The 144,179-nt window shown below is 36.2% G+C and overlaps 2 protein-coding genes across 2 annotated transcripts; one reads left to right on the forward strand and one right to left on the reverse strand.

Annotated features, from left to right (window-relative positions):
• Window positions 1-4,776: 4,776 nt before the first annotated feature.
• On the reverse strand, window positions 4,777-5,680 carry KLLN (killin, p53 regulated DNA replication inhibitor). The gene is given in 6 exon segments (XM_054572403.1): window positions 4,777-5,079; window positions 5,081-5,223; window positions 5,226-5,381; window positions 5,384-5,420; window positions 5,423-5,445; window positions 5,587-5,680. Coding segments are annotated over 6 exon segments (756 nt in total).
• A 692-nt stretch (window positions 5,681-6,372) lies between these two features.
• On the forward strand, window positions 6,373-92,749 carry PTEN (phosphatase and tensin homolog). The gene is made up of 10 exons (XM_054572404.1): window positions 6,373-6,568; window positions 6,787-7,572; window positions 30,910-30,994; window positions 59,354-59,398; window positions 66,043-66,086; window positions 67,891-68,129; window positions 77,770-77,911; window positions 82,734-82,897; window positions 86,083-86,307; window positions 89,273-92,749. Exons 1-10 carry the CDS (start codon window positions 6,373-6,375, stop codon window positions 89,456-89,458), a joined length of 2,112 nt encoding a protein of 703 aa, XP_054428379.1. The 3' UTR covers window positions 89,459-92,749.
• The last annotated feature ends 51,430 nt before the right edge of the window (window positions 92,750-144,179 follow it).

Here is a 144,179-nt window from a genome sequence, read left to right on the forward strand (position 1 = left end):
AAAGTAAGAAATGGCCTCAGGGGCCTGCTTGTAAAATGTGACCTCAATGTAAAAATCTAATCAGAATTCTATGTTAAGACCTCTAAAAAAGGTGAGGTATTACCTTATAGATCCTCTTATCTAGATCAAAGAGCTTCTAGGAATCTTCAGGGTCCAACAGGGCTCAAAGTACAGAGGTTTGTTTTTGAAAGAATTAAAGATATTGCTTTGGTGGGCAAGGAGTGAATTTCAATAAGAGTCATAGAAAACCCATACAATTTTAAAAGAATTGTATTGATAAGACTACCACCAGCTTGGACTAAAGAAGGAGATAGTTCAAATTGGAAAAATAAAAGCCTCTGGACCCCCAAAGTTCTATGGGCAGGAAGGAACCAGAGGGAGCTATTCAACTGTAAATGGCAGGTAGTTTCTTACAGAAAACAAAGATTAATTCAGAGATGGTAGCTTGGACCTCAGAGCAGGAACCAAGGACCCTGGATTAGGGAACTACTCTGGGGGAGAAGAAGCAGGCTCTATTGGAGAACTAGACCCTCAGAGTCAGGATGACAGTGTTGGGCTGGCTTTCAGAACACTACAGACTAGTAACTGCTATGTGCCTTCCATTCCCACCCACCTCCCCCTCCCCCCACCGCCCCTTTTGAACAGGAGTGTCTATTGCAGGGATTCTATCTCTGTATGTTGTCTATGCAACTTGCATTTTTAGTCCACAGGTCTCCAGATGAAGAGGAGCAGGATCTAAAATGCCTCAACCACATTTGGGCCTGCTCTAAATTATTAGATCCTAGACCTTAGAGCCAATGCTATACAGAATGATCATTTTGGGGGAGGAAGCAAGTGTATTTTGCATGTCTTTGTGTGGGTGTGTACATGTGAGTTTTTGTGGCCAGAAGGTGGATCATGATAGAGTATTTCTAAATAAGACTGCTACTAATTCCTCCCATCACAGCCACTCCTTCCATTAAGAAATAGTTTCTTTCCTCTACCCTTGGATATGTCTGGCCTTGTGACTTGCTTTGGCCAAAAGAATACAATGAAAGTGATGTTCTGGGACTTCTAAACTCCGGCTTCAAGAGACATTGTAGTTTCCGTTTTTTCCCTTCTTGGGATCCAGTTATTGTGCAAAGAAGCTTGGGCTGGACCTGAAAACGATGATTACAGGCAGAGAGGGAAGGCCCCAGTGATTTCACCTCCTCAAACTGAGGTGCTAGACATGTGGGTGAAGCCGTCTGGGACAGTCCAGCCTCAGCCAAACTCACAGCTGAATGCAACCTCATGTCTGACCCCAGCTGACATCCTGGAGAAGGAGAACTGTCCAACTGTGCCCTTCCCCAATTCAGAACTGTGAAAAAATTAATTATTTTTTTTAAGCCACCAAGTTTGTTATATAGCAATAAATAATTGAAATAGTTATCAAACTTCAGGGTATTTTCTATTGCTTTAACTTTCCTCCAAGGACACTAAATATCATAAAAGCTGGACCCTTTATACCACATCATTGCTTGGTTTACAGAGTTTAGCACAGTACTGGCACATAATAGACATCCAAATATTTGTTGGTGGAACCATTAAATGAATGAATGAAGACCACAGACCATCAAGAAGACAGACAAAAAAAAGATACTTTAAATTGAGTTTACCCCATGCATTTTCTCTTTCAAAAAGGTATCCTTTGTCAGAGCACATGCCTGGGTTGCAGGCCAGGTCTGTATAAGGGGCGCATGAGAGGCAACCACACATTGATGTTTCTCTCCCTCTCTCCCATCCCGTCTGTCTAAAAATAAAAGAATAAAATCTAAAAAAAAAAAAAAATAATAAAGCAACTTAGTTTAAAAAAAAAGAAGGTATTCTTTGTTGTCAGAAAAAGTGATGTCTCAGAAGCCAGCATGATATTCTGAAGGAAAGGATTTACAGGAGTGAGGCAAGGGTCAACCTTAACTTCTCAATGTGCCCCTGATACCTAGACAAATGAGGGCTACTCTGTAAGGTGGCTGGTAAATGCCCCAATAACTGCTGGTATATAAAAGTTATTATATTTTTATATTATTGGAAGAGCTAAAAAGCAGAATGTGTGTTCCACAGGGCTAGAGTTAGAATTAATATTGAGGGGACCAAAGTAGAATATCCAATAGCCAGTGTTAGACTGGAGGCTAAAATAGTCAAAGTTGTCTCGCCATGTTAAATCTTTTCTTTTCTATCACTCTCTAGTCCAAGTCACAATTTCTGAATGCCAGTTGGATACAGTGAATGCCTGGTCTGCTCTGTGGTTCTCCCAGGAGTATCCAACCCAATCTTTATTTCTCAGAGTGATAATTTCATACAGCATCCTTCTCTACTGAGATGTAAAAGAAAACATAAGGACCATCTGAAATAGCTCCAGGAGAGATTTAGGACATGAAGAGTTCAGAGACAATCATGGAAACTTGTCTTTTAGGACATAGTTAGTTGTATAATCCATAGCAGAACTTTCTGCTGGAAAGCCTTGGGCAAAATATATTTAAAAGAACAGCAATATTTGTAATTAAGATAAATGAAATAAGGGAAAAGCCTATGAATCATTGGAATAATGGGGAAGTTCAGATTCAAACCTGTAACTATTATATTTTTCTATTCAGCATTATCTTGAAAACAGTGGTTAAATAATAAAAATAGCAAAGATTGCTTAAAAATTAAAGCCATTGATTTACATCTCTATTTGAAAGGTCAGTGTGTGAGAGATGAGAAAGGCACCATAGTGTGCAGTGTTCAACAAAAGACTGTAGGTTCGTAGCAGGACCGACAAAGATCATACTAACTATTTATATCATCCACATCAAATTGCTGGTCATTTCATTTACCAAAAGATACTTTCTCTGTATAGTCTTTGAGTGTACTAACAATACGGTTTTGGAATTAGTTGTTAGAAACTATAATTAAAGCTTGTTTGCCATGTTCACCAATTATTCTATATAGTCCCCCTGAAGATTTATATAATTCTCCCTTTGTTACAAGCTTCTGTTTTGCCCTAGGGTGTTCTGAATCCTGACAGGTAATGAACTGAAGTGTGTGGAAACTGTGTGTGAAGTGTGTGAAAGTGTGTGTTATAATATATAACATAATATATTATGTTATCTGTACGGCCAAGAAAATATTTGCCAATCAATTTTAAAAATTATTTTAAAAAACCTTTTATACATTAATAGGGTCAGCTCTTTAGAGGTTTCAGCTCTAGCACCTGGGTAAGGAGATTTCTTAGGCAGGAGAGAAAAGTGAAGAAAAACATTGAAAAAGGATACATCAGTATTTCCTTCAGGAATCTGCTTAACAATGGGAAGAGGAGGAGGTTTTTATTCAGCAACTTTTAATAACCACCTGATACTGCTGTCAGAATGGCCAAATATCTGCCTAGATTGGTGATCTTTTCCTTCATCACTAGAGAAAAGTACAGGGACCTGATGTTTGGAGTAGCAGCAAAACTACTTCCCATTTCCTCCCTTTAGCTGATAGGAGTGCTTGTGGGCTGGACTCACATTCCCACACTTTAGTGTTGGTGATGCGTACTCTCTGTTCCACAATAACTCTGTGTCACAGGAATTGAAAAGAATCCTCTCTCCTCATGTCTAACTCCAGCAGCGCAGATATGAACAAACACATGTTCTTCCCAGTAGTGGATTTTAGAACTTCTCAGATGCTTTAAGAGTAGTTCTCACATAGGGCAGCCTTCAGAGACTCTGGGGACAAGCTCAGCAACCTGAGAAACAAACATGGGACATTTTACCCTTCCCCAATCTACTTCTCCTCTTTTAACTTCATCTTCACCTTGCCTTGCCCCCGTCAAGCAGTAGCTGATACTCAACTGTGTATAGCTGTCCTTACCATGCAATCTAGTGGAATAACGAGAAATCAGCGACTCCTTGTCCTTTGTTATTTGTAGAATAAAGAAATCTCTAGCTCCTACTATGCAGTGTGGACAGGATTTACATCTTTGGAAACCAAAGTAGGAGCAGGTTTTTCTCCTAGCTCTTTTCAGGTTGCTCTTCATTGCCTTTTCCACTTATGGCCCGTCTGCCCCAACCTGACCAGGACCATGCACAAAATCAGCTTCTAGTAAATACCAACACTGAAGTTTCAGCAGGATGCTAACTCTTGCAGACCTATCTTAAAAGGGTTTTGAATATAAATACAAGATTTGTGGAGCATAAGAGATCACTAAAAACACTTTAAGTATCCCTGGTTTAATTAGTAGTCTTGGAGTTAGGTAATGGCTTGTGGCTTCTAAGCTAGGTCTCTTAGGGTTTCTGGTCTTCAGGGGCTGCCTACAATTATGATGTGCTCATATACGATTTTCTTTTTTCATATACTAAATAAATCTTTAGACTTTCCTAGGCAACTACTCCCAATTACTGTATTACTCACGCAAATTGATCTCTATTCTTTCAGTGCCTAAACCGACCCAGTGCCTCTCAGCCTAGGTCTCAACACAGATTCCTTCTGGATTCCAAACGCCTCCTTTAGTCTTACTTCCAAGAGAAAAGAAATTCCTAGATTGGTGTTGACTGATGCCTATTTTCTCCAAGCAGAAGGTGGACAACTCGCTTTGTAGCTGATCAATATCCGGGTAAATGTGCTCCAGTTCTCAGCATTTCTGAACCAGCTCCCTCACAGGGATGGGTCAACTAATGGGGCTGCAAGCCGACTTGACAGGTTTGTTCTGGGCTGACGGCCATTGATTAGGTTCTCCGACCAGGTAAGTCACTTGGCCGAGTTTACAGTAGGTGGGGCGCGCTCATCTGCTCAGGGTTAGTGACTGGAAGTTTGTTGCAACATCGGTGTATTCAAGCAGCGGGCTGCGGCAAGAGATACCTTCTTGCCCCGCGAGCACAGCACCAGAAAGTTTTGCCCTAAGGGGAAGGACACTAGCGAGGGAGACGCAGACCTCCATGGCACAGTCCTTTCTTCTGTGGTAGGGGAATACGCAGTGTTAGATGATCCAGAGCTAGGCGTCTCAGGTCTCGGCCATTTGTGTGAGTAGCAGGTAAAGGGTGGGACCAGCTTGGGAACTCTCGTTCCTAGGTCTACGAGAAGCAGCGGCGGCAGCCAACGGTGCGGGAAGGCTCGGGCACGTGCTTGGATGTGGGTGTTTGTGTAACCAGCTCCCCAGGCGTCAGCCCGGACAGCGTCCTGGTGGATGGCTCTTGAGCGCTAGTTTTTCCGCCGTGAACTGAGAGGCTCTGGGGTCTCGCTGCTGCACAAGGCTGGCGAACCCCTGGTAAAGGAAGCGAACTACTCGCCTCTCCAGCTATCATTGGCGAGTGGGAATTTGGAAAGTTCCCCAACTAGGAACACACGTGATCTCCTCCTGAAAGTAGTTCCGACTGTGGCCCGTGTATCCCTCCACCTCCTTTAAACCCTCCAAGGTCTCTTCGGCCCCGCCCTCTTGAAGGGGTTGCAGCTTCCTACGGTCGCGTACTTCTCATTCGAGACCAGCAGCACTGGCCTTCAGCGTGCATGTCTGTGCTAGGGGAGCGCGGGACCTGGCCCGAGGGCAATCCACCCATCCGTGTTTTCTCAGCGGCCCAAAAGGGGCGGGGCGACATAGCTTCTGAGTACCGAGCTTGAGTTCGACGCGGTGAACCGAACCAGTTCCCCAAAGCGGGGAAACGCTCGGTCCTCTAAGGGGCAATGCAGAGGCTGTGGGTTGCATCCACCCAGGGGGTCCAATTTCAGTCTACTTAAAGACAGTTATCCTTTGGGTCCTAGAAATTCAGGGACGCTGTTCTCACACTCGGCGTGCTCGACTTTCATTTTTAGGGCAAAAGGACCGAGTTGCCAGGGAAGCGGGAGGTGGGGCGGTGAAAGGGGGCCGGATGAAGTGATACATACTGGAGACACAATGGGGGGGGCGTTCTTTGTGCTGAGACTGACACCTTGAGGACACGGCGGTGGGGGTGGGGAGGAAGGTGGAATTTCGTGGCAAAGGCTGCTACAGTCAAATCTCTGCGAACGACTGTGATCCGACAACGGTGTGTAAGAATGGGGCTGCAGGCCATGCCAGGGAAACTTAGGAGCCGTGCAGGGGACAGGGTGTCCTCGCCGCAGGGACTGTCCCTGCATTTCCCTTTACACTGACCAGCGTAGTCATCAGGTCCTTTGCACCTGTGAACAGGTAACGTCAGACCCGCGTCAGTGACACCACTCAACGCACCCGCCTCAGCTTTCACCATTAGCACCCCGCAACAGCCCACCCTGCATCCAGCTGCGTTTCTGGGCACTGGCCGAGGCTTAGCTCGTCCACCCCGCCCTGTGCTGCTGCAGAAACAGCCGCGGCAAGTGCAGCTAGCTACTGGCCGGCGCCTCTGAACATGCCCGAGCGAGTCCCGGGCAGCCGCGCTGGGCATGCTCGGTGGCGCTGGCAGTTTGGCGCTCGGCGTTCGCACCCGCAGCTACCGCTCCTGCCCCTCCTACCACCCCTGCCCTACCCTGTCCTTCCCTCCCCCAGCGCGCTCCCGTACGCCTCCCGCCCTTCCTCGGACTCCCGAGGCGCTCGGGTTCCCCGCGCGGCGGCCGAGGGGGGCGGGACGCCCGGCGGACGGTGATGTGGCGGAACTCTTTGTGCACTGCGGAAGGATACACGTTCGGACGGTGGGACGCGGCTGCGCTGCGGCTGCGCTTAGTTCTCTCATCTCGGAAGCTGCAGCCATGATGGAAGTTTGAGAGTTGAGCCGCTGTGAGGCGAGGCCGGGCTCAGGCGAGGGAGATGAGAGACGGCGGCGGCCGCGGCCCAGAGCCCCTCTCAGCGCCTGTGAGCAGCCGCGGGGGCAGAGCCCTCGGGGAGCCGGCCGGCCAGCGGCGGCGGCGGCAGCGGCGGCGTTCCTCGCCTCCTCTTGGTATTTTCTAACCGTGCAGCAGCAGCCTCGTCCTCAGCTTCTGAAAGGGAAGGTGGAAGCCTTGGGCTCGGGCGGGAGCCGGCTGAGGCGCGGCGGCGGCACCTCCCGCTCCTGGAGCGGGGGGGAGAAGCGGCAGCAGCCGCAGCGGCTACAGCTCCGAGGAGGGGGTCGGAGTCGCCTGTCACCATTTCCAGGGCTGGGAACGCCGGAGAGTTGGTCTCTCCCCTTCTACTGCCTCCAACACGGCGGCGGCGGCGGCGGCGGCGGCACTTCCAGGGACCCGGGCCGGTTTTAAACCTCCCCTCCGCCGCCGCCGCACCCCCTCTGGCCCGGGCTCCGGAGGCCGCCGGAGGAGGCAGTCGTTCCGAGGATTATTCGTCTTCTGCCCACTCCGCTGCCGCCGCTGCCAGGCCTCTGGTTGCTGAAGAGAAGCAGGCCCAGCCTTTGCAACCATCCAGCAGCCGCCGCAGCAGCCATTACCCGGCTGCGGTCCAGAGCCCAGCGGCAGCAGAGCGGGGGGCATCAGCGACCGCCAAGTCCAAAGCCATTTCCATCCTGCAGAAGAAGCCCCGCCACCAGCAGCTTCTGCCATCTCTCTCCTCCTTTTTCTTCAGCCACAGGCTCCCAGACATGACAGCCATCATCAAAGAGATCGTTAGCAGAAACAAAAGGAGATACCAAGAGGATGGATTCGACTTAGACTTGACCTGTATCCATTTCTGCGGCTGCTCTTCTTTGCCTTTCTGTCACTCTCTCTTAGAACGTGGGAGTACACGGATGCGAAATATTTCCGTAGTTTGGGTGACTATAATATTTAACCCTGGTCATATTTCTAGATTATATTGTGTGTGTGTCTCTTGAATTCATTCAACCTAGGGTGTGTTCGGCTAGACGGAACTCTTGGCCTGGTTGCAAGTGTCAAGGCACCGATTGGTTTCTTAATCTGTCTATGTGGTCTTTTCCCAAAGGCTATTGTCCGTTAATACGGAATACAGTACGTTATTAGGGGTTAGTGATCTTGGTAATCCGATCTAGTAAATGAACAGAAAAGTAGACGCTTTGAGGTTGAGCATATTTTGATTAAATCTTGGCTTTAGGCCCTAGATCAAGGGTATAGATCAGATTAAAATGAAAATTTTAATGCAGGTACGCATATTGCATCAGAAATCTTGCAGTGATTGTTCTTAGTTTCCTGGGTTGCATTGATAGATTCTTTTAAAATGTGAATTGTGAGCTGATTTGCATAATTTTAGAAGCAGAATCATTTTTAGCATACATGGTGCTTATTTGAGGGCAGAAGTAAAGTTGGTATATTTAAATTAAGGTAATTACAACTTTGACTTGCATTTGGAAGTTTTGTCGTTTGAGATCAATAGTCCCATACTATACCTCATAAGGCACTCTTAATAGATCTTTGTTAAATTTGCCTTTTTCTCTCCTGATGGGGTGATGTAGGATAGGGCATGAAATTTGCAGTTCCAGTGGCATTTTATATTCAGTGCTCTTGTTACACCTAATAGAATGGAGATAGAGTGGTTTTTGATCCTAGATAATAATGTTGTGTCGGTTCAAGGGATTGTGTGTAACAAATGGTGATTGCAAAGATTAAATTTAAGTTCTCACTTGAAATTTAAGTATTGTGATGCCAGAATCGCTACTCAACCTTACTTAGGTTTCAGGCCCTCTGACACCTTTAGGCATCCCTTAAATTTACTCTGACTCGTGTAGCATGTCAAGTATAATTGACCAGCTAGTAGCCAGAAGTGCTGGTGAGAGTGGATCACTCCAGCTTCAGATGGTAGGTATGTTAGCTTTTTCATACGGTGTTAAATTTACTGAGTCAGCGTGTTGAATAAGACAAGCCCAGAAAATTTTAACGGTGCATAGTTTGGGTTGTCTAAAAGTTAGAGGCCTTTGTACTTCAAAAGATAATGGTTATCAAAAGGCATTAATCTTTACAGTTTCAGATATAAGAAACTGGTTTTGATCAAGGATGGGAATAGAGTCCCTCCTTTTGCAGAATGGAAAAGTATCACAGGAATTGAGAGTTACTGGTAGGTCAGTGTCTAAAGCATGAAAAACAATTAAATTATTAGTCTGTGACTGAAGTAGTCTGTTAAGGCCAAAAATTTTGTGGTGTGAAATGTAGCAGTGGACAATATTTAGTTAAAATTATGTAACTGCATAACTATTAACAGTATTCTCAGTAAAAATTATTTTAGCAAATATCAGTAAACGTTTTGCTTAAAGATAGAGTGACACTAATGTATATATGTCCTGATAAATATTGTGGGGAATTTTTTTTTTGTTTTTATTTTTTCAAATATTTATCTTTTTAAGAAAACATTTTATGTCTGAAGAGGTTCCATTCCTTTGGATATGTAGCTTCACATAAATGTGCACAGCTTTTATGCCCAAGTTTCATTTTGAAATGGGAAAAGTTCTCAAAGAAATAGTTTTACAACAACATAATGTTAACAGTTTTCTAAGTTAAAAATAGTATTGAAGGAAAAAATGGAAATTCTGGAGATTGCATTAATTGAAAAATTTCACTAAGGCTGAACTTGACCCATTTGCCTAGGAGACAATTAATTATGGAGAAACACTTCTGATTTGTAACATTTCCAAAGTAGTGCACTGTTGACAGTTGTCTAGATATATAAAAACAAATTAAATGTTTATTTAACTATTTTTAAAAAGCCCCCATTCAAAAATAAATTTTAGAATGCAGTTTGGTACACAGATTACTTTTAGAAATCAGAGTTCATTTATGCTATTTTTATTTTACTCATAGATTTAAAATTATCAAGGTTATAAAACTAAAATTATTATATCAGTTGCTTATATATGAGAAATGAGGTGGGTGGCCATTTCTTTTTTCATTTCACAGTGTGTGTGCCTCTTTACATGTGATGTTTATGTGACTTAAAACTTTCTCTAAAACTGTTTTCAGTTACGGTATGCATAGAAAGGAGAATCAAATATTGCATCAAATGACTAATAACACTTAATTTCTAGAGTTGTGGTTTTATTGAGCCAAATGTTGATGTGAAAAAAAATTAGGAAAAAGTCAGTGAAGGGCTTACTTTTTTAAGATAGTTACACTTCCAATAATTTTGATAAACCAAAGCACACTGATTTGCTTGGTTTCACTTTAGTGTTTTGTTAGTGTTACGTGTTTATTGTAGGGGGGAAATTAAAGTGGCCATTGAAGACTTTTCTCTGGCAGGTTGTATGATCTTTTTCAACAGCTAGCCTGTCGAAAGTTAAATTCTTTTATGAAAGTAGTGATTGGAATATTTTATATGATAAAGATTAATAATGAGGTGATTTCTTAAAGGAAGATTGAGGACCATAGTTCAGTGTAAAAGATTTTTGGAAAATTGAATTATTCTAAAAATAATTTGTTGGTAGGGTTTTATTCTCAATGTTAATAAGGAATGTAGTGCTGAGCGTCAGTCTGTAAAATATTTAGTGTCTTTAGATTTCATGGAAACTTCAGGCTTCTGTTGTATTTTTATTGTTTGATAAGTTTGTGTCTTTTCAAATATTAGCCTTCACAGGGATTATTTTTAAATTGTAGAGAATACAGTGACTATTGAAATTAGCGGTATTATCTCTTAAGATTAGTAATTACTGAAATGACCATATTGTGAGGGTTCTTTTTTTTTTTTAAGAGTCTATTCATGGTTTTAATTTTACACTGTTAGGTATCTGCTAAGTTCTGTTTCTTTTCTGAAACAATGTAACTGGGCCACCTCATTGCTATAAGATAATTTACAAACTTCATTTTCATAAAGCTTATTCAAGAATAAAGCACATTTGAGTGGAGAGTACAGGTTTTATGACTCAATATAAGGAAAAACAAATTTTATTGCTGTCCATTGTAAATGTTTGCACAGTAGTACAGTCATCAGTGCAGATTTACATTGCATATAACTTACTAAATGTTAAATGAATAAATATCATAAAACATGGTGAGATATAACCACCTTAATTTTAAATTTAGTTTTAGATAGTAGGAAAAGATGCATTTTTGTGTATTTTTTAGAATTTTATTTCAACAACTTCAGAATGGTAGCTCACGATATTTTACTTTTTGTGTGGAACAGTTTATTTGCTTTTTCCTAATAACCACACACAGTATACAAACCTCTTAATGCTACAAAATTTCTTACTTGAAAGTGATGTCTTCAATTCTTATTTTCAAGAGTTCTTGTTTAGAGATTTGGTTTATTTGCTATTTGTTCACTTGGTGATAGCTTAATACTTTTTAATAATTTTTTAAGGCATGTAAGTAATCACTTCTGTGACTTTTGATGGAGGAGTATTTATGGGAAAATCACAGTTTTAGCATTAATTGACACTCAGTAAACATTCTACTTTAAAATTTTCACCTCAGCCTTTTTAGTAAGACAAAAGTGTAAGAAATGGTTTTATATTAATGTACCAGTAAGAAAAAGTATAGGAAGTGTGTTTGTATTTATATTGTATGTGAAATCAGAGTGTGTAAAGAAAGTCAGAAGTGCGCATGCATATAACAGTTTTTGACTTACTTGAAATGTTAGGCCACGGCAGTACTGTACTACATACAAGGATTTGTCTTCCATAATACATGTTATTTAGTATAAAAAGTTTATTTAGTATCAGATTTTTACCTGTAGAGACCATTAGTTCTGAGTTTTTATCCTCAGAGAGAGAGAGAGATAAACTTGATTTTAAGTATTGTCTGTATTGAGGAATTCTTCTGTGGCCTGAATTCATTAAGAAAAGGTATTAGGATTTGTTCTAAGGATAGTGATTTAAGGCATTTGTGTCAACACATGAGACGGGCCAGTAATGGTTTCAGTAATTACTTATTCAGTTCTATTTTACAGTTACTTTCTATCTGGTAGCTTTGAAATGAGTTCAGTTGCTATCAGAGATATCAATGATGTTAAGGTTAGACTGAATAACCTTACTTTGGTAAGGATTTATTGAGCAAACTGATACCCTCATTCTTTTATATGGGCCATATGCTGTCACATGCATTCTTTGCTAGGGGGTCAAAAGTGTTTTGGTTTGTGAATAATGAGTCTCTTTGGAAGTATTGAATATATGCACTTACTAGTGTAAAATACTTTCATTTGTCAGGAAAGGTGAAATTAGTGTATTGGATTAGACTGTTCACCTGTCCCCTAATTTTTCCATTTTTTTTCATTGGTTACAGATACTAGCAATTTGGTTCTTTTAATATAAGTTGCACTGGAATAGAAAAAGGCTTTTGGAAAATATTAATGTAGGAAGAATAAACATAAGTTGGGGTGAATTAATTTTGGATGGAAAGTTTTAATTTAGTTCAAGTATGGTTAAGGCAGATACTCTTTCTTTTCAATAGTTGGCATTTAAGAGATGGGTAGATACCTTCAGATTATTAGTTATATACTTAGTGGTGGGGTGAGAATATTGACAGATGGATACTGTGACTTGAACCTGTCAGCAAAAGAATATTCTTAACCTCTGCCTAGTGGGGAAAAGACAACTGTATACACAGAATGTTCACAAAGTTAGTTTCACTGTCCATAAGTATGAACAGAGAATCTTTATGGACAGTGAATCTTGTAAGTGTGTGAATGATCTGTGTATAAAGGTAAAATGAATATAGTTAGCAAACTACCATAATATTTCTTAAAAATGAACTTTTCTCTTTAGAGATTATCTTAGTGGATGGTTTAGAATTTTCAAACTAGGTTAAATCTATTTTAAATTTCATTAAAATATTGAGTATTATTGTTATTTATACAATGTGTGTACATTGTTTTAGACTTTAGGGTGGTGGTGTATACTCTGGAGCCAGCCTGCCTTGTGTTGGTATGAATTCTGGCTCTGCCCCTTAGTAACTGGATGACTTTGAGTAGGTTCCTTAACCCTCTTAATCTGTTGTATCTGTAAAATGGGGATAATGGTAGCTACCCACATAAAGTTTTTCTTGAAGAATAAGTGAGATAGTACAAGCAATTCATTTAGCATAGTACCTGACACATGGTAAATACCTAAATGGTAGCTGTTTCTCTTAAAAATCATAATTTCAGATTACCCATGTATGAGAAGTTATTTGTATTTTCATTTATGCAAGGAGCAGTGAATATGACTGAATTTCCTCAGTTTTGGACATGTTAGAATGTTTATTGGTTTAAGCCCTGATTATTTTTTAAAATATGGGGTATTCCTTTAGGAGCTCTGAGTATGTGTGCATGTAGCATGTCTGTGATTTTGTTGTTTCATCACAAATGGAAGTAAAGCTCTGCTTACTCATATTATTGACCAAACAAGTTAATTATGTTAATCAAAAAGTATTTGCTTTAAAATATGAAGGTAAGATAAAAACTTCCTATTATTATGGCATACGAAAGAAGTTTTAGGATAAAAACTTGTTACATTAAATTTTCTTTAGCGTTAAAGATAGGTCAATTTATATATGCTATTTTTATATATGGAGAGTAATCTCTGCCTCAAATGAAAGAAAAGTTTTTATGATACAAGAGTTATTACAAACTTTATCAAAAAAGGTATATTTCTTAGCATTTTCTGTATATGTGTGTGTGTGTGTGTGTGTGTGTGTGTGCGCGCGCGCGCGCATGAAGTTTTTGGGTGAATTCATGCAACTCTGAAGTCACATTTTTTACAATACAATTTACACTTAATTTGTCAGTGCATTAATATAATATAGGATTTAAATTTAGTGTTAAATCATTCTATTATTGTGTCCCATTTTCACATTTATTCAAGATTCTCAGTATAATTTTAGGCCCTAGAAATGGGAAGAAAGAGCTAAAGGATTTTTTCTTCATTTATTTTTATCAGGTGTGACAAAGTATGGAATAAGCTTGAGACCTGCCTAGTAAAGATCATTATGTGTGCATAGAGAGCTTTTCTTTTCCTTCCCTTTTTCCTATTCTGGTCTCCCAGTGTACCCTGAATATGAAGCACTTGATTTCCATGTTTTTTTGCTTGCTTTTTTAGCATTGTAGAATGGTTTTCTGTTTAATTGTATCTGATTATGTGACTTTTAAAAAGGGGTTTTATTTATTTATTTTCAGAGAGCAGGGAATGGAGGGAGAAAGAGAGGGAGAGAAACATCGATGAGGAAGAAACATCAATCTGTTGTCTCTCACTTGCCCCCATCTGGGGACCTGTCCCTGCAACCCAGGCATGTGCCCTGACCGGGAATCAAATGGGCGACCTTTTGATGTGCAGGCTGGCGCTCAGTCTGAGCCACCCCAGCCAGGGCTGATTATGTGATTTTAAACATATTTTCTGTGTTGTAAAAAGTGGCTGTATTTTGGTCCAGGGAGGTATAGGTTGTAGAATCAAATTGTGCATTTTGACATCTGGGAAAATGGAGTTGTCTAAAACGTTTCACTCTCTGTGTCTGTCTCTAATGCTACATGGATCTATGGTTTGTTTTATATCACTACCCAAAACTTAGTTGATTTACTATTATTGAAGCCCTTGAGAATAGTTTTGAATTTTATTTTCTTTGATTTTTGTAGATTTTCAGGCAAAAATAAAGAAGGTTCTCTTATTTTCTTATTTTTTATATGTTTAATATTTCTGATCTTTTAAAGAATATTATTTGAATGAGGTAATCTTCAAATCAGATATATTCTTAAAGTTATTTATAAATATAGCATACAAGTTCAAAGTTGCAAACCACTGCTTAAAAATTAAGTAGTTTTTTTCATTTTAAATTCTTCTGCTCTCATAAATACGTGGAACCCTTCTTTTAGAGTATCCTAGTTATGAAATAATTGGCGATTTTGGAGATTAAATAAGTAGAATTGAAACCTTTTTTTCTACTTTTAAAATGAAATTTGGGGGATGTTACTAAGGGTAGTTGTTAGGTATTTTTAAAATGTGCATTTATGAATTACATTACTCTGAGTCTTTCAGAAACAGAATGGAATGTAGGGCTTTTATTTTGTTATTTTATTTTACTTGTTCGTAATGTGAAAACAGTGCTTTGTCAGACTTATTTGAGCCATGTTGTGAAATTTGTTTAATATTTTTATTTATTTATGAATCATGAAAAAATGAGGACTTGAGTCAGAAGGATCTTTTCTTTTTAGTTAATGTAATAGAATTAGCAAGTATGTATCCTGGCAGATATATATATATATATATATATATATATATATATATATATTATTAACAAAGCCTTTATTAGTGATTAGATTATTTGATTGTCTGGAAAAAAAGAGGGAAGCTAAGACATAAGGTCACTTCCATATGTTGGTGGTTATAAATAACGTGGCAACGAACATAGGAGTGCCTCTGTTCTTTTGAGTTAGTGTTTTGGACAAAAAGCTATGGAGCATTTACACAATAGAATATTACTCAGCCGTAACAAAGAAGAAAATTTTACCCTTTGCGACAGTGTAGATGGACCTGGAGAACATTATCCTAAATAAGTGAAATAAGCTAGTCAGAAAAAGACAAATACCGTATGATTTCACTCATGTGGAATCTAATGAATAAACTGAATTAACAAGCAAAATAGAGACAGACTCATGGATAGAGACCAGGATGACATTTAAGGGGTAGGGTAGGGGTTGGAGGGATTGAGCAAAAAGGACGAAAACTCATGGACATGGACAACAGTGTGGCGATTGCTGGTGGGGGGGACAGGGATAAGGGGACTAAATGGTAATGGGAAAATATACAATAAAAAATTTAAGAAGATGAAAAAAACCACATAGGGCCAGCATTACTTTCTTCTGTAGTGTAGGGATCATAGCTCCAGTAGAATCAGTAATTTCTTAAAAGCTGGTAGATAGATTGAGTCCAAAGAAGGATGCAGGGTTTTGGGGCATCTGGTGCAGTACTTTTCCGATTCTGTTATATCAGTGATTTTCAGACTTTAGGGTTATCAGAATAACCTGGAGGGCTTGTTAAACCATAAATACTTGCACCACCTCCAGAGTTTGTGATTCATTAGGTCCGGGTTGGGATCTAAGAATTTGTTTCTAACAAGTTCCTAAGTGATGCTGATGCTGGTGGTCTGGGGATCATTGTGAACTACTTCCATGATCTCCCATCAAGCAAATCCTTACATTGTGTTATCTCCTATAGGTTAGTAGCATTTACACAAACATTCTCTCATTAAATCTCTAAACCTCAAATAGTTCAGCATGGCAAATACCCTGATTTTGTAGACGAGGCAATGAGCTCAAAAAAGGCACTATAGTATGTAATGGAAGAAGAGATTTGGGAATCAGCTGCACCTAAAATCTAGTTTAAATCCTTTTAGCCACTTCATCAGTTGTGTAATAAAAAAGTAATAACTAAGTCTTACTGAACTCTAGTTCCCACATCTCTAATGTGGTAGTAAAAATCCTTAGCATGTGGGGTAGGTTATTAGGTTTGTTAGAAGTGTAATTTAGATGTTTTCAGAATATTGCTTGCAAGCTAGGGGTGATCCTTCCCACCTTGTCTGGGCATTTGGCAATGTCCAGATATTAATGGTGGTCACAGCTGAGGGGGTCCGGTTGGCAGGGTTGCAGTTAGCGTCCAGTGAGTAGAGGGCAAGGATGTTGCCTCAACATCTTACAGTGCACAAGGCAGCCCCTTCCACAACAAAGAATTACCTGGCCTCAAATTGCCAGTACTGCTGTGGTTGAGAAACTCTGGTTTAGAGGTATAAAATGTCTGGTCTGTAATAAGCAAAATATTGGATAAAATTCAGTACCTTTGCCTTGGGTTGTGGTCTTTAAGGTCAAATTGCTAATGGTTTTCTGACTGCTGCTAGGCCAGTAATTTTTATAAGAACTTTATCCAGAAAAGAGATCCCTGCTACTAAGAAAGGTTTATCTGAAGAAGTCTCTTAGGCTGATTGCGAGATTGTCGCTTTCAAATTGTTACAAAAGGCTGAAGGTGTTTTCAGTAAATGTGTAAGTGTAATGCACTGCATGAGGGTTTTACATAGAATTCTAAAAGGATGGCTATGCTTTATTTAGAAAAAAAATTAAGTTTTTTTTCTATTGCTAGTAATTTTTAGAGTAATCTTTAGTTTATGTAGTTGTTGAGAGATATTTTGCTCCCAGTATACTTGTTTTTTGTTGTTTTTTAATACATTCCTTAATCTTAAACTTTTTTTATTCTAAAGGTGCTTTTGTTATAGTCAGATATGGTGAAGTTAAATGCACCTGATGCAAAATGGCAAATTTCAACAAGTTATAAAAACTTCTCAAACCTTTCCAGGTAAAGAAAATAAGATAGGCTCTAAGGCTTTCTGATACATGTATTATGTTCTTTTCTAGACCCTAAGTTGTTATGTCAGCTTGTTGAATTAAAGCAGTTTAGCTAAATTAAAACCTTGCATTAATGTGAAGTTTTTGGAAAAGTTTGGGACAGGGTCTTAGATTAGTTCAGATATGAGAAAATGCCAAGGGAGTAGCTTAGTGGATTTGGAATTTTTTTGTTTTGTTTTGTTTTGTTTTGTTTTTAGGGTAGACAAACATAATTATGAAAGTGTTCTAGGAATAGATTGTTTCCTATGATTTTTTTTCTGTTTGATTTTACAATTTACTTTGCCTGTAACTTTGCATAAGCAGAGTAAAATGTCAAGACATTTAAAAATTCTTATGAAATTCAAGTTTTGAAATTGTTATGGTTCTTTTTGAAATTAAAAGAGATTCAGAGATACTGATAAATATTTTTTAGTTTTTCATTTCTGTGATACTTAATTGTATATTGCATTGTGTGTTCACCATTCAAAGTCTTATCATCTTCCCTGATCATATATTTGACCCCCTTTACCACCCTCTCCACCCCCCTTCCCTGTGGCAAGCCACCATAGTGTTGTCTGTCTGTGAATTTCAGTTTTATATCCCATATACGAGTGAAATCATATGGTTCTCAGCTTTTTCTGCTTGACTGATTTCTCTTATTAGCATAATAATCTCAAGGTCCACCCATGTTGTCATAAATGGCAGTATTCCATCTGTTCTTATGGCTGAGTAGTATTCCATTGTACATATGTACCACATCTTTAATATTTTAAATATTAAAAATTTTAAAAATATAAATATTTTAAAACCAGGACTGCTAATCATAGAACTTTCCAAAGTGTTAAGAAAAACACATAGAACCCTGACTGGTGTGGCTCAGTTGGTTAGGCCTCATCCTGCAAAGGGAAGGGTTGCCACTTCTGTCTCCATCAGGGCACGTGCCTAAGTTGTAGGTTGGGCCCCTGATCACGGTGCACAGGAGAAGAAGCCTACTGATGTTTCTCCCTTTCTCCCTCCCTTCCCCTCTCTTTAAAAATAAATAAATAAAAATCTTTAAAAATGTCTAGTATAAATGAAAAACTAAGGAAATACCCACCCCCCCCCGGCATTTATTGCTAAAATTTAATTGAATAAAGCTTATGGTGTTTATTTTAGGACATGAATAAAAAACTCCATTTGCTTACTATACTAAACATTTCTTTTATAAAAATGTGATTAATTAAAAAGAATTTAAAAAATTTACTTATTTTACTTCTCTGAAACTTCATGTTTCCATGTTAGCTACTTCTTTTGTTCATAGGCATCTAATTTAAAATGTAATTTTTCATAGTGAACTTAAAGGGGTGTATGTATGTGAACAATTTCCAAAGCACCTCATAAGTGCCTAAAGTAATGATTTTTAAATATTGAAGTCATCAAAAATGTTTATTTCTCTGTAGTTACACATTAAACTTGTATCCAGTATTTGGCATGTACATGTATTATTTTTTTTTACTATTCTCTGATTTTTCTTTAGAGTGGATTTAAGATGGCCTAAATATAGGAAAGGTTTTCATGATTTTGATTCACAGAATCATAATCTGTTACACAAAAAGTAGCTGAAGCATTTGAGTCTTGAAGCTTTCTTATTATAGGGAAGCTATTGCATCGTAAGCATATTTTATTTAAGTAAGATGAAATAAAATTTACCTAAACACTTTTGATCTGTCAGATTTCTTTGACCTGTTGTAGAAATACTATGTTGAAATTAAAATAGGTATAGAAGTAATTTGGGTAATCTGTCACATCATTTTATACTAAAGTAGTTATAATCCTATTGCTTTCCTGTCTTTAAAGAGAAAGGCTATGGCTTGTCATGATGTTACTGTTCCCTGAGGCATATTTAGAGTGATATAATTTAATTTGCATAGTTGCCTCAGTAATTAGTAATTCTAGTTGATGAAAGTTTACTGTATATTTTTGTGATCGATATTTTTGTGATCAAAAATTGCATGTTTATGTTGAATACTATTTCTAAGTGTCAGATATGAAAAGGCAATAATTTTAACCATTTAGTTGAATGGCAATTCTCAATGAATTCATTTATTCATGTAATTAGAATAAAAAATAGGAAGAAAAATTCTTTTTTGAACAAAATTACTTGTTAGAGTAATATTTTTTCAAATGAGGAAAAGTTTCAATTAATAAGGAAATTTTGATCTAGGCGTGGTATATACCTTCTTGTGTGCTAATGAAAACATCCTAAAGGCAAAAATATTTTGTGAGTATATGCATGTATATTTTTGAACTCTGGAGAAGCAATCTAACATCTGAGCAGTTTTCATAGATTAGTTGTAGAAAATCTATATGAAAGGAATAATTTAGTACACTGAAAGTGTACAATTTTGAATTTCTAGGTTTTGATCTAAGATGATCAAGATTGTACATAATACTGTAAAATAGCTAAGGTGCTAGTTATTAAGACTATTTTGGATTCTTTTTATACTGAAAAGGTCACACAGATTGTGACAGTCGTGTAGTGTCCAAGGACTAAGGCTTGCCATCTGTTACTTAAATATAGGAAAAAGTTAAGAAAATTTAGTGATATAATTGGTTTTGACACTTTTGTTTTGGGAATTATCTATTACGACTTTTAAACACTAATGTTAACATTTTAAGCTTTTACAAAAATGAAACAATGGTTATGCTGTTATTCATATTTTTCTAAAATATTGTACAAAGATACTGGTTGAGAACGAATGAACATGTAAGAAAAGTCTGGCTTTTATTCATTTACTTTTATAGGATTGTTTGGATATTTAAGTAGAAACACCATGTTTTAACTTGATATTAAGTTACGCAAGATTTGGATAGATTTAAACTTTAACTTAACTGTTGATATTTTTAGGAATTCATCATTATAAAACTTAATCAGGCAACTGACTTAAGAATTCCTTAAAGATTTGCTTTAAATATTTTTCAGGTTCTTTCTCCTTACAGCTCAGTTCTTGTCTTTATGCTAGCAAATTAGTTTCCCCATTTAAAATTTTGCTGTTGCATTTCGAGCCACTACAAAAGTTGTTTCTTGCCAAGTTGCATGAAATCTTTAAAATTGCATATTGGATTTAATAGGATCTGGTTAATTTTAATCTACTTTGTTGTGTTTATTATGTTAACATTGTTTATTGAGAAGTTCATTTTCATGCCAAAAGCTTCATATAATGAGATATAATATTTCAGTTTAGATATTATTTTGAATTTATGGTCTCAAATGCAACTTTCTGTCTTGGGCCTCTTTTTTTGTATAAGAAACATCTTGCCAATTTCAAATTAATGTCTGATGAAAGTGGATCATTTTACTAACACCTGTTTATAGAATTTACTCGGGCCTGAATTGTAGGCTGTGAAAAGAATGATACCTTTTTGTACAGACAGATAATATGTATCTTTTAAATGAAGTGAGGCACACATGTAGCTGAGATTTTTATCCAAATATTAAAAATTTAAAGTTTTTTTTTTTTTTTTTTTTTACTTAATAGTATTTAATGGGTGTGGTGGTAAACAGCTACTTTTCCTTGTTTTCATTTACATCCTTCCCATCTACCTATTGGTATTTTTATCTTTCTGTGTGTTAAATTTTGTTTTTTAAGTTTTTTTAGCAGTTGAGAAAGTTAACTCCTAAATTATTTTTTCTTTTACATTTCAGCTTAATTATTTTCCAAGATTTTTAGCATGTTCTTTGAATATGAAGATTTCACCACTAACCATGATTAGTAATTGTGTTATTTTCCCCAGTTGCAATAATTGGATTCATACTAAAATAGTATCTCTTCAGAAACAAGCATTTATAGGTTGACTAAAATTAAGAGTGTTATCTGTTCAAACCAGGCAGTGAAGACTTACTCTCATATCTGTTAGTATATTTTTAAATTTCATATTATTAAATTTTAAAATAGGAACTTTAAGTAGTATTTTCATATGTGATTTTAAATACATATTTTTAAAGATTTTATTTATTGGTTTAGAGAGAGTGGAAGGGAGGGGGAGAGGGAGAGAAACATTGATTGGTTGCCTCTCACGTGCCCCCAGCCAGGAACCTGGCCTGTAACTCCTGCGTGTTTGGGAATTGTTTGGGAATTGAACCCGTCACCTTTGGAGGGATGACGCCCAACCCACTGAGCCACAACAGTTAGGGCTAATTTCAGATATTTTGGTAAACCACTTATTCAAGTGATTATAAAGTTAATACAATGATTACAACAGCTTTAGTGTGAATATGAATCATATTTTGCAATATTTGAACACGTGAATTACAAAATCAGTAATTTGATTTTTACAGTATAGTAATGAATGCCATTATGTGTGCATCCATATTTTAAAATCCACATGTATTTCTAGTTCATATTGTTCTTACCCAGATTAAAATACTGTATGCATTTAGGCAAAAGTATTTTTGCCAAGTTGGGGGGCGGGGGGGAAAGCAAGTCCTTTCCAAATAATTTCCTGGCTTGAGATACAGAATAGAGAGACTTGATTTCATTTTATTAAAGCCAAATATTAAAGGAAGCACACATATTTGGAGTATCTCTTTTTAAAAATGGTTCAAAATCACAGGGCTTTCTTTGAAACATAAATTTGATTGTTAGAATTCAATTAAAAATTTTTGGCAGTTTTGGCTTTCTAAAGAAAACCAATGTTCCAGAGACATATTTATATTGGAGCCTTGTTTTCTTAGTACCTTGTTTGTGTAGTAGTTTTTGAATATTAGGAAATTAGTTTTTGGTTGCATCTAAAAGATCAGTACAGTTGGAAATCTTGGGATTTTTTTTCCACAATGCAGTTTGCTAATATGGAGTGAATTTGTCATTAAATATTAGTAGGCCTTTGTTCTCAAATTACTGACATATCCCTTAGCATCTTCTGTACCTTAACCTGTTTGAATAGCTTTTTTCTGTAAAAGGTAATGCTTTTGCATTTTGCATGACTACAGATTAGCTAAAACCTAGTGTTTTAGGTAGTCACTTGTGGTAAAATAAAACATAAGAGCATGGCTTTCATAATAGAACGATATTACAGAAGTAAATCTAATATTAAATATAAAGATTAGAGGATGAAGATATCTTATGTACTTTATAGTAATGCTGGATCAATGTTGTAATTTTAATTTTTATAATTCATATACTTTATTCTGATTTTGCTGTAGAAAATTAGATTTAGCTTGGTTCAAGTATATAATGTTGCAAAGTATGTCTAATGAATGTTGTTGAACTGATAATCTTTTTGGAAGTTATTATGTAAGTTATAGCCATATTTTTGATTTGTTATTGGTAGTCATTTTTAGATGTTTTTTAGTGTGAGCAAAACGGTAGAGGGATGTGTGTGTATTTTAACAGCAGCATAGTTCTGAAACAGGAAATCAGTCTTATCGTATCCATCCAGAGACCTAGGAAGAAGGTGATTGTTTGGTATACTCGTTAAAACCAGTTAGTTGGGCAACCTACATTTTTAGAAGTTCTCAGATGTAGGCTTGAAGAATTATAGATATACTCTTATTATTTCAGAATGAACAACTACTCTCAGGAAAAATTAATTAACTTAGTTGAGGCAACTAATAGTGCCTCAGGTAATACACTAAAAAATTGTACCCTTTTCACTGGATATTATCATTCCCTGCTGTTAGTGTATGTATATACGCATAACTACACTTGTAATCAGTGTTTTCCTACTGTGTGTGAGCTCTTTTTTCACAAATTTTCTTCTGTCAATGGGCACTTGTCATTTTTAAAGCCATGGGTAATACTTCATCAGGCTAATTACCATGCTTACTTAGGGCACTGTGTTAGGATTCTTTTCATTTTTTGTTTTATAAACAGTGCTACTGTAAATATCTTTGTATAGTTTACTGCTTTTCATTGTTGGTTTAGAGTGTAGTATTAGAGTGAGATTGCTGGAATCAAAGGTACAACATTTTTATAGATCTTTGTTAGAGATTGTAGGTTTCTTGCCAAATGAACCAATTTATAGTATTGCTAAGAAGAATTACTAGAAATTCTTGATGTTACTTTTGATAAATGTGATGTTTTCATTTAGAAAGTGAGACACAAACTTCTGTTTCAAAGCAAAAACATGTTAACATTTTAGTCAAGATGGGTTGGTATATAAAAATGTGAAAGTTGAGAGGTTCAAATTGTTTGGAGAAGTAGACGACTTGAGTAGAGTTCATAAATTATTTGACAGAAAGTCTTCCTTTCTGGTTTAACACTGCCAGCAAATAATAAAAAGTGTTAAAAAGAAACTAAAATGTATGCTAAAGTGAATATATTGGAATTCATTTATAATTTGTTTATATAAACACTGTATTGAGCTGCCTTGTAATGAGACATTTAAAATAACAGGACATTTCTAACTCATGCAACCTCACGTAATAACCCCTTATTTACAATTAGAGAGCCCTTTCAGTTTTATAGATTTAAAGCTATTTCCGGTTATCTCATCTGATCCCTAAACAGCCAGTGAAGAAGTTACAGCAAGTGTTACTATCATTTTACATAAAAACAAAACAAAAATACTTGAGGCCCAGAGATATTGAATTACTTAACCTGAAGTCACAAGTTTTAAGTTACAAAGCTGAGAATGAAATTCTAGTTTTCTGTTTTTTAAAAAGTAATTTAAAAAATTCAAAAAAATTTATTGATTTGGGACAGAGGAGGTGGTGGGGGGTGTGGGGAGAGAAACATGTATTCTCTTGTTCCACTTATGTGTTTGCATTCATTGGTTACTTGTACGTGCCCTGACTAGGGGTGGAACCCGCAACCTTGGTGTAGGGGATGACACTTTAACCAACTAAGCTTCCCGGCCAGGGCTCTAGTCTTCTATGTTAATAACAATATGCATTAAGTGCTTAGAATAGGGCCTGACACCTAGTAAATATTTAAGTATTCCTGTGTCCTGTGTTGTATCTGGCTATTCCTTCTTAAAATTCCCATTTTTGGGAGCATTCTTCCTCTTAACATATTTGTAGTACAAGCTTTCAATTTAGAAAATAAGATTTTAGGCTGCATTAATTTGGTAGGTATAGGAATGATTATATGCCCTATATATCAGGACAAATTGTTCTTAAAAAATGAACAATTAGCACTTTATCAACTGGAAAATTAAAGGAACTCCTTATTTCTGCTTTTCTCCCAATATGAATCTTCAAGTTAGAAATCAGTTTCAAACATTTAGCATACTTAATATGGAAAAATAAAATCTAGTAAGAAGTAAAATCATTCATTAAGTGAGAAAGTTGTACATGTCCATGAGAGGACTTTAAAACAATTTAAAGCATAGTATTTAAAGCATAATTTGATTAGAAGGAATAATATGGATGTAACTAACATACTTGGAATGTATTTGTTTAATATAAACTTACTGAAATTTTTTGAGAGAAACGTAAACCTGATGCAGCATATGAATCAGTGACTTAATTTCATTTCCTTTCACCTGGCTGTAAGTATCTGTTGGTTGAAAGCACTGATAGAAAGCAGGGAAAAAGCTCCAGAAACTCCTGGAAAATGAAATGAAATGGTGAAGTGTTGATATTTGCTAACTTGCTTCATTACTGTTTTCTGTTAGTACGCTGCCTCTATTTCTTCACTCTTGCTGCTGGTTTAGTTCAGTGTTCCTCTTGTGAACCAGGAAACTTCAGATTTGCTCTCGATGCTTTTTGATCACTGCCTCTCTAAATCTGTTTTTATCACTTTCTATTTGGTCAGTCATGTTCCATGTATGTTATAACTTTATGTTATTACTGTACCTTTCAGTTAACCAGAAGTTTAGAAGTAGCTTGCTATGCGATCTATGGAAAGAATTTTCCTTAAAATAATTATTGCAGGGAAAAAAGTTACTTGTATACTAGCATGGATTTTAGTTTATAACTTGTTTAGGAATAGGATACCCATATACAGAGTACAGAAAAGGAACTTAACTGCTTTCAGTAATCATACTTAAAAAAGATTCAATCTACATATCAGGAACACATTTGTATAAAATAAGGTTAGGGAGCTATTTTTGGTGGTTATCCTCTATTTAAAAATTCTAGTTAAATTTATAGTATAAATCTCTTTAATTTAGGCTCAAATAACATTTTGAGATAAGGTAAGGTCATCAGATACCAACTTGGGTTGTTTTCTAAAAGATGTTAATTAGATTTAACTGGGAACATATTTTTAGTGCTTTATGATTGGAACAGCCGATAAAAATGAATTTAGCTCATATGGTAGCCATGTTTTGTTTTTGTTTTTAAAGATTTTATTTTTAGCGAGTAGAGAAGAGAGGGATATAAACACTGATGTGAGAGAGAAATTGATCGGTAACCTCTGGTAGGCGCCCTGACCAGGGACTGAACCCACAACCCAGGCATGTGCCCTGAGCAGGAATCGAATGGACGACCTTTTGTTTTGCTGGACGATGCCCAACCAAGCCATACCAGTCAGGGTACCGCGTTATTTTTTAATCAGCCAGTTATTTCTTAGAATAGTGAATATAAGTATAGAATTTAATTACCATTTATTAATTTCTTTTGGAGGGACAGTGTTCTGGGATGTGAGAAGGGATTTTGTAGCATTTGAGTCCGGATTGTCCAAATGATACATAATGATCAAAATTCATCAACTAATCACTTAAGATCTGTTTTACTGTGTATAAATTATACTTCAATTAAAACAAAACACATTGAACATTGAACTTAAGCAAGATAGATACCATGTATGCATTTCTTTCAACTCTATGTATAGTAGTCACTGATAAGGGGAAAGGCAGCTTTTCCTTCCCCCTTTTGGAGTAATATTTTATATATGTTCTTAGGTTAAATACTTAAAAGGCAAATTAATATAGTAATGATTTCAAAGAATTAAAGTTTCTGTTAGGATTTGATGCTCTGTAGGAAGATGAGGTTATTTAATAAGTCATTGTCTTTGGAAAAAAGCCAAATACTTATGGTGGACTCTTATGGTGTAGGGCTGTGTCATTTGTTCAATTGAGAGAGAACTATCACTATGTTCTAGGCATTGTTTATATATTAACTTGTTAAATACTTATTACAACCCTATGTGATAGATGCTTTTATTAGCCACATTTTACATAGGAAACTGAGGCAAAGAAAGGGTGAGTAACTTGGCAAGGTTAAACAGTAAGTGAAGGTGGGGTTCAGGTTCAGGCAGCTTGGCTCCGGAGCATATGTTCTTTTTTAATTTTTAATCCTCCCCTTCAGAGAGAGAGGAAAGGGAGGGCAGGTGGAGACAGAAGCATTGATGTGAGAGAGAAACACTGATCAGTTGCCTCTGGTTTGCACGCCAATGGGGGATGGAACCTGCATCCTAGGTATGTACCCTGACTGAGAATCGAACCCGCCACCTTTTGGTGCATGGAATGGTGCTCCAACCAAGCTACCTGGCCAGGGCTGGAGCATATGTTGTTAACCATGGTGCCACATGGCCTGCAAGTAGACATTCAGCTTCCTTCGGTGACCTAGATTGCATAATTATGCCTAGTTACGTACAAGTCATTAGGCAAAAATTTCATATTAAACATTCTACTTACTCCGAAGTATATTTAGTAAGTTCAGGTTAAGGCTGCTCTGTATCAGAAATCGTATGTGTGTGTGTGTGTGTGTGTTTTCTCTAAGTCTTACTTGGTTTAAAATAATGAATGGGAAAGCAAAAACAGTTACATTAGAGATTTTGTTTATTAGTATAATACTTAGTGTAAGAAATATTTGCCTCAGAATTCAGCACTCATTAGTTGCTGACATCAGTTTTGGAAATGCCAGTAGGTTTTTTAAAGATTTTAAGTTTTGACATTTGATAACTAAATCACTTTCATTTGGACCTGCTTTCCTAAAAATTTTACATTTTCATTAATGGCTTGGAAATATTAAAAAAACAATCTTGGGAGGCAGCGTGGTCTAAAAAGTTTGGGCTTTGGATTATATACATAATGGGCTTCAGTCATAACTTATTACTTACTGGTTTTGGGGCCTTGGGCAGATTACCCAGTCTTTTTGACCCTCAATTTTGTCATCTATGAAATGGTAGTATTACTTTGTAGGATTGTTAGAATAAAATGAGCATATATTTGCCATACTCTCTGGCACATTCTCTTTGTAATGCATGTTGGATGCCAAAGTCTTGGGTAAAATCTTTATTAATAAAGAAGGTGAGAATCTGAGGAAAATGAAACTTTAAGACTGAATTCCTAGATTCTATCTAAAGGAAAGAATTCATAGTTGCTCTGCAAGAGATTGCAGGGCAATGGATTATTTCTCTGCAAGAAATTCCCATATTGACTTTGGCCTTTGACTCCTTATTTGCCTGATTAAATTGAACTCCATATGGCACCCTTAAAACTAGACCTAATAATTCTGCCCGTCCTACTCATCTTCTGCCAGTCCTGCTGCCTTCTCCATAAAGCTTGAGTGTGAGCTGCACTAGACTGCTTGTTTTTTTTTTTCTGAAAATTTTATGTATTTCTATATCTGCTCTATGCTCTGCTTGGAATGTTGTAATTGGTTCTTGTCTACTGATATCTACTGATGTCTGCCTTCTTAAGGATTATCTAACATGTTACCTACTTTGTGAAGCTTTTCTCTGCCCCTACAGAATTAATTCCTCTTTCTCTAGCTCTTAAAAGTCTTGATAATGTACACAATAGGGCCTTTGGCGCAGTTGTAGGTCTGTGTGTCTGTCTTCCCTGATAGAAAAGTAACTCTTCCAGTGCAGTAGTCTTTACTTAGCCTTAAATTCTCAGTGCCCCTTCCACAGAATGTTCCATGTATTTGAGTGGTTAAGTGAATGAAGAAGGCCAATTGAGTTACTTTAATGAGTACTTAACATTCTCATTTATGTACAATCATAAGCAAATAGTTTTCTTAATTAAGTTAACCAAATTTTTTGCAAACCTATATACTTTCTTAGTATTCATAATTCAGCAATAGATTGGTGTTTAGTCCTGGTTAAAGTTACTTCATTTAAAGGGGTTTTATACAATAATTCTACACTTTTCCATAGAGCTAAAATCTTACTAGCATTCTCTTTGAAATTAATGGTTATGTTAGGTAAGTATGTTAGTGGTAATAGTTATTATTTAATAAAAAATAGTTCTCTTGCATTGTTCAGGAAAACTTGGATGATTTGAATTGATATTTTTCACTAAAACATATTTATAATTTTTTAGATTGGAATTCCAGATTGGTGGTAGCTGCCACTGCTTTAGGTTCCTTACTGCTGCCTCATTTTCCCCTGACTATTGATATTACATTTTCTTATGCTTGTGCTCCACAAGACAGAGTTAAAAAGTAAAGATTATTAATTTTTGGGAATTGTATTGCTTTAGGCTTGATTTAAGCCTCACTTACCCCCGCTCCCCTTAATCCTTACCCAAGGATATGTTCACTGATTTTAGAGAGAGGGGAAAAGAGGGTGAGGAGAAAGAAAGGAAAGAGAGAGAGAGAGGGAGAGAGGGAGAAAGAGAGAGAGAAAGGAAGGAAAGAAAGAAGGAAAAGAAGGAAAGAAAAAGAAAGAAAAGAAAGAAAACATAGAAGCATTGATGTGACAGAGTGGTAGTGACTGGTTGCCTCCTGTATACACCCTGATGGGGGATTGAACCCTCAACCTGGGTATGTGTCCTGATCTGGGATTGAACTTGGAACACTCCAACCGACTGAGCCACCCAGCCAGGGCTCTTCTGCTTTTTTCTCCCTCATAAATGGACATAATACTCTAAAACATGTCAATAATTGACCCAAGAGCTACTTTTTTAGGTGGGTCTACTTTCTTGTAGGTGATAGCTGATATTTGTGATGTTAGCTAATAATAGATAATAGCTAATATTTGTGATGTTAAAAATGATCATCTTACTAGTTTTCTTTTGGAATCTTTAGGGTAGAAGAACCCTTTGAGATTTGGGTGAATTTATGTATCTTGAAGTGAGAAAAATTGTTCCTGGCACATAGTAAATGCTATTTATGTTTTGGATGCTATTATAATAATTTTGGGGGGGGTACAAATTCAGCATTTTAAAAAACAACATACAGAGCTGATTCTGAGTCATGCAGGACAGGACGCTATTTTCTCATGATACTAGGTAAATAGTCTTGGAAATAATTATAAAACAAACATAGTTTTAAAAATCGGTTACTGAAACAGTGCAGGTGCGTTGTGCCCAAAACAGAAAATATAAAACAAGCCAAAATGAGAAAAAAAAATATTCCCACCATCTAGAGATTATTACTTTTAGTACCTTAGTTTGTAATCTTTTTATGACTATTTGGAGATAGATATATATATATATATATTTTTTTTTCTTTTACCAGAATGGTATCACACTGTACATTCTCTTTTGCAGCCTTTTTTATTTATTAGTGTCTACTTACCTGTTTCAGTAAATTTTCATCTTACTCAATACTTAGATCATACTATAATTTATGTTGTTGGCTGGTTTGTCGAAAATAGTATCCAAAACAGCATTGTACCTGTGAACTTGGCTATTAGACTCTTTAAGTCTTTTTTAGATATATGTGTGAATATTTCTTTTATCCAAAATAAAATGTTATTTTTAAATAAACTTATTTCTTTTATCCAAAAGGTAGCATGATGTATACACTATTGTGCATGTCTTTTTTCCTTAAAATATGCTGTAAATCTGTCCAATCAGAACATAGTAATCTTATGAATAGAACATAGATTATAGAACAACCCTGTCTTAAATTTTCAAAATAAAAACTTTCAGTAATTTGATAATTATTTTTGGATTGAAAATAATAGTGAAATCAGCTCAATAATGTGAATACAGCAGGAAGTGAAGAAAAAAAGATCTAGGAAAGGGAACTAGATTTAGTGAATTTTGAGTTGTATTTTGGAAAATGAATGTGTCCAGAAGTAGGTGGATGGAGAAGTTTAGAGGTTATCTTGACTTGTCTGAAAGATTCCAGACAGAAAATCCTGAGATTAGAGAGGATTGTTGGAGCTCAGGAAGAAATGAGAGCTGGTATGATGGACATAATGCATAGAAATGTAGACTGTTGGTCGCTTTATAGTTAGTTTGATATAAGTGTGGAAGATTGTTTTTATGCTAACAAAGGAGTAGAATGGGTATGCTAAGTATTGATTACCTCGATAGGAAATGGGAATAAGTTTCTACCCTAGTTCAGTGTTATTAAGTCATAAATACCAAGGGTGAGTAGAGATTTTAATGGTTGTTTCAGTGTAGTAATCATGTGGAATAGGAAATTGAAGTATAAGTGTCTTGTTCAAATTATACAACTGGTTAGAGGCATAGCCAGCTCTTAAATCTGATGTCTTAATTTTTAATAGATCTACTTTTCTCAATCCTGTAGTGCTTTATATAATCAGGAAAATTAGAAGTTGTAAAGTTTTTTGTTTTAATTTGATTTTTGGATTTTGTTCTAAGATGCTTAATATTTGAGATTTATAAAGTCTGAGGTTTTCCTTTTTCATAGATACATAAATACTGTAAATATGGAAGTCATCTTTTACATTAGGTACATTTTTAATGTGCTTAGTAGAGGGATTTGAAAATTATTTTGCCAAGTAATCATTTTGAAGATTTTTAAAAAAGAATTAATGTATTTCCCTGTATTTCCTAATTATACATGATGGTTTATAAATAAATTTGACAACTGTTATTAGATAGCTATAGTGGGGAAAGCTTTTTTAAAATAATCAGTTAATGTTTTAAAATATGTACATGTAGTTTGCATTGTTGCATATTTCAGATATTTTCTTAACTTAAGTACTCAGATATTTATCCAAACATTATTGCTATGGGGTTTCCAGCAGAAAGACTTGAAGGTGTATACAGGAACAATATTGATGATGTAGTAAGGTAAGAACTCTTAATTTTCTCTTTTGAATATTGATATGTTAATGCTGTGTTTTCACTAAGAAAAGATTTCTAAACCACTGAAAAGATGTACTTTGTCATGTAAACCTGATTTTTGTTATGTTGGTGCTGTACAACCACTTTTTTTATTTTTGCTTATTGTACCTAATGGGCCTCAATAAGATACAACTTATTTGATAAGAATGAACTTTTTACATAATTAGGTATATGTGAAATGCTTTCATGGACTCTGTGCCCCTCAGTAGGTTAACACCTGGATTTTGCTACACTGTGATTTTTATATTTTATTTATTGTTTTTTATTTCACAATTGAGGATTTATTGAATAGAATCCTTGGGTGCATTTATTCACTTAAATCTTATCCTAAGATATAGATAACTTATACTATGTATGTTTACATAGAGAAGTCTAGAATGGATCATAAGTGTACCAAGCACCTAAGAAAGTATTTGGTACAAGGATCTAGAAAGAAATTGCTGGGCATACTGGAGCCTAATTTTGTGCAGTTTTTAATTTTACATAATTTTCTTAGTGTAATTATCATTCAATTCAGAACAAGGCCCACTGAAAAGGCTCATTTGAATAATTTTAATGTATTTATGGCCTAACAGTACATAATATATTTTATGAGAAGGAATTTGTGTCTGCTGTGTAAATAGTCTTACATACTTTCTCATTTCAGAGCAAAAATATATATGCATGATTAAATTAACTGAAAAATATCATTAGGATCTTTAATGGCTTTTAAAATTTAAAATTTTGGATTATTGTTCCTTGAAGACTTTCAGTTTAAATATTTGGTGGTTATGAGAATTAAATGTCATAATGAGTGGTAGAGCGCTTTTAAAGCATTATGCAATGTAGAATTCTTTTTATAATAGTTATCTAACTATATAAACTTTCATATACCCTTATATGAGCTAGCCATAAGTTGTTAATTTTTAGAAATTTGCTTTGAACCAAAATATATTTACATTTTTGCAGCACTTAACTGTGACCAGTTGGATTTTTGTAGCATTCATGTTATATTCAGAATTAAATTTCAGTTTCTACAAAAACTACAAAAGAACCCAAAACTACTTCTGTGTGGTTTCTGTTATAATTATAGATAGTACACACGAGGCTGTCAGAAGTACTATTTTAGAAATTGAAAGCAGGGAAATGAGTTTGCCCTTGACATACGCAGGACACAGTGGAAGAAGGCTAAACATTAAAGATCCATGGGAGTAAAGGTTTGATATGGTTTAGTCAGTGATAATATCAACAGAAAATGCAATAGGTGATAGAAAAGAGAATGAGCGAAGTTATCTTTGAATGGAAAGATGAAGAATCTGGGAAATGAGGAGCACAGTCACCAGACATTTATTCTTCTCTGTGGCACAGGAGTGTTTATCAGGCCCTTTGTGGCCTAGATGATCTCCTTCACATTATTATAATTCTGTATTTAACCGTACTGATTTAACTAAGTCAGATTAGTACTCATACTGAGATAGGGAAAGGTAAGTTTTGTAATCACAGTGAGGATATTTATTTGGTAAATTAATCTGGTGTATTTGTTTTTTCATTGTTCTCTTCTGAATATGAATTAATCTCTTCTGACTGTGAGTTCACCACTGAAGCTGAATGATCATCTTTTAGGTTACTGATGAAGTCCAGTTTTTGGAGCTATTACATTTGATTATCAGACCTTAAAATTGTAATAATTTCACCAAGAAAATACTATGCTGGGAAGTATTTTTATCTGTCGTCTCCTGACTTCATAACCACTGCTTTTATGCTTCTGAATTGATTCATACATTTAGTTTTTAATCAGTAACCAAAGTTGAAGTTTAGTCTCTCTGCTTTAATGTATCTAGTTTATTTTATCTAGCTTTTAAGTTTTCCAAATCTGTTATTCCTAAAAAAGTTCTATGTGTATGGTTTGTTATGTAGCCAATGGTTACTTTAGCTGACTGATCTTGTCACCTTATAGTAATGGTAATAGCATATAAAAATGAATTATGAATATAATAGCTTTGCTTGTTTTTGTTTTGTCTTTTTTTTTTTTTAATTTGGGGGATAAATGGTCAGTAAGGCTTTGTTTGCCTCAGGTGCCTACCCTACTCCCCCACTTTTTTTTTTTTTTTTTTTTTTTTTAAGAGGAAGACTGAATAGAGACTGGGAGAGAAGACATAGTTTTTCTTGTGAGCTAAAATGAAAATAAATAATTCCGAAGTAATTTGTCTGATTAGTTCACACTATATTGGAGACAGTAGTTATAATCATTAGTGGTTTCTTTTTGTTCCAAAGATGATAACATCTTAGTAAAAAATGTATTTATTTTCTTATTACCTTTTCTGTTAAACTATTTTCATTTGGATTGTCCTTTACCCTCTGCGTTGGGATGTCTAAAGAATATTATCTTTTTTTCCAAAATCCATATTTTTCCTATTATTTCCCCCAAACGGGAAGTATTATTCAGAGTTCAGACTTTGTTGTTGTTGTAATCAGTGCCTTGAGTAAAAGAAACTAAAATTGTGAATACCTTCATGCTTAAATTATCCAGTATTACTAAACTCTTTTGGAATATGATATAGCAATGTGAATTTTGTACTTAAGGTTCTCAAAGTATGTTTGTGACAAATACTTAACTTCCCTTTATTAGGTTACCTTCTAGGATCAGTAATGAATGTAAAAAATAAACAAAAACGGAGAGGAGGGGAAAAGTGAACCAAAGTGAAATCCTAATTGCAAATGTTTTGTTAATAAGCAATCAGAATTGACAGGGCAGAGCAAGGACCCCTCATAGAAGGGATGTTGAAGAGTTAACTCTTCCCAGATTTTTTTCTTCTTTTCCTCTTATTACCACCTTTTCTCCCTCTTCTTTTTTGCCACTAAACTCTTGCTCTGACTAGCTGGTAATGAACCAATGTTTTATTCAGATAATTGATTATTCTTTGATATGTATGCTAGTCTTATCCCTCAGGCTAATATGTAAGTTATCTAATATATATATTATCTGGTATAAATCTAAGCAGTCTTTAACAAATTGAACTTCATGTGTTTAACAGACATAGCCTGAGAGCTGTTCTGTACCTAATAAATCAGGGAAATGTTGGTTTAATAGAGGTGAACTGGCTTTCTTACTGCTGCTATGCACTGGAAATCTCCCAAGAGTGAAATTCTAATATGCTGCTTTCCTTTTTTTCCCCTTTCTCTTTCATTCCCTTCCTCCCCCCTTGTATTTTTTTATTTTGTATATTAAATAACATGTTTCTAAACAGTGTTTTATGGTGCACAATTGGGAAATGTTGAAAATGAAAAAATATGCATATGACAGTATTTCCCCCTGGTCTGAATTAGTGGGAAATAATTTACTTCCTCCTCTTTTATTGGAAAGGTTTCAGATGTGGGAAGAGTCTCATATTTATTGTAAGGAAATGCTTAGAATTCAGTCTTCTGATATATAGTGATTTAAAAAAAAAAACATTGAATACTATTACTTTTTACCCATATGTAAGCAGCTGTATTATAGATTCAAGAGACTATCTTTTTTCCTGTTTTATGAATTTTATTACTGAAATTTTCTCAATTTTTTTCTTAATTATATATTGATCTTTCAGTCAGCCATTAAATTAATTGTATGCTGATTTTCAGTAAAAAATGAAGTGTTTGTTATCCTAACATTATCATTATTGGCTATTCAGTTAAAAAATTTAAAGATTTAGAGGATTTAATGTTTAGAGATTATTTGTTCAAAATAATTTTGAGGCAAGTATCAATTCCATTCTCCATTTCCAACAGTTTTTGACCTCTTCTCTCATATTCCCTGTTTCCTGCTTTTTTTCTTCATTGGGGTTAAAAATCACAAAACACAAATTAACCGTTAAAAAAATTTTTTTTAACCCCCAAATGCTGCAACTGGCAAGTGATGAATTTAAGTGTTGAGTCCAGGTTTGTGAGATTCCAAAGCTCATTTCCCTAATAACGATTTAATCCTGTATATCAGGGAACAAAAACTGGAAATTATTAGGCTAATCTAGCCTATTATCATCCTTCGCTCTAACACAGCATGGGAAATCATCAAGGAGGGCCTTTGCTGGTATTGTATCAGAAAACTTCTTTAGGATGTGAGTCTCCAAATTGAAAAGACCTATATAGTGCAGAGCATAATAAATGATAATAGCCCAATACCAGGCAAATTATTACAATATTTCTCTAAGAGTACCAGAAATAATGATAATGTTTCAAAAGTTTTCTTATCAGTTAGGAAGAATTAGGAATATAAATGGCATCTAAATTCTCGGCCATACAATTACAAATAGAAGATGGAGAAAAGGCACTTCAAAACTTGTATGTTCAATCTAGAATTCTGTATCTATCCAAACTATCAGATAAGTGCAAAAATAGGAAAACAGGATACTTGGACTAAAAAAATATGTCCATGTAACATTTCTTAGGAGATTACTAGAAGATATAACCCCAGAAAAACAAAGGAATAAACTGAAAGAAAAGGGGTTCAGTAAAGAGAAGATACAACTCAACCAAAAAAGAAGTCCCAGGATGACAACTGTGCTACAAGCTGAAGAGCAACAGTTCTAAATGAAGCAGTAGGAAGAGGGGGTCAGAAAACAAAAACAAACACTGATAGGTGGATGTTGAAATATTTAGGGAAAAGATACAATAGAGTCTTAGAAAAATAGGTGAATTAGAAACAGGAAGCAATTATCTGTTAATGGATTTAAACCAATATATTAACATTTAAGGGGGATTAAGAGACGTGAAACGTAAGTGTGTGTGTACTGCTGGTTTTGTAAGCCTCCTCTACCATGGCAGAAAATATGTAGGTAATTAATAAATCTACAAGGAGCCATATTATATATTACATAGAAATGCTGAATTAAATTCCAGGAAAAAGAATCCAAGTAGAAGAGTGCAGTTGCTTTTAGGAGAGAAGCAGGAATGTGGGTTTGAGGATGAATAGAGCTGGTGATGAGTATTTTTTTTTATTGTGGTAAAATATATATAACAAAACTTACTATTTTAACCATTTTTGACACTTCAATGCATTAAGCACATTCATACTGTTGTACAACCATCACCACTGTCCCATCTATAAAACTTTATCTTCTCATACTGAAATGTTGTATCCTTCAAACAGTAACATCCCTTCTCCCTAGTCCCAGCCCCTGGTAACCACTGTTCCATTTTCTGTCACTATGTATTTGATTACTTTAGGTACTGTATATAAGTGGATTGTACAGTATTTGTCTTTTTGTGACTGCCTTATTTCACTTAGTATATAATGTTTTGAAGGTTTATTTATGTTGTGGTGTTAGAATTTCCTTCCACTTTATGTACATACCACATTCTATTTATCCATTCATCTGTCGATGGACACTTGGATTGCATCCATTTTTAGACTGTTGTAAATAATGCTGGTGTGAACATGGGTGTAACAGCATCTGTTCAAGTCCCTGCTTTCATTTTCTTTTGGTACACCTGCAGCAGTGGAATTGCTAGATCAAATGATAATTTTGTTTAATTTTTTGAGGAACTGCCACATTGTTTTCTGTAGTGGCTGTACCATTTTACATTCCTCCCAGTAATACACAAGTCGTTAACAGTTTTCTGCATCCTTATCAGCATTTGTTATTTTCTGGGCCTTTTGTTTTAATAGCCTTCCTAATGAGTATGAAGTGGTACCTCATTGTGGCTTTGATTTTTACTTCCTTAATGATAAATTAACATCAAGCATCTTTTCATGTGCTTATTGACCATTTGTATAACTTGGAAGAAATGTCTATTGAAGTCCCTTGTGTATTTATGAATTGGATTTTTGTTGTTGAGTTTTAGGAGTTCTTTATATATTTTGGATATAAATCTCTTATCAGACATGAGATTTGCAAATATTTTCTCCCGTTTCTGTAGGGTTGCCCTTTTACTTTATTGGTAGTGTCCTTTGATACAGAAAAGTTTTAAATTTTGATGCTGTCCAAATTATCTATTTTCTTACTGCCTGTGCCTTTGCTGTCAAGTCCTTGCTAAATCCAGTGTCATGAAGCTTTCCCCCTATATTTCCTTTTAAGAGTTTTAGAATTTTAGATCTTTCATTAGGTCTTTGAGCCATTTTGAGTTAATTTTTGTATATGGAGTAACATAACGGTTCAACTTAATATCCATTTTTTTCCCCAGCACCATTAAAGACTCTCCTTTTCCCATTGAATGGTTTTGGTACATTGGTCAAAAATCATTTGACCATGTATAAAAGGGCTTATTTCTGGGCTCTCTGTTTTGTTCCATTGGTATGTCTGCCTATATACCAGAACCACACTTTGTAGCTGTGTAGCATATTTTGAAATCAGGAACTGTGAGCCCTACAACTCTATTCTTCTATTTCAAGATTTTTTTGGCTATTCAGGGTCTTTTGAGAGTCCATACGAACTCTTAAGATGGAATTTTTATTTCTGCACAAAACAAGTTTTGGGCATTTTGAGTGCATTAATCTGTAGATTGAGTTGAGAAATATTGATATCTTAACAATAGCAGGTCTTCCAATCCACGAACCCAGAATGTTTTTCCATATACTTAGGTCTTCTTTAATTTTTTTTTCAACAGTGTTTTGTAGTTTTCTGTGTACAGGTATTTTACCTACTTCGTTAATTCCCAGATATTTTATTCTTTTTGATGCTATTCTAAATATAATTATTTTCTTAATTTTTCTTTTTTGGTTATTCTTTGTTAGTGTATAGAAAAGCAACTGATTTTGCATGTTAATATACGCTGCTATTTTACTGAATTTGTTTATTCTAACACATTTTTGTGTTTGTAATCTTTAGAGTTTTCTACACATAAAATCATGTCGTCTGCAAACATTTTATTTCTTTCTTTCCTATTTGAATGTCTCTTTCTTTCGTGCCTAATTGCTGTGGCTTGAATATTTAGTACTTTGTAGATTAGAAGTAGTGGAAACAGGACACCTGTCTTGTTATTGACAGAGGAAAAACTTTCTTTTGCCATTGCATGTTGTATTAGCTGTGGAGTGCTCTTTTTTTATTATTAAAAAATAGGTTGTTTTAAAAGCCATTTTGCTGTTATAACTATATTGAGCAGAATGTACAGAGATTTCCCATATACCCCCTGCACCCACACATGCATAGCCTCCCTCATTATCAATGTCCTCCAACTGAGTGGTGTATTTGTTATAATTGATGAACCTGCATTGACATCATTATTGTTTAGAGACCGTTGTTTACATCAGGGTTCACTCTTGGTCGTGTATGTTCTGTGGGTTTGGACAGATTTTTAATCACGTGTATCTACCATTACAGTATCATACAGAGTTGTTTCACTGCCCTAAAAATGCTCTATGCTTTGCCTGTTCATCTCTTCCTCTAACCTCTGGCAACTACTGATACTTTTTCTGCCTCCATATTTTTTACTTTTTTAAGAATTGCATATCGGTGGAATCATCTATTGTATAGCATACGAAAAGTCTGCTCCTGTACATTACAGCAGTATATACAAAACCCACAGTATGTAAAATATTACAGCCACTTTGGTAGACATGGTGGTGGTTTTTTACAAAACTAAAGAGACTTCATACTCTCAAGAAATTATATCCCTTTGGCTACTTACCCAAAGGAGTTGAAAACTTAAGTTTAAACAAATACTTGTGCATGGACATTATACTTCTTAAGTGTCTGTCTCTCAAAAGAAGGAGAGGGGAAAAAATTAGGAAAAAAATAGGCCTTGGTTCTAAAATCCCCTGCAAGCTGGGATTTCAGTCTGTGAGGACTGCTATAATAGTCTGCTTCTGTGTCTGCACATCTTTCATCAGAAGCAGAAGTCAAGGATAGGAACGCAGATCCCTGGTATTTGGGGAACAAGGTCCTACAAGCTTGTACATGCTGCTCTAGGAATATGGTGTGGTGACCTGCTGCGTGGTGGGGGGAGACAGAAGGGGGTGTCCAGATGGGGAGCTGCAACCATACTAAGACTTGAAATTGACCACAATTAACTGATTTACTGTCCAAGCCTTCCCCTGGAAGCTGAAGGCTTTGAAATAGACTCCAGAGTTCTAAAATAGTTAATCAGCTACGTTATGCCAGTATAATTTTTATCTAGGGGGGAAGATGGATTCCTAGTGCTTCCTGCTCTGCCATTTTCCCTTGAATAATTTTTTATTGCAAATTTTTTATATCTTTTGAAATACATGTTTACACATTTGAAAATAGCTTGTTTAGAACTATTTCATAAAAACTCTTTGAGGAAAGTAAAGACTAAAAAAATGCAGTGTTTATTCTCACAACAACCTTTAATGAATTAAGATTTTACTACATTGAATTTAAGTAAGGTATAGTTGTATTAGGAAGATTTGTATTCTTGATTTTCCAAGTTTGTGGGTATTAACCTCTCTACTCTTGTCTTAAGTTTTTGTCTACTTTCCAAATATCTACGGTTAATTTTCCCATTTCCCTTTGGAAATGGTGTTTTCTTGCTTTTTTCCGCCTTTCTATTGTATCAAACTTACAAGGCAGTGAGCCAGATGTGGGCATGAAATCTTTGGGAGGAGAGAGGAGGAAGTGGGAGGGGCAGCAGTGTTCAAGTTCTTTGAGAGAATTTACCCTCCTTCCTTTTTAAAAATGCTGTGATATTTTCTTTTAAGTAGATTGTTTATTCTTCTGCTAGTCTCACTGGTGCCCAGAGTGCTAGATGAGAAATTGTAAAGTTCAAGTACTAAAGGGGAGCACACAGAAAAGTATGACTTCACCAACCCTCACTTAAAAAAAAACCCAAAAACCTGTATGAAAATACTGTAAAAGAAAGAAGTCAGGGTTCTTGGTGGCACATGACTGAAATTAATTCTAAATCAGAAAAGAATTTTTTGAAACATATTAGATAGCTCATAGCTCATAATTAGCAAACCAGACCTTGAAGATTGCAGATGCTAAGGGAAGCAAGACATGGTCAAGATGTTACCGTAAGAGTAGTTTCTGCTTAGGACATTGTTGCTTGGACACATGCTGTCCGAGGTACTACTGCCATGGCTGGATATTGGTGATCTCTATAATTTCAGTTCCTCTGGAGGGATTTCTGAATTATCTCTGATCCCTTTGTACCTAATTCTCACTTCCTACAATTCAGCATCCAGAGTAGAAAGACCTAATTGTCATAGGTCTGCACACTTGAAAGAAAGATAGGGTGGGGAGTGTTTGCTTCCCACCTCTTGAAATCCTCTTTAAATGAGAATTGTTTTGAATGCTTAGCAGCCCAAAGATGACAATATCCCTTACAAATTTCTCATACTTTACTCCTATCCTGAGACCCTTTTCCCAAAGATGTCTATAGTTAAAAGTATTGTATATTCTTTAAAAAAATTGTTTTCATCTTATATCCCTTGTTACTTAAGAAAAATGGGAAGGAATATACTGCATATTCTTCTGCATCTTGCTTTTTTCATTTAACGTACTTCGGAAAGGAGATATAATTGATTCTTTTATTGGCTGTTTTTAATTCCATTTTATCATATTATAATAAACGGGCCCCTCAGAGAGATTTATATATATATATATATATATAATATATATATTTTATATATATATATTTTATAGGACTATATATTAGGTTGTTTCCAGTTTATGGCTATTAAAAACAGTGGTTTAATAAACATTTTCACATGTGTATCTGGGCATCCTTTTGCAAATTTATCTTTAAGGTAAATGCTTAGCAGTGGAATTGCTGGGACCAGTGGATCTGTTGTTTAAACTTACACCTTCAAAAATGTCACCATTTTATATTCTCACCAAGATGTAACAGAGTTCACAACCTTGGCAAACGGAACACTGTCAGACTTAAACTTTGCAGTTTGTTGTACTTTGATTTTGATTATATTTGTTTAATTGAGGGATAAGCAACTTTGTTATGTTTATTGGCCTTGCCTATCCCCCCCACCCCCCGCCCCCGCTTTGTTTGTAGGTGTGTACTGACCCTATCTTCAGCTGATTTTTTTTTAGGGTTTTTTTAAATGATTTTTATGAACTCTTTGAAAAATAAGAAATTAGTGGTACTTTTTCTTCAAACAATTTTATATTGCCTTGTCTTTATTGCTATTTTATTTTTATGAGATTTAGATGAAGCAGAGATAGAGAGCTTGGTGGGTTACCTGTGTTTTGAGTTATTGACTGCTTACTATTTGCTTTACAAGTATGTAAAATCATGGAATATCAAAGATTTTTCTGTTGATAATGTTTGTTAAGAAATATTCTTAAGGAATAACATTGCTTAAGTAGCAGATTAGAAAATACTTTTAATCTAGAGAAATGTTGTGCACTCACCACTCTTGAGTTACTGAACAACATTCTCTTGGACTGCAAAGATAGAAATGAAAGAATTTAGGAGTTCTGCTTTTTTTCTGCCTCTAGCATTATACAGCTGTCTAACTTGAATTCTGCCGTATTTATTGTTCCTTTTGTTATAAACATTTACCCCACTCCAAGCCCTTTCTTTTGTATTTACATTTTTTATGTGATTGTTTCCTTTTTCTCTTCCTGGTTGTTATATATACTTTTTAAAATCTGAACTTTGAGAGTAAGTTCTCTTTTTTAGATAATTTTTGTTTTGCCTCTTTTGTGGATCATTTGTAATTGTTTATACAGTTATAGTCTTTCCTTTTTGATTTTTGAGTTATGAATTCATAGCCTGTTATTTAAATGAAGCTTTTAAAATCCGTTTTACTGATCTGTATCATATCTGACTACTCCAGTATTTCCTCCCTGTTCTGACGTGAACTCTAAAATTATATGAGCACTTTCTCCGTTTCCTGGCATTTCCACTCAAACTTGTTCTTTATTCTTAGCAAAAGAGTTGTAGTTCCCTTCTTTATTAATCTACTGATAAAAGAAAATTAAGCATATCAAGAATTCAGAGAACTGCAAGTAGTAAAAGAAATATTTTTTTCAGTGGATATTTCAACAGTTGTGAGGACTCCATTTATTACTGTATCTTTACTCTTTTTCAGTTTTACGTTCTTTTCCAGGAGTGTACTCATTTGCACCTTACTAAGAGGCATATGCATTGTCTTCCAATGGACTTTTTCATACACGTGTATTTGTATTAGGTGTATACCTAAATAGCTTCATGTGGTAGTGGCTACTGTGTTGGACAGCCCAGAAATACAACATCTTCATCATTGTGGAAAGTTCTGTTGGACAGTGGTATTCTAGACCGTACTGTTTTGCTTTTCATTCTAAAAAATTGTAATTTCCAAAGATGATATATACTCTTTTTATCTCTGGTATTAATCAAAAAGAAATTTGAAATTATATGAGGTCAGTGGCATTTTTTTATACATCAATAATTATAATCAAATTGTTCTTAAATGAACTTTACTGAGTTATAATTTATTTGCAATAAAGTGTACCCCTTTTAAGTATACAGGCCAGTGAGTTTTGACATATACAGAGTCCGGCACAAAGAATGCCCCTTTTTTAATTACAAAATCATAAGCATGTAATTCTAGTAATGTAATGATATCATACTTAAACACATCATATGACATTTTAGGTGCAATGTTCACATTAGAACAATAAATTATTACACTAATATTTTACCTTACCAACCACAATCAAGAAGACGTTACTTCTGCTGGACCCTGTCTATGCACCCCCTGTAAACATTACCACAATCAAGAATTACAAAATTGCTATGATGCTAAAAAGTTTCCTCTTAACTCTTTGTTATCGGGCACCAATCCTAGTTCAAGGCAGTTTTTTCCCCTCACTTTTTGTCTATACTAGAATTTCATATAAATGCAGTCATATAGTGTTTAATCTTTTGTGTCTGGCTTCTTTCTCTTAGCATAATACTTTTGTAATTCATCCCTATTGTTGCTCATATCAGTAATTTTTTTTATTGCTGAGTTGTATTCCACTGTATGAATATGATATAATTTATCCATTCACCTCTGATGGATATTTGGTCTGTTTTCAGTTGGGATCTATTCTGAACAAAGCTGTTACGAGCATGCATGTACAAGATTTTTGTGGACATACATTTTGATTTCTGTAGGCTAAATACCTACGAGTAGAATTGCTGGATCATATGGTATAGATTAGTGGAACAGAATAGATTCCAGAAAAACTCACATATACATTTTTTCATGAAGGTGTTAAGATAAATTTACTGTGGAAAGGATACTCTTATTAACATATGCTGACGCAACTGGATGTCAGTATGAAAAATTAAATGAACCTTTACTTAAGTTAGACAAAAACTAACTTAAAATGGATAATAGATAGAAATATATAAATACAATATAAAACTGTAAAATGTCTAGATAAAAACACAGAAGGAAATCTTCATGACCTTTGATTTAGTCCAGGATTTCTTAAACAATACATAAAAAATTAAGCATGTAAGAAAAAATCGACAGATTGGATTTCACCAACATTTAAAACTTTACTTTGAAAGATACCATTAATAAAATAAAAAGGTAATTCACAATGCATCTGATAAAGGACTTGAATTCCACACAGTATAAAGATGCTTTTACAGATTGGTGGAGACAACCCATAAAATAGGGTGTCCAACCTTTTGGCATCTATGGGTCACACTGGAAGAACAGTTGCTTTGGGCCACACATTAAATACATTGTGACACATAATCACAAAAAAAATTTCATAATGTTTTAAGTAAATTTATGATTTTGTGTTGTGCCACATTCCCAGCCATTCTAGGGCAGAATGTAGGTTGTATGCCCTTGCAAAGGGCAAAACATGAACAGAAGTGTTACAAAAGAAGATCTCTAAATGATCAATAAGCATATGAAAAGATATTCAAACTAAGTTATCAAATTAAAATTAAAACATAGTGGGATGCTCTTTGCATATTTACTGGGATGACTAAATGTCCAGTGGATTGGCAATGATGTGTATCAATTGGAACTTTCACCCGTGTTGGTAAAAGTGCAAAATGATGGGCCAGTGGATTGAGTGCCAGCCTGCAAATCAGTCGCAGTTCAATTTCCAGTCAGGGAACTGGATTGCAGGCCAGGTCCCCAGTAGGGGTTGGGTGAGAGGCAACCGCACATGGATGTTTCTTTCCCTCTCTTCTCCCTCCCTTCCCTTCTCTCTCAAAATAAATACATAAAATCTTTTTTTAAAAAATAAAGCTCTACTAAAAATAAGTCAGTGATTATGGAGCAACTTAGAATTGTACTTCATATTTCTTTATGAAATGTACTACATATGTAATATTTCTTTGGAGAAATATTTGGCAGTTTCTTATATTATTTTTAATAGCCTTCTGCATTTTTCCAGTGAGTTATAGGTCACTTCCTTTACTGTTTATTTCTTTTCTTTCTAGTTTTATGCTTCTTTAAAGAGGGTAGATTTTCTTTAGTACTGGAGATCATCATCGTTGGGCAGAATTTAATATACAACTCTTATTTTTGCTTTTCTATTTAACTTAAGGTAATGTAGGAGAAAGCCATATTGTGCAGACAAGAGTTAAAAGTACATTTTCCAACAAGATGCTTACTTTCCGTGTGTTGGATATATAATTAATTTTAATTCTGACAACCTGAAGATGACTAAGAGAAAATAGTTGATGTGTAGAATGTTTGGAGCTTGTCTGTACTAATGGGATTAAGGCAGAGATTATTTGAGTTTTGAAAAGAAAATTCAATTTTATGTCTAAGTGGTAGCAACTATAGGTATATTAGATTTCTAAGAGCAAATGTTGATTTAACATGAATACAACAGTAGAAATAAATATGGTTACTAAATAGTGAGTTGGCTATAGAAAAGGCTAACAGGTAAGTAATTATTCTGTTCTTTTCAGATGCTTTTTTAAATTTTTTTTTAAACCTAATTTTGGATTAGTAGGAGCTGTCCAATGTTCTTAGGCTGTTTTCTGAACTGTATTTCTTGAAAGAGACTTTGCTCCTGGGTTTCTCTCAAGCTGTTAGGAGTATTTGTTAGTATTGTGGTTGTCAGTACGTGGAGTTTTGTTACCATTCTGTCTACAGTAGTGCTTGTCACATAGCAGATGCTCAGTAACTATTTCTTAAGTGAATTTTTACCAGTTCCTCATGTACTTGAGGACTGTATAATGCTCTAATTATATAAACTTCAGTATCAGTGTATACTGTTGCCAAACAGAGATAACCAATTGACTTTTAAAAAACAGAGTGACTCTTGGGCCTTACAGAAACACTTGAATTTAATCCAGTGAAATATATCTAGTTTGTCTACATAAAGCCTTTCAGTGGAAAGAACGATTGATTAGCTTTTATTGAAGCATGGGGAAAAGCAGAGCTAAGGGAAAGGAAGCCTTAGCCAGTGAACTTCAGATATTTTTGGCAAGAGCATTACTGTTGTAGAAATGGAAACATCAGAATGTCTTAGTTTGTTAAAAATTGCTTCATTTAACTAACTTATTTGAGTCCACATTTTTAATTAGCAGCATTCTGATTTCACTTCTCAAAGGTGAAAGGCTTGTGATGAGATGCTGAGCTGGCCATAAAAATACGGATAGTTCTTGTGGAAGTTGGGTTTTTAAATTAATATATATCCGTAATGGTCATTATGATACTAATAAATCATATGGTGTGAGTTTGAATTTGTCCCTGATAAAAAGTGCCACTCAGTATGCTGACAGGATTAGATCTGAGAGGTAGAAGATCAGACCCTGAACAACCACAACAGCTTCACCAAAGTAATAACTGAATTTCTGAGGACTTTCAGAGTCAGTATAAACCTTATCTTGCAACCCAGACTCCTTTCCCTCTATTGATGTGAATTTAGTAGTGTAGTATTAAATAGAAAGCTAGCATTTGAATTATGTAATCTGTCTTCTGAGTTGAACAGTGCACAGTATATTAATTTACCTGGAGCATGCTCCAACTTATGTAGCAAGTAATGTAAACATATATAGTACATTTCATAAAGAAATAATATCAAGTACAATTCTGAAGTTGCTCCATAATCACTGACTTTTTTTTTTTTAGTAGAGCGTTATTTTTAAAGAAAAGATTTTATGTATTTATTTTTAGAGAGAAGGGAAGGAAGGGAGAAGAGAGAGGGAAAGAAACATCAGTGTGTGGTTGCCTCTCGCCCACCCCCTACTAGGGACCTGGCCTGCAACCCAGTTCCCTGACTGGGAATTGAACCACGACTCTGGTTCGCAGCCTGGCACTTAATCCACTGACCCAAACCAGCTGGGGTGTATAATCACTGACTTTTTTAATTGGAGTGTTTAGTCCATTTTTATTTTAATATACTTATTGATATGTTTTGTTTATGTCTACTATATTCTAGTTATGTCTAGTTGTCTGATATTCATTCATTCATTCTCATTCCTTTTTTGTTTCCTCTTTGGAGGTAATAGAGTATTTTTAGGTACTCCATTTTAATTTTTTTTTTTTTTAACTTTTAGCTGTACCTCTTTTTGTGTATATATTTTATTTTTTAAGTATGTTTTATTGATTATGCTACTACAGTTGTCCCATTTTCCTTCTTTCTTTATCCCCCTCTTGCCCCTCACCCTCCCTCATTCCAGCATCCCCCCTTTTAGTTCATGTCCATGGGTCACACATATAAGTTCTTTGCTTCTTCATTTTCTCTTATATTCTTAACCTCCCCCTTTCTGTTTTGTACCTACCAATTATGCTTCTTAGTCCCTATATCTTTTCCCCCATTTTCCCCCTTTCCCCTCCCCGCTGATAACTCCCCATGTGATCTCCATTTCTGTGATTCTGTTCCTGTTCTGGTTGTTTGCTTAGTTTGTTTCTGTTTTTGTCTTTTAGGTTCAGTTGTTGATTGTTGTGAGTGTGTTGTGATTTTACTGTTCATAGTTTTGATCTTTTTTTTCTTAGATAAGTCCGTGTAGCATTTCATATAATAAGGGCTTGATGATGATGAACTCCTTTAAATTGACCTTATCTGTGAAGCACTTTATCTCCCCTTCCATTCTAAAAGATAGCTTTACTGGATAGAGTGATCTTGGATGTAGGCCCTTGCCTTTCATGACTTTGAATACTTCTTTCCAGTCCCTTCTTGCTGGTAAGATTTCTTTTGAGAAATCAGCTGTAGTCTTATGGGCACGCCTTTGTAGGTAACTGTCTCCTTTTCTCTTGCTGCTTTTAAGATTTTCTCTTTAATCTTGGGTTATTTTTAATTATGTTGTGTTTTAGTGTGTTCCTCCTTGGGTCCAGCTTCTTTGGGACTCTGGTCCTCCTGGACTTGTATGTCCATTTCCTTCACCAGGTGGGGGAAGTTCTCCTTCATTATTTTTTCACATAAGTTTTCAGTTCCTTGCTCTTCCTCTTCTTCTGGCACCCCTATGATTTGGATGTTGGAACGTTTAAAGTTGTCCCAGAGGTTCCTAAGCCTTTCCTCATTTTTTTGACTTCCCCTTTCTTCCTTCTTTCAGGTTGAATGTTTGTTTATTTCTTCTGTTCCAAATCATTGATTTGAGTCCCAATTTCCTTTCCTTCACTGTTTGTTTTCTGTATATTTTTCTTATTTCACTTTGAATAGCCTTCACTTATTCCTTTTTTTTTTTTTTTTTTTTTTTTTTTTTGTGGCCATACTCAACATTTCTGTGAGCACGTTGATTGCCGGAATTTTGAACTCTGCATCTGATAAGTTGCCTATCTCCTCATTGCTTAGTTGTCTGGAGTTTTGATCTGTTCTTTCATTTGGGCCATATTTCTTTGTCTCTGCACACATGTTACATTATAAGGGGCAGATCTGTAGGTATTTGCCAGGGCGGGGCACCTCATGTTGCTACGTTGTGACACTATGTGGGGGAGGGGTCAGAGAGTGAAGTGCTGCTTGCTTGGCTCTTGGCTGGCTTTCAGTCAGTTCCCCCACTACCCACAAATGAATTGGGCCCTTCTGGTGCTGATTCCCAGGTGGGCGGGTTTGTGTACATTGTAGGACCCCATGGGTCCCTCCAATGGACCCCTGTGAGACTGGCAGTTTCTCCTGTTGCTGCAACCCTCACAGGTTTTTACGGCCAGAAGTTTTGAGGCTTTATTTCCTTGCAGCTGGAACCCTGGGTGGCCGATCTCTCTTGCTCTCTAGTTGTTGCTCTTAGTTTATCTGCACTTGAATGTGGGACCACCTGGTCTACCAGCTGCTGCCTTGCTGTGCATCCGCTCTGCCCTTTCCACCAGTCTGGATGAATGTTTCTTCTTTAACTCCTTGGTTGTTGGACTTTCATGTAGTTCAATTATCTGGCCGTTCTCGTTTTTGTTTTTAAATTGGTGGTTGTCCTTTTTTTGGTTGTGCAGAGAAACAAAGCGTATATACCTGTGCCTCCATCTTGGCCGGAAATCCTGTGTGTGTTCTAGAGGATACATATATACATATATATCGTATATACATGTACATATGCATATGCATATACATAAATATTCAGTCAGTGAGTTAGGAATTTAGATGAGGCATGGTAGAGATTGCTTGTCTCTACTCCACAATATCTGGAGCTTTAGTTGGGAAGACTGACTGGAGATGAACTAGCAAGTTGAGGACTGAATCATCTAAAGGTATTTTCACTCACATGTCAGGTAAATGCTGGCTGTTGTCTGTCTCTTCATTGGGGCTATTGGCCAGAACCCCTATACTTGGCCTTTCCATGTGATATCTCCATGTAGACTAGTTAGACTTCCTCATAGCATGGCGACTTGGTGCCACGAGTGAAGATCCAGAGCCTAAAGTGGAAAGTACATGGCATCTTTATGATATAGCCTTAAAAATCATTTAATATCACTTCTGTCATACTCTTGGTTAAGGCAGTCACAAAGGTGTGCCCAAGTTAAGGGGGAGGAACCACAGACTCCCACCACTTGGTGGGAGAAATGTTAAGGTTATAGTGTATAAAGAGCATGTGGGATGGGAGATGTAGTCATTCTTGGAAAGTAAATCTGCCACATCTTTCTTCTGGGGTCTCCAACTTTTTGTTAATACCATGCAATAGACTTTTTCAGATATTGTACTTTGGAGGCCTAGAATTTCTGTCTCTCATTATAGTTTGTACATCTTTGCTGATTCTTTTCAGCTTTTTCACTTATTATAATCATTTTCCTTTACATTCTGGTATGCATTTGTAGTAGCTGCTTTAAAGTTCATGTCTGCTAATTTTGACATCTGATTTGTCTTGGAATCAGTTTCTCTTGACTGCTTTTGTTTTTTTCTTGGTCATTGATCATGTTTTACTGCTTTGCATGCTCACTAAATTTTAATTGTATATTGAATGTTGTGAATGATATGTTGGAGGAAGTCTGGATTGTTACCTTCTTTAAGAGTTTTGGATTGCTACTTTCTTTAACATCTGAGTTTTGTTTCAGTAGCCATTTAAATTAACAGTTAATCTTCTGGTATTATCAGGCTTGGTTTTCTTTGTTAAGGCAGGCCTATTTCATTTTTGTTTTTGTCATAGGGCATGCTCCTTATTCCCAAGGCGTGGCCTTTCTGGGGTCCCAGTTGCCTACCTGGGATTCTCAGTGAAATCTCTGCACTCTGGCTGGGCCAGAACTCTTCCCGGTACTGTGCTGTCTCTAGTGTCATCTCCATTATACTTTCAGATCCTGCATATATGCACCCCAACTCTTTGCTAAGGTCCTGAGGTGAATTTCCATGCAGACTTCTAATAAGCTCTCGCTGTTTGTACCCTTTTTTCTGCTCCCCTGTTTTAAAAACTCTGGCTGCATTAGCATCCTGTAGCTCCAGTCTCTATTTACCTCAGTGAAACCCTTGTGTCATTTCTTTCTGCTGTGTCAGAAAAGAGCCTCTGATTTGAAAACAAAGCAGTCATGGGTGTTACTGCTTGTTTCTCTTTTCTTAAGGATCTTAAGCCTGTGCTGCTTTTTGTTGAGGATCTAAAAATGGTTGCCTCACATTTTGCCCAGTTTTACGGTTTATAACAAGTGGAAAATTCATATACAAAGACGAAAATACTATATAATCATCAAAAGTATATAAATGCTAGCGTCAAAATTTTTAAAGATTTTTAGAGTAAATTTAAGGCTTATTACAAACAGGACTTCAATCAGTTTAAATAACATTGCTACTATATAATTTCTAATGTTAAAATTTTACTTTTCATTGACTTTTACCCATAAATTTGTATTATTTTTCTCTATAAATGGCATGTAGAGTGGAAGAATTTTATATTGTTCCTATTCTTCCTCATTAATGACAGATACTTCTAATCAGTCATGACATCCTGTCTGGTTTTCAACCTGGATGTTGTTTTAATAGCTTGAATATTGTATACCAATAAGCCACTACCAATTGCCATCTCTAGTGTGTTTTCTTTTACCAGTTCAGTCACTATTATTTTATAGGATATTTAATTTTATGAACAGCTATCCCTATAGATAAATTTTCTTTTCTAGAACCGAAGTGATTTTTAAAAATTCATGGTGGAGATGGCTTGTTTCTGCTTCACAATGTCTGGAGCTTTAGTTGGGAAGATGCAGTAACTAGAGATGAGTTAGCAAGTTGAGGGCTGAGTCATCTAAAGGTATTTAATAAGTCCTTATACTGGTTAAATGGACCATAATAAATAAAAAATTGGGAAGCAAAAATTCTTAGCAGTTGTGCATATAATAAGTAATACTTAAAATTTAAAAGAATAAAAAGTTTGCTTTGAATATGCATTTATAGATACCTAACTAAAGTAACAGAAGTGTCCTGATGAGATTAAAGAATGGACTTTCTATGGCTAGAGCCTCTTGGAAGGATTTAAAGAGATAGCACATTTTCAGTATCTAACACATAGTTTCAGTTTTGTTGGTTATCACTTCTCACTGAGGCCAGATTTGTGATTTTCTGATGGTGTGTGCCAGTGATTTTTTTAAAAAAAATGTACTCAGGACGGGCATAGTATGAAAGAAGAGGTAATTAAGAAAAACCTCATGAGTCTTTATAAACAGGAATCTCATTAATGAATCTCATGAAAATTAATTATCCCTCAAGGAGGATTTTATCACGTAAAAAACTCTACTACTTATTTTTTCTAACTTAAAATAGTATCTGAAAATATTAATTTTATGTAAACTCTAAAAAATATATTCAAAAGAAGCTGCTATTTTAAACTCAGGCTTAATTTTTGAACATACAATAGTGTGATATATATAATTTAATTCTCTACTCGTGGAAAACAGAATAGGACAGAACATTTTTTTCCTTTGGATTGTAGTATATACTCATGTTTTAAAAACACAATTATAGAAGTGTTGAACATGAAATGTGAAAATCTTCATCTCCGTCTCTGAAAGCTCATGATAACCAGTATGACCACTGTAATATGTATCTTATCCTTTAGACTCCAATTTAATGTTTAAACATAGCTGCCACATGTGGATAGTGTTCCCTAGAGCTGGGCAATGTATGTGTATATCCCTATTAATGTAGTGTTGGTTTAGGTATTTGGATTCAAAACTTAAAATTACCATACTTAGAATGAACTGAACTGTTCATCTTACCAAATAAAAAGGGAACTGTTGATCTTCCCAAATATCTTTCTTTTCTTGCTCACATTTACATTGTAGGCTTTCTGTGAGAATGTTGAATAATTGCAGATCATGTTTTGCTTATTCACTTTCTAACAGAAGAAACCCATGGAAGACGATATGACAGGTAGTAATTGTTTTCTAAATTTTATAATCACTGTTCTTCAAATCGTTTGTATTTTGGTTATTCCAATTACCTTTAACATTTCTTTAAATTTCTAAATTTCCAACCACATTAAAATACAAACTGAGAAAAGACTAGAAGTATAAACCTTTTTGAAGAAATCATAGAGGATATTTTTATGAACTCTAGGAATAGGGAAAGATTTCTCAGAGAGAATACAAAATTCTGAACAAAACAAAATTGGAAGTACTGGATTTTATAAAAATTTAAAATTGTTGATTATTAAAACATTAAGAAAAATGAAAAGATAAATTATAGACAGGAACAAATATTTACAATACTATCATCCAACAAATTCTACTCTTTGCTATTATTTAATTAAGGGAAATGAAAGTATATGTCCCCCAAAAGACTTGCACAAGAATGTTTATGTACTGTATTCATAGTAACCTCAAATTGTAAATATCCCAAATATCCATCAAAGGAGATGGATAAACAAATGGTGTTATATTCATCTAATGAAATAATACAACAAAAAGAGTGAACTATTGCTATATGTAATGAATAGAAGAGTGTGAGAAAAACATTACATTGAGAGTAGCCAGTTACAAAAGTATATATATTATACGATTACATTTATATGAAATTCAAGACCAGATTAACCTATGGTAATATTGGTAGCTGCCTGGGAGCTTAGTGCAGTTTGAGTGCAGATGATTATAAATGAATTTTTCTGGGGTGCTGGAAGTGTATTTTATCTTAATTGAGGTGATAGTTAACAAAACTCAGAGAATTGTATACTCAAGATATGTGTATTTTGCTGTAGGTAAATTTTACCTCAGTTTATACAAAAATCCAAAAGTTCAATTTGGAAAAGGTACAGGAATGTAGAAGATAAAGAGGGTAAAAGAGACAGTGAAAGGGTATGTAACATAACTTTTTTACTGTATTATAGATCAGTATTAAGTCTTCTTAACATAATCTAACATCAGTTCTTCTTGGTTGGTTGAAGTAGTGGGTTAAAACAAAGAATTATAACCTCTAGTCAAGATGGAGGAGTAGGTAAATGCTGGGTGCACCTCCTCCCATGACCATATCAGAGTTATACCTAAACTATAGAACGGCCATCATTGAGAACCTCCTAAAGACCAGCTGAACAGAAGTTCTGTAACTAAGGATATACAGTAGAAGCCATGTCGAACTGGTAGGAGGAGTGGAGATATGAACTGGAGAGGTGTGGTGGTGAAAAAACAGGAGGGATGTCTCATCTGCCGATGTCCTCCCTGGGGATTTAGGAGTTGTAGCTCCACACCAGGCCCCTCAGCCCAGAGTTCTAGTGCCAGAAAAGAGAAGTTTCCTTAACTTCTGGCTGAAAATCAGAGGTGATTGTTACTGAGTTAAATGCAGACCCACTTGAGTCCCATGCATTGCTCTTAAAGGGCCAGAATGCAGATTTACTCACTGCCAGACTCACTCGCTCTGAACTCCAGTGCTGGGGTAGCACCCAGAGGCGTACCAGGAGGAACTGACTTGTATTCAGTCTTTGGGTCAGGACTGGAGGGACAGCTTTTTTCCCCAGACAGAAGTGCTGGTAGATACTGTTTCTTTGTTGAGCCTTTCTTCCATCCTGCCTACAGGCACTGGAGGCAGCAAGTCTGAGTCTCCATTAACCTGGCCTCACACTGGTGATTCCCTGGAACCCTGCCCCACCCAACCTGCAGGCACACCCAAGCCACTTCAAGTAGCTTTTCTGTAGAAATGGCCTGTCTCAGCTCTTGCTAGAGATTTTTCTAAAATCTCTCAAAGGTTCACAAACACCAAACAAGCAGTGGCCGTCCTCAGCATGCCCAGCTCTCTTGCTAAGCATCTCTAAAACTTGCACTAATGGCAGCTGACGTTGGTTCACAGCTTAGCCTCTCACAGGCACCTCCAAGCCCAGCACAATTCGTAACCATCTGCAGAGTACTTTGTAGCTCATACCAGGTGGCCTTATACCAGGCACAGGCAGCAGCTGGCCTTGGCCTGCACCAGAGGCCTTTCCAGGAGGCCCCAGAACTAACATGTACTGGTCAGCTTCAGACCACACCAGAGCACCGCCCAAACACGTACACAGAAGATAATACCCAAAGGATGGACTTGACAGGCACTACAGCACCGCTAAAGCAAATCCTGCTTCATGGGGTCAGTCCCTTCGCAACATCTCCTCTGATAAAATCATTACCGTTCCTCACAGCCAATCAGCCTGCGGGTCAATCCCTCCCATTGAAGTGCCAACAGCCGTCAAGGCTGAACTACAACAGGAAGGCACATACAACCCACACCAGGGGCACACCTGAAGCATTCAGCTCAAATAACCAGGGAGATTCCATCACGAGGTCCCCATAGGACTCCTACTGGATAAGGCCACTCTACCAAGACCAGGAGATGTAGTGGTTCAACCTAATACATAGAAACAAATACAAGGAAGCAGCCAAAATAAGGAGACAAAGAAATGTCTCAAATGAAAGAACAGAACAAAATTCCAGAAAAAGAACCAACAGTGTGGTGATTGTGGTGGGGCGGGGGAATACAAGGGAGATAAATGGTAATGGAAAAAAAATACAATAAAACTGTATTGTGACACACACAAAAGAAATAAAAAATAAAAGCGGAGAAGTTTCTAAAACAAAAGTGGAGACGAGCAATCACATGCAGAGTTCAAAACACTGGTTATAAAGATGCTTAATTAGGGGAGCAGTAGGTGAGCTCAGTGAGAACTTCAACAAAGAGATAGGAAACAAAAATGAAGATAGAAAATGTAAAGAACTCAGAAATGAATAATATAATTGAAATAAAGAATACATTAGAGGGAAGCAACAGTAGATAGATGAAGCAGAGGATTGAATTAGCAAATTAGAAAACAGGGTAGCAGAAAACACCCAATCAGAAGAGCATAAAGAAAAAATTTTAAAAATTGAGAATAGTTCAAGGCGTCTCTGGGACTAACCTTCAGATGTACTAACCTTCACATCATAGGGGAACTGAAAGGAGAGAGAAAGAAAGGAATTGAAAACCTATTTGAAAAAAATAGAAAACTTCCCTAACATGGTGAAGGAAATAGACATGCAAGTCCAGGAAGCACAGAGGGTCCCAAACAAGATGAATCCATAGAGGCCCACATCAAGACACATCCTAATTAAAATGGCAAAGGTTAAAAACAGAGTCGTAAGAGTGGCAAGAGGAAGTTACAAGGGAGCTCCCATTAGACTATAGGCTGATTTCTCAACAGAAACTTTGCAGGCCAGAAGAGATTGACATGAAATATTCAAGTTGGTGAAAAATGGACCTACAACCAGGATTACCCAGTAAGGGTATCATTAAAAATCAAAGGACAGATAAAGAGCTTTCTAGACCCCCCCCAAAAAAAAAAAAAAAAAAGGCTAAAGGAGTTTGTCACATCCAAACCAGCATTATGAGATATGTTAAAGGGTCTCCTGAAGAAGAAGAAAGAAGAAGAAGAAGAAGAAGAAAAAGAAGAAGAAGAAGAAGAAAAAGGATAAACAATATGAATAGCCCTGGCTGGGGTGGCTCAGTTGAGTGGAGGATCATCTTGTGAACCAAAGGCTTGCAGATTCAGTTCCCAGCAGAGGTGCAAATGAGAAGCAATCAATTGATGTTTCTCTCTTGCATGGATGTTTCTCTTCCTCCGCCTTCACCTCTCTCTAAAATCAATAAGTATGTCCTGAGGTGAGGATTAAAAAAAGCATGAATAATAAAATGACAATAACTAAGTACCTAGCAGTAGTTACTTCAAATGTAAATAAAGTAGATGCTTTAATTAAAAGACTGGGTGGCTGAATGGATAAGAAAATAAGACCCATCACATGCTGTCTGCAAGAGACCCATATCAGAACAAAAGACACACAGACTAAAAGTAAAAGGGGTGGGAAAGATATTTCATGCAAATGGAAACAGACAAAAAAAACTGAGGTGGCAGTACTTATATCAGACAAAATAGACTTTAAAACAAAGGCTGTAACAAGATACAAAGAAGGACCCAGCAATTTCACTTCTGGGTATTTATCTGAAGAAACCCAAAATGCTAAATCAAAAAGACATTTGTTTTTATGTTCACTGAAGCATTATTTACAGTAGCCAAGACAAGGAAGCAACCTAAGTGTTCATTGATAGACAAGTGGATAAAGTGGTGCATACATGCAATGGAATATTAGCCATAAAAAAGAATGAAATCTTGCCATTTGGGACAACATGGAGAGACCCAGAGGGCATTATGCTAAGTGAAATAAGTCAGACAGAAAAAGACAAATACCACACAATTTTACTTACATGTGGAATCTAAAAAAGGACTGGACAAAACAAACTCATGGGTACAGAGGACATTTTGATGGTTGCAGATGGGAGGGGAGCTTGGGGAGATGAATGAAAAAGGGGAAGTGATTAAAATGTGCAGATTGTCCTGGACAGGTATCTCCGTTGGTTAGAGTGTTGTCTGGATGTGCCAAGGTCATGAAGTCTGTCTCTGGTCAGGGTACATAAATAATGAATCAGTGAATGCGTCAGTGAGTGGAACAACAAATTTCTCTCTCTTTCAAATCAGTAAGTAAAACAAAGAACAATTGAAAAAAATACCCAAGTTGCCAGTTATAAAAATAGGGGGATGTATAGTGCAATATAGGAAATAAAGTCAATAATACTGTAGTAACTACACATGGTGTCAGATGTGCTTTAGATTTATTAGGGTAATCACTTCAAAAGTTACAAATGTGTAATCACTAAGTTGTACACCTGAAACTAATATACTATTGTATGCCAACTGTAATTGAAAATTATTTTTAAAAATAATTACAAAAAGTGACACATATACCTTAAATACTTGCCTTAAAAAAGAGTTGTACACATGAAATATTAGAACCATGTAGTTCTACAGGGTTTATTAATGATCACTGCCACAACAAAGAAGGCGGGTCATTACCCTTTCTTTCTACCCTTTGGTATCTTTCTGGCAGTCTGTAGGGCTTATGGATCCCTTCTTAGAGTGACTTTAAATCCATAAAATAAAATTCATACTATTACAAATATACTTATTAGTTTTGATTATAGTAGTTATGAAAATATTAAAAAGCCAATTGCCTGATACAGTGATATAATTATTAACACATTAAACATTTCCACTGCTGGGATTGTACCCTGACAATCCTGAAACACCAATTCAAAAGAACTTAGCACCCCTATGTTCATAGCAGCGTTATTTACAATTACCAAGTGCTAGAAACAGCCTAAGTGCCTGTCAGTAAATGAGTGGATCAAAAAACTGTGGTTCATTTACACAGTGGAATACTACACAACAGAAAGAAAGAAGGAATTCCTACCTTTCATGACAGCATGGATAGAACTGGAGAATATTATGCTAAGCAAAATAAGCCATGCAGTGAAAGACAAATACCATACGATATCATCTGTAAGAGGAACTGAATGAAAAAACAAATGAGCAAAATGGAAACGAAGGACAGACTGACAGGGACCTGAAGGGAGGGAGAGAGAATGATTAGGGTGGAAAGGAGGGGAAGAGTCTAGTTAAGGAACACTGTGAATGACCTTGGACAGGGACAACAGGGTGGGGATTGACTTTGGGGGTGGGGCTGGGTGGAGGAGAGCAAAGAGGGAAAAATTGGGACAACTGTGCTAGAACAACAATAAAATATTTAAAAAGTGAAAAAAATATTGGCATGTGTAATGATTGTTAATTTTGGACTGTTCATTGTCAGTATTTTGATATCTGCAACAACTACTATGACATGAAAATACATCATTTCCGTTCCTGACGAAGTTAAAAGTACTGCTTTTATTACTACTTGTTCACATAATTGTAGCATAATTGTTCACATCTAAGTTTATGGTTGTTCCCCCCCCCCCACCCAACACACATATTTTTAAACTTTCCATTCTCTCTCCTTACAATAGTTACATTGTAATTTTCTGTTATATCAGTATTGGGTTTTTTAATGTGAATATGACTAGATAAATACTAGTAACAGTTAAGTGATGTGGTATATTATGACCGATGTTTCCTGTTTATTTTGTTTTCCCTGGAGTTAATTTTCTTCCTTCCCTCTCTTTTTAACTTTAATTTCTATGTTCTTAACTTTAATTCATTCTAAACTTGCCCCCAGTTGTATAAATCTCACAACATCTTGAGCACATTTGGTATTATATTTATTTTATTTTCTCTAGGAATCATCTGGTCTGCCCTACCTAACCTGGATTAGTTGTTCTGAAGGCTTGCTCTGCTGTCTGCTAGGGCACCTTCACTGTCATTCTTTTTTCTTCTCATGAGTTTGACTCTTTAGGTTCTGGAACTTGACATCTTTCATGGTTTCCCACCTGTTTTGGTGGAATACATCCTCTGATAACTCCCTGAGAGAAAATATATGGGAAACAAAATTATTTGAGACTGCTGATTTAAAATGCCTTTTAAATATATACACACTTGATTTATAGTTTCTCTAGGTATGGAATAATTTTCCCTCAGAAAGTTTTACCTTATTTTTTTTTCTAGCTGCTAGTGTTGCCATTAAAAAAGGTGATGTCATTATGAGTCTAGATTCATATTATCGTATCTGTTTCCTCTCAGGCAGCTTCTAGGGTCTTGTGTTAAGGGTCAGGCAGCTCTTCAATATTCAGAAATTTAAGACATGCCTTTATTTGGGTATATATTCATCATTTTTTGCTGGATACTCTTTGTGTCCTTCAGTAGGAAACTCCTGTCCTTGAGCTTTGGCTCTTTTTCTTGAATTTTCTTCTGTATTTTCTATTCTTTTCTCTGGAATTCCTGTTCCTGTGCTGAACCTCCTGGACTTTAAATCTTACCTTCTGTTTTCCATTTGGTTTTTTATTCCTTTTATTCTGATATTTCCCTAGCCTTATACTATTCTAATTCCTCAGAGGATTAAACAAATTTATATACTTAACGTACTTAATTAAAGTAGTTCCTGGCATATAGTAAGTTCCTGTGTTGGGTGTAATTGTCGTTAGGTTCTTAACTAATTGTTTAGAGGGAGGGGTGTTTGGTCTTGATTTTTTTTGACTTACTAGCTGTATGACCTTGGGCAAGTCCTGTAATTTGATACAGACTTCCCTCATCTGTAAAACGTTGAATAAGCTCTACCTCTTCTGTCTGTGAACATCAAAGGAGAATATGTATGTGAAAATGCTTAATAAACTTTGTACAGAGTTAATGGTTACTACATATATCTTTGAGATAGCAATTTTTAGTTTGAAAGAAAGTGGTGGCTTTTAGGGTTATTTTTAAGATTATTTGATTGCATGTGACTATTTCTCCCAAATCTATATGAACCAGGTAATATAAATTAAATGTTAATGCTATACTTTAAATAAATTAATTTCTTAATACTCAACCTTACTATGTTAGGCTGAAGAGAGAAGATTATCAAAATATTCATCCTATGAAAAGCTCTAACTTTACTTCAGATTGTATAAATCTGTGTAATGTAGTAATTATTTGAGAATGACCTGATTACTAGTTTTAACCCATGGAAGGAATATTTATTGGAGTTTGTTTATTTTTCTAAAATGGTATTTGAGATTAGTAAAAATAGAATCTGTCTTTTGGTTTTTCTCAATAGTATTAATGTAATTTCAAATGTTAGCTCATTTTTGTTAATGGTGGCTTTTTGTTTGTTTGTTTTGTTTTAAGGTTTTTGGATTCAAAGCATAAAAACCATTACAAGATATACAATCTGTAAGTATGTTTTCTTATTTGTATGCTTCCAAATACTTCTAAAATAACTGTTAAGTGAAAGTTATTTACTTGTTAGAATGAGGTTGAGTTAAAGATATATTTGAACAGAACTGTACTCCTAAAACACTTAGTTCAAGAATCTGTTTGAGAGCATTGTTAGGTCATTTAGAAAGTGTAGTGACGAGGTAAAACAATGTTGGCACAGATTTATGTTACTTGATCTGCTTTAAATGACTTGGCATCTAGCCCATCTTTGAGCCCGTAACCATGTGGTAACTTGAAGTGTAAAATACAGCAGAGCTTCTGTTAAAGCATTAATGATATCTTCCATGGAGGTATACTTCACAGTGAATATAATTTTGCTCATTCTGTGTCTCTAGGTCACTTGGTTGTTGCAGCTCTTAGGGTATTTTCTAACTACATATAACATAAATAAGTTACCTGAAATTGTTGGATAGAGTTTTCTTTGTTTGGGGCAGGGATGGAAGGATTGCCCAACTGATACAGCTAGCTGACCTTATCTTTAACTTTTTTTCCCCTCTTGATTTTGTGACTAGAAATGTGAAAAGGAAAAAAGAAAAGTGCTGGAGGGGAGAGGTGTTTAAGGGGAGTAAATGGTAATAAAAAAAATAAAAATAAAAATAAATAAATAAAATTTATCTGGGGGAAAAAAGTCATTGTATTTTTTTTTAAAGAAACAAAAGTATTTAACCGTTTTTGCCCTGAAAGACTATTTTTCTTTCCCAAAATATTGACCATTTTTTATTTTTTAAACAAGGGTATATAAAATGTTATTTTTCTCCATGGCTTTTATTTTTCTTATGTGATATACATATATAAGTTATGCAGCAGGAAATTTTTAAATCTAAATTTATTTATACTAATTCCCTATTACAATTTTTGTAGAGTTTATTTATCAAATATAAGAACAAGCTTGTTTTCTACATTTGGTGGTCATTTAAATCTTCACCAAGAAGTATGAAGGATTCTTTGTGTCCTATTGGCTTGTGAGATGTTGCTTTTTTATCTTTAATTTAGTGATCTTTCTGTTCTGATAAGACCTGAGAGTGAAGTAGATGCCAGTATTGTTTCTTTTCGTGAGTTTTCACTAATTTTCTCAGATTCACAAAAAAAGAAAACATTTATTGCATATTGCCACATTAGACATTATAAAATATGTTGTTGATCCAGAAGTAAGATGTAGTTCTAGTCCTTAGGTAATTTATAATGTGAAAGGTAAATAAAGTGTTATAGAAGTGATAACTCCTGTATGGAAGAGAACTGTATAGAGAACAGCAGAAAATATTCATTTTACTCCAAAGGAAGATTTTACCAAAAAAAAAAAAAAAAAGATATTTGAGCTGGGATGAAAAGAATCAGTAGAGATTGACTCATAGACCTAGCAGGTGAGAAAGTAGCACTGCAGGCAGAGAGAATGGCATCTAAGAAACATATTGGCATAATGTAGCAGATAATTTATTATGGTCAGATTATGGTTTGTGTTGAGAGGAATTTGCTGTAGTATAAATAGATGACAAGATAAAAGAAAGTAAAAGGCACTGTAGAAACAAGTTTAGGTGGCCTCAACTTACAAATGGTCTGTATGGGTATTATCTTCTTTTCCTAATTAACTTCTACAAAGCCTTGTTTCAGATGCCAGAGTTTCTGTGGAGGAAAATAAAAACTACAAAGCTTTGCACTTTTTGAACAACTGGATTTAGAAGTTAAGTAAAAAAAAAAAAAAAAAACCACAAAAAAAAAACAGGACAAGAACTATCAAAAGCTGGGGTCCATTAAATAAGTCACTTGAGGCTTTGATTCTCAGGATTGTGCATTTTGAGGGTCCCAGAAGGAAGGTAGAAAGATGATAAAGATAGATTCTGTCTGTTTCAAAATTTTATTCGAGCTTAACATTATATTCAGAGAGAGAGAAGGAAATTCTTTTCATTCCTGTATGCAGTGACTTCCTGCTTCCAGAATTTAGAACTTAGGTTTGTACTGTTAGTATTGTGGGTCACTTAACATTATTATGATTAAAATTGGCATCGGGATCCAGCCTGGGAACTTGACTGCCTGTTTGTTTTTGTATTTCCAAACTGGACTCCAAAGTTAATGAAATGTCTTGTTGTTAGTTGAGAATAGCTTTTGGTACATATATTTTAACTCCCTTCCTCCACTCCATTTAATGGAATCGTAGACTTTCAAAATTGGAAAGTACCTGAAAGAGATCATTTAGTCGAACCTTCTCATTTTATAGATGGGGAATCTGAGGCCTAGAGAAGTTAAGTGAGTTGAACAAGGTCACACAGGTACTTATGGTAGCAGACCGTCCACTGTTTATGCCATATTCCCTTTCTGGGGTTTTTTGTTTGTTTGTTTTTTTAACCTCCCCAAATATTACTTACTTGAGAAGTTTGTAGAACTACCAGTTGTAGCATGTTTTGATTTCTGATGTCACTGTCCAATCTTCTTCACTTGCTTTTTACCCATTTATATTTCTGACTCTGGGCAAGTGAGCTGGCAAGCAGTAGAAGTTTCTATTTTATTTCTTTTATTTTTAGGGTATTAATTACATGTGATGAATATCTTTGCAAACATATATGGAAAGATTAAAATATTTGTACTAGACATACCTGTATTTAATAATATATTAAGCTTTATGGCACTTACAACATATGTGGATGAAGAAGAGTTCTTAATGTAGAATTCTTAACATATAAACAGACTATTTATATTTCTTTTAGGCATTCAATAAGTTAAGAAAGGATAAAATTAATGTCATTAACAAATTTGGGTATACTGATACTTACTAAGTTTTTTTTGTGCAGGTGTTTGTATTTTATTTTTGTATGTTCCTCTGTATAACCTATACTGTGATGTGAGTAAGAGGAGGAATGGGGTAGATAGGTCTTTGAGGAACTTAAATGTTCACTGGCTACTCTATTTTATTATATTATATTTTGGCCACAAAAAGTCTGTTTAGTTTCTTCTGTAAAAGACACATTTTTCCATTTTCATCAATAACTTTATTGATTTAGATATTTTGAATATGTCAACTATCTCCTGCATGGTATAATGTTGATTCTTGTCGATTAATGTCTCGATTTGATTGCTAGCACCTGCAGCGGGCCTACCTGAACGTTGAACACTGCTCAGTGGGAAATCTCCAGTATGAAAATTTGCAAACCATTTTTATTTTTAAAAGATTTTATTTATTTATTTTTAGGGAGAGAGGAAGGGAGGGAGATGGAGAGGGAGAGAAACATCCACCAACTGGGGACCTGGCCCACAATCCAAGCGTGTGCCCTGACCAGGAACTGAGCTAGCAACCTTTTGGTCCTCAGGCCAGCACTCCATCCCCTGAGCCACACCAGCCAGGGCTGCATACCACTTTTGACACAGTCAGTCATGGCACCTTCCTCATACATTGTACAGTTTTGGGTTTTTTTGCCATTTCAGTTGCATTTTTACCTTTCTTGAAATAATAAAGCATAGTATACCAAAAATGTTGCTTATTTTCTTGCATCTTCAGTAGTAAAATGGCTGCACAAAAATTCACCAGTTTTGATAAGATTTTTTAAATGCATGCTGATATGACAGCTGTCACCATGTAATCTAACAAAACTGCTTTGAATGAAGTTAAAGATAAGATAACTAAGCGCTACTAGAGCCATCTTATGGAAAAAACCAAATGCACTTTTTGGCCAACCCGGTATGTTCTATTTAACATTCAGCTCTCTGTTATTTTGTGGTAAACATTTAGCTTTCGTTACTTTTTGTCAATTTTCTTCTGTAAGATAAGGATAGCTTCATTAAAGAGAGTAAAGAAGATGCCTTACCTGGCGTGGCTGAGTGGAAAAGGTTGCTGGTTCAGTTCCCAGTCAGGGCACATTCCTGGATTGAGAGGGCCAGGTTCTCATTTAAAGGTGTGTGAGAGGCAACTGATTGATACATCTCTCTTACACATCAACACGTCAATGTTTCTGTCCCTCTCTTTCCCCCTCCCTTCCCCTCTCTCTAAAAATAAATAAATAAAATCTTTTTTAAAAAAGAAAGTAACGAAGGCACCTACATGCCTAGCTGATTCCATGGCAAATCTCACTTCACTGGAAGCTTTTCCTATTAATTAATCTTACACAACTTTCTTCACTTTTTGTCTTCTACTTCATAAAAACACTCTTCTTCAATGCTCCTTTATTTTTCCTGTCTCATATAAGTCAATATGAGGTGATGATAAGAAAATACTTTTTGACTGCTAATTATAGAGAAGTATTAATGATTCTAACTCTTGCCTTAGTCAAATCCTATTTGCTTTATTTATGTATCTTCAGTTTTGGTTTGTTGACTTAATAACACATTCTTTAAAATTTACAAGAAACTTTGAGGTTTTTTGTGTGTGTGCGTGAAGTTATGACTGTTGTAATTAAGAAGAAAGTCTTTGTTCTTCCCCTGCCAACCTCTCCCTAGATCACTTTCATCACTCCCAGTCCCAGTATGTGTTCTCACATACTCCCTATACATACCTATAGAGATTTTTATAGTGTTTTCATTATCACTGTTGATTCTGTTGTTCCAAATACTGCTCCTGTAAGAAGGCTGTCCTTGACAAAATTTTGTTACTGCTTTTTTTAAAAACCTATTTTCAATTTTTTATTAAAAATAGCAGTATGGAGCAGCACTGGAAAGATTTTTATAATCAGAGGTACTGAGCTTGAGTCCTGCTTCTTCCATTTACATACTGGGGCAAGTTTTTTACTACGCTTCTAAATCTTAACTTTTTCATATGTAAAATGGAGATAATATTAACTTATCATGGTTGTGAGGATGAATCTAAAAACAGAAACTCCTTTGTAAGGCATGTGCATCTAGTAGACATTTAGTAGCTCATTATTTCTGCTTTTCCTTCATTGCTTCCTCTTAGCAGTAATATTTGAGAGTCAAGCTTATGAAGATGGTCTTACTGTTTGTCAAAGCAAACATTGTCAGCTCTTCAGAGAGCATGGGAATTTTAGAGAACTGAATCTGCATGAAACTCAAAATGTGTATTTTTTTTTGTTGTGCTATCATGAGACTAGCTTCTTAGAGTTGTTTTCCAGCTTATACCTCCCCCCTTACCTCCTAAGTCTTGTGATTCTTCACCACCGTTGACCATGTGACTATTTTCATAGTCAGCCCTCTTCTTTCCACCTGTCGTTTTTTAATGTGTGTGAGTCCAAATTTATTTAACAAGGATGATTATATGTACATATGCCATTACTGAAAAAATTTTCTTTCTAGCAAAACTTGTACTACATTATAGTATGCTAAAATGGAAAAGCTTTGTTTTGAGCAGTACTATGAAAGTTTATTTTAGGTCTGACCAGTTAGAAACTTGTGAATTGTAGTTTGTTTACAGGCAGTTCAACCTTTGTGTGGATTTGGGTTTAGAACTGTTAAAAGTAGAGGGACTATACAGGTACTTTCAGAATTTCTAAATGTAAAATATAGGCCTAAAATCACTTGTTTGAAACTCTTAGGGCCAGTTGTGTTTCAGCATTCAAAATTTTTTCACTTTTCAGAAAGATAACAAACATGGAAACATATTCTTTCTTGTAACACCACCAGTGGGTTTTGGAATGGTACCTAGAATGAAATGTTTGACTCCTCACTATAAGTATATTAAGGACTACATACAGCCTCATAAGTTAATATCAGGTTCTGCATTTGAGTTTGTCATAAATTAAAAAAAAATAATTAGAGATTTCAAACTTTGGGAACTTTGGAATTGTGGATTAAGCTTTTATGGACCTTTATTTGTTTTAAAGTGCTTTTATTTTAAATAGTTTTTTAAACATCTGATTTAGTTAGGAGTCGGAGTTACCAGGATGCTGCTGATCTCAAACTAATATATAGAATCCCTTTCTGAGCCTATTGATGTTTATAAACATGGTCTATTAATCATGAGTAAGCCAGTGCATGATTACAAGTGTGTCATTACTATTGAAAAGACAAATTTAGCATGCTCCAGGGTAGTGCTAAGTCAACATTTTATTATTCTGTATTGATTTTGCTTATTACTCTTTCATTATTCTAAGACTTGAATTAAAATTTGTAACTTGAGAGGGTATTGAAAAAGATGACGTGTGGCTTATCTAAAGAAAGTGCTGGTTCAAAAAAAAGTTTAGTAAGAGTTGTGTCTGAGTAGAGTAGCATCATTTAGTTTCTTCCTTTACTTTTTCTTTGCACTTATAATTTCACATTTTTAACTTATTTTTAAAAATTGAGAAAACTGTATGCTCAACTGTGAAGTAAAGATGTTAAAACTAGTTATTTATAAAACTCCATTAGCATGCAAAATTTTCATAGGAAATTTGAAGGTATAGATGCAGCCGAATTTACATTTGTGTATATTAGTGACTTCACAAATTTTATAAACAAATGTATAAGCTCTAATTACATACATTTAACATTTTAAGTCTCGGTTTCCCTAATTGTAAAATGGGGATAATAACAGAACCTACTTCAGAATTAAAAGACATAGTTAATATAAAATACTTAATATAACGCCTGGTACATTATAAAGGTCCCAAAAATCTTTGTTACTCTTACACTTTTTTCTTAATTGTAAAAGATAACTTTATATCACATTTAAACTTCTCTTTTAGATGTGCTGAAAGACATTATGATACCGCCAAATTTAACTGCAGAGGTAGGTATAAATGTACTTTATTATGTTAAATAACTTAAAACCAATAGACTTAAGTGTTACTGTCATAACAATAATGAACGATCTCAGTTATTAAGTGAGATAAATACTTGCCTTAAAGATGGTCTTAGAAAATTTGAAAATTATAATTTTGCTGTTGTGTTTTAGGAAACAAGTACCATATAAACCTGCCAGAAATGTTAGGAAAACAAAATTGCAGAATGGATTATGAATTAGGAGAAATTTCTAGACTAATTTCTTGACTAATAATAAGATAAGGAGGGGGTTATACCTACTTTTTGAGGCATTTGGTGTCATAGTAAGAGGTTATACAGAGAAAGCAGAACAACTTAACTCTATCAAGGAGCATGACCTAAAAGGTGGAAAGGGTGTAACACATATGGGTAAAGGGAGCCTTCTAGGTGAGAGCAGGGAACTGCCTTCAGTGTTATTCTTCAGGTACAATCAACTCTGTCTCAAAACCCACAAAAAACTTTCACTTGTAATTGTGGAACCCCTTGAGCCACAAGAGAATTGGAGAGTTTAGAAGCTTAGCTGATGCTGTTCAGAGACAGTGAATAGTACCATGAACTACAGATTGATGTATTTGCCCTTGATGCCTCCTGCAAATCTAGAATGGACTTTCAGACAGTTGGTTTGAGGATTCAAAAGCACTGATGGTGAGGGTTAGTATAATCACTAAGAGTATTTCTTTTTTGGTGAATTGAGGCTACTGCTTAGTATGCATAGCATGTTTTAGTCAATGTTTATCTGCCTTTAAATAGATGTTTAACAGGTTTTCCTAGATGTTTTTGTGTGCCACTGGGGAAATGAGGATAGAATGATAGTAGTTAGGCAGATGACTAAGTTAAAGCTCTCCTGTATTGGTAGTTGTTGTCTACTTGTCACAACAAAGGACTTAATTGATTTTATCCTGTGCCATACTATGCCTCAGTTGAAGATATAAGATATACTTTTAACATAGTTAGATGGCACAGGGTAATTAGATACATTAGATGTTAGAATTTTAAGGATCTTAATAGAGTGGAGCCAAGGAAGAGAACAAAATTAGATAAAATTTAATAGTAGTATATTTAAAATCCTGTTTGTAGACAAATTTAAAAAAACTCTACACTGATAATAGGGTACAGAGAAGTTTTGGGTTCTTAATAAGCCATGTGAAAAGACCTGAAACTTTATTTGATAAACTACTACGGCTGTATAATTTTTTATAAGTAGTTTTTTCATTTTCTTTTGTAAATGCCTTTAAAGTCACGTATATACAACACTAACATTTGCAAGAAGTAACACACTTGATATTTTTATTATATGAAGTTTAAAATGCAATCCTTTATGCAATCCTTCCTATTACTGATTTATTAAAAATTTTTCTTTTGAATATGTTTTGTAGTGATGCAATATTACAAGTATTATCATTCTTTTTATTACATAATTTACTCAGTCCGGACAAGATGCTTATGTGACATTTTATTTTGAGTTCACCTCCACCTCTGTTATGTTGTAATCTGTGCTACCTCTCCATAGCAAAGTTTCCTTCTTCATAATGTGGGGGAAATAATACTTGGCCTCCCTGTCTATTATTGATAAGTTTAAGAGATAACAAGAGACTATTTCTATTCAAAAATTAGAAAATTATCAGGCAATGATTATTTTTCTTTGGAGTTAAGTTTTTCTTTTAAACATTTGTTTAGTTTATATGCAGCATTTCTAAAGTTAACTTACTTTTAATAAACAATTCAGAAGAGATTTTACTCTTAGTCTGAGGTTATTTTTCTTTTTATCACAGTTGCACAATATCCTTTTGAAGACCATAACCCACCACAGCTAGAACTTATCAAACCCTTTTGTGAAGATCTTGACCAATGGCTAAGTGAAGATGACAATCATGTTGCAGCAATTCACTGTAAAGCTGGAAAGGGACGAACTGGTGTAATGATTTGTGCATATTTGTTACATCGGGGCAAATTTTTAAAGGCACAAGAGGCCCTAGATTTCTATGGGGAAGTAAGGACCAGAGACAAAAAGGTAAGTTTTATTTGATGTTTTTCTTTCCTCTTCCTAGATCTAAGAATGTATTTGAAACAGGTTTTTAAAAGGAAAGTTGGTAACCTCCTATTTTTCTCCTAAACATTGAAATCATTTACTACTATAAGTGTTTTTTTTAAATCCTCACCTGATGACATGTCCATTCATTTGAGATAGAGACCAAGACAGACAGACAGACAGACAGAGAAACACCGATTGGTTGCCTCCCATATGTGCCCGATTAAGGATCTAACCTGCAACTTAGGTGTGTGCCCTCACTAGGGATGATCAAACATGCAACCTTTTGGTGCACAGGACAACAATAGCCAACTGAGCCACCCAGCCAAGGCCTGCCTTAACTTTTATATGAACAAATGACTGATTGAATTTTTCTGTTTATGCCAGCATTTTCGTGTCATGCTAGCAAATCTTAGCCATTAACTGTATTGCATATTTCATCTCAGAATACTTAAGCATTTTAAAAAGCAGCATGATGATTATTCTTAAAATAAATATTAATGTAAGTAGTTAAGATTAGTCAGAAGTTCTTCCCTTATTCAGAAGAATAAGGTACGTACCCGGGGTTGATAGTACTGGAATGAATTCCAGAGCAGATGACCAAAGATGTTTACCTCGGTCCATCCTTTTATCTAGCAGAGGTGTCCAACCTGTGGCCCAGGATGGCTGTGAATGCAGCCCAACACAAAATTTTAAATTTACTTAAAACATTATGAGATTTTTTTTTGTGATTATGTGACGCAGTGTATTTAATATGTGACCCAGGACAACTTTTCTTACAGTTTGGCACAGAGATGCCAAGAGGTTGGACACCCTTGAGAGGGAAAACAATTGCTTTTGCTGATTAAAACTATAGAAGGTAAATTGTTTTTACTGAAGTAAAGGGCACAGGAAAAGAGACTGAATTGGAAGAAAACCATTTAGAACTGGATCAAGGTAAAATAACAGTTACAGAAGGAGTGGGAGAAATTTAAAACAGAGTTAATGAGCAGCAGATATTTTGGTAGTGGAAAAGAGATTGGGTAAATAGAATTTAAAATGAAAATTAGAAAAGTTGTGTGATGTGGAACCAGAGCATTAGATTTAAGCTAGTGGCTCTTAAACTATTTATGTTATACACCTTTTAAAAATATGTTGAGAGCTATAAATATTCTCTCCAAAAATGTGCATGGTGTACATGAACATACAGTTGTTTCTAGCAGTTTTTAATTGCGCTGAAAACTATTTTTAACATAGAATGTAAGAGAAATCTTTATAACAATTATGTCCCTTTTTTTTGTCATGCAAAAATCAACGACCACTCCTTGAAAATGACTAAATCTAAGTGGACCAAATTAACCAAAATTAAGCTTTAGTGTTCTGTTCAATAGTAAATTTTAATGAAAGGGTTGCTATTAGCTTTTAAATAACACATTAAAACTATTCCATTGCCTTTGATTTAGCAACATTTGAGTCATCTTTGATATCCAGTCAGTTTTGACTTTGTTTTTGATAAAAACAAGTGCTGAAAATCTTATCTCACAAAAGTTTGAGAGAGCAAGTGGAATCTGTAGATTCTTTTGCCAGATTAGAAAGTAGTATTGTGTCAAGAAATAAGAATTCAACCTGACTGATGTATGTAGCTCAGTTGGTTGGGCGTTGTCCCTTAAAGTGAAAGGTCCCTGGTTCAATTCCGGGTCAGAGTACATGCCTAGATTGTGGGCCCCATCCCTGGTCAGTCAGGATATTTGTACAAGAGGCAACCAATCAATGTTTCTCTTTTTTCCCTCTCTCCTTCTCTATCTAATAATAAATAAATAAAATCTAAAAAAAGGAAGAAAAGAAATAAGAATTTTCTAAGATTCTTCAGATAAGTTTATGTTGAATCATTTTCTTTGCCTTCTAGTTAATAAGATCATTTTTTGGCAGATCCTGATATAATGCTGTGTTGGAACTGTAAATGAGTTTATATTTTATTTTGCCCAGTTGATGGCAGTTGAAATGCTGGCTGTAGATTTGTCTTCTGGAAGCCAGTGTTATGGGTAGCAAAGAATTTCATAGCTGCTCCCACTTGACAAAACCTCTTGAGAAGCTCTTGATTGAAAGTCTTGGCTTTTATGATTTTGGCGCCTTTCACAACAGTAGATTTTGCATTTCAAATCCTCTTGCATAGGCTAGGCTATGATTCAAGGCTTGGCATTCATGAAGCAGTGGAATGCTTTCACAGCAATAGATAAGATTTCTCTCAGAATTGATGGTAGAGTCTTTCACTGCAGCACATAGAGATGGACAAAGCAGTGAGTCACAGTGACATGCAGAACTCCTCTCTTTACCAAAGCAGCAAAACCAGATGTTTTGACTGGTATTAAGATGTACTATCTGTCTACAGAACACTGAGATTTCTTCAGGAGAAAGATTTTTTGTTTTTAGGGGGTTTTTTTTGGCAAAGAAACTTCACCATTTTGAAAATGTTTATGTCCCCTGAAGTTTCTGAAAAGAACCCTAAAATAGAAATTATTCTGATTGTGTCACCATGAATTTATTTGATGAAAATTAGTAGCTGGCTAATATGAGAAGTCATATGCTGAAGGAAAGTGGTATTTCCAATCCTTTCATTACCTGCTTAATAGTTTTATGGGGAAAAAAAAAGTCTTGTTTTGAAATGGATGAAAATTGTTTAATACAGATACTGCAACAGTCTTAGTTTTCTATTGCAAGCTACAAAATATGTTTGACCATTTCTGAGGTATTTGCCCTCACTGCATTTAACTCCGTGACTTTTTTGTTTGTTTGGCATTGTAGCCAATAGCCTGGCTTGGTGGGATGCTCAAGGATTTTCAGTTGGGAGCGAATAAAAATTTTGTAATGGTCTACCCTTTTCTAACTCAACTGTGCTCTCACATATTCAGTTGTTTTTCCCCTCTTCCCTCCCCCTTACACCCCCCTCCCAACACCCATATGCACCCTTTCTGATGTAGGGTGCATCAGGATAGTTGCTTCAGGATAGTTGACTGAATGATGAGAACTAGCCATAGAAAAAGCACATGGGATATTGCAGTTATTGTGACATTAGGGGCCAGAATGAAAAGATAAAGTGATATTTATGAAAAGTAAATGTAAAGTTTGTAGTTTTATGTGGAACCATGTAATAGTACCTATATCAGCAGCAGAACTGCTCCAGGCTCACCATATTTTTACAGGTAATATTCTCTCCCAAGTGAAAGGTGATGGACTTAGAAAATGGAATTTGTACGTACTGTTAAGAATGAATGCAGTAAAATTGTTATGTTTAGCTGTCACATGGTATTAAGTTGAGTAATTTAGCCAAAATTGATCACTTTTAGCATCTTGCAGTCAAATCATTTGAGATCTGTTGTGCTTAGCTCATGATTAATTAATATACCTAGGCCATTTTTTTAAAAACGAATTATTCATGGGCTCTAAAAGAGTATCCTAATGTGCTTCTACCTTTATCCCTGTGTATATTTTGTTTTAAATATTTTTATCTATTTATTTATTTATTTTTAGAGAGAGGGGAAGGGAAGGAAAGAGGGAGAGAAACATCAGTGTGCGGTTGCCTCTCATGTGCCTCCCCATCCCCCATCGGGGACCTGGCCTGCAACCAAGGCATGTGCCCTGACTAGGAATCGAACTGGTGACCCTTCGTTTTGCCGGCCAGCACTCAATCCACTGAGCTACACCAGCCAGCGCCCTGCATATACTTTAAAAGGCAAAGAGAAATTTATGAGTAGACGTTGACAAAGCTCTATTTTTCTAAATGGTGCCATTTGCATTTGAGGTTGAAACAGCATTAGAAAGCTATATACAGTGGATAAAAGTCATAGGATTTTTTTTCTTTTTTGCAAGAATGTTTCTTACTTAATAATGATAAAACTGAGGCCCAGAAAGATGAAATGCTTTGATTAAGATTATCCAGTTAATGATAGCATTAAGAGTGAAGTTTGAGTTCCCCAGTGCAGTGTTGATCATCTTTCTAACTATTAAGCCCACAAATCCTGGAACTGCAAAAGAATTTTGAGACTGTTCAGAATTAACCTCTGTACAGGGTCAAGCTCTCCTGAAAGGTCATGTAGTGGTAATGAAATTGGCCAATTTTGAAAGGCTTCTCAATTTATACTCTTCTTTTAGATACTGGGGCATTTAATGACCCTTGATTTAAATATTTAACAGTTAAAAACATTTACATATATATTACACTTTTACCTAATGGTTAGAGTACTAGTGAAATACTATATTTTTAAACTTTAAAGGCTAACTAATTTCACCATAAGGAAATTTAGCTGAGCATAAACTGTTATACAACTATGGAATTATTCCAGAGAAGTATCTTACAATAAATATAATTGATTATCCAAAGTAGTTTTATTCTTGAAACATCTGCTAGTTAGATGCATCCTCTTGCCAATATTTCCTTTTGGGTTGAATCTCTAGGTTTGCATTTTTCTAATAGGGAACGACTTATAGGAGATACATACTTTTTACCAATTTTTAGTTTGTGTTTGATTAATTTTATTAGACCTGTTTTTAAAGTTGTTTTGCTTATATCCTTACTTTCAATTATAGTGAAACATTAGGAAACTGAATAAAATTGTGTTCTGATATTTATATAGGAGCAGAATGTTTTTTCTCTTCCTCCTCCTTTTCTTCTCCCTCCCCCTCCTCTGTCTTCTCTCTTCCCTTTCTTCCTTCTCCCTCTCCCCTTCCCCCTTGTTTCAAGGAAAAAGAATCCAGTTGTCATGTTTTGGTGAAGAATTTGTAGGCTGTGCAGAGATTCTCCTCAAAATAATGTGGTGCCGTGTCTTGACATTTCCTCAGCACAGAGAATGCAAATCAGATGGCAGAGTGGTGGGTGCCAGCTCACCGTAAAGTGTGCCATTGTGTCAGTAATGCCCAAATAATATTTTGGGTTTTGAATGTTTGGTAGAAGTCAAAGTACAACAAATACCTCATATTTAAGGAAAAAAATGTTTTCTGAAAGTGGAATAACTTTTTGAGGAAAGGAAGACTCGGCAATTATGTTACACTTCCGTAGGGCAATTCCTAGGGCTGTTTCCAAGCTAAATCCTATGGCTCACACTACCTGCCTTTGCACTTATGTTTCAGAATTTAATCAGTAACTCACAGTATTTATTGTAAGCTATGAATAAAGAGTTAAAACATCCTGCACGTGCTGGTAAGTATGTATTTTGGAAAGATTTCCAAATTTTCTGAATTTAAAGAGACAAACTTTTTATTATATGACAAATTTACCCCAAATGTCTGCTATTCTCTCTTTCCCTTGCCTTACCCCTTTCAGATGGTAGAAGTGTTTGCGCTTTTGATGTTTTTCCAAAGCAATTATTAGAAATAAAATTCCTATATGTTATGATCTTAGTAAGAGAGCTTATTAATTTATCTGTAATGAAGGCTTAAATCTGCTAGTAATAATAAATGCTAACTTTAAGTGATTCCAAGATGGAATTTTCTTGTTTCTTTGAGGAATGAATTTTTGTCCTATGATATTTAGTCAAGTTACTTTTTTTCTAGCCTATTGCCTAAATTTTCCCATATAGTAACTTAATGAAATTTTTATTCTCTCTTCATTTAAAACAAAATAAGCTATAATTATACTCTTTTTCAGCTTTTAAAAAACTTTTAATATAACATTTTTTTCTAATATATTAATTTTCCTAAGCTAAACTGTGTTCTTCTAATGCACAGTATGTAAGCCTATTTTCCAATCTGTATATTTATAAAATTGTAAGATTTAAAAAAAAAAATTTTTTTTAAGTTCTCACCTGAGGACATGCTAATTGACTTTTTAGAGAGAGGGGAAGGGAGGGAGAGAGAGGGAGAGAAATATTGATGCAACAGAAAAACACGGATCAGTTGCTTTTCCAACGTGCCCTTAGTGAAGACTAAACCTGCAACTTAGGCATGTGCCCTGACTGGAAATTGAACCTGTGACCTTTCGGTTTATGGGGTGGCACGCCAACCACCTGAGCCACACTAGCCAGGGCTAAAATTGTAAGATTTTTATACCTTGAAGGACCTCAGTAATTATTTAATTCAGTCTCATTCTAATATAAATGATAAAAAGAAATCTGCAAATATTTCTGTCCTGGAGCATTTAATCTCTGTATATAATAACTCAAAACTGTACCTCCTAAACTCAAATCCAGTGTTCTTTCCACTGTGCTATGTTCTCCTGTTTAAATTATTTTTCTTTATTATTTCACTTCCAAAATAGACATAGACACTGAAAAGGGGGAGGGGATAGTTGTATTATAATATATTAGAACTCTGTTAATTTCACATCAACTGAAAATAAACAAAAGGAGATGCTTATTGGCTTGTATAACCCTAAAAATGCTCTGCCCTGGATCTAGATGCTTAAAAGATGTCAGGAATCTCCTTTCCTCTGTATATACTTTATTTTTGGGCAGGCTTGCTATAATATAATGAGAGGGTACAGCTCCTAGTAGCTCCAGCTCTGCAATCTGCCTGCTTTAGCAGCTGCAATGGGAAGAGAGCTACAATTTGAGCAAAAATTTGTAGATTAGGTTCTAATTTAAATGGATTAGGCCATGCACCCATTTCCTAACCAAACATTCTTGCCAGAGGATTGAGGCATATATATGAAGCTGAAGAATAGGGCGCACCTCCCATGCCCCCAAACCAAAGAGAGATGTATACCTTGCCAAAGGGCAAAGGATGCTGTGCAGAGAGAAAAATAACAGTTGTCTGCTTCATATTATTCTCAAGGATTCTGTGGTTCACATACCACTATTTAATACATTATACTTAGTTGCATAGAATTGAAGCACTACGACACCCTAAACTTTGGAGATTCTTCATAGATAGGAAAAATAAGAGCTCAAAGAGGTATTTTTCATCACATAGTTAGTAGGCATGCTATTAATAAAACCCAGGACATGACAGTAAAAAGTTTGAGAATCAGATTCACATATAGCTTCAGATGCAGGTTTTGAACAAGATAATTAACGTGTACTGGGAAATACGAGGTGATAGAATCTCTCTTGTAAAGTTGTTGTAGGGTTAGAGATACATGTAAAATGTTGGCACGTAGTTTAATATACAATAATTACTATTATATGTTGTCATATTTCTTCCTTTGTTGAATTACTTTCCTATAATGCTCTTATTGTGATCATTCTAAGCTACAAGCAAATACTATATATTAAAATAGCTATATTATTCCTGAGTTTAGAAGTGCCAGTGAAAAGTTTACTGACGTAGAAAATTTCTTTTTTAACTGAGGGATCTAGATTGTGAATTCATTGTAGAGAAGGTGATCCGATAGTACTGATGCACAGAATATATATCTTGTTGTGGTATCTAGGTGGTATTCTGGTCTGATAGTATTCTAGATTTGAAAGATATGTATAACCCATACTTTTAAGTCTCTGTTTCTTAAGAGATTAATTAATCATATACAGATTTACATAAAACAACTCAGGTTAAAAAATAATTTTTTAAAGATACATCAGGCAAATGTAAATTTTAAAAGTAGATGATAGGACATCAGTGTCAGTATATTTACAGCCAGAATGCATAAAACTGGATCAAGAATGTCATTTTATATCAATACAGGGTACACTCCACAAGGAAGACTTAGAAGTTAAAAACTCGTAAGTGTTAAACATAACATCAGAATACATTAAGTAAAAGCTAGAAGAAATAAAGAAAAAATTGATAGAAAAGCAACTATAGTAGGAATGCTCAATATGTTTAAGATCAAGAAGGTACAAAGCAGGTACATAAATAGGTTGATTAACGTAATAAAACCAGCTCATAAAAATGTATTTTTGTGATCCTTTAAACAGTTACCAAGATTAATAATTCATTATGCCAACTACAAAGAAAATCTAACTTCTAAGTAGAAATATACAAAATCCCAGTCCTTGATTACAATTCAATAGAATTAGAGATTTTTTTTAAAGTTTAATCCAACTAAATCATTTGAAATTTAAAACTCAAATAATTTTGAGTCAGTGAGGAAGTACAAATTCACATTAGAGATTATTATAACAGGAAAGAGGAATTAATAAATACGAAAATATAAATGTGTTAGTAAACAAACCAAGTAAACCCTTTCAAATAATAAGTCTAAACCCATTGTATGAAAATGGCAGTAAAATCAATATATTTTTTAAAGCCAATCAAATGAAAAAGTAAAGAGGAGGAAAACAAAAGTTAGATGTTAAATTTGAGAAAGGAGATATAACTACAGTGTAGAGCTGAAATTAAAATTTATATTAAAGTCTTTGTGAATGAATTTGAAAATTTCAATGGGAAACATGCAATATACAGTGAAAATGTTAATCATACATCCTTCATTACGAAATACAAAAAGTCTAAGTAGATCAATGAAAGTGTGCATGCAGGAGCCTTCAAGTACTTGGTTTGAATTGCATTTCAGGTGTCTGCTATCTTACCTGGATGCTTCAAATAATTATCTTATTTGGTCGAGGTGTTACTTGGTCGAGGTGTTAGAAAATATATAAAACTTCTCAGTTGAATGCTTGCGTAGTCCTTAATCTGATAGAATTAGCATATTACAAAGGCCAGAAAGTACAATTTGGGGACATTAAATACTTTAGTTTGGCCAAAAGTAAGAGTACTTGCAAGGGAGTGGTGAGAGGTGTTCTCACTGAATATAGTTTCCTCTTGCTATCATCACTTCCTACACAACTATACTTAAAACACAGCTTAAGCCTCCAGTAGTATTAGTGACACCATAGAAAATTTTTTGTGAAGTCACATGGTGTAACAGGAGAGGAAACTACACAAATGCTCTAATATCTCATTTATTCAGCATCATTAGTGAATGCATTGCTGCACACATAAGATACTTTAGCTAAATCAGGATCACCTTTTAAATAACACATGGATTATATATTTTTTAGCTTAATTTTTATAATTTTTAAATAACACATGGATTATATATTATTTAGTTTAATTTTTATAAAACATTACATGTGTTCTGGTTTCTTCAACAAAGACACATAGATGTAGATCAGGAACATCTTTAAGTACATGTATTAATGGATTATTGTATACATTTACATTTGTATTGGTTACGTACTCCTGGCTTTTTGCTGGGCTTTAAGGCTAGCATCACTTTTTGCTGCTGCTGTTTTTACTTCCTAAAGGCTGTCTGCCTTCATCTAGTTTTTTTATTCTAATATGCTTTTGCCTGGAAAATAAGGAACCACGTTTATGTGGAATTGATAAGAGCCCATAAATCCTTGTAGGGAGCCATGTGTATAAAGAGCACAGCTGCAGAGGGCTTTGACAGTTGTTTTGGATATGTAGTGGTCTTTGCTTCTTGGGTTCACGGGTCAGAGCATTGTTGTGACTATTGAATAAATAGGGGTATTTATGGTGTTATGATCATTGTATTTTAAGGGAGAAAACTTACTCTGGTATATTCCTTTTTATGGATGTTGCTCTGATTTACTCTTATTACTGAGTGGGATTTAAATATTAATCAGGTCAAATTTCTAATATATATACACATTCTTCAATGGGTACAATCCAGTTACAACAATAATTTAAATGAAATAACTGTAATGAAACTTGTCTTTTGAATTTGGCTTTTTTCTCTTTCTGTCCACAGGGAGTAACTATTCCCAGTCAGAGGCGCTATGTGTATTATTATAGCTACCTGTTAAAGAATCACCTGGATTATAGACCAGTGGCACTGTTGTTTCACAAGATGATGTTTGAAACTATTCCAATGTTCAGTGGTGGAACTTGCAGTAAGTGCTCTAAATTTTCATTCTTCCATGTATTGAAACAGTTTTCTTAATATAAGTTTATATAAAAATCTAGAAAGAAATTTATCATACTTAAAATTATGCAAATATCCATACTGATTAATTAGCTCAGCTGTTTAGTGCCTTGCACTAAGGAAGCCAAGAGCAATGTATTTTAATTTCTTTTAAGCTGAATTATGTTTATGAAAGAAGTACTCTGCAATGCAACTACCAAATACAGTCTGAATTCTGATTAGATGGTTAAAAAAGTCTGTCCCCAAAATCCATCCCATCACATCCAGTGTGAGAATAACAATGGGATTCATAGTTTACTGGGGTTGAGGCAGGGACCAGTTTCTTTATAACTTAGGAAAGACTAACTTGATAGTAATGGTGACAGGGACATTAAAGAGGAAAAGAAAAAGTGGTAAGACATGAAGACAAGCTAAAGTATATTGACTGAGTAGGGTTGAGTCAGAGCATGTGGAATATTAGAGAAAACCTGCATTTAGATTCAAGTATTTAAAATGCAGTTTTACAGTTTGTAAATAAGATACCACCATATTATTTCTTTTAATACTTTTAATTTCAGTGATACTTTGCAGTTCATTAGTAGTTTTATATTTTAGCTTTAAGGTTTGCTTGTTGAAAATATTTATATAATTTAAAATAATTTCTACCCCAAAATTAATTTATGTCTAGAAAATTAATTTCTTGACGTTTTTTATCTCTGTCAGATAGGTGTGATCCACCTTCATCAGGTATTTCCTGTATTCTTAGAGCAAGGCACTATTTCAAAGTCTACATTTTTGGTAATATAGCATGTTAAGGCATCTCAGAGACCTCTTTGATGCTTTTGTTGTTCATTACAATTTAAAAAACTGCTGGGTGCAAGTCACTAAACTGTCAGGTGATTAACATAGGAGCTTAATATAGTGGAGAAGAAAAAAGGAAGAAAAAAATCTCACACCTTTCCTATAGTATAAATATCAATATAAGAGCCAACAGAACGATATAAACTATTAGAGAAATAATAAGGAAAGAGAACATTCAGTTCAGTTGATCTTACCTTATATATTTTTGTCACATTGGCTTCTCAAAAATCTCATCAGTTCTGTTCTGTTTGCCTACATTTAAATATTGTGTTGTGTTGTTTTATTTTTTGTTTTGGCCTCAGTATTACATTTATATTGACTACTGAAATCTTTTTAATCTTTATTAATTTAGTATGCGCTCTGATTTAATACTATGTAGTAAAGCTGTGTATAATTAATATATATTTAAATAGTAGGTTGTATGTGTAAATTATAAATGGACTATTGGTAAAAAGAAAATGTTTTGGGGGGGGGGTTGTCAGTTTGGTGATGGAAGTCCAGCTCTTCATTGAACACTAGGGAAAGTGTACAGTTTAGATTGGCATTAAACTGAAGGGAATATTATAGGCAATAGGAAATAGCTTGAATTGAAGCACAGCAGAAGGAAATGAGCTGGACAAGAAATGTAGAGATAGAAAATAAAATACAACTGGAATGTGTGGCTGCCTGTTAGAGGACCCTGAATGGGGATTTCAGACTTGATATGTTAAATGCTAGTGTCAATGATAGTACTGGAGGCTTAAACTGTGTTTCAAGTACAGTTGTATAGAAAGTAATGATAGCAAGAGGGAAAAAAATGATGGAAGGGAAACCAGTTGTGTGACTTGCTGTAAGCTGGATGTGCTTTGCCAGGGAAATCAAATGGAATTAGTTTTCATTCTTGTTTTGTTTTTTTAACCCTAACATAAGGATATGTTTTTATTGACTTTAGAGAAAGAGGAAGGGTGAGAAACAAACATCAATGTAAGAGAGAAACAGTGGGTTGCCTCCCATACGTGCTCTGACCGGGGATCGAACCCGCAACCTTTTGGTGCACGGGATGAAGCTCCAACCAACTGAGCCACCCTACAAAGGCAGATTAGTTTTTATTTTACCACTTATATTTGAAAATTTTGTCAGAATTCTGATCCTGGTCAGCTGAATAATTCACAGAAAAGGGAGGAAAGAAAAGTGAACCTGAGACTCGGAGACATGAATGCTGATACGGTTTTAAACATGTTTTAATTCAAGCGAAGGTGAGCTGTTTATATGAATATAGATATTCAGTGAGTACTTGAAAGTATTGATTTGAATCTTTACATGAGAGAAAGGTCAGATATTTGGGGAAGCATCAGGAAAGTTAAGCCTTGGAAGGGTCAGAAGGAAATGGTGAGGACTGAGAGAGACAAGGGGAGTGAGAACAATTTGGTTTCAGGAGGAATAAGAGGAATCAGTGAAGAAAAAAGAAACTTGTGGTGGGAATAAAATGTCTTTTGCAAAATTGTCAGGGATTAACAACTTTTAAAAAAATTGATTATTGTCTTAACATTTCTAAATAAAGGAAAATTTACTATATTCTGTATATCTTAAATGGTAAAATGTCAATGAAATATCATCACTGATTTTTCTCCTAGTATTCTCAAATATCCATATATCTGAGAAAGTTTAATTCTGATGTTTTTTACTAGGTTTCAGTCTTTAAAACACAGTTATACAAGGATATATCAGAATTGTGTCTCAGAAGTTTACAGAACCATGCTAATGTTGGACTTGCCTTATTAAAAATGTGAAATTCATATTATAAAGAAAATTATTTTCTTTAGTGATTTGAGGAAATATTTTCCACTTTTATTACATTTCAGCTTAGTTTTTGAGGAAATTTCTAAGTAACACATTTTAGATGAAATATGACTTATACACATGGAATATCACTCAATAATAAAGATAAACAAACAATTTAATTGTGGTATGATTGACCTAAACATTATATTAGTTTTAGGTATATGACATAATGATTCATATTTATATCCATTGCGAAATAACTACCACAATAAATCTAGTGAACATCCATCATTATACAGTTACAATTGTTTTTCCTTGTTATGAGAACATTTGAAATCTACTGCTAGCAACTTCCAAATATGCAAATATAGTATTTGTAACTGTAGTCACCAGACAGTACATTGTAACCTTTGGCTCATTATTTTATAACTGGAAATTTGTACCTCTTGAATCCCTTCATTCATTTGTTCCCCACACACTCACCTCTGGCAGGGGGAGGACAAAAAGAAATATGACTTATGAAGTTAATTTTTTTTTTAAAGTTCCAAAATCAGGATTATCAGATTCAGAATTAGTGGAGTTTGAATTAATAAGGTTGCAAGGCATTTTCATTCTGGCTGCTTTGTAGTCACAGCTTTGAAATCTTACCTTGTTTGTTTCTTCAAGCTAGATTTCCCAGCAAAATTTATCTTAGAAAATGGCTCATTATACTTTGAATCATTAGTCAAGGAAGTGAAAATTATCGACAGATTGCCAGTGTAATATTTCTCTTTTTTTAGAGAGCCTTTTTCTCATAATAAATATCTTACAAATATGCATTATTCTGAGAAAATTTAATCCAAAATCCAAATTAAAATAACCCCACATGTTTTGATCAGTACTGTTTATTATGTGATTGCCTATATCACTTTAGATATTGTATAGATGAGCCGTAGATGTTTATTAAACTGGAAAATTCATTTAGCTTGGATAAGCTTTTTACCTTGTTCTTAGTTGTTGGGCACATTGGTAAAGAATGTGCTTTTTTTTCTCCATCTTTAAGAATAATGCCTTTTGGGTCTGAGAATTTTATGTCTCTTGAGTGTATGTATATATGTATATGTACGCACATATATTTCTGAGGCACTGTGTGCCAGCTTGCTTTTATTTCTTGATCATTTGCCATGTTTCCTTCCAAACCCTTTTCTAACACTCCTCAGGTTAATCAGTTTTTTTTAATGAGCTCATTTTTTAACTCAGTATACTATCAATGAATTATACTTTGTCAGATTACTTAAAGTTTTTTTAAGTCCTAGGATTTTAATGTCTTTAATTTCTGTCATTAATGTCATTAGGTGTAAGTGTATTTATTAGATATTTTTTAAAAAACATGATTCTTTTAACACCTTAACTACCTTTTAGTTGCATTGCTAATACATAGGCATGATAACATTTTGAGAGGTCGTATTTTACCAGTTACTTTAAAACAGCTACTATTTAGGCCAAAGCCAAAATAGTTGTTACTGAATATGGTGTATGTTTTAGGGGGAGGGGATGCCCTACAGTTTGTACTTGATATCTCTTACAGTTCTTTGCAGACATTTCAAATCTCTCTTCTGTTTCTCATCATGGTGGCTTTATATACCTTTAAAAATAAAATGTGAACTATAGGTAAAATGAATGATGGTTGATATTTTTATAAATATTGAGATTTGTCTTTATGGAATTTAGTATAACTTTGTTATAGATTATATTTTATGGATTTTGTTACATGGTAGAGACTTTAAAATACTTCAGCAAAATAACTTTTAAAAGCTACCTTTTATGCAGTTCATAGATGTGCCAGAAAATTATTTTTAGCATTTTAATGCTTAAAATAATTTATATTAGATTTTTAACATCATTTTAAAATGATCTTTTTATATTACTATAGTGATAGAAATCTAATCTGGGACTTTAAATCTGTGAAATAAATCAACTTCCATACTAGTAATAGAACCTTATGTTGAAGGTTAAGATTAGGGAAAATCTTGTATTGATTACATTTTTTACCTAATTTATTTTCATTGATTTGTTTTAGATCAGAGTTATAAAAGCAGAATTACTGTTTTGTATATATTGCTAATATTAATCATTAAAGTAGTTTTTGAGAGTTTGATAGTTAAAGGCATTTTCTGTGAAATGATACTTATATGTATTTAACCGTGCAGATCCTCATTTTGTGGTCTGCCAGCTAAAGGTGAAGATATATTCCTCCAATTCAGGACCCACAAGACGGGAAGACAAGTTCATGTACTTTGAGTTCCCTCAGCCGTTGCCTGTGTGTGGTGACATCAAAGTAGAGTTCTTCCACAAACAGAACAAGCTAAAAAAGGTTTGCACTTTACTTTTCTTGGAAAAAATATTCAGAATAACCATATCTTAAATAGTAACCTTAAATCTTTTACTTAAACTATTTAATTAGGCAGAAATCAATCTGTAGCCCTGATGGTGTGGCTCAGTTGTTTGGATGTCGTCCCACAAAGCGAAGGGTCACGAGTTTGATTCCTGGTCAGGGCACATCCCTGGGTTGCAGTTCGGTCCCATGTACAGGAGGCAACCCCATCAGTGTTTCTCTCCCACATCAATGTTTCTCTCCCTCTCTTTCTTTCTGCCTTTCCCTGTTGTCCAAAACTAAATAAATAAAATCTTGCAAAAAAAAATTAATCTGTACGGAGAGATTAAAAGGTGTATTTTATTTTATGGCTGATATCTAATGAATTGGTTTTCTGTTAGATAAGCACATGCATTGCTTACTATTGTGTTGATAAGCCATTATAATGGTGAATAATCCTGTTAGAAGGAAAAGACCTTTGACTTTAAAGGCCTTTTAAAGTCATATGTAATTTGATATCAATTTTTTTTAACTTGGGTTATGTAAAGAATTTTGTAAAAATAATAAAATTTGTATACATACTCCATGAAATCAGTTATAATTCTCTTAGACCTGAGAAGTTAACATAGGGTCATGAGTTTCAAACAGTTTTGTCTATATGTATAAAAAAGACCTGTTCATGATTTTGTGTAACAACACAAATCACTTTCCCCAGTTTATGTTTCTTTACAATTAGGTCATTCTATATTTAGTGTCCTCAAATTTACTGAATATTTCAATTTTTAACTAGAAGAGAAATAGGTATGAAGAGGAAGTAATAAAGCATGAAAAATGTGGCATTATTTAAATATATAGGTTTAGAAAAGTAAGCTTTGCATCTTATTGAGCTATACTTAGAAAATGTGAGAGCTCATTTTAAAACAAACTGCAATTGTTTTAAAATAGTATAAGTGAACATTTAAAATGAACATAAGGTACAAAATTTTTAGATGGTAATGAACAAAAATAGCTTTTGTATATTATTAATGTCTCATTAAACATATTAGATAACATATAGCCAGTTTTTAGATAGTCTCAGTAATAGGATTTAGTTTTCTTGATTTTTAGCCTTTTTTGGAAAGAAAGTAAGAGGATGTTTCATTTACCACAAAACTTTTAAACTCTACTTGACTTACTAGAATAAATATAATTTACTTAGGATTCAGCAAGCTAGAAAATCACAAAATGCTAAACTGATTGTTTTCACCAGAAACTCATTTCTTACCTGTTCTGTATAAATATATCTCAATAACTTTGACTAATTATTTTTTAATAATCCAAGACATATTAGCAAGTGTTCTAAAATTAAGGTAGTTTTTTTCCCCTCGTATCGTAATACAAGTACACTTAAAATTTATATTTTGCTTTGAGAAAGAGGCACTTGAATCACTATTTCTCTAAACCTTTAGGAGTGTGCTAATTCTTATTTCAGTTATTGCCACCCTGTTCATTACACTGACACAAGTAAAATTAAGGATTAAATATTTATAGCATATGTGTATCTTGGAATACTTTACATACATTTCCATTTTATGTGATTTTCCCTTCCTGTTATAAGTGCTTGCAGTGATTTAAACAAAAACTGTTTAGTATAATCAGTGTGTATATATGGAATCCACATTTCTGGAAATTTAAATATTATTTATTTTCTTCTGACTCTAAGTAAAATTATGTGTGTAGTTACTAATTTAGGGACTTTGCTAAAATAATTAAAATGAACAAATATTTTTACAAAGACAAAAATTAACAAATATTTTTACCTTTGCTAGGTACTGTTAAAAGATACAAAGACATTAAAATATAAGATACTTAAGGGTCTTACCATCTTCCTGGGGGAAAAATAACTTTAAGATAAATTAGAACATGTATTTAAATGGTATCAGATAAGATGTCACAAAAGCTGTGCATCATTAATTGTCAAATGATCCATGCAGACCAAATTCCAGTAATTAAGAGAACATTCAAGGGGTTGAAGTGATGAACTTCTGATGTCGTTTTTTATTAATAAGACCTCATATTATTGGCTAGAAGTGATTCCTTAAAAGTAGGCATTTTAGAGATCATCCAGTACCCTCAGCCAGTGACTGGACAAGGGCACTGCTGCAGGACGGCCGTGCCTTTCTTTGATACACAGAAAAGGCTCATCATTGACGTAGACAACTGAATGACATCCAAAGTGCTAAGCAGCCTCACAAAATTCCTCCTTGGTTCCGTGGTTTTTTGAAAACGAAGGGTTAGAATGTGCACATGAAATTGTTGCTATCTGCATAGAGAAAGAGTACGAGATAGAATATGATGATTTTGTAGAATATCTGCTTTGGCAGAAAAAGAGAAGCAAGTAAGTACCACTGTAAGGCAGTGGGATAAGCTGATAAAGGAGACGTACACGCCTCCACCCCACCACTTGGGTAAGGTGGATGCTAAGCCTTGAGCAGAGCCGCTGTCTATGGCTGGAGGCTAATTTTCATGTTTGTTCTTCTCTACTGGAAAGTTTATGTCCTGACAAGCTCTTTGTGAAAGTGTCTAAAAATAAAAGATTGCTCCATTTAAAAAAAAAAAAAAGCAATGCATTTTATTATATAAAAAAGTCAGAAGTACTTAACCTCTTTTTCCCCCATTCCATATTTTATTATGAATTTTTTAAACATTCATTGTCATTTAAGAAGCTAGAGCCACTTAATGTTGGTATTGTTGTAGCAATAAAAATATATCTGCCTTGCTTCTTTGGGAGGTTGTACTGACATTTCAGGAACTTCTGTGAAAATAAATTTTGTAAAAGATAGCTTGTTGAGACAAAGAAAGTTAAATCCATTTCTGAATTTTTAAATATGTACATATAAACTCAAAACATTTTTAAAGCTAATATTAGGCTAGAAAGGAGATATTTTACTGAAGGTTTTAAAGTAAAAGTCATTTACCTTAGAACTTGTGGGATTACATTGTTGGTTTAAAATTTGAATAAAAGAAAACTCCTATGTGAATTAGATGCAACAGATAACCCACAGATTGTCTAGTATTAATCTTTGTGTTTACCTTTATTCAGAATATCAAATGACACATGGCTTATATTTTGTTGACTTCTTGTGGCAAATATAGGTAGCATTTTCTTTTTTAAAAAAATTAAAAATGACATTTTTATTTTTTAGGACAAAATGTTTCATTTTTGGGTAAATACATTCTTCATACCAGGACCAGAGGAAACCTCAGAAAAAGTAGAAAATGGAAGTCTGTGTGATCAAGAAATTGATAGTATTTGCAGTATAGAGCGAGCAGATAATGACAAGGAATATCTAGTACTCACTTTAACAAAAAATGATCTCGACAAGGCAAATAAAGACAAGGCCAACCGATACTTTTCTCCAAATTTTAAGGTCAGTTGAAAACATTTTGAGGAGTTGATGGGTGGCGCGCTGTGTGTGTGTGTGTGTGTGTGTGTGTGTGTGTGTGTGATTTGTTCTAGGTGTGTAGCTAATGAAGAACTTGTTTGATTTTTAAATGAAATATTATTTAGAAGTAATATTTATGTAGCAGCAGTCTGGAGACCAGGATGCATATAAAGTCATGAAAGCTGCACTTCCCTTACTTTATTGTTTGTTGACATTTGGGGCAGACGTTGGGGAAGGGAGTTAAGTAAGTGGGGATATAAAGGAGAAATGGGGGAAGAAAGAGGTAGAAGAGAACTTGAAATCATTTGGGAATGATTCATATGGACTGTTTTCACTGGTTTTACTCTCATACCCCTCCAGTTTATTCTCAGTACCCTCAGAGTGATCTTAAAAATAATAGGCTTGATTGTGTCATTCCTGTTTACACTTTTTAAAGATGTTGTGGTCTTTGCCTACCTCCTACATCAACTCTATAGACATATTTTCGCCCTGTTCACTGAGATTCACCCATACTGGTCTCTCTTCATTTCTTCGGAATGATCAGCTCTTCTGCTTCTGGTCTTTCCAGTTCTTTTCTTTCTCCCTGTACCTCTCCACTGTCAGCCTTTCCCCAACCCTTCGCATGGATACTCTTCTCGCATTGTAGTCTTCGCTTCAATTTCATGTGGCCTGAAAGTTCTACTCTGATTATCTTTTCCTGTTACTGCCTTTCTGAAACTGTTTCCTCTTACTATGGGATTGTTTGGTTTGTTTTAATTTCAACTATATGTGATGTGGTGTGTGTGTATATTTCTGTTTCTATGTATAGGTAAGGATTCTCTAGGTTCCCAAATGGAAGTTTGCCATTTTTTCTCTCCGTTTCCCAGTTTGGATTCTACTTGACTTCTTCCCCTTTTACCATACCCTCCTTCCTTTCTCTTTTTAAAAATTTTCTTAACTTTTTTGCTTCATTCCATTTTTATAATATAACAAGACTAACCATAGTTTATAAGCATATTGCTAGTAATATAAAAAGGAAAGGGGAGGGCCAAGTGTTTTAAGTGAAAATAAATCCAATATTAGTTACCTTTAGATCTTTATTTCTTTTAAGTGTTTAGAAGTGCCTTTTAGAATCCACAGGTTTCTATTTTCTTTCTTTTCTTGAATTCTGCATTTTCCTCCACCACTAGTTTTTAAAGTATGACTTCTGGTTTTATTGTTTTCTTGTAATATTACAAGAGATTTTATAGTTATGATTATGCATAAAATTATTTTAATTATCTGTAAACAAATATAATGGTAAATGTTATGAAAAAAAATAAAGCAGAAATGGGCTAGAGAATGATCTTGGTGTGTATTTTAGCTGGATGGTTAAAGAGGATCTCCCCAAGCAGGTGACATTTAATTAGAGGCCTACAAGAAATGAGTGAGCTATCCAAATATCTGAGAAAAGAGGGAAGAGCAAGTGCAAAAGCCCTGACACAGGAATGAGCTTGGTATATTTGAGGACTGATAAATAAGAGGTCATTCTAACTGAAATACACTACTCCAAGCATGAAGATTTTAGAGTGTTTTCAGCACAGGAAAGATGTGTCTTCTTTGAAAGTTCAGTCTGTCCACTTCTTTAATACATAGACTGGAGAGAAAAGTAGGGAGAGGAGATAAGAATGGAAGCTGAGAGATTAGTTTAAGGGCTGTTACAGTGGTTTAGTTCAGATGAGAAATGGTGGTTGCTTGGACTAGAGTAGTGGCAGCAAGGGGTAATGAGAAACTGTCAGATTAGGCCTGCAACTGAATCCTTAGTGACACGGGTTTGAACTGTGTGGATCCACTTACATGCAGATTTTTTTCAGTAAATATACTTTTGGTTCTCCGTATCCCTGAGATTTGCATCCACAGATTCAACCAACAGAGGGCCAACTGTATGCATTATTCTATGTCATTTTATATAGGGGACTTGAGCATCCACAAATTTTAGTGTCCTGGAACCAATCCTCATCGGTGCCGGGGGAACACCTATAGTTAAGTTTTTGGGGAGTCAGAAGTTACACCTGGATTTTCTACTGCACAGGGGTTGGTGCCCTGACAGCTGCATTGTTCCAGGATCAGCTGTGTATAGTATTTTGAAGGTAGAACTAAAAGGATTACTGATGGAGTGAATATTGAGTGTAAGACAAGGAGAAGAATTGATAAGGACTTTTGAATGATGGGAGGAGAGGCTGTAGATACAATAGAAGAAGTAAGGGATTGTAAATCAAATCTCATTTAAATCACACATCCACTACTTACTAGATATGTGGTCTTCAGCAGGTTACCTAACCTTTCTGAGCCTTAGTTTCCTCTCCTTTAAAATGGAAGTGCCTGCCTTGTAGAGCTGTTTTGACAGTTATTTCAGCTAAGCGTGTAAGGGCCCTTAGTCATCTGTTTAGACTGCTGTTTAATATAAACATTCTTCTCCTTCCTTCAGGTGAAGTTTTTAGGGCTATTGGGTTCCTAAACATCATTGTTGATCAGCATTTTATATAATATTTGTATTTTTTTAGTATTGTTTGTGTCAGAAAATACATTGAGTTTCAGATAGGTAGTTAAACATTCTTTTGGAACTCAACTATTAGTGAATTGAATTTTGTGATTGAAAATATATTATGTGAACTATTGATGAACTTCAATTTCAGTGTATTTCTTTTGTATATTTAGTTAATACTTGCTTATGCTTATTAAAAATATATTAAAATCTTTATAAAATATATGTATATATTAACATCTCAGTTTGTCTTTTTATCATATAACAAGAAAGATAATGTAGGAAATTATAAGAGGGTTGCTTAAAAGGCAGCTAGCTGCCTTTTAAAAATCATGTTAATCATAGTTCTTAAAAATGAATCAGCTGAAAATATATATCTATACTAAATAATTTAAGATTAGTCAGATTTAAGGATTTTCTATTTAAACTTTCTCTCTTTTTCTCTAGGTGAAGCTGTACTTCACAAAAACAGTAGAGGAGCCATCAAATCCAGAGGCTAGCAGTTCAACTTCTGTAACACCAGATGTTAGTGACAATGAACCTGATCATTATAGGTATTCTGACACCACTGACTCTGATCCAGAGAATGAACCTTTTGATGAAGATCAGCATACACAAATTACAAAAGTCTGAATTTTTTTTTTTTATCAAGAGGGATAAAACCATGAAAACAAACTTGAATAAACTGAAAATGGACCTTTTTTTTTTTTAATGGCAATAGGACATTGTGTCAGATTACCAGTTATAGGAACAATTCTCTTTTCCTGACCAATCTTGTTTTACCCTATACATCCACAGGGTTTTGACACTTGTTGTCCAGTTGAAAAAAGGTTGTGTAGCTGTGTCATGTATATACCTTTTTGTGTCAAAAGGACATTTAAAATTCAATTAGAATAAATAAAGATGGCACTTTCCCATTTTATTCCAGTTTTATAAAAAGTGGAGACAGACTGATGTGTATACGTAGGAATTTCTCATTTTGTGTTCTGTCACCAACTGAAGTGGCTAAAGAGCTTTGTGATGATATACAGGTTCACATCCTACCCCTTTGCACTTGTGGCAACAGATAAGTTTGCAGTTGGCTGGAGGAGTTTCTAAAGGGTTGTGCTACATTCTAATGCATGTATTTGGGTTAGGGGAATGGAGGGAATGCTCAGAAAGGAATATATTTTGTGCTGGACTCTGAACCATCTACCATCTTCAGCTATTTACATGCACCTTTCTTTAGCATGCTGCAGTTATTAATCTGGATATTTGAGGAATTGGCCGCTGTCACTGCTTGTTGTTTGTGCATTTTATTTTATTTTTTTAAAGCATATTGGTGCTAGAAAAGGCAGCTAGAGGGAGTGAATCTGTATTGGGGTACAGGAATGAACCTTCCACAACATCTTAAGAATCCACAAATGAAGGGATATAAAAATAATGTGGTTGTAGTAAAAACACAGCAACAATGACTTAACCATATAAATGTGGAGGCTATCAACAAAGAATGGGCTTGAAACATTATAAAAATTGACAATGATTTATTAAATATGTTTTCTCAATTGTAATGACTGCTCCATCTCCTGTGTAATCAAGGCCAGTGCTAAAAGTCAGATGCTATTATTACCTACATCAGTCAACAACTTACACATATTTTATTAGTTTTCAATCATATACCTGCTGTGGATGCTTCATGTGCTGCCTGCAAGCTTCTTTTTTCTCATAAAATATAAAATATTTTGTAATGCTGCACAGGAAATTTCAATTTGAGAGTCTACAGTTTTAAGCAGTTTTTTTTTCCTTTGAGGATTTATGATGCACTTACTCAATCCAATAGCTGTCAGCCGTTCCATCCTTTTGACCTTACACATTCTATTACAATGAGTTTTGCAGTTTTGCACATATTTTAAATGTCATTAACTGTTAGGGAATTTTACTTGAATACTGAATACATATAATGTTTATATTTAAAAGGACATTATTTGTGTTAAAAAGGAAATTAGAGTTGCAGTAAAATTTCAGCACTGCACAAGTAATAAGGCATTTACTTTTTCAGTAGAAATTGTCCCACATAATGCTTTTAACGATTTGCTATTGAAAGGATAGATTTTTTTTTTTAAATGTGCAGTGTTGAATTATTTCTTCATAGTGCTAGAGTTAGGACTAGGGCTTCGTTTTCACTTCTTAAATATCATATATTTGATATGCCCAGACTGCATACGATTTTAAGCAGAGTACAACTACTATTGTAAAGCTAATGTGAAGATATTATTAAAAGAATTTTTTCCCAGAAATTTGGTGTCTTTCAAATTATACCTTGATTTTGAATCATTTGACTATCCAGCCAATTTATTTCTTAATGGTGGAAAATCTCATTTTCAATAACTTATTGGTGCTGAAATTGTTCACTAGCTGTGGTCTGACCTAGTTAATTTACAAATACAGATTGCATAGGACCTATTAAAGCAGCATTTATAGAGTTTGATGGTAAGTAGATTAGGCAGAACTTCATCTAAAATAGTCTTAGTAAATAAGGTTGACACATTTTCCATACCTCGTCAGTTTCATTCAACAAATAAAATTTTTAAATTTTTAACAAAGCTCTTAGGATTTACACATTTATATTTAAACATTGATATATAGAGAATTGATTGACTGCTCATAAGTTAAATTGGTAAGATTAGAGACAACTATTATTCCTAAGGCCTCACCATTGAAATTTATATGCCATCTTGTTTTTCATAAAAGCTGAAAATTGTTGACTAAGTTGAAAATCAACCATTGATGTTTTGAAGATAGTTGTTAATACTGTTATTTGTTACAGTTTTGGGCACAGTATATTAAAACATAACTTGTATTGTTCCAATATGTAACATGGAAGGCCAGGTCATAAATAATGACATTATAATGGGCTTTTGCACTGTTATTATTTTTCCTTTGGAATGTGAAGGTCTGAATGAGGGTTTTGATTTTGAATGTTTCAATGTTTTTGAGAAGCCTTGCTTACATTTTATGGTGTAGTCATTGGAAATGGAAAAATGGCATTTTATATATATTATATATAAATATATATTATACATATTACTCTCCTTTATTTCAGTTACCATCCCCATAGAATTTGACAAGAATTGCTATGACTGAAAGTTTTCGAGTCCTTATTAAAACTTTATTTATGACAGTATTCATAATTAGCCTGAAATGCATTCTGTAGGTAATCTCTGAGTTTCTGGAATGTTTTCATAGACATTTTGGATGTGCAGCCGCTTACATGTCTGAAGTTACTTGAAAGCATCACTTTAAAGAAAGCTTACAATTGGGCCATGTACCATCACAAGTCCTCTGTAGCTCCTCTTGAACATTTTTTGCCATAATTATTAAAGGTAGTTGAATAAATAGCATCACCATTCTTTGCTGTGGCACAGGTTATAAACTTAAGTGGAGTTTACCGGCAGCATCAAATGTTTCAGCTTTAAAAAATAAAAGGGTACAAGTTAAGTGTTTAGTTCTAGAAAATTTGTGCAATATGTTTATAACGATGGCTGTGGTTGCCACAAAGTGCCTCGTTTACCTTTAAATACTGTTAATGTGTCATGCATGCAGATGGAAGGGGTGGAACTGTGCACTAAAGCGGGGGCTTTAACTGCGGTATTTGGCAGAGTTGCCTTCTACCCTGCCAGTTCAAAAGTTAAATCTGTTTTCATATAGAATATATATATATTAAAAATTTTCAGTCTGTTAAACAGCCTTACTCTGATTCAGCCTCTTCAGATACTCTTGTGCTGTGCAGCAGTGGCTCTGTGTGTAAATGCTATGCACTGAGGATACACAAAAAAATATGTGTACAGGATAATGCCTCATACCAATCAGATGTCCATTTGTTATTGTGTTTGTTAACAACCCTTTATCTCTTAGTGTTATAAACTCCACTTAAAACTGATTAAAGTCTCATTCTTGTCACTGTGTGGGTGTTTTATTATATCAGAATATAATTTAAATTGCCTAAGTTTGTTGAAATTTTAAATAATGGGCAGCCAAATGTAATTAATAAGTTTTCTGTAAGTTTTTCTGCTGTCCTTCACAGTCTGCAGTAATTAAACCATGGGCTTTGTCAGCTTGGGAGTAGAGTATCAGTCTACTCATGTTTGAGAAAGGCACTGTTTAGGGCTTTAGTTAACACTTAATAAATTGTTTTGAGCACATGATATAACATTCTAATCTTGGAAAACTTCAAGATTGTTGAAAAATTGTGCTTTCTTAAATGAAAAAAACCCCCGAAAACCTAAGCCAGATGTCTGCAGATAATTGCCCAGAATGGATTTGATACTTCAGATTTCAATTTGTGGCTTTTTCATTCTATATGATTCTGGTCTGCCATCAACCTGTGGGAAGATTCATCTACTCATTATGACTAGGGCCGTTTAAAAATTGATATTCCAGAAGAGTTTAAAGAACTCGATATACTTGAATTCAATCTTGTTATTTCCAATATTCTTAAAAGCTTAAAGACTAAAGGATATTCTTTCAACAAAGCATAATAAGGTAATAAGTGAAAGTGTGGCTGTACAAATGTTTTGAAAATAAAACAGACCATTTATGTAACAGTGGATTTTAATATTATTTCAAGTTTACATTTTCTCCATGTGACTTTTTAAGAGTAAATGTGAATAATGTATAATAACATAAAGAAGTATGAACAGTATGTGTATGCACACTTTTTAAATATGGTTGAAAACTATACTGGAGTAAAAATCATTCTGATTTATAGGATCATGGTGATTTCTGAAAAATAGGAGTTTACTGACAATTTTGTCTTTGTTTATGCTCTTAACTACACTGTAATTTGAGCTAGCTTAGTTAAGTGAATGCCATCACCATTTCCATTGAGAATTTAAAAATCACCAGTGTTTAACATGCAGGCTTCTAAAGGCTTACAAAAAAATCAAGACCCTTAAATCTAGTTGATTTGCTGCTAACATGAAACATATTTTGTTCTTTTATTGTTGCCAGACAATTAACCACACATCTAAAACTTATTTTTAAATAGTTTAAGTATACGTTTTGATTACGAGTGCTGTTACTAGTACACAGAGAACTGCTTGTGAATGGAAACAATAAATAGTCAGTCTGAACCAGGTATAAGTACAACACCTAAAAGGTAGCAAAAAAAGATGAAAGAAAAATACTTTAAAACTTAAAGATGGAATGTTAGAGACTGATCTTCCTATAATTATACAGCTATAGGAAGCCTGATGATTAATTTGCTTGTCAATTGTTTTGAGTTTTAGAGAAAATTTATTCTTTTATGACCATGATGTTGCTACTTTTCCATCTTTCAAAAGATCTTACAAGTATGTCAGAATGTAGTAGACACTGACAAATTCACATTGGTTGGTAGCTTTAAAAGTTTATAATGTGAAAACAGGAATAATTTCATTGGTGGTAAACCCTTTTTTATTAAATTAGTTATTTTGAGAATACTTTCCCATAACAACAAAATAATCATTCATAACCCCACCACCTGGAGACATAGGCTTTATTAATGCTTTAGTGACTGTACAATCATTTTTTCTGTATATTCATATATATTTTTAAAAATGAAACCTGTACTGTGCATACTCTTAAAGCCTTTCAGCTTAGTATTTCTGTCATGGATTTGTAGAGTGTTCACTAACACCAGGAAATAGACAATGACTTGAGTCTGTCTAATGCTACAGGTGCAGGTTACATGCAATTATTGAGAGCCCTTTCCAATAGTAGGTTAATCATGAGTGTTTAAATACTGTTTGCATCAGGATGATACATGTCTGAGTAAATAAAACAGTCACATTTACTTAGCATACACAAGATTAACATTGTAGATATTTCTCTTCAAACACCATTTTAAATATTTGCATTTTGGAATTACACATTAAATGGATCAACAACAACAACTGTTAGTAGTTATCTTCACCTTTCTATTTCCCTTATAGGTGAGAAAAGGATGCGATTCTCTGTTTTTGTTATTCCCAAATAGTTGCTTAATTTAGAGCAAGTTACTTTAACACCTTTTAAAAAAGCAAGTCTGCTTGCTGGTTTATCACTTTAAATCTGTGTGCTCATGTGACTTCTTTCACATCAAACATAATACTTGATGAATGTTTCACCTTTGGCTGTAGAATTGAACTTACTACAATGGTGGGCTTATCCCAGAACAGACAATTCTTGACAGTTATCTGAGAATTTAGCTGGAAGGCAGTACATAATTTATAAGCCAATGTATTAATATTTTAAGAACATTTTTTACATATGAGTGAAGTCAACTGCCATCTTTGAGCATTACCACATTTTAAAATAAAGCTGCATATTTTTTAATGAAGTGTTTTAACAAGGATCTATATTTTTCTTTTTTTTAATTAAAAGTAATTTATATCTCCTTTGCTGCATGTGGATTTTCATTTGTCTTTAAAATGGTCAGAGATATTTGTGTGGAATGGAGCAAGGCTTGTAGTCATGGCTCTAGTGTTTCAGTTTGTGAAGTCTGTTTACTGTAGTGAAATTCTCAATGTTTAGTTGTGGTTTTCTGTAGCATATCATTTATTGGCTTTTATTTACATGCGCCTTTAGGATTTTCTACCTACTCTATACAGTTGTCCAAATGATATCCCACGTTTACAAATCCTCCCTCCTTTCAGTTTTCTCCCTCCCTCCTTTCCTTTACTATTTACATTGCCCTAATGCCCTAATAGGCAGTGTATGAGAGAGGGCGGGGGTGGGGAGAGCACGCACCCACGTGTGCTGGATTCCAACTTTAGAAATTAAAAGAGTTTCATTCAGGCAAAACAGTTTGCCCTGCAGTTTGCACTGCAAGTTCACAGTTCATTGTAGTGAAAATGTTAATCCTGGATGACTTTTGTCATACATTAATGAATTTTGGATATTAATGAGTTTGTTAGTAGCATCTTGATGTGTATACATTAATGAGTTATTTTCAAAGTAACACAGTTAACCAAAGCTGGTGTATTGGAATTGTTTATATCAAGTTCCATTTGGCTACTGATGGACGTAAGAAATAGAAATGCTTTCCTATGGAGAGTATGTTTTGCTTTAACAAATTAAAAGGATAATTATTTTGAATAATTGGTTTTAAACTTTTTACTCAGTAAATAGTTATCAAGACACTGCTATATATGACAGATGCTTGGAATATATTAGTGATCGAAACACACCCTCTCTTACCCTTGAGGAGTTTTCACTCTAGTAGAGAAAATAGACTTTATTAAAATAATGATAAATTGTGATACGTGCCGTGAAATATGAGATGCATGTATTACAGTAATTATCACCAAACATTCCATATGCTGTCTTAAATTTCCACCCCCTTGAGGTTAGATGGGGCCATTATAGCTACTTTATTGCAATGAAATAGCACTGAAAGTTACATGACATTTCTGAGGAAAGGCATTAAAAATAAAATCTCTTGTACAATTCTCTAGCTTCTCTCTTTCCTTAATGCGGTAACCAGAAACGACATGTTCTGGTCAGTGTGGGTCTTCGAGTGACCATTTGGAACAGAACTACCTCAGATTTTTCCTCCACATTGAATGTGTTAGACTTTAGCATGAGCAAGTAATAATTGTATTAGTTTACAGTGATATGGAATAATTTGTTACCATAGCACAACTAATTATGTTGTAACTAATGTTTTGGAAGGATCGGAGATGAATTTCTTGAGCAACCAACTGGGAAATAAGAACGAAGCAGAACAAAAAGTAACATCTGTAAACAACATGATGCAATAAAGAAACTAAATTGCAAGTCACTTAATAGTTGACATGCTTGGGATATGAATGGGTGAACAGCAGATTCCTGCCCTCATGGAGCTTGCATTGTAGTAAGGGATAATAGATGATAACTGGCATACCATATATAAGGTATTAAGTGCTATGGGGAGAAAATTGGAAGAGCATTTGCAGAGGTAGAGAGATTGCAGTGTGAATAGGGTAGTCTGGAATAAGCCTCAGTGGAAGAGTGAGAACTGAGCAGACCCATCGAACAATGGTTAGATTTTTTTCATTCTTTCAAACTGCAGGAAGCACTTATTATCCTCTATAAAATTTATTCTCATCTTTTACAACTTTATGTTAATTCCTGACTTGATTATTGTTGGTATATCTGTGGAGAATTTTTAAGAGTATCACGCAAAATAGTGTTTTAAATCATTTTTTCTAAATCAGTTTGGGGAAACCTATAAAAATCTGTACATGTTCATTCTCAGAGTTCTTTTAAAATTTTTTCTTATTCCTATTGAATATATGTGGTTATGTCTGGAAATTTTTGATAATTTCAGTAGAAGTTCAAGTTATGGCTTTAAACATTTCTGTAAAGCTGAAAGGAATGTCATTTATGATTTATTGATGGGAAACAAGTTACAAATTTTGAGTTACTTGAAAAACAAGAAAGGTAAAGTTTATGGCGTAGGCCTATGTATTTTAATTCTTAGCTCTTAAAGCAGAAACCTTTGGAAAAGTATCAGTATCTAAATAGTAAATTTTTTTTTTTTTTTTTTTACCAAGAGAAACCCCCCTTTTCTACTCTATTTTAAGATCCGGGAACTTTAACTTTGTGGTCAAGGAAAAATAGTATAATTGGATTAATTCGATACAATAGAAATTTACAACTTTAGAGCATTTTAAATTTTTTTTGAAGACTTTTTTAGAGAGAGGGAATGGGAGGGAGAAAGGGGGAGAGAAACACCGATGTATGAGAGAAACATACATCGGCGATGTGTGTTTTGGTGTTGACTGGTTGCCTCTCGCACTCCCCCAACCAGGGACCTGGCCCTGACCTGCAATTCAGGTATGTGCCCTGACTGGGAATCGAAACTATGACCTTTGGGTTCTCAGGCTGGTGTTCAACCCACAGCGCCACACCAATCAGGGCTATCAGAGCATAATAATAACACTGATTGCTAGTAATCAGTTTCTTCCTCCCATCAAGGCAGGTACATATAATTAGGCATGATATTTTGAAAGAAAGTGTTAACTATTAGCTTTTATTTCTTTAAATAGGATTCTAAATGATTATTTAAAGACATTTTCCTTGGCAATTTTGCATCTTTTTTTTACTGTAAGTCTAATGAAATTTTGGTTTTTTGTCTTTATTTTGCTGTTTGCTTTAGAAAAAATTCAGGGTATAGCTCAATGGGCTTCCCCAATGTGAGAAAACTTGTGTAAATTTAGAAAAAAATGTTGCATATATCCTTTGGTCTTGGTCTAAGGGTTAAACTTCATTTACTGGGAATGTCTTCTGAATCTACCTCATTGAATTTGAGAGTACTTTCCAATAGTATTGTGATTGCTCCTTTAAACGTTGATAAATAAGTCTCTAATTTATAAGGAAATACACCATGTTTTTACAGTAGCATTTATGCTTCTTGAAATTTGACTTTTTTTCTGAGACTGGGAAAAATTTAGTTAATTATGTTTTTCAGTTAATATTCTCCAAGTATGACAATACTATCATATGTAGTAAAAGTTTTAGAGCTAAAGTAGTTCAATTAACTGACATTAGAACTATTTAGGAAATATTTAGCAAATTAGAGGCCTGTATGTTTCTCTTTTCAATTTTAATCATGTTTTTGAAATTAAAGATCTAATTTTCCAATCTTTAATATCTATGAGGAAGAGAAATTTTAAATTTCAGAAGTAGTTGCAGAAATTAGCAAACTTCTTAATTTCAGTATTTCCATGAAAATGTTGCTGTCAAGAAAGTCCAACATTTTACATTGTTAATTCTCAACAAGGGAACTGTTTTTTAAGTAATTAGCTAATACTTTTTTACTGTGTACAATCAATTCATATGAATAATGCACGAGCTTCTTAGACTTACTGGTACTGTATATCATGTAAATGTCTGAAAGGGAAGATAATTTTTACTCTCTAGTAAAAAAAGTAGGCTTAAGGCAAAAACTTCTCTTTGCCTGACTAAGCAGACACCACTTAATGTGTTTGGCTGTCCTTGGAGAAGACTGAGCCATTGTTTTTATTAAAAAATCCAATAAGGTTAAAGCAAAAATATCACACACACATGATTTACTGAGGTAACATCTTGGCTAGGAGTTACTTGAAAACCTCAAGCAACTTGACTGTCAGAAAAATTAAACAGTTTTCTTTGAGAAACTGTTTAACAGTTTGAGAAACAGTTTGAGAAAACCTGAAGACCCATATGTGATTACTGAGCTATGTAGAGAGACCAAAGTGGGAGCACAGAGAGAAAGGAAGCTGAAGTAAGGAAAGAAGCATACATAGGAAGAGCTCAAGCTAACTCTGAGTACTAGAAGGCTGGTAGAGAGGAAAATAATATTTTGAGCCTGCAGTTCATGCTAGACACCGTGATAAGACATTTCACCTGCTTTAGTACCCCCTTCAAGGTAGGTGGTTTTATCTCATTTTAAGCACAAATACTGGAAGTACTTAAATTACCCAGGTCTCACAACTAGTAAGTAAGGAACTGGATTTGAACACCGGGCAGTCTGCTACCTCTTAAACAGAATCATATTTACAAGCCAAAGGAAGAACAAAAGCCTGAACAATTGATAGGTCATGAAGTCCTGCCAATATTTATTGCTGATGGGAGAAAGGCAAACTTTAGTATAGGTGTAAAGTCCTGCAAAATAAAAAACAGAAGTATTTAGCAATTGTTTGAGCCATAAAAGACAAAGCAACTATGTATCTTGCAAAGTTCTCAACATGTAAGATGGTAAGATGTGGGCACATATTTTTATATTGAGACAGCTTGAGAGCTCTTTATTTGCTAGTTTAGTTTTAAACACATTGAATAAACTTGTACTTTATTTTTGCTTGAACTGGAATACCCAGTTTTTAGTCACTGGTTCTCAGTTAAGCGGGCCAACCAGCCACCCAACAAGTATGTTGTTGCTTGCCCACTGCGTCTGATTGGAATCACAGTAGTGTACAAATCAGAAAACGTCATAGAGCGCTTATAGAGTGGGGAACCAAATTTTACACAGAAGAGTGAGCAAATACAGTGGCTTGGTGTAGGAACAAACATGCCATTTAGGAAATCATAAGAAGAGAAAGGATAGAATAGAATGAGTGACAGGAGAGTGGTGGAAGATAAAATTTGGAGAAGTAGGGAGGGGAACTCTGGCTCCAGCCAATGTGGAATGAAACTACTCAAGCCCATTGCTTTTGCTGATGCAATTAAAAATCTTTGGACCACCTGCAATAAGTAAGTACTGAAGAACTCTATAAACAGAAGCAGGCAGTTTGTAAAGCAGAGTCAAGACTCAGGAAAACAACCTTCATGAGAATGTTCCTCATCTTTTTCTCTTACGGCTTTTCCCCAAGGGTGACCCTACTTGTGAAGCTACACATCAGTGGACAGCATGAGGGGCTGAAACTCAGAGACATCCAGCTTTCTGTCCACAAGAACCAGGAAAAGAGTTTACTATGGGCCAAAGAACAGAGCATTAGGGGGAGGGGGAAATCCTGAAGAAGAGAGAGCTGGAAAGGGGATCTTCTAATTCTGTGCATGAACTTCCACAAGTCCTGGACTCACGCCTGAGCAGGCATGCACAGAGCAGACCTAAGAATCCACAGCAAAGTCCTAGAAAATGAAACAGATCAAAACCACCACTCACAGAAGATGAGACAGAGCTTGTAGTCTAAGCCTAGCTGGGTTGATGGCCTGCTTAAACAAATGAACCTTAAGATAATCCAAGTACACTTAAGTGGCTCCCTCAGATACATAAGTTTCTGCGGTTTGTCAAATACATTGAGTAAAGAATTAGCATTATCATAGGTCCAACCATGATAACTATGAGAGTTTTCTTTTACAGTGTTTTATACAGACTTAATATGTAAAAACGTGTCAAATGCTCCATGACTTGGCAATGTCCAAGGTGAAGTATACATTGACAAAAGTTTTCTGATTGGGTCCATTAAATTGTGTATCCATAATAAAAGTAATTTTGAACATAACAGACTCATCACTAGATAGTTGCCAAGCTCACTTTCAGAGTCAGTGTCTTGTAATTGCTTATCTGCTCATGTTAACTCTTTAATTCAGCCTTTGCAATCGGGCCCAAATATGAATGTTCTTACAAAGATGCCACATGGAAATCAACCTATCATGTAAGCACAATATGTACTTTTCAATTTTGTAACAAAAACCCCCGCAATGTTTAATGCTGCTAGTACCTAGAAAGCTGTTATGAGGAATCATTAAGGTGAGTTTGGAGAAAAACTGAACTGGTATTATGTTTGGAGAAATGGCTTCCTGATGAAAGAAGAGAAATTCAAAACTTAGGACTACCTCCCTCATTGTGATACTAGCACCATATTACTTTTAAAATGTAATACAAATCCTTGTAATGACAATGATAATTCTGGATGTAAGTTTAACAGCATTGCCATTTAATTCTCATAATGTAGGAAGTACAATTACATCTGTCTGATACATGAAGAAATGAGGTACAGAAATGAGGTTCAAGAACTTGCTGAACGTAGCAAAACTAGTCAGGGTAGAGCCAGAGCTTAAATCCACGTCAATCTGATTACCAAGCCTAGGCCATTGACTCTGGTGTTATATGTAACCTCCTTTAACAACTTAAGACTTTTTATTTTCTTTAAAGAGCATAATCTTCAAGCTGGAAAGGGTAAAACAGTGGTGTAAGAAGCAGTTCTCAAGCTTTTTGGCCTTGAGATTTCTTTACAGTATTAAAATTTATTGAGGGCCTCCAAGAGTTGTTTGTGTGGGTTATACCATATTAGAAATTAAAGCATACATTTCTTATTACCTGACATACCTGTTAATTAAAAATAACAATAAACTTAACTACATAGTAACATAAATAACATTTTAATAAAAATAACTATACTCTCCAAAACAAAAATTTTAGTGTTAAGGGTGGCTTTTTAAAACATTTTTTCTTATCTGTCACTTGGCTTAATAGAAAATGGTGGGTTCTCATACGTGCCTCTGCATTTAATTTGTTGTGACATGTTTTGGTTGTAGTATATCAAGAAAATGTGGCCTTGCACAGATACGTAGTTAGAAAAGGGAAAAGTATTTTAATTGCCCTTTCAGTTAATTGTAGATAATTTTATTTGATACTACCAAACTCAACAAGTTATAATTTCTTAAAGGTTAGCTGCAATAATGAATTGGATATCTTCAATGAATTTTTAGTACTCTGTTTAATTCAAATCCATTGGTTTTGTTGTTTTTCTGTGAATGGATTTCTTTTACCCATGCACAGTTTTGCAACATCAAGTATGGGTTATTTGGAAAATACCAGTTCACTGACTTGTGTAGACCTTACACATGTTGACATACTTCATTATACAATGCAAAGGAAAAAAAATCACATTTGTTAATACACCCTGAGCTCAGCAGAAAAGTCTTTAAATATTAAGCCATCAACTTCATGGTAGAAGATACAAGTTTTTAAAAATATTTATTTTTACTTAACAGCTAGAATTTTATTACTAATAACAAATACTGTTGTTTTCCTGAAAGGGCCTCAATGTTCCATAGGCCACACTGTGAGGATCACTGGTATAAGAATTTTGATGGGGAAGAAGCAATAGGAGAACATTTACTTAAAAGGCTCGAACAAATGAATTTTTAGGGTCCTGAAAGAACTTGAGCATGAGGTCTCAGAATCACTAGCAGTAATCTATGATAAATTAGGGGAATTGGGAGAGAGTTCAGACACAACAGAAATGAAAAAAGATTGCCTTAATTCTCCAGAGGGATATATTCTGCGTAAAAAAGGCCAGTATGTTTAACATTGATTCCTGGAAAAGGACTATATTATGTTCTGTAGCAGGTAGTTTAAGAACATTAGAAAATAATTCAGTGATTACCAGATGTCATGATGACTAAGCAGGTCATCTCAAAGTTCATTTTTTCTTTATGATTATGTGACACAATGCTTTACATGGTGTATATACCAAAATGCTTAAACAACTACAGAAAGACAATTGAACATTAAGTACTGTTTATACAAACTGCACAAATCTCATTTGATTAAAAGCCATTTATAGAATACCTGCCATATGCAAACTGCCGTGATAGGCAAATGACAGGTCTGAGGGGCACAGACAAGGAAAACTAAAAGGATTTGCCTTGAAAACAGAAGCCCAAGAACATTCTCAAATGTACTAAGTCTGCCTCATGAGAGGAAGTAGCATGGCCTTTTGGGAAGAGCAGAGATAGCATAGGAGTTAGAACATCTGCGTGCTCATCCTGGCTTTAACACCAACTCAGTGGTTGGCCTTGGGCATTTACTTCAATTATAGACCTGTGTTCCATACCTGTAGTAGTAAAGCAAGCTAAGGCCCCTGAAAGAGATGGAGTTATACTTTCTTACTCCACAAAGCATAACCAGAGTTATGAGTGGAATTTGGAGAGGACAAGTTTGCCTCACAATAAGGAACTTTCTAACTCTGAGCTGTCCAATACTAGCCCCATGTGGCTACTGAGCACTTGAAATATGACCAGTCCAAATTGAGATCTGCTGAAAGCATAGATTACACACCAGATTTTAAAGATTTAGTATAAAAAATGTGCAATATCTCATCAATATTTTTTAATATTAATTACATGGTAAAATTGTAATTGGGGCATATTGGGTTAAATTATTACTAAATTAATTTCTGTGTCTTTGTACTTTTAAAATTATAATTAAACTAATTTCTGAGTCTTTGTACTTTTTAAACATACTTTTAAAACATGGCTACTGGATAATTTATATATATGGCATGCATTATATTTCTACTGGTCAGTGCTGTTCTAGCTAACAGTTTCCAAAAACAGAATACTAACTTGAATAAAAATCAAATTTTACCTTTTGATGTATGTAAGCAGAGGTACATAGGTCACAGTTCTGACAAGGAAGCCTCACGGTATAGCTTCATTTCCTATGCATCTGGTCTTTATTGTGTTCTCAACGTGTGTTCCGATAAATGCTAGGACTCCACCAGCTCTGCTCCCAGGATTTGGCAGTTGTGGGCACAGAAAGTGCCAAGAGGGATACCAAATATGCGGAGGGGGGCTTTCTCTTCTCCCTTCCTATTTTTGCTATTCAAGCAAAAAATTGTTCAGTATGTATGAAGTGAATGGATGAGTGTACCAAATATATGTGTGTGTTTCAAGTAAAACGAATGATGGTTTAAGGTTCAGGCTTTGGACCAGGTCAGGTACCAGCGTGATTCTCCATGCTACTGTTCACTAGCTCTGTGACCTCAAAAATAGTTGAGAATGGATTCAGACTTTGCCTTTGGAGTGTAAGGCCAGAGCATGGAGAGTGGAACCAATGCGTTTGAGTGTGTGCAAAAAGTTATCTTACCCCCTCTGTGCTTCCGTTTCTCCATTTGTAAAACGTGGGGTTTGCCTTCGCAGTGTGAGTAGAGTACAGTAGATTTCCCTGGAGGCATGATATGCTACTAAACATATTTGGCAATGCTACTGCATAAATCACATCTTGCAAGAGAAAACTACACACAACAACAAAAACCCTTTAAAAGGTACCTTGCCCGTAAACAAGTTGTTAAACGTGTTCTCACTTCCTTGCCTCTGTCACCACATGTGCAGCACGTTTTGAAGCAATTCCACACTGCGTGTAGTTAAAGCAGATTTGTACAGCGCCTGGGCATCCCTAGGAACCTGATCTTCCGGTGGGAAGGCCATCTGCGGGGAAGTGGAAACTTCATATTCAGGAAAGACCTGTTAGGTGCAAAGAAATCTAAGATGCTCCCTCTCTACTCCTGCTTTTCCCATCCAAACCGTACCCTGACCATCCCGGCTACATGGAAAAGGGAAGTCACTGTGTATCTCATGTGCCTACTCTCTGACTCGTAGGATTCTAAAACTTAGGGCTGGGTTACTTTTGTAACCCAGAACTTCTTGGTATTCCTATTATATACTCCTCTGTCCGGCTCTCTCCCATTGTCCAGAACTTCACTGTCCTGATGGGTTTATCCCTCCTACCACCTCTATTCTCTCTCTCAGAACCTCCCCTTGCCTTCAGATAAACAGAGAAAATAAAGGTTATCATACTGCATGGACTACCTCAACTTCCTGTCCCTCTTATCTCTGTCATCAACCAAACCTCTACCTCCTTCAATCTACCTCTCTCTAATATTGAATGAAAAAATACTACCCTCTTGTATAAGGCTAACTTTTCTACTAATTCCTCTCTTTTCTAGGAATAACATCGTATTTAATTGGATTATCTCTTTCTTATTTTCATTGTAGTCTCATTTAGATCATTTCTTGAAGTCTATAAATATTCTAAATCTTTTGTTTTTCTTAGTGAAGGGAGAAAAAAAGGAAACCTTCTCTATCTTGCATTCTATTTAGTTATCACACTCCTTTCTTGTTTCAAAATCAAGTTCAAAAAGAAAGTCTACACTTGTCTCTACCACCTCATACCTCATTCACTCATTTTTCTATTAATATTTACTATGTTAATTTAGTTATAAAAGTACATTCAAATATCACATATGTAAAATAATGTATCAATTTAGAAATATTCTAGACTTCATCAAATTACCAGTCAAGTATAAAGGTAGACTATACAAACTTTCAGATATTTAGGGATGCTGAAAGTATAAACTATCTCCTATGCAACCTTTCTTGGGAAGGTATGGGAGAATATATTTCACCAAAATGCAGAAGTATACTAAGAAAGAGGAAGACATGGGATCTGGGAAAGGGGAGGGAGAACAGCAAAGGGAAGTCCTAAAAATAAAACCTATATAGCGGGCCTAAGAAAAAACAGTCCAGATTGAAGCAGAAACATGGAGTCACCAGGGAGAAAGGTCTCTTGGAGGGAAAATGCAACCAATGTGTTTGAGTGTGTGCAAAAAGTTATCAACAGGTAGGTGCCAGAGATGTTGAAGCTTTTTGGAAAAAATATGATACAGTGTTAGAGGTACATTGAGAATCAAATGAAAAGGTGGGTTAATAATCAACTCTAGGGTTGATAATGAAGGGTTGAACAAGACAAAATATATAGTTACAAAGGACAATTTGGGTTCCCAGAAACATTATTATACATTATGATAGTGTAAACTCTGATTAATAATTTCACTGAAAATTGTTGAACTGCGGGTTGTGGTGGGTGGTGGGGTGAGGAGGAAGTGATGTAGAAGAGCTAAGCCCTCCCTCATCCATCATAATAGGTTAGTAGCTAACACCTAAAACCTAAAATTGATGAATAAAAAGATAGACGTATAATGTTCAGTTAAATATACAAAGGCAAATACCCAGGAGAACAAAAATAGTTGAGAATGGATTCAGACTTTGCCTTTGGAGTGTAAGGCCAGAGCATGGAGAGTGGGTTTATTATATTATATACCTTTTAGTATTATCTCAAGTTTAAAATTAGGCATATGTGTTGTTTTAATATAAAATAATTATAAATCGGTCATAAGATTTTGATGTCAATGTTCTCCAGGATTCTAAGCTTCTCCCTCTTCCCTTCTTTTACACCAACAACCTTCTGGAGTGATTTCTTCTGTTTCATGATATGCTATTATTAGTACTCTATAACTGATACCTGGCTGCCCCCAAAATTCACTGCTTCCCCTGTAACTACCTCCAGTGGAAGCGGAGTATACCTTTATGTTTCAGATAACTCAAGATTTGGTAGGGATAGGGTGATGGAATAGATACAAATCTTGCTCTTCATTGTTACCTCGTTTGTCCAACAAACCAAACTGTGGGCGCGCGCACGCGCACACACACACACCCATCTCTGAATTTTCTGCCCTTGGACTTGACAATCTCAGATTCCTCTTGTTGCAGTCTCCTCTTTACTTCACTGATGACTTTAGTGTCTGGCTTACTGTTTTCCTACCCACCTTTTAATTCTGCTGGAATTCCTGAATTAATAGAGGACCAGGGGGTATGATCTAATATACATTAAAACATACATCCTTTTCAGGTTGTGAATTTGAAAAGGTCTATTTTAAACACATTTTACAAGAATATTTATATATGAATTAAGCACATTTAGGAGAATCAAGAACTTTTGCCAATTGCCACAGACTTCTGGGAAAAATGGTAGCTTATGTGTAAGTTTCTGAAGTTTTTCTCCGAATTGGAAATGGCCAAGAGACATTAAAGAAACAAAAACACAACACCCCCAACTCATTTGTTTTGAAACCAGGGAATAGTGCCAACCACATTCCAGAAAATTCAAAGAATTAGGAATGGCGCAATGGGGTCAGACTGAAGTGACAGAAAAGAAAGGAAACCCTCTTGGCACCCTTTATGTTAAAGGGATCAGGATTAAGAGTGAGGGGGAGATGTAGCCATAATAAGAATGTAACGCACAGCTTATAGCAATGAAAAGCAAGCTGGGAGTTTTCTTGGATCCATCCTCTCAGTGACTTAGGCAGGTAAGGACTTTGTCAGGATATCACAGGAGTGATATCAATGCCTGCTTTCCGAACGATGCACCAAGAGTGGCTACCAAGCCAAACAATAATCTAGACATGGAAAATTTCCTTCCTATGACAGAGAATGGAATTCGGAGGTCAAACAACAGAGAATTCCCCCAGTCCAATCACCCCAGCTCAGGCTCAGACCTCAATTCTCTGCAGCCTTCTGTATACTTCTTTTGGAATGGCTTGGGAACATGTATGATCAGCCTTCCACCGAGATCTAAGAGGAAGTGTAAGGGTGTCCAGGATCAGTGAGGGGACTCAAAGAGAATCCAGGTACACCGTTCGGGACAAATATCTGCTCTGGTATTGACCTCTATGTTTCTGAAGGGTATGTCAATACTCAATCTCTTTATTTTTATATTTCTTTAATTTTTTTCTTTTGTTATTGTTGTTCATGTACAGTTTTCCCAAGTTTCTCCTGCTCCCCTCCCCCACCCCTCAATCTCTTTATTTTTCAGTTTTAGAGACGATATTGACTTCCTATTTTGGGAGATGCCATTTAGTTCACATTTCTCCCAACCCCCAATTCTTATCCTTTTCCAATCCTCCTGGTACAATTACATCACAGTTTGTGGTTAAATTACTATTAAGTATTTCCATCACTGGATTAAATAAACATTGCTCTCTGCTTTGCCAAGCTGTGTACTAATTGTTTCTTATAGAACTTTTGGTTTTTCCTGTAGTTAGTAACTGTGTGATTTATTTTCATTTTTCCATTTCCTTCTATCTTGTATTCTTTGCTAATGTTTCTCCTTCCTTTCCGTGTAATGTTCTGCATGGTCAAATCTGGTTGTAAACTCTCCATTCCATGTATTTCCCTGGAGACATCCCCTTGATCTTTACTGCTTGCCCTCTAGGCCTGCTATGCTGCTTTGATCCTGGGACTTTTCTCTTATGTTAGATTCCTGATTTCCTGGATACTGTATCTTCCTCTTTCTTGGTTTAATTCCTGTTTTAGTGATACTCATAATTTTGGAGCTTCCCAAGAAAAAGGTGCTGAGAAAGTAACAGCTTTGGAGATTTTGTGTTGTCTGAAAAGGTGTTTTTTCCTATTTGCATACAAGAGTTCAAGAGTTTTAGTTAGATGCATGTTCACTTCCAGGTTTCAGCTCACTTTCCCTTAAAATTTCAAAGTCTTGTTTAATTTGTCTAAATTTATTTGGAGGATATTTAAGTAGCAAATAATAGGTGGCAGATGCTATTCTGAGCACTTTTACAAACATTAACTCATCGCATTCCCATCACAACCATATGAGGTAAATATTTTTATTAAATCCAATTTTCAGATGAGGAAACCGAGGCACAGAGAGATTAGCTGTGCAGCATCGCATTGCCGGTAGGGAGCGGAGTCAGGATTCAAACCCAGGCATCCAGGTCCCAACTTTTACATTCGCTGCCACCTCTGATATAACTGTTATTGAGTCCAAGCACTTTTGGGGGATCTATTTTTCCCCCCTCTGGAAGCTTTTAAGATCTTTTTATTTTGCTGTTCTAAAATTTCATGATCATGTGTCCTAGGAATCTTTTTATTCATTTTGTGTAATAGTAGACCTTTTTGATTTATAGTTTTATGTCTTTTAATCCTGGGAATTGTGTGTGTGCACGATTCTGCATTTGATCATTTCCCTCCCACTGTTTTCTCTGTTCTCCCTTTTTGGAACTCCTCTTAGTCATATGTGAATTCTTAGATTGATACTTAAATTTTTAAAACTCTTTTCTCTCCTTGTTCTACTTTTTGGAGTATTTTCTTGACTTTATCTTCCAATCCTTCCATTGATTTTTAAAAAGAATTTTAGTTATATTTTTATTTTCAGGATCTCTTTCTCATTCTCCAAATTTTTTTTTTTTGTGTGTGTAACTTCCTTTTGTGGATTTATAAACACAAACATTTTAGTAATTCTGAGGAAAATAATTACAGTTGAAAAAATGTTAAGGTTTCTTCTGCCCTTTGCATTGTTTTATTCTTTTTCAAGTTCCTTTTCACAGTTTGTTTGTTTGGATATCTTTTTCACATTAGTGGAGACATCTTTCTGGATATTTCTTTGTTGTCCATTCATGTTGAGGAGCAAGAGATCCCAGATTCCAAAGCTCTGTTTTCAGCTTTATCTCCACCCCTTCTATAACACCGGACAACTCTGCTTCCAGCAGCTTTTCAGAGTCTGATAGAATTAAGTTCACTTCCTTTTCATCAGTATAAGCATTTAAGTTTCACTTTCTACTATTCTGATAGGTGGTAACTATTTTCCTATATCTTTCTCATTCCTCATATTTTTGTGTGAGGAATGTATCCAAATGTACATTTGTGTTTCTGTTTTCTTCTGTTGTTTGGAGGAGGTTTCTGAGAAAAAGTATGCACAAGTATCTTTACCATTTTAAGTGGAAGTCAACCACTCCTTTTGCAACATCTCCCTTTCTTGGCTTCTGTGACTCCACAACCTTCAGGCTCTTCTCTCAGCCCTTTCTTCTCTGAAACATGTCTAACTTTTGGCGTTCCCTCAGGCTGTAGATGTTTGACTACCTCTTCACCTCTTCTCTATACTTTCACCTTAGGTGCTCTAATCCACTCACATAATGTTAAGTGTCTTCTGTATCCTGACAACTCCCAGTTTACTTTTCCATCCTAGATTTCTCCTTAGAGTGCCAATCTTAGAGTGTCTGTTTTTTTCAAATGCATCTCAAACTTAACAGATTTATTTAAATATATAATACATTCTATTCTTCGCAGAAAACTCTTCTTTTTAATGTCCATGGAACACTAAATGACAAATTTTAAATTAAGTAACTTGTGTGTATAATTTTATTTTTAAAAATCTATATACACATGTACAAATATATTCACATAGGTAAAAATAAAACTAATGGAGACCACAGTAGTAATAATATTTTCTCTGGGTTGTGAGATTTCTAATTATTATTATTTTTGTATCCTCACCCAAGGATATGTTTACTGGTTTTAGAGAGAGAAGAAGGGAGAGAGAAAGAGTCAAGAGAGGGAGAGAACCACAGGGAGAGCAAGAACGAGAATGAGAGCGAGAGAGAGAGAGAGAGAGAAACATCTATACAAAAAAGAAACATCAATTGGTTGCCTCCTGTGTGCACCACGACTAGGAGTCGAACCCAGAACTTAGGTATGTGTCTTGAATGAGAACTGAACCTGCAGCCTTTTGGTGTATCAGATGACGCTCCAACCAACTAAACCACCCGGCCAGGGCAAATTTCTAATTATTAATACTTTCTTTTTATTTATATGTATTTTCTAACATTTCTACATTGAAGTTGTATTGCTTATATAATTAAAAAGTGAAGGGAACAGGTAGCGAATTTATGCTAAATTAAAATATTATTAGAAAAAAATGGGCCATCATAAAAGGGAGGCAGGCGATCAGTAAGAAGGAGGAAGTGTGCATAGACACAAAAAACAAATAACAGCAATAACAACAATGAAACAGTATGTTTTGGGAAGCTTTATTAGACTATAGGAATTGAGAGGAGTCCAAGAAAAAAACATTATTCGTTCACATATAGAAAAGGAAGCCATGGCAGTACAAAACTAGAATGAAAGGCCTCATTACAGGCAGAATGTTTTTCCATGAAGTAAAGATCAGAAAGAGAAATAGATCTCAAAGGAATATAGATATTAAAATTAATGCTAACCCTGGAAGTATTATATTACTATACTGTTGATTTTGGAAAGTGAAGAAAATTTCAAGCCTCATGAAATGATAAGAGACACAGTGGTGTAGTAAAAAGAACCCTGTGGAATTAAGCATATTTGAATTGGAATTCAAGGTCTGACATTCAACCAGTTTGTAATCTGATTACTTAAAAGTCTCTGACCCGCAGTATTCTCATCTGTTGAAAGGGGATAATGCTTTCTTTGGATGATTGTCTTATTGAATTATTCAAAGAAAGAATACATACATAGATGGTGGGGAAAAAGTAGGTTTACAGTTGTTCGTTTGGAAAATAATACAATAATTAATAAAGAATAATACAAGAATAAATCTGTTTTGTGTACTCACAAGTGTAAACCCACTTTTACTCCACACTGTTTATACACACACACACATATACATATTTATGAATATATGTGTATTACATATATTTAGGTAGCATCAGGCATGAATGAATCTGGTCTTGGTTAGAAAAAAGCTTTTGAAAGAAGTCGAACTGGACCTTGAATGGTTAATTTGGTATATATGTATTGAATACTTATTACATACTAGGCACAGGCTCACAACAGACCTTGTCTCTGCCCTCATACAGCTTACATTGTAGTGACGAGTAAGAGTTTTCTGGGCAGAGAAGGTGAATTTCTGAGCAAAAGAATAGTGCAACTTAGATTACATTCTACACATCAAATACTGTTAAAGAATTATGAAAACCCTGCCCCAAATTTCTCTTAATTATTCACTAAAATCTTTAAAGTACCAATTTACTTATGATAGCAATTTATATTCAGTGAAAATGTATTCATTCAACAAACTATAAATTCAATACTCTGGTAAGTCCTGTAAAGATAACAGTAAAAGCATGTGTATTTTTTTTTCTTAAAGACCTTGCAATGCAGTAGGAAAGTTAAGACATATACAGTAATGTCTACAAATGCAGTATAATGTGCTAGAGAAGGGACTGCACTGAGGACAGTTCAGTTACGTTGGGCAGGAGAACACCATGGAAGTTTCACAGAGAAGATGTTGACATTTGAACCAAACCTTACAGGAAAGCTAGAATCTGGACGTACTACTCCATGGGCAGGAGGAAGTGTGATAAAGTGCACTCGCGGGACATGAGAAAGGATGACAAAAAGCCAGAGAAGAAAAGTAACAAGTTGTCAACAGAGAGTAATTTGATTAGATTAGATCAGCAATAGTCACAGCCTCATTTTTTTCTGTATAATTTAAAAGATCATTGCTTGGGATGACGATAGAGGCATATAACATTGAACAGGTTGATTATGGGCAGTTGGTAAAAATTCTCAAATGTTTAGTTCTGCCTGCCTGTGACTAGTATTTTGCAAAATGAGTAAGAAATTAGTACCCGCATGCTGAGTAAGATGTTCCTTAGAATGTCAGAGAGCTGGTTTGTCAACCTTATTTGACAACTAATGTTTAAAAGACAATAGAGTAATTCTCATATTTTAGTGGGATCATCTTGCTATTTAATGCCAGAGGAAGAAGAACTAATATATGCAAAAGCCTGTAGAAATGAGAACTATGGACAAAATAATCCCCTTTTTGTTTCATGAAAATGTAAAGTAGCGCCCCAGGGATTGTTGGCAAATATTATTCTCTTTGAAAGCTACTACTTAACACAGATTCTGGGAAACCAGAGGCTTCTGGGTAATGTGAATCACAAGGAAAGAATGCTCCATTTTGTGGCTGAAACTTTTTAATGGAATACTGGTTGATTTTAATGAAGAAGGCCAGAGGTCAGGGTCACTTGGAAGAATATTCTGCCTTTTCCTGTTGAGGTCTCCCACTAGGGCCCTTCTTTCTTGGCTTGTTTTATTGGAGTGTTTCATATGATCACCTGCCGGTGGGACCCACTCACATCTTGGGAATTTGGTTTTTTCTTTTTCTCTAATATATAGAGTTATATGTATATGGATACTGCTTAATTTAAGACAGAACTTTATAGGGCTCTACTCATTCTTTAAATGAACATTTATTAAACACTGGTTGAATACATAATTCCAGCCTTTGAAGATCTTAATTTAGAGGTGATATATAAGAGTCAAGATCAACTCCATAAAACAGGATCATTCTACATGTTAAACTAAATGGAATTTATTATAAGAAATGGGTTACATGATGAGGGAAAAACAGATGCCAAAGAGGATGGTGAGGCAACTCAGGGATTCATATGAGCAGGATACTGCTATTGTCCTAGAATAGGGCCCAGGAGTCAGGGCAGTATGGTAGGGCATTAGAACTATGATGGGGCTGGTCCCCCAGAAGAATGGGGCCAAGAGACACTGCCAGGGACATCGCAGGAAGCTGAAGGGGAGGGAAGAGAGAGGACCTGATTCCTACCAGTTTCCAACTTTTTAATCATTCACCAGTGTCTCCTGGTGGCCAAACCTATCCAGAACTAGAAGCAAAGCAACTTGGGAATAAAATTCTGGGCAATATGGAGTAGAGCAGGGAACAAGTGAGGCTACTGATGGGCACTGGGAGAGAGATGCACAAACAATGATTATAATGGTCTCAGGGTACCAAAGTAACTCTTTTAGTAAATCCTATGGGAGCAGGTTGTTTGAGCCTCTGTGTGCTAGGGCTGGCTTCAGAAAAGATATTACTTAAGCCCCATTATGATGAATAGTTTTAACATAGAGAAATGCAGGGAGTGGGAGGAAGGACACTTTGAACGAGAAGGTAAAAGACTTAGAAGGGTAAATCTTATCTTTGAGTCAAAGAGTTGTACCAGCCCTGTGGTGTTAGAGTATCAATGGATGAGAATAATGCAGGAAAATAGGCTGGAAAGAATTTGGGACCAGACCAGGACCTCCTAATGCTTAAGATAAGGAGTTAGCAACCAGCTAGGACTGGCGAGAGTACCATTGAAAGTTTCTGCCCAGTGTGAAAATGTGTAGAGCAACAGACTAAAGAGAGGGAGGTCACTGAGGCGGAAGAGGGAGCGGAGAGAAGGGCTGAACGTGCCAGTTCTGAGCACACAGAGAGGCAGGGAACCTAGCAACTTCAAGAATGTAGAATTCTCAGGACTTGGGGATTTGTAAATGATGAGGGGAGATAAAACAATCCCCATTGTATTGTGTGTGTGTATATACAGGTCTGTCCAGAAGGTATCCAGCATGTAATATGAAAAATGAGAGTTTTATTGAAGAAGATACAAGATGCAAGAAACATTGTGCATAGGAAAATAATGCCTCAGTCCCCTTCAAAGTAGGCACCTTGGGACCTCACACAGTTCTCCCAATTGCTATCAGCTGCCCCATCATATCTTCCTGAATTTCATTGATGATCTGAAATCTCTTCCTTTTCAAAGGTGAAGTTATTTTGGGGAAAAGCTGGGAGTCACAGGGTGCCAAATCTGGGCTGTAGAGGGGCTGAGTCACTTGGGTGATTTGATGTTTCACCAAAAAACCTGCTTAAGACCTGACGAGTGAGTGGGCACCTTGTTGTGATGAAGCTGCCAATCATGAGTTGCCCATAACTGTGGCCTTCTGAATCATTGAAATAGTTTCCATGGAGGAATGTTTAAGCTTAACGCAAAATTTAATGCAGATTCATTGCTCTAATTGCTCAGTCATTTCGAATGCGATGGCCACATAGTACCCATGATCACTCAACAGTGTCCACTGTCCCCACTGACTAGTACAGTGAAGTTATCATTGTTTATTCATGTGTATTCCAGTCCACTCTCCTTGGCTGCCAGGTTACATCGATGTCACGCAAACCATTCTTGTTATATTAACAATGGTTGGACTTTTTCTGGACAGAGTAAAAAATATATATTTATATATTAATATTAATACATATATATGGCTGGGATAATGGGGATGATGGTGGTGGTGCCATTTACCCAGCTGGAGGACTGGAGGAGGAAACTTGTATTTACCTTTCTGATGTTTTCTCAATATGTTGATTTTTAGTTTTGTCTATAGTGCTATGAGCTAGTGGCATATGAAATGGAGAATGCCAAAGCTGCCTAAATGGCTGCTGCCCCATTCGTGATAGGGAGAGAATAGATAGCATATGAATAGGATTACATATATTCGATAAAGAAAATAGGTTATTTTGTTTGTTCCACAGTCTGCTTTTTGATTATTGCAGCGTTACTTAACATTTCTCTTTCTTGCCTGTATTTCTCAAAGAGACATCAATATTTAATGAGTCATCAGAAAGAGAGGGCTTATAAATAGACAATTTTGTGGAATGGTCTAGTGTTATAATTAGTATTTGATCAAAACTAATGATACATTGTCACAGAATGAAATTTTGACATATAAGAATATATTTGAATTCTTATTTTTAAATGTCATTATTTTTACTATTTGGTTATTTAAAAATTGAGTCATCAAATTTGAAAACAGCGGTGTCCTAGCACTGAAACCGTTTTTCCATCGTGCTGTCTCTTCCTGGATGCCTGCTGTGCTCAAGCCTCTGCCCATTTACATTGAACTGCTATTTACTTTCAGTTGAGGTCAGTGGAGAAGGAAGATGTTTTGGGGTACCTCCTTGTTTTCTAATATTCTCTTATTTTCTTTATATTCTTTATTGTGTTTGCAGAAAAGATAATTAATTGTTGTTGTGTCCAGATTTTGGAGAACCTCCTACTTATGAAAGTTGGAGGTAACAAAGGTAACATTTTCCTTTTAATTTACCCTCACTAAGCATGAAAGGGTTCCAAAACAGTACTTTATCTTGAAAGACTCATAGCTTAATGCAATTAAATAGCTGAACATTAAATATAATTATTAGATAGACTCATAGATAGGGATCAGGCTGACAGCTGTTGGGTGTGGGGGAGCTGTCAAAAGAGGGGTGGAGGGATAGAACAAAAAAGAAAAAAAGAGACAAACTCACAGGCACGGACAACAGTGTAGCAATTGCTGGTGGGGGGCGGTTGGTGATGGTGGGAAAAGGCAGAGGAGGGTATGAGGGGGATAAACGGTGATGGATAGAGACTGTACTTGGGGTGGTGAGCACACAATACAGTGTGCAGATGTGTTATAGAATCATGTACCTGAAACCTGCATAATTTTAACCAGTGTTACCCCAATAAATTCAATAAAAAAGCAAAAAATGTATATATAATTAATGAGCAATCTTTTTTTTTATTTTCATGAATGCTAGTATACCTGGAAGTGCCACAAAGACTAAAGTCATGCTGTCTTATCTGTACTATTGTGATGTATGTTACCGTTATTTAAAATTTTATAAACATTTTTTGATTCAAAGGATGTCATATTCTTGCTAAAGTTACTTAGCAAAAGTACTGTATGTTTATATCATAAGTTCCTATTTAACTATTTGAAAGCCTTGTTTTTGTTCATAAAATAGACATCTTTAACAATTATGGCCAATTATTTCAGCATTTTATTCTTGTAGTTATATATATTTTTAAGTAACTAGTAGAGTTTTTGCATCTACAACACTCAAGATTTTCGCTCCAAATTATATCCAGAATGTTTATTTATATTTGAAAGTGAATATTTTGATATTAACAGTAAGTCTGAACAACATGCCTTTTCTATATTACAGTGGTATGTGGTCAGATACAACGGACACCTGTGCTGTCCTGATTTTTGGCATGCACAAGTTCAGGGATGCCAGAAACGAGAACGACATTGGCATTCAGTTATTTGGCCTTTCAAAGCTGAAGCTGAATATCAGCTGAAGGATATTGAGAATGTCCCGATAAGCAGGAGGAGAACCAGGAAAGAACAATTAATTCAACAAGCATTTATTTAAAGTTTATTATAGGCCATGCCCTCTCCTGGGCATTTGAGATACATGATTGAAAAAAAGACCCTTGTCTCTACGTGTTGGAGTCAAGGAAACAGCAGTTTCAAGGATCAAGACTTTGTCTAGGCCAATAAAAATAAGAGCTCAAAATGCCCGTTGGGTTTGGCAATTAAAGAGTTAAGCAGGCGTCCATGCTGAGAACAGTTCTGGAGGAATTGTTGAGTTGGTGGCCAGATTATGCTGGCGCTGTAGTGAATGGGCCAGGGAAGGAAGAGACTATTGTGTAGGTTGCCTTTAGAAGTTTAGCTGTCAAAAGAAAGAGAAAAGGCAGGAGCTAGAGGGGAGGCTGAGCGGAAGAAGGAATTTTTCTTTTAAGCTATGGAAAGCTTTAGAATGTTCTGCAGATAGGACAAATGAGGGTCAACATTTGGAAGAATAAGGAGAGTTAGTGAGAAGTCAGTGGTCAGGGACAAGCAAGGGAGAGACTGAGAGTCCTCTGGTCATGCCACCACTGCAGGGAGCCCCCTTAGACGCCACAGAAATAAGCTGAGCAGTATGCTTTCCCTTCTCAGTAAAGAGACACAGTGACACACTTTCAAGAGCCATGCATGAGACGCCCTCCAACTCCTGGGTCCTTACTAGTCTGCAACCCACCTATGTGCAAGGCTTCCTTCCAAACCACAGGAAAGAGAACCAGAAGTGGTCAGGCCTAACTCAAACCTAAAGCCACCACATAAGACGCTTAGGCCACAGAAATGTGGAAATGGCAGGCAGGATTCCTCTCTCTTCATTCTGGTTTTCAGAAAGTCAAGTGTTCACTGTAGGAACTGGGAGCGACACACGCAGGGCGGTAGGATAAGGTCAAGCAGATTTACTGTTTACTGGGCTAAAAAAACTCCCTGTTCAAGCCCCATGCCTGGAACAAGGGAGGGCCACCCCAAGAAGAGACTTTTTTATCCCTAATTCACACAGACTCCATCTGGACTAGCAGCAGCCCTGGAAAAAACTCAAGAAGATACTTTCATAGAAACTCTACCAAGGGCTCAGGTGAGGGATTTCTTATCTTGTAGATGTTTAATTTCACATTCTCATACACTTGGAACATACCCAGAACACAGTTTTGTTTATAGAATCTAGTAGGAACTTCTTGAGTATTTTCTAAAGTGGTATCTCTGAAAACCAAGGAATCATCCATAGAGGAGTCACACAAGAGGCAATGGGAATACTAAAAAAACACATGGGAAAAATGTACGATCTCATTAGAAAAGAAAGGAAGTAGAATGGAGCAGCCTAGGGGCAACATTTTAAACACATAAAAATGGAATGATTATGCCCTGTGAGGGGAAGTTGGTGATGAAACTTACATTCGCAGGACAGCTGGCATCATTTGAGGACAAACCCATCTGGCAAGCAGCATGGCAACATGCATCAAGAACTGTAAAGATGTTTCTCATTTTTATTCCCCGCCCAGTTATCCTATGCTTGGAAATTTATCCCATGGAATTAATTCAGAGCATTTATTAATTCCTGCTGCATGAAACTTCTCCATTGCTTATACTATGCTTAACATCCCCGTGTCTATTCTATACCTACCCAATTATGCTTCTAAATCCCTATACCTCCCCCCCCCCCCCCGCATCTTCCCCCTTCCCCTTCCCAGACGCTATCCCTCTAATTGACCTCCGTATCTATGATTCTATTCCTGTTCTAGTTGTTTGCTTAGTTTTTGTTTTTAGATTCAGTTGTTGATAGTTGTGAGTTTTTAGTCATTTTAATGTTCATAGTTTTGATCTTCTTTTTCCTAAATAAGTCCCTTTAACATTTCATATAATAAGGGCTTGGTGATGGTGCACTCCTTTAGCTTTACCTTGTCTGGGAAGCACTTTATCTGTCCTTCAATTCTAACTGATAGCTTTGCTGGATAGAGTAATCTTGGTTACAGGTCCTTGCTTTTCATCACTATGACTATTTTTTTTGCCAATCTCTTCTAGCCTGCAAAGTTTCCTTTGAGAAACCAACTGATAGTCTTATGGGAACTCCTTTGTAGGTAACTCTCTCCTTTTCTCTTACTGTTTTTAAGACTCTCTCCTTATTCGTAACCTTTGGCATTTTCATGATGATGTGTCTTGGTGTGGACCTCTTTGGATCCAACTTGTTTGGGACTCTGTGCTTCCTGGACTTGTATGTCTATTTCCTTTGCCAAATTAGGAAAGTTTTCTTTCATTATTTTTTCAAATGTTTTCACTTTCTTGCTCTTCTTCTGGCATCCCTATGATTTGGATGCTGGACCTTTTGGAGATGTCCCAGAGTCTTGTTAAACTCTCCTCTTATTTTCGAATTCTTTTTTCTTCATTTTATTCTGGTTGAATGTTTATTTCTTCTTTATGTTCGAAATCATTGACTTTAATCCCTGTTTCCTTCCCTTCACTTTTGGTATCCTATAGCTTTTTCTTTATTTCCCTTAGTAGAGCCTTCATTTCTTCCCTTATGCTTTTGACATATTCAGTGAGATCTCAGCATTCTGACCACCAGTGTTTTGAACTCTGCATCTTATAGGTTAGTTATTTCTACCTCGCTTAATTCTTTTTCTGGGGTTCTGTTCTGTTCCTTTATTTGGGCCATGTCTTTGTCTCCTGATTTTGGCAGGCTCCATGTGTCTGTGTACTAGGTAGAGCGACTTTGATTCCATTTTAGCGTGCCTGTTTAGTCGTTTGGGGCATATCGGGCGGCGCCTTGGATATTGGCCAGAGCGGGGCAACCGGGTTCTTTGCGTAGGGGAGGGATCAAGGAGGTGACAATGCCGCTACTGGCTGACTTGCCTGGCCCTCCCCCATTTCTAGTCACTTCACTCACTTCCTGTTTGTGACTTGGGCTGCTGTCCTGGTTGTGGCTCCCAGGGTGGGTGGGTTTGCACATGCTCCTGGCTCTCCTAAGAAACGGCAGCTTCCTCCACTGCCCCAGCCCCCACTGGGTTCACAGCCAGAAGTCACGAGGCCTTCTTTTTCCTGGCACTGGAGCCCCGCTGTGCGTGGTCTCGCCTGGGGCTGGGCTCGCTGGTTCACAAGGTATCTCCCTGATCCTTATTCACCACCGGTTGAATGTGGGGCTGCCAGTTTCACTGGCTGCCACCGCCTGGCTGCCTCACAGCCACTCCACCTCTCTGCCCCTCTGCCCCCAGCTCGGTGGCTCGCCGCTGCCACGCCGTGCTTTCTGCCCTGACTCCCCATATCCGTCCCTCCTACCCATCTGGATGAATATAGCTTATTTGAATCCTTGGTGGTTGGACTTCTGTAGAGTTCTGGATTTTTTTTGTTTTTAAGTTAGTTGTGTTCCTTCTTACCATCGTGCAATGACGTGAGGTATGTTTGCCTATGCCTGCATCTTGACTGGAAGCCCTCACATATTTAAAATTTTTATACAGTCAAAGCCATTGCGTTTGTGTTTAGCTGCTGGGATTTCTGTCCCACCCTGAACATTCATAAGATTATATAAAGATACTTTGTTTTTTAAACTTAAATTTTATTTTTATATATGTTCTTCAATCTATCTGCAGTGTACTTTTGTATGGTATAAGGTACTCATCTAATGAGTGCCCACTTTTCATACTATCATGACTGTTTCCATTGATCTGAAATACTACTTTCATAATATTTTAAATTCCCTTATACGCATAGCATTTTTGAATATTTTATTTCAGTGAGCCATATCTCTACTCATCAGCTAATAGTAATATACTTTTCCTTTAGTGTTTTGGCGTTCATCAACTTACCCCTTACTACTATTTAAGAAAAAAAAATGTCTTGGCTTCTTTCATTCATTTTCTTTCATACAAATTTTAGAATTAGCCTGTCATGGTCCAGAAAAGCTTTTGTTAGAATTTTTATTAACTTTTAAAAAATATTGTATACTTCCACTTAAAATCATGGTATATCTTCCATTAATTAATTAGGTTTTTACAAAATTTTATTCATACAGTTCTTCAATGTTTCTTGTTGGGTTTTTCAGTGTTTGGTGTTATTATGAATAGTGTCTTTTTCTTTAACTTTCTAAATGATTATTACAGATGATTAGAGATAATGTTAAATTTTGAGTGTTGATCTTATATTAGCCATATCCACTTTCATATGATTTCAGAAATTTCTTAGTTTATTCCCCTAGGTTTTATGTAAACAATTATATCATCTGAAAATAATGATTATATATCTTTTCCTTTCCCACATGTATGTTTCCGTAAAAATTTTTTCTTATTTGTTAGTATTGCTAGCAAAATATTTAATAACTGCAGTGATGGAATGTTTTCTGGTCTTTTTTGATTTAATAGGAATTACTTTAATATTTCTACATCAATATGGTACGTTCTATAGGCTCCTACTATATACCCTTATAACCTTTGTTAAGTTAAAGAAATTTCCTCTTATTCTTTTTCTAAGTTTTTTTTTCTTTTTAAATTGGAATACATATTGAAATTTACTAAGTCCTCTTAAAAGCCTATTAAATCGCATATTTTTCCTTTGATCGGTTCTTGTGGTGAATTTTGTGACTATATTCTATATAGGCTATAGAATAAATTCTACTTTGTCATAACATTATTCCGCTAATATTTTGCAGGATTCAATTTTCAAGTACTCTTTATATCATTTCATAAGTGAAATTTGCCTATGAACTATTTATCACATACTGATTGATCCAAGGCTTCCCCTGCAAATTGTGTTCGTTCAATCTGAATTGAGGTTCTTGTGTTCTGTTCTTCTCTTCACAGTCTTCCTCTTGTTTATGTTTCTATCTTTAAAGAATTACTCACAAGTTCTAGTCACTAATGAGACTTCCCTCTCTTTTCCAGGGCTTGTTGGATTCATCCTTGTTACATTAAAAAAAATTGGGGTGGAGGCTGCACCGTCATCTGTGTTCAGAGTCTCCTCTTGACCCAATTCCCATATACCATATTTAGCCATGTACAATGTGTTCCTGTGTAAGTGCACACCCACGTTTTTGGCCCAAACTTTCAGGAAAAAAATCTTCCATTTTAATTTTTTAATTCAATTATTTATTTATTTATATTTAGAAACAAAACCGATAATCATATATCGGGGTATTAGTTTGCATACAGATATTATTGCTTCCTAGAGTTACATTTTTAATGCATAAGCATAAATAAAAGAATTAAAAACATTTATATAGAGATGGAATGAATACTACCCATGTATAATACACATCCTTATTTTTCCCTCAAAAACTTGGGCAAAAAATTCCACAACATACATGGCAAAATACGGTAGTTGCTGCTGTATGTATCATAAAATTGAATGCCTATTTTGTAACTTCCTGCTGTACTAAATTCTCTTTTTTAAAGACTAATAGTTTTTTATTGTTTCAAGTTTTTTAGATAAACAATGACATTATGCGCAAACAAGAATTTTTATCTCCTTATCAAAAGCTACATGTTCCTTTTCTTTTTGTTGTCTTATTTCATTGACCAGCAATTCCAGACTATGTCAAATGCTCATGGTAGGAGAGGACATCTTTATCTTATTTCTGATGTTACTAAGACTGAATTTTTTACCATGCACATAGTATATGATGTTGGTTTCATATAGACATTCTTATTCATATTTGGGTTATATATCTTTGTTTCTTCTATTTCTAGATTACTAAGCTATTAAAAAAATTAAACATTAATGTTGAATTTTAATCAAATTCCTTTTGACCATTATTCAGAAGGTCAATGTTTCCCCCCTTGATTTGATGAAATAAATACATTTCCTAATTGAGAGCGGTCACTGTCATTCTTTCCTCCTTGGTTTTCTCTCATTGCAGAGCCAAGGATGATCATCAAGACCCTGACAAGTGATAGGATGTCTCCTTTCAGTGAAGGTGGCAAGGTGGAGGGACTGAAGTGCGCTTTTCTAGTTGTGGTTTTCTGTTTTTTTTTGTTTTGTCACAGCAATAAATTATCATCACTCTCCCAAAACCTAACCCATCCCCAAAGAGAACAAGAAAACAAGGCCTGCAGAGTCAGGTTCCTGGCCAGGGTGAGGGTACATGCTGTAGCCATTGAGCAAGATGAGGCCAGCAAGATAGAAATTATGACTCTGGCTCTTTACCAACCAAGTAACCAGGTGCAGACATCACAGGTTTTCTCCTTGCCAGTTCAACATGCCAAAAGGGCATGCAGGGGCTGAGTTCATTAAGATTCCAGCGCAGCTTCTGTCTCCCCCTTCTCATTTTGTTTGGTTTTTGATTAGGGGATTTAATTCTGAAATGCTTCATAGTTAGCAGTTTTCCTTAATGCCAAATTTTTAGAACTAAGTCTCGGGATTTCTAAAGGCTATTGGTAAATGCTTTTCTTGTGAACCATGTTCAGCAACTGTGCCCAATTATCTCCTATGCTCACAATTATTTCCACAAGGTACATCGTGAACCTTTCTAACTAAATACAAAGCTAATGAATTATGTGTGGGGAAAATGTTTTTGAAGTATTCTGTAGAGTCATGAAAGTGAGCCATCTTTCCATGAGAATGTGATTGCAAAGACTTTTCTTTGTGTTTAATTACGGGACAAGAAGACAGGCGAAACATTTTAAGGCTCTAGTGATGAGCCTGTAGGCTAGATTCCCAAATTGTGAGAGAGTATTCAAGGTGTTCTCACTACCCTAAAATACGTTCAGTGAAGGGAGATTTAGGAAACCCTAAGATGACCCCTAGGCTGCAGTGTCTTTGCTAACTGAACCAGCGAAGGGTCTCATTCATTGCCTGCTCTGTTCACAGCTCCCTTCTCAGAGGAGAAACTTTGCACAGGCAGTGGTCACAGCTATTACGGTATTTGTCCTCATTACCACTGCCCTGCCACATAGGCACATGCCAGCCTGGGTGGGCACCTAACCAAGGTGACCTTGCTGGAAGTGTTTGGGCGAATCATATTGCCTTCTCAGTAAGGCAGAACTGGTTGCACGGAGAGACTGAGTTAGGGAACAGGCTTAAAGGTCACAGGTTAAGTTGGGGCAGGGGAGGTCTTAAGAAGCCAAGTACAAGTTAAAATTATGAGGGAGGAAAGACTTTGAAGAAACAGAGGACAATGAATGGTAAAAAGAGAAGAAGAGAACAGGGCCAAGAAAAGCAGGTGAACCCTAAGAAATAAAGTGACCTTAATTCCTGATAGTTCCCTAGCTCTAGGTCTTACAAGGCATCAGGATGTAGTACAATTTCTTGTTCTTGTTTTTTTTGTAAGATCCTGATGTAGTCTCACCATACCCACCCTTTCCATGCATTAGCTTGAGAGTTCTTGCAGTTAAAGGACCTGGCCCAAAACACTGACAATATAGGAATTCCATCTTTAGATAGACAGTGGAATCTAATTTGCCTACCTCATAGAAAATCTATAGGATTGGAGAATGAACTTTTTGTTGCAGGCTGGGAATGCCCAGAGCTTGAGGGCTTACGGTTTACTGGCAGGTCTGATATCTCACCACGCTCCAACCCATAATGCCTAGTGACCTGTCCCTCAAGGAGGGCTCATCTAATGCTTCCAAGTCGTGAGGGAATATTTGTAAGTGATGTTGGGTAGACTGTTGACCCACTTTCACCGTTTATATCTCCAGAGTTGTTCACGGTGACAGCGCTGCTCTATACTTTGGTAAACACAAAGCAAAAGAACAAAAGGTGAAAATTAATTGAAGGGAGTTAACACACTGGGAAAATATTTCTAATTTCAGCTTTGTGGGGAAAGAGAAGGCTTGAATATGATACAAGTTTGTGCCAGGAATTTTCTAAGCACTCCAGGATTTCTTTGGAGCCTGGAGCCATCCTTCAAGGCCTAATTCACAGAGCAGCATTGCTTGCAATGGGGGCTTGCAGGATGATTAGGATTTGGATGTGCAGACTTGAGATGAATGGCATCCCTTGTGGAGAAAATAGCATGAATGAAGATGTGGACAGGGTCAAGTATGCTGTGTATGCTAAGGATGACTCAGTTTGACTGGGGTGCTACAGATACAGGAAGGTAAATGAAGACTAAATCCTGCAATGCCCCCTACACAGGCAAAGTGAGCATCAGAGTTTCATTAACAAGAGTGTTACTCATCAGTTGCACTTAGGAATATTAACTTGGAAGCAATGTTTTATGAAGGTTGGAGTAAGGAGAGAGTGAAAGTCGGGAGACCTGGTGAAAGATAATACAAGATAGTGCCTTTTTTAAAAAAGGTGAACAAGAAGGGACAAAGGAGAAAAAAGTTACAGATGAACGGCTCAAATGGGACCTGAAATGAAGCAGTCTGAGCTCCTCTTGGATGCTGCTTGCTTGTGTTTCTGTAACACAAAATGCGGAGCCTTTTAGGCAAGTGGGGAATGCTAGAGGAGGGGGAGGGGATGGGGAAGAGGGGAAAGTAATGGGGGAGGGGAGGCCAGTCTTGAATCCTTCTAAGAAGCTTCAAAGACTCAATTGATGAGTTAACACACCCTGTCTTACTTAGGGAAAGACTCAGAAAGATACACTTATGTCATGGCTAAATTAGACTGAGCTTTTCATGTCTGCACTGCGGGCAGTGTGTTGGTCTATGTCTGCAATGTATATGTCACTAAATTCTTCAATGTGTTTGTAATTTGTTGAAAAATGTAAAAAAAAAAAAAACCCAAAAACAACCCTAGTCTTTCCCCCACCCCCAGAGAATTAAGCTATACTATGGTCTATAGCCTTGGACTTTTATTTCATTGTGATAATTTTCGAATCACTGAAAAGTTTCCTGCACATAACCAATTTGTGATTCCAAATTAGAAAAATCGAAGCCCTTCTGTCTTAGCACATTACATTTCTGATAAGACATTTTTTCCACAATGACATTTGAAGGATCTCTGGAGGTGACCAGTGGGACAGTAATATTGAGTGAATGTAGAGTTTTAATTATAGTTTTATTTAATTGCAAGTGGGTACTGTGAACAAAAAAGCCATCAACAAAGGAAATAATTGTTCCAAAGAATTACATCTGCACTGCATTCTCTGTTAAAAATTTCTCATTAAAAATGTGTTTCTTTAAAAGTAACTCAAAGCAGCTGATGAAATAAAGAGCATGGAAAGTTTCAAATCCCAGTGCAAATTTAGATTCATCAAGGGTCATTTGCCAGAGACTTGACTCAATGGCAAAAGAGCTTTTCACCATTTCTCACATCCCTTAACTGGGTTTCATACTTAAGTCCTGATGCCTGCAGTTTTATTTCCAATGCTGGGTATTTTCCACTTAAACACTTCCTTTTCATAATACTTCTAGTGTCTCTGGAGTATTATTACTGTTTGATTTTTCCGTTTAATAATGGCTCTGACTGTTGTGTTTCTTTATTTTAAGAGAGTGGATAAAGAAAGATTAAGCCACAGACAGCCTTCTTAAAAAGGAGACAGTCCTGAAAACCATCTCGGGATGTTTGAGCCACCATCACACACTAGTGTGCGAGAAATAGCAGTTATCGAGATTATTCCCAAACATCCCCTCGCCTTTTTGAAATCACAAAGATCAGGCCTGCTGAGGCCACTGGGGAAAATCTTATAAAAGAGTAAAGTCATTGAAAAATGTGCCCCTCTCCTTGAAGCTGATGGTGCTGATGGAAGGAGATAAATAGGCAGAAGAAGAGGGGTCATCCTTCAGAATCAGGCCCATGCTCACTAGAAGAGGAGAAGGCTCATCAATGAACTGAATGAGCACCTATTATGCATGGGGACATTGCCAAATGCTGTGGGAATCCCCCCATCTCAAAGGCACCTGTAGTCAATTGAAGAGACCAAGCAAATATCATCTCCTTATAATCTCTCTACATGGAGTCTCTCTTGTTCTTTCCCATTAGGGAACATCATGGTTTCCTTTTCTCTTTTCTTTTTTTCACTTGCAGAACATTTTCTACATATGCAAGTGTACATTTTTAATTTACCTGTTTCTTTCTATTCCGGCCCTCCCACCCCCTCCTCGCACTGAGCTGTAAGAACAAGTGCACGGGCTGTAGTCGTTTTGCTATTCCAGTGGCTAACATGGTACCTGGCAGAGTAGGTACTCAATAAATATTTCTTGAGTGAATGAATGAATAAAAAATTGACATGATGGACTGCGGAAAGTCTCAAATGATAGCAGAATGCATTGCACACAGCTATAAAGGACTGATCATCAAAGCCACGTTTGACAAGGAGGAGCCACTTTATTTACCAGAATTGACTCCAAATTGCAGGTGGGGCTGTGTTCTTGGGGCAGGCTTCTGAAAAGTCTCCTAATGAGCACCTCAGGGAAACAGCGAAGGAATCAATGGAGATGACTGGCATGCTATTAAAAAAGAACTGCCTATATTGTAGTCTACATTAACTTTACCATTGTATATTCAGAGGGTGGAATTTTGATGGTGAAGACCACTTCCTCCTCTCTGAGGAAGTGCTGAGGAGCATTGTCCAGTGCAGCCCATCCAGATTCCTTCTCTCTCAGCTTCTGCTGACCTCCTCGGAGTCTGACACTGGTCCTTCACGTACTCTGTCTGCCTGGGAACCAGTCACTTCCCTGTTTCAGGGTCTTTATTACTATTTGCAGATTATTCTCAGTCTGAAAATGTGATTGCTCAAATTTCCCTTTAAATACAGCCTGTATCAGTTGATGTTTATAGAAATTTTACTTCCCCCCTGCTATCCATTGCAAAAAACCTCCTGCCAATTAGAATTCTGTATCTGCGTTCCTGGTCTCAGCAATGACAATGACAATATCAACAATAATAACATAGCCGCTACTTATTTAGTACGTATGTGGCAGACATTGTGCTTACTCATTTAATCTTTGCCGTGGACAAGGAAGCTCAGGCATACAGAATATACTAAAGAAAGTGGCAAAGCTGCTGTAATATGTGAAGCCTTCTTTTTTGCTCATGTTACTGTCCATGTAGTTCGGTGGTCAAGGGGGTTGACTGCACACAGTTGCTTGGGCTCCTTCCATATGCAGATGCTGCTATCCTCTAGGGTGTCGGAATCCTACCTTCAATCCTCTGAATCTGGTGGTGGCTGATAAGAGAAAGGAAAGAGGATGTGGAGGATCGAGCAGAAGGGTTAAGAGTCCAGACATAGAAGTGGCAGATCCCTTCTGCTCAAATTCCATGGGCTAGAAATCAATGACATGGCCCCATCTAAATGCAAAGGAGCTGGGAAATAAGCTCTCATTATAGATCCCAGAAGAAGAGAAAAATGATTTTAGCAAGTATCTTGCTCGTTTCTGGCACACAGAGCTTAAGTGGCTTGTAAGAAAATAAGTGCAGATCTGTGACTCAGACCCACATCAGCTGGACTCTACAGCCAAGCTGTTAACCATATGTCTCTATTTTACTTCCTTTACCCATCCATTTTTGTTTCTGTTTATGTATATTGCCCTACACACCATGAAGGGAAGATGATTATCTGCTCTTTGTCAGGAAGACTCAAGTGCCTGATTAAGGGCTAGGCTGAAAATCAATTATTTGAAGGGGCAGAAAAATAGATGCTATGTCACTTCCTCCATGAAGGCTAGAACCTCCCTGTTTGTGTCAGCAGCTCAGGGGCGCTGTTCCCGCTTAACTGATTCCTGCCAGATGTCACGAGGGCACATTAGACTAAGGACTTAGGACCTTAGCTTGTGGGCCAGCCTGCTTATGCACTTGGCTGAGGCGCAAGTGAGTCTCCCATATCGCTGTGTGGGGAGAGCCTCACACCTGTGTGATGGGCGTCACTTTGCAAGCTCATGTGTGCAATATGTGTACTTTAAAATACTTTTTTTAACAGAAATTACTATACTTCATTAATCCTAACACACGCCTTTTCGTATGTTAACATGTCTGAAATCAGGATCTTCTAATGGATGGCATCTTTAAATTGCTATTGGCCAGGTGACAGAGCTGATATAGTTGGTGTTGCCTGTGCATGTTCAAACTTGGTCAAGGGCATTAATATTATTGTCCCTTCAGTTGAATTATATGCATTGTTGGCATCGCCCAAGTCAAGTCAAGTTGCTGTTTGAAAAGTTCTCAAAAAGATCATCCTAAGTTCCAGTGTTAAAATGAAACAAAAAGTTAACACAGACATTGGAAACAGAACAGGGGTATGCAAATATGATAGGAGCAAAGCAAATATATTTTTTGAGAAATGCCTGCCAAGTAACTACCTCATATAGGGTCATAGAGGTTGATTACCAGTATACAAAAATGATGTATTTTGTTACTGAATTATGTAAAAAGGCGCTGCCTGCTAGCATATGCCAAGGAAGAATGCACCTGCATTAAACCCTTTAGAATGGGTGGCAGTGTCTTGGAAGAACACCTAGAACATTAGTGGGGACACTTGTAAGAAATATTTCATCATCAGTACAGATTATAAAACTGTGCTGAAAAATAGGAACATTGATTCAGAAGAGTTAGATCTTGAAAAGTGAAGATAATTTTAGGAATTTCTTAACTAATTCATTTCCCTTTTGCATGTACACAAGACTGATATATAATAAACACGTCCGGAAAGCTTTTTCAGTAAGTATAAAATAAAAATTCTCAGTGATGAGAACACATAGTTTCATAGACTAATTCGCATCTTTCTTAGTGGTACTAGAAGTGGATGCATTTTGCAATCGATGGCTTCTTAGTATCAATGAAATAGCTACTTTCTCATTTGAGCTCCTAGTTCTTTGGGTAATAACACCCACCCACCCCACCCCACCTGTCCACCCACCCCACCCCACCTGTCCTCATGATGGCATTGCATTTTCTGGGGTTACCTGTGGTCATCATTTAGTCTGGGGGCAGTGCATTTGTTAAGCTTCATTTCCTATCTGTGCTGGCAGCTACCGAGATGTCCATCCCATCGCCCCTTGTCCTCAGGCCACAGAGATCATTGCTGTGTCCTTTTCATTTTCATCTCCAGGCTCTTTCAGAGCTGGATGGCTCTTTCTACTAGTTCAAGAGGGCTTTGGGTGCACCGCACTTTCCTAGATACAAAAGCTCTTTGAGGCTGGTAATGCCCTGAGCTATTCAGTGGGCTCTCTGGAGTGAAGAGTATTCTCTCACATATTTTGCTGGGTGGCTGGGCAATGGGTAGAAGTCACTCCTGAGCTACACTTAGGCATGGGGACCCAACCTCTCTTCTGTTGTCACTTTGGAATAGGAAACTCAGGAGCTGCTTTAAGCTGGTTGCATCTGCAATGCTGTTTATTTGCTCTGGCGTCTTGGAGCCTCCCTGGCCCTGCTTGAGAAAGGGGCACATACACCCTGAAGTCCTTGTAGGGCTTGTGGCCTTTCCCTTCCCATTCCTTCATGGTCAGGGGAGGTAGCCAGGTCGCAGGACCCACTGTTGGGGAGCCACCAGTGTCCAACCTCTCCTAACTTCCTCTCCAGCTTTCCTCTTCACCCTGGTCTGGGCCATGCTTTCTTCTCTTGAGAGCCAGCAAGCCTCTCTCTCTTCATGCCTCCAGTTCTCCCAGCTCTTCAGAAGCTTTGGGCTCTAAAGCTGAAGCCAAGAACATTACTTTCTGAACAAGTGTCTCAGAGCACACGGCTGACTCAATGGTAGAAAGTTTTGGTGAAAAGAAGGACAAGAAAATCACATTGGCTAACATTTCAAAATATTATCCTAATGTAAATTCTCACTGTGGTTACATTTCCACCCTGATTTCACTGTATTCTTTGAGGTGCCTTTCATACTTTTCTGGGTTTCTGCCCTCCATCTTAGTTGCCTGGGGCCTGATGTGTATGATCATTTTTTTCCCAATCACCTCAGAAACCAAGGTGAAGCGATAGCCAACTCTCCCCTCCTCCTCCTTCTGTTTTTATAATATAAATTTATAATTTTTGTTGTATTATAGAAAGTCAGTAACATGCAGGCAAATTAGAAGGAAAAGAAAGGATGTATAACCTCATTACTTTAAGATATCCATTGGTTGGTGACATTGTTTTTTCTTCTAGTTGATTTTTATTGCTTACTTAGCAAGTGTATATATTTTTTGGTAGTTCACGTAGCATCAGACATAAAACTGTATATCTTGTTTTGTTCATTTCACATTATGCCTAGTATTTTTCCTTATTATTATAAAGTCTTCAGAAACATTAGTTAAATGTGGCAGTTTATGCAACCATTTCCCTAGCGTTGAGCATTTTGCTCATTCCCATTGCTATTATAAATGAATAATAGCATTGTGATGATATGTTTATACATGAAGATTTTCCTACATCTCTGATTATTTTCCTGAGATAGACTCCCAGAACTGGAATCACTAGAAAGACTACCATTTTAAAAACAAGCTAGTTCCCTATACCTCACATAGTATCTTCTCTACAAAGATAGAAAGTCTTTTTTACATAAATGCCCTATATTATATCGGGCTGTACTTGAGGTTTCTGGTAGAAAAAAACAATCAGATGGCTACTGTTGCAAGAACACTGTACATCTTCGTGGTAGTCAAATTGATGATACAAAAAATATAAAGCCAAAAGCTTTGCCTGTTTTTTCTCTATGTATCGGCCATTACAGTAATGCTTATCTGTGGGCAGTATATCCTGTTTGGCTGGGAGTTTTCCACAAGCTGCTTTCTTTCATCTCCAGCTTCTATGGATCTTGATGGCTTTTTCTGGCCTCATTACAACACTTGGCATTTATGCGGAGGAGGAGATGTACTGTGCCTCTAAGGACAAAGTCTGACTTAGTTACTTCTAAAGTTTTATCATTTTTTTTTTAAACCTAAGCTGTTGATAGACAACCTGTGGCATTAGAACCAGAGGATTATGCTGAACATAAAAGTGACACTAGAAGTTATGTGGTGGATTTTACTTAAAAAAAAAAAGTCCAAAGCTGATATATTCAACGCATTGTCCTCTCCAAGAAGCTACTGCTGACGGCTGAGCACTTGCTCCAACGATGTCTCATCACTCAGTGTTGTAAGGCCTCCCCTTTTGAAACTGTTATCGGAGCCTCTGGCACATTCTTTTGGATATCCTCAATGAAGAAAAAAATCTTAACCCTCTGAGGAAGAATTGAATTGGATGGATCTTTTGAGCCTTTCAGCGTATTCAGAGTCACATTTGAGCAGGGAGAGGGGTGAATGGGCAAATGGACAAGATTAATAAAACACCAATGTCCTATTATAAAGCAACAAGGCTGATTTTTTTTCTTTCTGTGATTAGTGAATAGCACAGTGTGTGAAGGCAATTCTTCAAGAGAAAGGAGTTACATTTTAAGCCTCAGCAGCATCCTTGGGACATATGAATAAACTATGTTGATGGACAGGTTGTACTTGATGTGTTCACATATATATTTAAACTAGGCTCATTAATTACTAGTGATATCATTTCACTGAAAAAATATTTAAATAGTTTTAAGAAAAGTCAAATCTGAGATAAAGAAGAAAAGTAAAATCTATTCATTGCAAATCATAAACTTAATTCCAACATTGTCGGAAAGACTTTGCCTCTTTTAAAAGAATGTCATCTTATTCACTTAAAATAAGCAGTACAGACTCGTTATAGAGAATTTGGAAAATTCAGGAATTTCATCACTGGGAGATATTCCCTCCTATTTTGATGTAAAAATATCTTAGCTCGGGTTCCTAGAAACAGACTCTGAGAGCAGAACTGCAGGCTGAATGTTCCTTACGGGGAGTTCTGCCTGGAGACACCCTTTGGGAAAGTGAGGGGGAGCCATGCAAAGAAGAATGTGACTGTAAATGTGGTTGCCGCTGAGACTTTGCTGATGACTGGGATGCTGGAGCGGGTGTGGCCTTGCACAGCAGTTCCAAATGAAAGTAAGTGGGTAGGCCTTTGTGTCCCTTCATCAGCAAGTCATTGGCTCCCTGGAGGGGGCTAAGTTTTGGATGAGTTTGTTTCCTAGGGCCGAGCACAATGCCCAGTGAGGGGTGCAGCTGTGAGCTCTCAGCGGTGATATTCACAGCAGCTGGGGAGGCATATGTGCTCCAAAGGAGGGATTTGGGCAAAGACTGCATTATCCATTACAATGTCGTGTCAAAATTGGGATCGGACCATACATACAAATTCACAGCCTATCTTTTCACTTAACATTAATTTGCTGCATTTTCCCCACTTCATTAACTTCTTTTTTAAAACATTGTAAAAAGCTCCCTATTTTATCACGTTGAAATATTTATTTAACCATTCTCTTATTATGGAATGTTTAACCTTTGATGAATTTTTGCTATCATAAATAATATTGTGGTGAACATCTTTGTTTTTGGCTCATATATAGTATAATAAAAAAGCCTACAACTGCTTGCTTGTTATTGATGAGATCAGGCCAATATTTTTCTTGCCTTCCTTTTGGAGTTTTTATGAGGAATGAATGAGAAAATGCTTGTAAAGAATGTTTCATTTAATAGTTCATTTAATCCTCTTAACCAACTACATGATGCAGAAACTGTTATCATCTCTGTTTTGCAGATGAAAAGCCCCAAGGCACAGAGAGGTTAAGTGGCTCATGTTCCGTAACTGGTGAGCATTGGAATACAGGCACTATAAATCCAGACATTGAGCAATATGTTATCCTCCTTCTCTCAGCCTGCTTTTCTGGAGATTTAGGAAAATTCAGAGGTCAAAGGGCTAGACTTAGTCTAAAGCTCATGGTAAGAACTCCTAGATTATTTTACAGAAGCAGCAAGCACTTCCACCAGCAGAGTATGAGGTTTTTATTTCACCATAGTCAACTACGAAGAACGCAAATGCTTAGTTAGAGCCATGATAAAGAACAAGTAATCTATTTCCTTGTCTTCCATCAGGCATTATAAACATTGATTCGTCTTAAGCTGAGGCCTTTCCTTTTGTTTTTTAGCATGCTCCATTCTTTCAAGATTATCTTTTGTGTTGACTAAAATGTACCACCTGCACTTAGAGGATTTTTTTTGTTTGTGGATTGAATGCACGCAGGAGGGCAGGGAAAGGGTGTGGACCAGCAGCCTTATACTGCATTGGGAGCTGCATAAAGCAGGTTAGTAAAAACCTTGCAGAACTAAGTCCTCCAAAAAAACAGGGAAGTGATAATTGATTCGCTGATTTCTAGAGAGAGAGAGAGGGAAGGAGAGAGAAAAATTGATTTGTTGTTCCACTTATTTATGTATTCATTTGTTGAGTCCTATATGTGCCCCAACCAGGGATTGAACCCAGAGCCTTGGTGTATCAAGACAACGTTCTAACCAAGTGAGCTACAGCCAAGGCTGGGAAGCAATTTTGACAATTGGAAGGTTTTTCAAAAATTCTTTAGTAGGTCTTTCTTAGTATTGGTTGAATTGCATATTTAGTAAACAATTACTGAACAACTGCCTTACCTGCCAGACTCTATAATCTGCTTGGGAGCTTTGACTTTCAATGCTGGAATGAACCTTCTGGTCATATGGCCCCACAATGTATTTCAAGGAGGAGGAGTTTGAAGCCACTGATGCACCTTCAAGGACATTTATGGCTTCTGGAAGTGTGGCTGCCACAGCTAGGGGTTCTGTTATTCTTCATTCATAGTCAGAAGAGCCTTTCAGAAATGTCTTCGAAGGCACGCAAAGTTATTCTGAATTATTTTAGCATTAATTTAGACTGCCCTTACCTTCATATTGCTCAATATATAATTTATTTCTGAATTCTGAAGGACTTTTTTTTTTGCAAAACAAGTTTTTCACTCAATTTTGACCTTTGACACTGTGTTGAACCTCTTCAAGTTCATGTTCTTAACCATCCTCTCTTCCACTTAAATTGTTGGGAGGTTTACATGAGCCAAAGTATGTAAAATTCTTAAATAAATACTTTCATAGAGTAGTACTCAATAAACATTGGCCTCAATTGTCTCATCTAAAAAAAACCGGAGTGTACTTTATTGTATATTCACTACATAGGGTTTTAGTGGAGGTCAAATGAGGTAATCAGTATGAAGCAACTAGCATAGGACCTGGCTCAGAGCTGTGATTACCTTCATACCTATTAATATGCTTCAGTCAGTTGTTTAATTGGCTTGACTCTCTAAAGGAATGGATCCTACAGCATGGCTGGACCCGGAGAGCATTATGTTAAGTGAAATAAGCCAGTCAGAGAAAAACAAATACCATATGATTTCACTCAGGTGAAATCTAATTAGCAAAATGAACCAACAAGCAAAGTAGTGACAGACTCATAGATAGTAAGGAGGCTGACAACTGTGTGTGGGGGGGTGAGGAGGGGGGGTGGAGGCAACTAGGTAGTGGGAGAGGGGGGACTGAGCAAAAAAGAAAACAAAAGAGGAAAACTCACAGACTGGGACAGCAGTGTGGTGATTGCCAGGGGTTGGGGGGTAGAGGAAGGTGGAGGAGGGTATAGGGGGATAACTGGTAGTGGATGAAGACTTGACTTGGGGTGGTGAGCACACAATACAGTGTGCAGATGATGTGTTGTAGAATTATGCACCTGAAACCTATATAATTTTACAAACAGTGTCACCTCAATACAATTAATGAAAAAAAAAAGGAATGGACTTGATTAACATTCAGCCCTTCTGAACTTAGATAAAGGATAGACCCGATACAGAAAGAGCATAACATTAAGATTTATGGCCGAAGTATTAATTTTGGCCCAGTTATCTTTAATTTGATGTTTTTCTCAAGTCTTTTTTCAAAATTTCTTCTTTGTCTATCTCACACTCTTCATTTTTTTTCTCGTGACAATAACGGAAGTGTGTTCTTCCTAATCATTTAGTTTGAAGTGTAATTTGTTAAGTATAATGTTGATGAGTTGAAATAACTGTCACTGGGCCATGTGGTCTTCTAGATGTTAACTCTGATGGCTCAGTCTTCCTGGCAGCCTTTGGCAGCGTCCTCTGGGTCTCAGGGACAGACTACTCCTTTTTTCCCCCTGCATTGCTTGTGCTCAAATCCTGCAGGGTCTCTTCCTTTTCCTTTGCCTACTACTTAAGTTCTGACGTTCCTGCCCGTGAGTTTCATGTGCCAACATCTTTCATCAATTCCCACTCTTTTTCTGAGTGGCCTTCTACCCTCCTATGATGGCTTCATCGTTATTGTATTGAATCCCCAGTGTGTGCCTCTGACCTAGATTGCTTATCAGTATCCAGAGGCTAACACCTCCTCTTGAATAGGCCTCTGGTGAGTCCAGCTCAGTGTGTAGAGAACAGGACCCATCATCTTTTTCCCCCAAGGCAGCCCCAGCTAACCCTTAATCACTATGCGACCACTAGCACAAAAATTGTCAGTCAGAGCAGCACAGCAGAGTGAATAAATGAAGTATTTAGCCCTTGCTAAATAAAATTTCTCTCATTTTTCAAATGGCACCTTCTCTATGAAGACTTTTCAACCCATCATTCCCTTTTCTGTACTATTCTGTGCATTAGCATAACATTTATTTTACTCCATTGCTATGCTCATTTATGTTTCTTTTCTTCTAGACCAGGGGTCAGTACATTTTTTTGGTAATAGGCCAGAGGGTAAATATTTTAGACTCTGCTGGCCTCATGGTCCCTGTTATAACTACTCAGCTCTGTGGTTATAGTGTGAAATTGGCCATAGACAAAACATCAACGAGTGAGCATGGCTATATTCCAATAAAACGGTATTTGCCAAAATAGACAGTGAGTTGGATTTGTCCCACGAGCCATAGTTTGCTGCCCTTGTTATAGACTATGGATTCTTACAAAGGTTATGTAATAAGAATGTAGAATTTAGGGACCCTTTTACCTGCTGAATGCTGTAAGAGACCTCAGGATCCAAAGTCAAATTAGACTCAGTCCCTGACTGTAAGGAGCATGCGTGGAAACTGAACATATGCTGCGATGGAGGTGTAGACTGGTCTCCTAAGGCTGCCATAACAAAGTCCCATGAACTGGGCAATTTATTGTTTCACAGTTTTGGACGTTAGAGGTAAAGAATCAACATTTTAGCAGGGTTGTTTCCTTCTGAGGGCTGTGATGGGGAATCAGTGCCAGGCCTCTATCTTCGCTTCTGGTGATTTGCTGGCCATCTTTGGCATTCCTTGGCTTGTAGACATGTCCCTTCAACATTGGCTTCCTCCATGTGTCTCTTCACATAATTTTCCTTCTCTGCATGCCTGTCTCTGTGTGCAAACTTCCCCTTTTAATAAGGATATCAGTAATATTGGTTAGAGCCCAATAACTTGATTACCTCTGTAAAGACCCTATTTCTTTATAAGGTACAGTGGGTTAGGATTTCAACATATCATCTTTAAGAGACACAATTCAACCCACAAGGCATATGTGTTTACTGACTGTATAACCAGGGTGCTGAGGTGAGGGAGATTCAACCTGGTGCACAAGTGGGCTGAAGAAAACAGAGGGCACAAAACCCCCCCATAACATTTGGCCCAGAAGAATGACTAGCATCTTGCTAGCCTGAAGAAATAGGAAAAGAAAAGTCCAGGCTGAGCAAACAGCTTGAGCCAAATGCAAGGGGGTGGGATTCTAAGACATGTATATTGAATAATTATCCTGGTGCAGCTAAAAAATGGTGAGGTTGGTAGGAGGGGCTCATGCTGATATGTTAGAAAGATTACTGGGAAAAGACAAAATGTGTGCAGGCTCAAAGAGTTACTTAGACAATGTTTGTTGAGTGAATGAACTAAGGAAGTCAAACAGAATGGTTGTAACTGATTGGTAGCTATGAATCCCTCCTGTTTCACTGTCACGGGCCTCACTCATTGTTCCAAGTACTCGTTAGCATCTGGGCTGTTACCCTGCAGCTCCTCCTTTTGCATACACTTGCTTGGGCTCCTGCCTTCCTCATAACTTTTGTGTTCCTGTGTGTACTAGAAGAATTCAAGGAAAAGATAACTGGAGGTTTAACTCATAAGCAAATGTTCTCTGATGGAAATAGTACAACACGTTCATCGTTCGGCAACAAAAATAGCCAATGTTTGTGAAATGTTTACTCAGCGCCAGGTACTGTTGTAAGCATCATATATATTAACCCATTTAATCTGCATGTGTTTCCATGGGCTCCTATTATTGCCATTTAATATGTGACATAACTGAGACTCAGAGTGATAAACTGGCCTAATGTAACCTAGCTGGTCAATTACTGACTGTTAACTATTGGGCAATACTGTCTCCCTCTCCCTTTCCCATCCTCTCTCTCTTGTTATGCTTGTCTCCCGTGTTCCAACTTGGATTGGCCAGCCTGCTTCTATTCGCCTTCACCCACCACCAATTAATGTCTGACATTCTGATTCTTCTCTGTCATTTACTTCTTTTCCTCCTCATTCTCACATGGTTCTTCATTCCTTGGCCTTTCCTGTACTGTCTCTACATTGGCTTACTGGTCTTTCCTACTTTTGGCGTCAGCAATAGATCATTATTTTAAAGGACTTGTCATTTTTCTTGACAGTAACCAAATGCTTGCCGGCTGCACATAAAAACATAGCCCTGGGAGATCTTAGAGTTAACCCGCTCCCTGCTTAGAAGGGGCTGGAGGATGTACAATGGGTCGCATGTTCAAATATAAACACAGGAAATGTTGTTGTAGCCATGTAAGTTCCATTAAAGAGGATTATAGAAATGCTGAGACAAATAAGCTTTTAGCAAAACAGTCCCATATTTTGTACGACTAGTGTAATATTCTGGATTACTGTTATTCTGACATTTCACCCAAGGCTGACTTTACCTGTACCTATAGTTCAGTTTGAGAAGATTCTCCTAATTTGCCATTCCTGCTTCTATTGTAGGAATAACTTTAGAGAGAGCTCTGGGCTAGTCGTCCGACAGTGGCTCACTAGAGTAAAGGCCGTGAACTTTGTACTGAGGGAAGCTTTGGAATTTCAGAGGAGTAAGTCTTGAGAGGAATTCTGGGATGGTGGTGGGCAGGAGGGGGGTGGACAATGGGGCCATTTTCAAACTTATTACACTAGATTGTTAGATTTTTCTTACAAAACGTCCTTGAGGTGCCCTCGCACTCTTTTCTGGTAACTTTCTTGGATAGAAAATAAACAGAAGACTCTTGGCTCTTGACCACCACTGTACCTACAGAAAGCAGCTTTTGAGAACTTGCAAGTGGCTTATGTGTGTACGTGTGTGCGTGTTTGGCAGGAATTTTCTGGAGAGGCATGAAGCTCTACTTTAATTCCCATGGATGGCTGCTTGTTCCTCAGAATGGAAAAATGTTCTATTTTTGGCCACATGACTATTTCTAAGGAAAAAGAAGTTGAACAAAGCACTGGTAACAAGTTCATGTGTGTAGTTTTCTGAGTTTGAAGAAATTTTAAGTTTTATGTGCTTGTGGGAAGAGCAGCTTCTTGGAATGCGCTGGCCTTGGAGTGATAAGAGGAACTATTTAATTTGGATTCTTGGTTTAGGACCTGAGGGTTGCGGGCAGAGAAGCTTCAGGAGTGTGTACGTGGCAGGGAGGTGGGGGGCGGTTCCTGGCTGTGAAGCCTGCACCTTGGCCTTGGAGGGCAGGCAGATTGGCTGGTGTGGAGAAAAATGCCTTTCACACCGAAAAAAGGAAAACCCTCGAAGACAGGTGTTCTCTGCCCATCATAAACCCCTCTCAGACGGTAAGGTAACTTGCACTCCTGCCTCAGTTGGCCACATGCCTTTTAGGGGGACTTCCAGGGGCCGATTTTCAGCACCGTCTGAGCCCAGCGCAAATCTGTGGGAGCCAGCTGCATGGTAAACAAAATCTTTTTGGGCCCTTTCCCCACCAGACACCTTTCCAGGAAAATTTTGCTGCCATGACCTGTTTTGCTGCTGTTTAATATCTTTGACGTGAAAAATGAGGAAGCAGGCCTGCACTCACTCCATCAACCAGCAACTCTTAAAGATCATTGCCTGTTGAAGGTATCTTTTCACAGGGAGCCTGTGGGAGAATCTTGAAGGTGACCAGGGTGTTTTGCACAAGTAGTTGGAGGGCCTGGGAAGAGCAATCATAGAATTTGTCAAACCCTAAGCCCCAGGAAACGGAACTGTATCCTTAGGCCTTGATTAAGAAACTCAGGCAGGTTTAGAGGGAGCCATGTAATCTGACACCCTGAAGCCAAGGGGGTGGGCAGTGTGTGAGGGCTCTGGGATTTTTCTCTCCCCGTGCTGTTGAAATATTCCTAAATTCCAATTGGCTTTTTCTTTCATCTGCTTCAAACCTAGCCCTTGGGTACAAATGCAGTAGTGTTTCTGGGTAACATTTAGTTCTTGGAAGGAAGAGATGTTCTTCTGAAAAAATTCCCTATCTTCGGAGTTATGACATGAAGTGCCTGGTGAGGAGACCTGTTATTACTAGTTCCTGCGGCAAAGCATTTCTGGGGAGTGTTGTTCTTGAAAGTGGCTCTAAGTGAATGTGAGCTTGGACCTTTTTTTCCCCTGGCTACAGACTTTTGAAACTTTTGCTCAAGACTGAGGGACTTGCACTGCACTTCAGAAATGTATAGAGACAGACACCTTTCCTTGGCACCAGGTGCATTTCTCCTGTCTTTACCATCATTTATTCAACAAATATGTACCAAGCACTTACTATATGCCAGGCATGAGGGCGAACGCAAGAGGCACAGTCTCTGCTGATGTAGTACTTACAGTCTGGTTGGGGAGACAGAAACCACATAAATATATTCGCATTCTGGGAAGTGCCATAGAGGAACAGAACGGGGTAGAGAAAGAGAGTCAACGGTAGTACATAAGAAAGGGTGGGCAGGGATGGTCTGTCTGGGAGGGTGAAATTTAAGTTAACATCAAGAGAAAATGCCAGTAATGTAGAGAAAATCAGGTGGGGATGGGAAGTCTTAGGCAGAAGACACAGCGGGTGCAGACTCCCTGAGGTGGGAAAGCTAAGCATGTCTGAGAAAGGAACAGCGCGGAGATGAGCTGGCGCCAAGTGAGTGAGGGTGAGAAAGTGAGCGAAGGTGAGATGAGCCTGGAAATTAGCCATGGGGCTGGGTCACCTACCACCATGTAGTCCAAAGCATGGAGCTTAAGTTGTATCCTAAGAGTGTTGGAAAACCACTGGAGAGCTTGAAGCAGGGGTGTGGCATGATCTCTCCTGTAGTTTTGAAAGAGTACCAGCTGCTGTGTGGAGAGTGACTGGGGAGAGAGGCAAAAGCAGGAGTTTTAGAAGGCGCTGTCTCATGTTCAGGCAAGAGGTGGTAGCGGCTTAACGTGGAGATAGCAATGGCATCTTCCGACCTGTGTTCATTCCAGTCTCCTTCCATATCTTGCCATCCCCATCCCTGTTTTCTGGGACACAAGCTGGTCTTCCTTTATACAAGTGCTTCCTGGGATGGGGGGTCGGGGAAACTGGTGCTCAAGACTTTTCCAAAAATCTTTAACTAAATCTTCCCATTTGATTATCTTAATAACCCTGTGAGGGAGAAGATAGGAAGCTTAGGATATTGTCCCATTGGACAGATAAGTAAAAGAGAGGTGCCAGAGGTTTTAGGAAATTTCTAGCAAAACCAGGTTCTTGCACTCACTGCCCAGGGCTCCATGGAACCTAGCCTGCTGACCTTTTAGTTTTACACAGTCTGTTTGGTTTACACCTGGTGTTAAAAAAATAATTCTCAAAAAGGCAAACTCTTGACCCTCAGAGGAATATAAAAGGAACACAAGTCAAACATTTCCTAAAACTCATTAATTACAAGGGAACCAGTAAGATGTTATATATGGCCTGAACAAAAAACACCTATGAAGTGATTAATAAAGAAATGTTAGGATAAGATTACTCGGTTAGATATAAACTGGTCAATGTCTGACAGGCCATAAATCTGTTCCACTGGACAGAAATTATTTGCATCTCTACTGAATATAAATCTATAAGATAATGGGTAACTTCACTAAGTTAGGGACTTTTAGTCAATAGCAAACAATGAAATGAACAAAATGCATTTTCCTGGAAAAGGTGCCTTGGGTGGCCTTGGAAAGACATGCAGCCTATTTTTTTTCTTTTTGTCTTATTTCTAAGTTTTAGCTATTTATGTGACATTTTTTCAGAGCTGTGATTGCTAGGTAAAATGTTTTTGTTATGATGTTTGTAGAAAGACTAAGGAGAGAGATCAAAACATGTAAAGAATGGCTCAATTAAAATATAATCTTAGCCCTGACCAGTGTGGCTCAGTGGGTTGGGCATCATCCTACAAAAGTAAAGCGTCATTGGTTCAATTCCAATTCCTGTCAGGGAACTTGCTTGGGTTGCAGGCCAGGTCCCTTATTGGAGGCATGAGAGAGGCAACCAATCAATGTTTCTCTTACACATCGATGTTCTTCTTCTTTTTGTCTCATCCTTCCCCTTTCTCTAAGATAAATAACTAAAATCTTTAAAAAAAAAAATACAACCGTACTTTTTCCGGAATGAGTTGTGATTCATTTATTAGAAATATTTTGAGCCCATGGATAATGTAGAACCCTTTTTGATGCTGTGGGAACACAGAGCTTCACACAAAACAGTTCCTGCCCTGTGGACCTCACAGTCTAGACAGGGAGACAGGCATATAAACGGATACATTCCAATTCATCGTGATTAGGACCAAATAGAGATGTGGCGATTGTGCAGGCGCCAGAGAAGAGAGCTCACCCTCAGACTGGGAGGGTCAAGGATACTTCCCAGAGGAGGTGCATTTGAGCTGTCCTGAAGGCTGGGAAAAGGTCACCATGTTGGGAAGGGCTTGGGCAAGGAGAGTTACTCAAGCAGGATGTCAGCCACCAACCTGAGAAATAGCCTGTACATAGGTAAAGTGATTTACCTTTGAGATGATGGCAGACTTAAATTTTCTCCTCAGTTCTCATTGCTAGTTGTAGAATTCTAAGACTTTGTGGGACAGAGAGGGGAAGGAGATCGAAGAGGAAAGAAGTTGGAGTTTCTTGGGCAAGCATGCAGAATTTTCTTTAAATATTAGGTCAAATTCTCTATAAAAACCCTATTTAAAACTTTTTGAAAGACTTTGAAGTCCCAGAGAAGCAGGAAGTTAATTAGAGTGGCTTTGATATCTTAGGGTATGTTTTAACAGCTGCTTAAGACAGTTTAAACAATAAGAACTTATGTGGTTTGGGATGTTTCTGTGATAGTCTGCTCTGGCCAGAGTGAAATATCACTGCATTTGAGAGCAACAGCAGTTGGCTTTAATTTTAGGAAGAGTTCAAGCCAAAGAGTTTTTCTAAAACCCAAGAGAGGAACCTTCTAAAGAGGCAGATTGCTCCCAGAGAATGTATTTGGAGGTAAAAGATGAATTGAGTAGGGAACAAATGATCTTAACTTGCTTCTTGGAGGAGCACTGGGCATGTCCATTTCTGAATAATTCTTTTAAGGTGGATTTAACCAAGAGTTTTTGTTCGCAGCTGCCATTTGTAAAGGGGTCCCAATGGGATGCATTAGCATCTGTAAGGAACACTTGAATAACACAGAAGGTGTCCAGCCAATTTAAATTTTCTGGGGATTTGTCATTGTGCTTGAATCAATACCTAATTTGTTTCTCTGGTCAACACCTTCAGCCTCTTAAATTATTTCCTCAGACCCTGCCCCTGACTAGATCTTCTCCATGCTGAGAAAGAACACCTTGAGGATCCTATAATGGACAATAAGGAGAAGCCTGTGGGATGAATTTAGAAAAACTCTGGACAGGCCTGCTCTGGAGGCCATACGTGGGCAGCACATAATGCTGTTGCTTCTGCAGTGGTTGCTGTGATGATGCTGGTGGTCCTGGTGGTAGCGGTGGGGTGGTGATGATGACATTGCCTAACATTTGGAAAGCTAAGGGTTATATGATAGGCACGCTGCTGAGCATTTACACCTATTCTCATGCAACTGGTATTTCACTTTCAATATACAGATAAGAAAATGGGTTCCGAGAGCTTCAGCAACTTACCCATTCATTCATTCATTCATTCAATTAGTCTTTTGCTTCCATCGATCTATACAATACTGTATTAGCTTATTTTTCGATATGCAAAAATTGACTAAAAACATGGAGGAGGTTTGTAGATAAGTGCTTTTGATAATGGGCCAATTGTTAGCTGACAGGTAACAGTATCAGCCTCATGGCAGTGAAATGGCACCGAAATGTTACTGGCGATTGGACCTTGGTTCAGCAACCTTGGTCCTTGAGTTCTGGCTAAGAAAGAATTCAGATTAAAGACTCAAAGACAAGCAGAAGTTTATTTAGAAAGAAGTGAGCAAGCTGAGCTTTGTGAGCTCAGGGAAAAGTTACAGAGGCAAAAATAGGGCCCTTGGAGCTTAGGAGAAAGAGAGCTAGAGACAAGGAAAACATACCTGGGGGAAGGGGGAGGGGGAAAGTGCAGGCCTGCTCCACGGAGTCACACTGGGTCCTCTCTCTTGAGGGTATTACCTAGAGGCTCAAGGGAGGATCCCAATAGAATATTTATCAGCCTTCCAGGTGTGTCCTTTCAGAGTCATGGTCTTTACTGATTGGTCAGTGTCAGGGGAGGGGTTCATTAATCATTGCATCTGGTTCTGATGTCCGCCATGGCATTTCTTGTCTGGTGTTGCTGCTTTTTTGGACCTGCAGCTGAAATACAACTGAGGCCTAGACGTTATCCTTAGGGGTT

The sequence above is a fragment of the Pteronotus mesoamericanus genome, unplaced genomic scaffold, assembly GCF_021234165.1.
Source record: "Pteronotus mesoamericanus isolate MK-2021 breed Mesoamerican mustached bat unplaced genomic scaffold, CSHL_Meso_final contig_24, whole genome shotgun sequence".
Classification (NCBI taxonomy): domain Eukaryota; kingdom Metazoa; phylum Chordata; class Mammalia; order Chiroptera; family Mormoopidae; genus Pteronotus; species Pteronotus mesoamericanus.

Excerpts from the sequence above, each read along its gene's own strand:
- PTEN (XM_054572404.1), top strand. The coding sequence starts at position 6,373 with ATGCTCGGTGGCGCTGGCAGTTTGGCGCTCGGCGTTCGCACCCGCAGC. Across the intron at positions 6,569-6,786 it reads GGCGGGACGCCCGGCGGACG|CCGCGGGGGCAGAGCCCTCG; the intron begins GTGATGTGGCGG and ends GCCTGTGAGCAG. Across the intron at positions 59,399-66,042 it reads CATTACAAGATATACAATCT|ATGTGCTGAAAGACATTATG; the intron begins GTAAGTATGTTT and ends CTTCTCTTTTAG.